Source organism: Lissotriton helveticus, chromosome 12 (assembly GCF_964261635.1).
Source record: "Lissotriton helveticus chromosome 12, aLisHel1.1, whole genome shotgun sequence".
NCBI classification, from domain to species: Eukaryota; Metazoa; Chordata; class Amphibia; order Caudata; family Salamandridae; genus Lissotriton; species Lissotriton helveticus.
Window position 1 is genome coordinate 600562830 of NC_136073.1, and position 144179 is coordinate 600707008.

General features: G+C 45.1%; 1 protein-coding gene across 2 annotated transcripts; it reads left to right on the forward strand.

The window, feature by feature from the left end:
• Positions 1–12251: 12251 nt before the first annotated feature.
• LOC144797678 (maestro heat-like repeat-containing protein family member 2A) lies at positions 12252–73526 on the forward strand. 2 transcript variants are annotated; one of them, XM_078668399.1, is made up of 17 exons: positions 12252–12726; positions 20358–20450; positions 21921–21999; positions 22417–22530; positions 23175–23236; positions 25036–25155; positions 27517–27624; positions 29446–29566; positions 31685–31725; positions 32043–32184; positions 36706–36758; positions 37908–38015; positions 53445–53564; positions 54913–55011; positions 69516–69599; positions 70259–70330; positions 72984–73526. In XM_078668399.1, exons 1-16 carry the CDS (start codon positions 12706–12708, stop codon positions 70322–70324), a joined length of 1431 nt encoding a protein of 476 aa, XP_078524525.1. In that variant the 5' UTR covers positions 12252–12705; the 3' UTR covers positions 70325–70330; positions 72984–73526. The 2 variants fall into 2 exon arrangements, with proteins under 2 accessions (XP_078524525.1, XP_078524526.1); XM_078668400.1 differs by lacking the exon at positions 27517–27624.
• The last annotated feature ends 70653 nt before the right edge of the window (positions 73527–144179 follow it).

Here is a 144179-nt window from a genome sequence, read left to right on the forward strand (position 1 = left end):
TCCACATATAGATCTACCCCCTGAGGCGAGTCCTTTTGTAATCATTTTTGCAGGGGTACCAGAAATTAGGTCCAACGAGAGAGAAACACACTACCAATTGCTTTCCAAAATCTCCAAGTGGCTGAACATTCACAGACCCTTAAATAATGGGGAAAGAGGAGAGATAGCAAGTGTAAGAAGGGCAAACTGGATTAGGGGGAGAAACAAAGATATAAGAGGAGACTGTATAGTCGCAAACTTCACTGACACTAGTCTGGTTGAGTACATCCTAAAGAATCCCAACAGGAATCAAACCAGTACTATTTGCGCACTCCCACTTGGGTATTTCTACCCAAGGACCCGGAATAACAATCGTGTGGGTGATGAGGGAGGGTGGACGCTGGGTAGACCACACCGCCCATATAGACCTAGACTAGCAAACCACCTCGAACAACCCTATTCCCCCCGAGACTATGCACAATGGAGAAATAGATTTGCCCCAATCCAATCACTAGAGGATATCGATTGACTTAAACCCTCAGAAAACAACAGCGTAGCAAGTTTAGCCACTAGTAGATGTCCAGGTCCAGAAATAGGGGGCAATCGTGGGAGTGAGGAGAGTACATTAATTGGGAGATTAGACTCATTCCGGTGTCAGGGGGAGAACAAAATAACCAACATAGACTTACCAAGAGCTGGTGAGGATAGATTAATTGAAACCCAAATAGTAAGAGATAAAGAGAATAGGTAGGGTCTGACCATCCTATCCTGGAATATCGCAGGGCTGGAAGCCAAATTAAAAAGCAAGGAGTGGTTAGAATACATAAAGCGTTTTCATGTTATAGCGCTCCAAGAAACTTGGGCTAGGGACTCGGGCCCATGTCAACTGGAGGGCTATAAGTGTTTCTTTAGACCTGCCCAAGGGACAAATTCGGGCAGAGCAAAAGGAGGCCTAGCATTATATGTAGACTTAGACCTGAAAGGCACTTGGTCATACCCAGTCTGTTTGTCAGACAACATACAAGCAGTTAAACTTCTACATCAGGGGGAGAGTCTACTGTTTGTAAACTTCTATAACTCCGGACCGGTGGAGGGGAATTTCCCAATCTTAGCGGAGCTGGAGAGCAGACTAAATGAGGAACTAGATCAAAGGACGAAGGGGCCAGAACCAACTGTCCTGTTGATGGGGGATTTTAATTGTCACCTATGCCCCAAACTACTTCCTCTAACTCCCGATTGGTCAGCTTGTCCACTAGAAAAGGGACCCCATTTTTCACATAGTAAAGAGGGTACAACACTGATGAAGCTTTTAGACAATTTCGCCCTCACTCATGTTATGGATCTAACCGCACTCAAGGTAGGCGAATCCCCAATACCGACATTTAAGGGCAAAAGTGGGGGGTCCATAATAGATTATATAATGATTTCCGCTTGTGCTAGAGAACAGATTTTAAATACCAGCACAGAGTGGAGTCCCTTCAGTGACCACAACCCTATTCTAATAGAAATTATAGGGAACGATGTAATTAGAAAAGACCCAGGGGTGATCCATCAAACAGAAATTCAACCGATAGACCAAGGGAGACGCCTAAGGTGGTCAGTGATTAACCCCCAAGAATTTTATGTCAAATTAGTGGATGAAGGGAAAGCCCACATAAAGACCTGTTTAGATCATACAACAGAGGGGAAAGGAGTAGTAGAGGCGTTCGAATCCTTAACTAAAATTATAGAGAGACTCCTGATAACCAAGAAGCCCGCAAAACAGTTTTCCTCTCCAAGATGGTTTGACTCTAACTGTTCCAAAGCGCTAAGAGACCTAAAACAGAGTTTAAAAAAGACCCCAAGGGACAAGGTTGAAATTACTCGCTGCAGACAGAATTATAAAACCCAGGTAAAGATCAGGAAAGGGACTCTCCAAAAAGAAGTCTGGGCCGACTTAAGGGAGGCTGGTGAAAATAAGCACTATGCCCAGTTTTGGAAAATTATAAATAGACCATGTTTTCACGATTCGAGCTCCCCAGTCATCAGCTCAAATATCCTGCCGGAACAATGGGTCGCTCATTTCAAATCCTTGTACAATCAACAGGAGGCAGATACTGGTGATGGAATATGGAGGGGGCCAAGGGCAGAAAAATTTGAATGATCTTTGGATGAAGTACTCAAAGCAATCATAGGGCTAACACGGAACAAAGCCCCGGGCCCGGATGGGACCCCCCCCCCGGATCTATTTCTTAGTAATACCGAGCTATGGGCCCCAATGGTAACGAGAGTACTGAACGCAGCAATCAAATCGGGTTTGCCGAGATCATGGTCCACGGCGGTGATTGTCCCGATTTATAAGAAAGGCTGTAGGGACAGCCCGCAGTGCTACAGACCAATCTCGCTTATTGATGTTTCCGCCAAGGTACTAGGGAGGGCACTTCTCAACCGCCTATTAGAATGGACTGACACCCACAACATCTTGGTGGACACCCAGTATGGGTTTAGAACAGGCAGGTCAACTAGTGACCAATACCTTAACCTATACCTTCTCACCGCCAAGTACACCAAGGCGTCTGATGGCACCATCTACATGGGGTTCATGGACTTAGCAGCGGCGTTTGACAATGTCAACAGAGCCAAACTATGGTCACTCATGTCTAACCCGGGAATTGATCCGGATCTTATTAACATCTTGAGGAAGCTCCACTGGAACACCACTGCCAAGGTCCGCTACAGCGCGGGGGGGTGAGTACTGACCCCTTCCCGTGCTCGGGCGGGGTGAGGCAGGGGTGTATCTTGGCGCCATTCCTGTTCTCCCTTTATATAAATGGCCTGGAGAACGACCTGATAGCACTGGGAATTGACTGCCCAAAGGTGGGCTCGCGTCACCTACCAGTACTTTTGTACGCCGACGACGCGGTCCTCCTAGCCCGGACGGCTGTCGGTCTGCAGCTCTTAATCAAGGGTTTCTCGGACTTCATGAGGAAATTGGACCTCTCCATTAATATGACAAAATCTTTCATCATGATAGTGGGGAAGAAACCACAGAAGAAATTCGTATTTAAACTGGGGGATCATGTCTTGGACATTGTCAAAACATTTCCATACTTGGGCCTTTTATTCGATGAGAAGTTAAATTTCGCCCCTCTGATAGAGGAAAGGGCGAGGAGACTAGTCTCAGCTAATGGAGCTATACTAAACTTCGCCCGTAGAATGGGACGCTGGTCCCCAGAGCAGGTGATGACTTTGTATAGAGCAGTCAGCATCTCAAAGTCCATCTACGGAGCTGAAGTGTGGGGTATCAGAGATGCACAACCAATACAAAGAGAGGAAGATAAATTTCTAAAAAAATTGCTAAAACTTCCGCTGAGCATCCCTGCAGCAATAACACACGAAGAGCTGGGAACCACATTTATAGCCGACCTGATTAGACTGAGACCCATACTAGCCTGGCTTAAAATTTGGTCAAACCCCAACGCGGAATAAACCAGACAGATCTTGCGGGATTGCATGATGAAAGATAAATGCCTTCAAATCCCCTGGTTGAAATATGTTAAAGACACTTTGGGGGATATTGATGAACAAAGGCTATTCTTGGACCCCTCTAGGGTGGACATATACTCCAGACACTCTGTTCAAAGGCAACTGCTGGATAAATTTAATGGCAAGAGGAGGGAGCGTGACTCTACTAAACCCTCGGCAGTTGCTCATTTGCTTGTATCTAATCAAGCGGGCATGGAACCGTACCTCTTTTTAATGTTCAGTCAGCACGAGAGGTTTTTAATGACTCGTTTTAGGCTTAATTTGTTGCACCATATTTTATCTTATCCATTAGGGTTCACTCAAACAATTGAGCAGAAGGGTGCCTGCGGCTGCGACAATAGGTCTCCGCAGGACACCCTTCATTTTGTATTATTGTGCTCTTTTTATAAAACACCGCGCCAAAGATTTTTAGTGGGTGTCTTAAAGGACTCAAATATTATCCATGCCAAATCTGCTTTACTGTATTTGCAAAGAGCCACTGAAATGCGAACTCTATTTGCTATTACAAGTTTCCTTAAAGTTGCTTTTAAATTGAGAAATACAAGGGGTTGATGCAATTGGTGGGTCTGGGAGGGACCTAAAATGTCATATGGGGTCTTGTATTATATTTGCACCTTGGTTTTACTATTCACAAAAACCCTTTTTAACTTGATGCCCTTTTTAAATAATGTCACGTTGTTCAGAATGTTTTCACTTGAGATTATGTATTATTATTACTATGTATTTTCATGATGGTTTTTAACCTTCGAAACAAATAAATGAACTGAACTGAACAGTGCAACAGGCACACCACTGGAGTATTCTGCAGGTCCCTCTCCATCACCTCCGTCAGTTTGGCCAGTACCTCTCCCCAGAATCCCCGAAGCAGCGGACAATCCCAGAACATGTGTATGCATACCGCACCCTCCAGACTGCATCGTGGGCAGGTAGCGTGGGAGCCAAAAAACACATTAATTTTGTGAGGCGTAAGATACGCCCGATGAAACACATAAAATTGAATAAGTTGGAGTCTCGCGTTTCGGGAACATTTCCAGGCCCGTTCCATTAACAATTCCCAAGGTTTCTCCTCTATAGGCGTTCCCAGGTCAGTTTCCCACTTAATATGCAGTCCCTCCAGAGGTGTCCTCAAGCCCTGCGTCAACCTCCGATACAAGCACGTCACCGCCTTGATCCTACCTACAGAGGTGACCACATACTGGCAAGGAAGGAAGACCCGTGGTTTCTCTAACCCTTTTTTCCAGTGCTTGCGCACAGCAGCTGTTAATCCCGCGTGCAAGAGAAAGTCCTGAGCAGGAAGTTCGTGCCTCTGCATGAGGTCTTGAAATGGTAAAAGTGCACCATCTTCATACAGATCTCCAATGGAGGAGATCCCCGATTCCTCCCAGTCATGTAGCCGCTGTTAATCTCCTCCATGGGGGAGCTCCTCACAGAACCACACCGGGATCTCAGGGGCATATGCCGGGCTCCCTTTATTGCGTCGTATAGCCCTATACCAACATTGCCTCAGGACCCATAGATCCCTGGATACCTCACGTTCCCGCATAGGGAACGGTAGCAAAATCCGACTCAAGTGACGAAGCTCTAGGTCCCTTCTTCTCTGGTTTGTCTCCATTCCCAGCTTCTCTGCCAGCCGTTGTGTGAGCCATTGGAACTGGGCTGCATTGTAGTAAGCCTCAAATCCGGCATTGCAAAGCCTCCCTCCTGACGCGGGCGCATCATGGTCGGCAGAGACACTCTTCTTCGTCCCGTTCCCCACAGGAAGCTCGAAACTATGGAGTTGAATTGGGCAAAGCACTTTCCAGGTATCCAAATCGGCAGGGTAACAAAGTAATAGAGTAAACGGGGGAGGGTTATCATTTTTAATAATGCCACACGCCCCGCATCCGACAAAGGCAGGGAGGCCCAGAAGTCAAGGTTACTCCTGGTTGAGCGCAGAGTCCTCCCTATGTTACCCTCAAATAAATCAACTGCCTCATGGTAAATTCTAACCCCCAGACCAGACATCCTATAATTTATACCTACATACTGACCAACAACTCCTGCACCACCACTGTCACTCTCAATACCCGCCAAATCATAAGTCTCACAAACTTTATACAGCTTATCTCAAACATAAACACAACATCCCACACCGATACCCATAACAAATGCAACAATAAAACTGTTCTGCTTTATCTCTGATTCTATTGCAAAATAATGGTATACTTGGTTGTGATTTTTGTAACTATTAAATACATTTTTTGCATATTGTGTTCAGAGGTTTTGAATTATGAATACATCTAACACACCTTATACATTAGAAAAACATTAATCTGGTCAAACGGAAAAAGTCATAACATCTCAAATGTTAACCACTCTATTTTTTCTACATTGACAGTAAAAGAAAGAGAGGTTTATTTCACAACTAGTGACAAAAGAAAGCTGTAAATACATAAATCAATTAAAAAGTAAATGAGCATTCATTAAAGTAAATATTTCTTTGTAACAATATGATGCTCAATATATATCTAGGAGAGAAACCGGTGGATTTCAATGCAGGTCTATGAATGTTTCACCTCTTTATATATTTTGCAGAGCCTTTAATAAGACTATAACAAATATTAGGCCCCTGATTTGGAGGTTGGCGTACAGGTTATACCGTTGCAAATATGACAGAGTACCCTGCCCTCCAAGCTTTTGTCCACCTGCCTTATTTACAGGTGGGCAGACTACAACTTTTCAATCAGTGGATTTTTTGATGGCTCAGTCGACCAAAGCCTAGAATCATTTTCTTTTGCCAATCACTGCAAAAAAACTTGCCTGTGAGGGACAGGAAAAAACAATAATGATCTCCACACCTTGGGAGAAAACTCCCAGAGTGTGGAAGTCATGAATCTTTTGTTTTTCAGAAATTGCCGCTTCATGGGTTTCTGAAAAAAAAGTTAAATAGTTGGTGAACGGCTGTCAAACCGAGGATGGCCATCCACCAAACCTTTTGTACGTTGATGGAAACCGCTGTGACAGTGGTTCCTTTCAAAGTACAGAGATGATCGCTGGGCAAGAGGTCAGCTTGAAACATAACAACTCAAATACCATTGGGGGACGCAATGTCCTCTGACACCCTGGAGGACACTGCTTTGCCTGTCAAATACAAAATCAGGCCCCAAATTCCAAATTTTCACTCCTAAAGAACTTCTGAAATATCTTAACAAAGGTAGCAATATTGTAACACCGAGAATCGGATTCTTCTTTACATTCCACAGGTAGGCAAGGGCTGAGAACACAAAATAGAGTCAATCTGTATATAACAAACTAATAGATTCAAAGGTAAAGCTCTCTCATAGATCTTGATTTGTATTTTGTAGAATGAATTGCCTATTTTAGTACCAGATTTGCACACGGAAATGTGTGTGCATGTCTGTACTGGTTTGTGTGTGTAGTTGTTTATGTGTGTGAGAAACTAAGAGAAGAGAGAGTAAGAAAGGGGATGAGAGTTCGGGGCTGCACTCATTTAAAATCATGGACTAGAATGGCAAAAACCACAGGAGGTAGGTGGTGTTTGTTTTGCAGCAGATTCTGCCAAGGCATGTGCTGGGCCTTTTGTAACAAGCATTGTACTTGCACCCATTTCACCTCCCACACTGTGTCAAGATGCATTACACCATTTGCTAGGAGGCTAGGGCCCATACAAATGAGGGAACACTTTTGTCCAGGTGTTTCTGTCAAATTACTAAGCACTGGCAAAGGCAAACTGGATCGCAGAAGATGTCTAACTCTAAGGGAAGCGGTGCAAAGGTAGCACGCCTACCGAGGCACACTTTGGGAGGTGCTACGGAGAGTCTCAGAAACCCAGTCATCCCCTTGAAAATGAGGTTAAGTAATATACCCACCTCCAAATATGTTCCGATATGCTGGCAGTACAAAACAGAACAGCAGCTTGGAAGTGCCACACATCTTTCACTGTTGCACCCTCTCTGGCCTCTGAGACTTCAGGACTTCACTAGCAAGGTCATGTTTTTATCAAGATATACAAGGAGTTGAAACAACTGTAAACCTATTTCGTAACACACCACATTGTTATTAGTATGTAGTTCATGTATTATACCATTACAGTACTGTTGATTTATTGACATTGTGCTTTATCATGTATTTCCATGTATTTTTATCTAAGACAGTCCATCCTAATTAGAGTGTTTAAAATACATTTGTGTTAGACTTAAAATAGGTAAAATATTTGTAAATATAATCATTCAGTGTTTTTAAAGCCAGTTTACCTTTTGTTCCGCTCAAAAAGATATTGCAGTCTCTAAGGCCAGTATTGTGTTGAAAAGAAGTTAAATACTTCACAAACTCATAACCCTAGTATAGATATTTTATAAGTATAAAACACTAAGGTAATCCAGGTCTAGAGAATAGCCAAATAGAATTAATTATTTCTGATGATATATGCCCCATGCCAATACAGAAAGCGACTAGGTCGAATAGCTCGCACCTCTCAGCCTGTACCAAGCAATACATTTGGTGCACATCCTAAATGGTATCAGTCACTTTTGGATACCTCTGCAGTGCAGAAAGACATTCATTTATAAAAAAAAAGAAAAGCCTTTTTGATGTGAAATTAAGAAAAGACAAGAATTTCTGATATTTTGATGGATTTATTTATTCATTCTTTGGTGGTACCAATATATTTATAATTTTATTATGACCCATTTTTATCCTGTAAACTTTCTTGCTGCTGGGGGTCAAGAAATCTCAGGCTACAGCCTTATTTTCAATCTGTTTTGGCAACTGCTGGTTCTACTTGGTCTATTTCAAGGAGTGATTACATTGTTGTTATTTGCTCCGCTTCTATCTTATTGATAATTGAGTCTTAGGGCCTGATTAGGAGTTTGGAGGACAGGTTTACTCCATAACAAACGTGAGGGATATCCCGACCTCCGTATTACAATTCCATTATATCCTATAGTTGGAACATGTAATATGGCGGACGGGATATCCGTCACGTTTGTGACGGCGTATCCCATCTGCCAAACTCATAATCAAGCCGTTATTGATGTGTTCAAGCATCTCCTGTTTCACAATATTCCCTCTATACCTGATCCATGGTACTTAATACTTGTTTTGGATTTGTTTTTATCCTCTTGTTCGTCACAAATATTTCAAATTACCAATATTTCCTATTTCTGCATATCTAGGAGAATTCGCCTGAAGTTGAAAGGATGGCTTTAATATGTCAAATTTCTCTTACCAAGTGGATACCACAGTCAATATCTTCTAAGATTGTAAATCTGTTTACGGTGCCTTCTATTCCAGAGGAGATTGTTTTTTGGGCCATTCATCAAATGACAATTCAATACGGTAATTTGAAAAAATGCTATGTTGTTGTCAAACACTGTGCTCTGTGGCAGTCTACCGGATTCTACATTCATTTTAGGTCTGTATGCAAATAGTTTTATCTGTCTATGGCTCATGTCATCACAACACTCAAATACACAGAGTGGGCTCTGAAGCATGTGGCAACATGTTCTTTCAGTTCCCTTATTCCATTGTTCTTTCAGTTCCCTTACTCCATTGCTTGTTTAAAGTATTTCTACATTTTGTACAAAACCCATAACAGTATGGTGAATTTATGCATTTTACAGTGATGATTGAGAATGGATCAATCACTAGCATTGCATATACAATGCAAATTGAAAGTGGAAAGAAGCCACAGGGTATATTTAAGTTATTTTCTACATATATTTCAAACTGATTGTGGCATTCAGAATAGAGTCCCATGCCCATGCCTTTGCCGTTTCAGCCCGCATAATTAAAACAATTAATTTTTTAAGGAAGTGACAATTAATTGGAAGGAAATACAACAGCACCACTATGTGTTGCAACCCCATGTCATAATGGTAATTCAAATAAGCTCTAAAACGATTACTTTCTGTACAGTGCTAATTAAAGAAACAAGCATCTCCGTGCTTATGCCATCAGAAGGCTTCAAAATATGGAACTCCAGCAAGAGGCCTTAGAAGTGAATGGTTGCATCTTAAATACAGGTCCACTGACAGCCACTTTTGAAAGATGCAAATGTATTGCTGCTATTTTGGTTATTATGTTCAAATGATACATATTGTTTTAGATTTGTTGAAATTTAGTAATTTCACATTTTAGATTCACATTTTAGCACCACATACCAGTACCAGATGTCCCTGACAGGTTTTGTTTCATTATGTCTCTTGAGGAAAAACTGTTAAAAACTGAAACAGCTCTACACCAACCAGCTACTTAACTATTACGCCTTTATTTGTACAAGGATTTAGAATTTCTGTAAATGCAGCAACTCTGCTATAATGCCGAACTCCTTCATCACCGTCATAAAAAGGTGCGAGTGAATCCTGGGAAAAGACAATGTGAAACGTTCTTTTCCGCTTATTGCATTACGTTTTATGTTCTGCTGGGTGGAAAATATACAAAGCCAATCATCAAGATTTTTTTACAATATGTTTCATGACCAACACCACCTTTGCAGCACACTCATCATCTTAAGTTGGTATTAGTGTTTAGTTTAATTAATATTGTTTATCCTATTTTCTCTTACAGGACCGGAAATGGAACCATATCTAGATCTGATTCTCAGAACGCTCTTTCCTGTAATGAAGACTGCTTCTACAATCAACCAGAAATATTGGTTTAGCCTTGGTGTGCACCTGCGCTGGTGGAGCGGTCGCGTTCGGTTTGATGGTTGGGAGAGTGTTGGGAGAGGACACCTTTATTAAGTTCACTTTTGTAACATTTCCTGAGAGCACCCTTCATGCAAAGAGATGCAATTTCTTATGTCTGATTGGTGCAGAGAATAACAGTCCCTATTCATCCCATTGTTTTCAACAACTGATTACTTATCTGCATTAAACTTTCATTTGTGGCACAAATCAGAACTCAACTGCAACAATGGTCTGCATAATGTGTAACTCCACTACTTTCTAGTACATTTGCCAATTGGACTGGCATGCTGAGCTGCTGTGTCAAGTTTGCCATGTAATGACTGGAACACATCTCTAGTCTGTATAGTGCACCTCCGGGAAAAACCCTATTCTTTTCAGTAATAAAAAACGAAGGGCTTTATTTAGAGTTCGGTGGACAAGTTGTATCCTATTGTATGTGTAATAAGAGGGACGGGCTATCCCATCACGTTTGTGACGGGATACCCATCTGCCACAGCCTGAATCAGGCCTTATGTTGTGAACTTACCTCCCTAGGAAGTGGAGCATTAAAACCTGTAGAAATTGTACATCATTTCCCAGAGGTAATTGTTCACTTCAATGGCACAGACATCTTGTTGCAACCTAGAGCTCGCACAATTGCAAACTAGTCACTGTGTTAAGTAAAGATTTAGACTGGTGCAAATCATTGAGTAAATATATTTTTACCATTTTTGCCTCTTGAAAAATAAAGAATGCAGGAAGCAAGATTTGCTCCCAACTAAACATTTTCAATATTAGGACAGAAAAAGGGGCAATGTGATTTCACACGTTTTGCTATGCTTAATATAGGAAATTGAATCAATCAGTGTTTATTTAGATGTGAGATTAAAACCAGTGTAGTGTCTTCCTGCCTGATTAGCAGAAGAGTGCAAAATCATTACACCACTTTTTACTCTGGTGATATCTGAACCAGCACTTCTTTGTTAACCACATAAAATGATTCACAAAATTACTGATAAGGAATGCTCGGATGCATCATCTTTTATATTTTTACATACTTTTTTTTATTTTGCCAAGAGGGCAAATATCGTCATACAGTAATAATTTGTGCAAAATCTGATTTCTCCACTCTTATTTCAGAAACAACAAAACTGTACAAACTAAATTGCTTTGTTGCTAATTGAATGTAAAAAGTACTCTGGTGACACATATTCTGCCTTTCCTTCATTTTAGTTCAATACAATGAGTTGCAGTAATGTGGACTTATTACCATATATTGTCTAGAATGCTTCAAAAGTGCAATAGGATGCATGATCGAAATGGATACCATTACAGTATCTATGAGAGTCATAGAATACCTATGTGAATTGAGTCTAATACCTGCTAAAAATCATTTCCTATCAGCAGACGCATTGCACTGTTTTTGCTCAGTATGTCCTATGCACTACCAGACGCCGTGGTACATGTATAGATTAATGCAACACTTAAGCCTTTGAACTTAACTGTCATTTTTTTATTTTTGTGCAGTCATTGAGATGTTATCAGGCCAGTTTGCTTCCAGTGTAGACACTCCTCTAGTCACACTTTTCTTTGAAGCCTACTCAACCTGTAAGGTATTTCTTCTTGAAACCATCCCCAGTCTCCAGGAGGTGAGTTGGTAAAGTGGGGAAAGAACAGAGTGCAGTGGATGAAGGTTTAGAGCTGTTACGTTTTGTGAGATAACTGATGCATACACATTGACTGCCCCTTCCTCTGCCTTTGCATATATACTTCATTTGATGAAATACAAAAAAATATGAAATTCATTCTCTTGACCCAGACTTGTGATCTCTATTTATGTAGATGAATAAAATGTGTAAAAATCTTTATTGTACCCGACCAAGTATCAAATTCCTATCAGGTCAGATATATAAAACACAATCAAAGCTAAACCATGCTATAATACTTAAGTATGTGGGAACAGTAAGTGTAATAAGTATTATTGAAAAAGAAAGTGACAGAATTAGATTATAGGGCAATTTAATAAAATCGCAGCTGCAGTAGTGTATTTTCTATGTCTACCACAACCTGTCCATGAATAGGAGGCAGGGGAAATATATTTTTTTAAAAGAGCTGGGGAGAGGGAGAAAATAGAGAGAGTGGGTGGGGAACCCTCGTCCAAATAAGACAAGAGCGAAACAAATTCATGGATAACATTTCTATTTTAGAGAATCAGTTTTGTCTATTGGAATATTCTGCCAGTGACAGAAACCACTACCTTTGCATGACAGAATCACTTCCTAGTGAACAGATGTCAAGTGCAGCTGCCTCTCCAGGGAACCCTCTACTTCCACATGTGGCTCATCTTTTCTTAGTAGTTAATGTCTAGTGTGTGGAACTGAAAAACTGGTGTAATTTATCTTAACAGGTCTGGGGGCAGGTCATCACCACTCTGGGACATTTGGCCTCCGTTCTGCCAGAGGAGCAACTAGATAAGGAGCTTCCTTGGTTGGTCAATGAAGTTGAAAGGCTCCAGCCCCAGCTGCCTGCTGATATGGCATTTCGTTTGCTCACAGTGAGTGTGACCTTTATTTGCTGTCCATGCTTGCCACTTCAACCAATCCCAAATGATCCACTCATAATGAACACTGTATCTCATAATGAGAGATTAGCTGCAATGAAACACTACATTATTGAGAAATGAGGGTTGAATACAGAACTACAGGATTCCATTGGTGAGTTAGTTACACCACAGGTGGAGTTGTGAGATTGTTCAGGCCTCCATCATGTGTACATTGGGCCAACATATTGGCATTCCGCTCCCAACTGTACCAATGTTGTGGGTATCAGAAATTTTGGGATGTAGGAAAAATGTATGATTCCAAGTTTGCCCCTTAGGTAACCCTGAGAAATAGAACCACCACACCTATTCGGACAGTAATTCCCCACTATTTGACACATTCACGCCTGGTAATTATTTCAGTTTTGAGCTGGTGTATTGTTTTGGGAGATGAAGGGATTACAGGGAATATAATTTTCCAACATTAATTCCAAATACTGAACCAGCTGAATTGTGATTAGTACACAATCCATGAAGGCAGCCAGAGAACCAAAATGCACATTTGTATTTGTTACATATGAAATCGGGATTAATAAAGGAGAAATGTGGACCGAAGCAATTGTGCTAGATTTTAAATAAACATCAACAGTGCTGAAATTTGCTTCACCTGTTGTTGTGATACTGGGTAAGTAAAATTGGTTATAGAAGTGAAATTGAGCATACTGACGCTCCATCTTGATGCGTTAATCATAACAAAACAGCAGATCTTCAGTCACTAGAGCCCTGACATAGGTCCCAAGCAATAATTGGGCTTACTAAAGCCCTAGTGACCTCTTATAACAAACAGTGTGCCATTGCATTTTCTCTAGTCTGAGAGGCTGCTTACACCCTGTGAAATACAAGTACATTTACAAATGACCTTACTAAGGAGCCCCATGACTTTGCATTGCACTCCTGGTGACCGAACATACAGGTAAAACAGTGAAGTCTTAAGAGGAGCACTGGAAATGTATCATGTTGGTAATCAATAATGTGTTGGAATTATAGAATACTACTTTTAGTTGCTATAAAAACAAATATTAGCAAAGGAAAGAGTCCGTAGTTAGAGTTGTGCGAACTGTATTAGCTGAAAAAGCAAGAGTGACGTAGACCTTGGTGGACACACTATTAGAATCATTACGTCTCCAATCTGCCAATTTTCATTTCCACAGAACTATTGTTTTTAAGGCTTGAGAATTGTAGATTAATGTTGAGGCTCTAAGTGGAACAGTTTCTGCTAGGTCTGAGCACTTACAGTTAAAAGGACAGGATGTTCAAATTTCCTTACAAGTCCTTCTTTTGACAGTCTCCACTTGTAATAAAAATTTGAATACCAGCTACAAACATAAAAACATGACAGAATTTTGTTGTATGGCATATTGACCATATACATAATTTGAGGTTGTTCCCGCAATGAGTCCTACAAGCCTTCATTGCAGGTGATCATTCTCCTCATTAGCATCTGTGTAGCTAAATGTGTTCCTAAAACTGCTTTTAGTCGTCACCCATCTTCTGTGTTGCAGCTCCTGCCTCCACGTTGCCTTTGATTCTCATAAGCGAACACTATCCTTTTAGGCTCCTCTGTACTCCCATGGTTCACAGTGTGCAGGGGTGCAAGAAGGACATTGAGCAATCCTGGTCCACAACTGTTAATAGTGAAACAGATGTAGCGGCGCATACATGGATCCAGGTTTTAGAGGAGCACCCCAATTATGTCTGTATTTTACTATCTAACAGGAAAAAATGGGAAAATGTATTTCCAATAGTGTTCATACACCCATGCTACATCTAAGTGTGCCCTTTGGCTTGAGGGTGTATTTTGCTGACTTTGGATGAGACTACATAAGTGGAGTGTGGATCACTTGGAGAAGCAGGCAGATAACTAGAGGACCTGTAGGATGAACAGGGAGAAACAGGAGGGTGAAAGGGAGGTCAAACAGAAGAGGAGGACAAGGGAACAAGACTCTTCAAAAAGTTCAGTAAAACTGAATGGAGGAGGAGGAGGAGGAGGAGGACCAAGATCACTAGCAGGATTAGGAACACACGGAACTGGATTTCCAAGATAATGAAGAGAAAGCAATAGCAGGAGGACCATGGAAAAACCTGGAGGATCAGGCAGCCAAAAACCACAGTCGACCAGGATGACTGAGACCCCAAGGACATAAGGCCCAGCATGCCTAAGACAAAGAGGAGGATCAGTAAAACCAGGAGAATAAGTAGAATGAAGTAGACCAGAAGGACCAGAACCAGGAGGCCAAAGAGGAGAAGAAGTACAAGTAGCCACTTTATTAAGCGCCATAGAAGCCAGAAACTAGCTGACTCCAAACCTTTTCGGTGGTATAACAATGAATGTAGGCAAGCAAGAATTGCCCTTGGCAATGCTATCAGGGTTGGGGAAATGGGTACTGTCCGTACTGCAAGATATGAATACAAAAAAGCTATCCATAAAGCCAAGTGCCTATGGGATGAGCTTAGATGGCAGGACCTATAGAAGCTAATTTGCAGAATAATACCAAATCAGTCTGGAATATCATTAAGTGAGGCAGAGGGGTCAACCTGATCAGCCGCTAATTCATGTCTCTCATGAAGTATGGGTTAATTACTTTGGGCCCCAATATGCGCGTAACCCTTTAGATGATCAAATGGAAGAAGTTAGTTATGTTTTTTATATTGATGAGGCTTTTAATGACAAAGAAGTTTTAGCAGCTCTTAGTGCAGTTGCTGGAGGTAGAGCGCCAGGACCCGATGGTGTCCCTGCGGATGTGTTCCTCTATGACAAAATACGATGGGGTAGATACATCTTGTTGATGGCAAATGCAACGGCCCAGGGTGCCCCGATCCCGGTTTCCTGGAAAGGGGCCGTGATAATTCCAGTATATAAAAAAGGAGATAAAACTCAACCAGGGAACTACAGACCTATCAGCTTGATGGATACAATTCAGAAGGTAGTTGGGAGGTTGATCCTGAACAAAATCTTAGACTGGATTGAAGAGAATAGTATATTGCCCCCATTCCAAGAGGGTTTCCTTAAATACACTAGCACCATTGATCAAGTCACTCATTTTATTATTTCATAGTGGAAGACTGTGACATTGGGCAAGGGCAGCCTTTATGCTGCCTTTGTCGATCTAAGTTCAGCTTTTGACCTTGTCCCCCGTTCCCGGTTATGGGTGCCGTTGAGGGAATTAGGCCTTTCGGACGAGATCCAAACCTTCGTAATGAGGCTGCACGAGGGCAATCATGCTAGAATCCGCTGGGGAGGGCAGGGTAGGGTCACCACCCAGTTTCCGGTTGAACGAGGGGTAAGGCAAGGCGGTACCATGGCACCAACGTTATTCTCTTTGTATATTAATGGAATAGTGGACCACTTGTTGCCAGTGAATACAGATGCCCCTTCTCTAGCAGGTGTAAAAATTCCGATTTTAATGTTTGCAGATGACACATTAATTATTTCCAAGACTCCTAGTGGCCTCCAGTGAGCTCTATCAATTTTTGAAGATTTTTGTGCTGCTCGAGGCCTGGAAGTTAATGTGTCAAAAGCGAAATTCATGGCTTTTAATCCGCATCGAAGTTTTAACGGGAGGGTTTTTATGAATAAACAACCACTTGAACTGGTTAGGGCTTTTAGTTGTAAATATTTTTGTCCACCCTAAGCGTGGAAGGGTATACTCAGACATGAGTCCCTTGCTCATTGCACCATCAGGATTCAAGCAAGCCGGGCCGAAGACGGCTGTAATGCCAGAAACCGGTCCCCGGAAGCTTGTTTCCTTCCCAGTGTAAGAATTGGCTTTTGTAGTCTGGTCTGCCCTGTTCCCATGATGCACTGGGCCAGGGACAGACTAATTTGCATACAGCCAGGCTCTGAAACTGGGATGGTGCAATGAGCTAAAAAACGGTGTTGGATCTAGCCCTGATCTCTTGACTGGGTGAGAGTATTCTGCTTAATTCAGAGACTCTGTCCCTCACCACCCCTTGTTGTAAATACCCATTCCAAGAGGGTTTCCTTAAATACACTAGCACCATTGATCAAGTCATTCATTTTATTCTTTCATAGTGGAAGACTGTGACATTGGGCAAGGGCAGCCTTTATGCTGCCTTTGTCGATCTAAGTTCAGCTTTTGACCTTGTCCCCCGTTCCCGGTTATGGGTGACGTTGAGGGAATTAGGCCTTTCGGATGAGATCCAAACCTTCGTAATGAGGCTGCACGAGGGCAATCATGCTAGAATCCGCTGGGGAGGGCAGGGTAGGGTCAACATCCAGTTTCCGGTTGAACGAGGGGTAAGGCAAGGCGGTACCATGGCACCAACGTTATTCTCTTTGTATATTAATGGAATAGTGGACCACTTGTTGCCAGTGAATACAGATGCCCCTTCTCTAGCAGGTGTAAAAATTCCGATTTTAATGTTTGCAGATGACACATTAATTATTTCCAAGACTCCTAGTGGCCTCCAGTGAGCTCTATCAATTTTTGAAGATTTTTGTGCTGCTCGAGGCCTGGAAGTTAATGTGTCAAAAGCGAAATTCATGGCTTTTAATCCGCATCGAAGTTTTAACAGGAGGGTTTTTATGAATAAACAACCACTTGAACTGGTTAGGGCTTTTACCTATTTGGGTATACAGTTAGAGAAGAAACTTAAGTGGGACTGCCATATAGATTTAGCAGCCCTGAAACATCGACAAGTTACGGGAGCTTTAAGTCTGGAGCATAAAAGGTCTCTAAAAAAACAATTAGACCAGTCCTCCAAGTTTATGAATCTAAATCTGTTAGCTCCGCTCTTTATGGCACCAAATAATGGGTGTTTGAGAAAGCAGCACCTTTAACTCTTTCTGAAAATAAGTTCCTACGTAGCATTACCAATCTCTCAAAAAGCACCCCTCTTAAGCCACTTAGATATGATTTGGGTAGAAAAGCTATTATTGATGTCGCCAAGTTGCGTCCGATTTTATATTGGCGCAGGTTGTGAACAACACATGAACTCTCATCATATGCCTCAGGTTTTCTGGATGTAATAATATCTGATGCCTTCCATAAAATTGGTTGGTTAAGAGGTGTTAGGAATAGCCTGATTGGCCTGGGAATGAGAATCCTATGGGAGAACCCATTAGAGGCTTCCCTCTGAAAACATCCTAAAAGAGAAGTATTGGGAGTGGGCTGCTTTTAATGCTTGGAGTAACTCTGACTCATCTTCTATGGTGGGAATCTTCTTAGAAACAAAACTCACACCCAGATTAGAATCCTATTGGGATAATATCACCAGGCCGAGAGATAGGAAGCTTTACTTCCAACTCAGGGCAGGCTCCTTACCTTTAAAGTCCCTTATGTCCAGGTGGACTCCCACAAGTGATAACATCTGTCCTGCCTGTGGGAGTCATAGTGAAACAGTTGCCCACCTGCTTTTTGCCTGTCCCGCCTATGCACTCCCTAGGCGAGTTTGGCTGGCTCCAGTGTGCAAACTACTTTGCACATTTAGGAGCGCCGAAGCGGAAAGGCTTATGCGCACCAGCACTTTACCATTTATCACAATAGCGGTAGCCAAATACCTAGGATGGGCGTGGGCTATAAGGCTGAAACCTACATCTGGGTAATTCTTTGGTGAGCATTAATTTTAACTTCACTTGCCTGGCCACTGAATGTGATTGATTATTTTAAATTGTTTTTGCCTGCTGTAATGTTTTTCATAACTCAAAGAAAATTGTATTAATGTAACTTTTATCTCATCCATTTGCTCTGAGATCTACGTTTTATCAAACATTTTTAACTATCCAGCCTCTGCATTTTTAACTGTATCTAAATATTGTTTGTTTTGTGCTTTTATGAGTATACTTCGAATAAAGCTACTTTGGAATGGAATGGAATGGAGAAGAAGGATGTGCAAGTGGAAAGGGAGGGTCATCAGGAGGACCAGGATCACCAGAACAAGAAGGAAGAAGATGGGCAGGTCAACACGGAGAACCTACACCACTGTGAAGACCCTACACAGAATGAGGTGGAGGGAGATGGCCATGAGGATGCGTAGAAGGGGAGGTGGGGGTGCAGGACAGACAAGAAGCTTAGAAACTCCAGGACCACCAGAAGGATTTGGAAAACTTGAACCAACAGGGGACCAATACCATGTCCAAGAACTAGGAAAACCAAGAGGATCAAGGCCAGGAAGAATAGGAAAAGGATTTCTAAGAGGACTGGGAGAATAAGGAGGAAAACCAGGAGGAGGGAGACCAGTAAGAGGAAGAAGACCATGAAGAGAAAGCACAGGATAGGAGGTCCAGAACAGCAGTCACCACCATGACCACCATGAAAAACCTGAGGGCCAAAACCAGGATTGCTAGGAATAACAGCACCAGAGGATCCAGAGGACCAGGAAGAGGATGACCAAGATTAGCTGGACCATGAACATAAGGACAATGAAGATCATGAGGACCAGCAGGACTGGGACCCGAAGAATGAAAAGATTGAAGAACACCAGGGCAAGAGCACCAGAAGAACAACTAGGAGGGACACAGCAATAAGCACCATGGTAAAGATAATCCTTTTAACAGGAGTAGGATCTCAGGAGGATAAGGGCTACATATGGACAATGGCCAATACCTAGAAGACCAGGACCATGAATATGTAGATGAAGACCAGGAGGATGATTTTGAGGAAAATATGAGTTGACAGAGAGGAAAGAAGAATAAGAGGATGATCAGGAGGAAGAGACCTAGAAAAAGGAGAACATGAAAATCAATATGAAGATTAAGAGAACTATTAAAAGGAAGACCTGGTAAACCAGGAGCATGAAGAGGAACACCTATAGGTGGAAGACCAGGAAGAGGAGAATGACCAAGAGGAGTAGAGGGACTAGGGCAACCAGGAAGTCCAGGAGCACTATGATTACCAGGTCCATCAAGAGGACACAACCATTAAGGGAATCACAACCGGACACGCATCAGGAGAACTAGGGACAGGAAAAGCAAAGGCTGTATGATGATATGAAAAGGAAAGAGAGATCAACAATACTGATGGGTACCATTAAGACCAAGACCAGCAGGAAGACCAGGAGCAGGAAGACCAAGGCCAGGAAGGAAAGGACTAAGATGGCCAAGAGGATCTAGACAGTGCCATAAGAAGAAGGAGTATCAGACAGCCAAGAGAACTAGAACCACCAAGAGAACTAGGACAACCAAGGCAAGGGCCATCATCAACAGTGGCTAAGAATACAGGGCCTACAATGACAAGTGAGTCTAGGCTACATGTGTTAGGGCATGCCCCTGTTAAATGCTGAACATGTTCTCTTCTGGTTCCTTGATGGACTAAAATCCAACATCTGATTCCAACAGATAACCTCTACAGAAATCACTACGTGGATCTGAGAGATCTTAAGGCACTGTGAGTCAAGAAAACAGAGCAACCAGGAAAGAAAAAATTAGACATACGGACGGTCATCTGTCAAAATCTACTTGTGGTCATATCTATTTAGAATTAGTACACAAGAGAGCTCATTCGCACACCAACTCACTCTTGCATTCAGACAGCATTTACACTTTGAAGTTTGTAATTCACCACTGACCATCATCATTTGCACAAACTGCCCTTTGGCCTCATCTCAATTTTCTTATCTCCTTGCAGACCCTTGAGTTATGCATCAAGGCAGCTGTTACTAAGAGTTGCAGAGCGCTGAATGGAACTGTGCCAACCGTGCTTGCCGTCCTACATCACCTGGTAAGTATATACATGAGGACAAACAAACTATTTCAGTGGGAGGCGACAGACATTTCCTAGGAGTGTTTTAAAGGGTAACATTTGGGAACTCTCTTGCATAAAATATTAAATTATAATCCATAAAAATCCTATATGAACCAATTTGCTTCTAGGATGCTAAGAAAGAAGACAATGGATATAAATCTGCCAGTGTTGACAGCTCCTCTGCAAGAACCACCCATAAGTCTGCCTCCCGGCAGCTCTGGCTCTGATAATAGGTAACAGAGGAACCGAGTGACAGGGAAAGGGAAGGGACCCAGGGGTAACACCAAGGATGGAGACCTGAAAGAAAAAAGCTGTGCCCAATAACAATGGTTTACAACAGATACATAATACTAACAAAGCTTATCTCGGAGGTTCAATTGTCCAGTTAGACTTTACTATATAACATATACTGGACTCTTCATGACATTCCCAACAACAGTACACCCAATCTTAAATCTATATATTTAATAATAATAAGGCTATATCATATACATTTGATTAATGCCATCAATCAAGGAAATTCAGTATTTATCCGACTAAGGTTCCTAAAGTCAATATATGCAGAAACTACCCCACAATTTAGTTCAAATAATCCAAATACACAACATTTCTGGAATATCCTTACAATCCAAACTTGAAGCATTCAAGACCCCAGTCCACATATAAGAAGGCCCTCTGAAAACAGGTGCACAACTTGACGGCCATAAGCATGAAATTCCAAATAGCAATGCTGGCACGTGGAATCTGGAATGAATGGGAAACAAAAGACAAGCATCTCTGATGAGGACCAAAGTGCGAGAACTAAATGCCGGTAAAGAAAAAAAAATGAAGTGGTACAGCAGAAACAGCAAGTGGCGGCGAGAACAGAAAAAGGCCCTAATGAAGCCACTGACAGAAGCAATCGCTCCCCACTCTGCTGACTAGAGACCTGGGACGCAAAATGGGCAAAAAGTGAAGCAAAAAAGGCCTGCTCTGAAAAGCATGCAACCCACTATGCTGGCCAGACACCGTAGGACGCAAAAGGGGAACAGCTTTACCGTCCCCAGAGATAAGCCAAGATGAAGTGTAACAACAGCCTACATCTTGATTACGTTGAATAGCCGCCACTAGTGCCAGCTTTGTTAAAAGCATTAAGTACCACTACCTTCTGCAATCTCGCCAGACTTCTGAGTCTACAAACTATCCTAAAACCATAGGAAACTAAGGCATCCATCTTAGAGTGGTATCTGAGAATTTGCACTTCCACCAATATCGGGCACCCTGAATATGCTGTATTCCACACAATTAATTTTACTGTAGCGTGGTATGGATCATGGCCCCACAAGTCCTGACAAACTCCTATGCTATCATTTCCCCACTGGAAGTTATTTGCTGTCTGGATGTATGGGATTGGCTTTCAAATAGCCTAGCTTCCATTATTATTTATTATGGCTTTTTTATTGGCAGATCTGCACACCCTCAAGTGGGGTTTCCGATGAAACAGAAGAGCCACTCAAGTTGTCCACGGCTATTATCCTGTCACTGGGTGAGTTGGTCATAAATGTATGTATGTATATATTTGTGATACTGCAAGTATATATTGGCCTTTACTAGGGATCAGGTCCTCTGTAACATTAATTTCTGTACACTGCCCTGCACGTAACTTGATCGTCTTAAAAGCTACTATTGCTTCAGTATTTATCTCCCCACCCAGTACATTGGTTGGCTTGCTACTGGAATATGGTGCCTAGTTTACTATATACAGCTATAGTAGTCACATGACTACCATGTGCTCGTAAGATCATAATTAAATGTTGCAGACCATTAATAACATACCTCTTGGACATGCGTTGAAGAATGGCCTTGATGGGCTGCTCCCCGGCGTTGAGTTCCTTCTTGCATAATTTTATGTTGTGTTATTTTTCAATTATGTCTATTTTTTCTTTTCACTTTACTCTTGCAGCCCATTCTCACTCTAGTGAGGTCCATAAATATTTCGAAAGTAGCTTGATGCAGATAGGTGCAGAGTCCCGTGCCACAACATTACAGCTGCTCTGCAAGCTCCTTTCGGAAACTGGTAAGACTGTCAGTGGGTGGGTGGCAGTGTGTGATTTAGGTAGGGAAAATAGTTAAAAGGATAAAATGCTTGTCATAGAATCCGGAGCCCTAAGTTGTATTCCCAACTTACTCCCTTACTTGTCCAACATGGTGCAGCTATAAGCAAAATACTTCAATTTTATATTCTTCAGCTACATTAACTGCCAACTTTTCCTGGTAGAGCACTACAATTTACGAATAAAGTCTTGCTTACATCAACTTCAATTATGTGAATCATGGTGAAGAAATAAAGGAGTGCCACTGTTTTCTTTTCGGTTAATTGTTCCCATTGTGAGCCATTAATGGGACAGGGACACTGTGAAAACCGATCCTGACATAGACACTGGACAGGAACAAAAAGGGAAATAAAATATGGAGAAGGTGACACAGACACGCTCAGTGGTACATGATGACACAGACATGCACGGCGAACCAGGAAGGCATTGATAGCCCCATGGGGCTCACAGTCACAGACTCACAAACCAAAACTGAAAGACAGGACCCTCAGGGTGGTAATCACAGTTGATAGTTGAAACTTCACTACTTATGTATTAATCTTGATCTTAATAGACAAAGTCAATATCTATGTGTTATGAACATTTGGTGTATGGCTTTATTTAATAGATTCAGAAGGTGCCTTTTATCTGGATGCTGTCCGTCACGTGCTTGAGGATGACAATCGCAAGGTACCATCAAGCTATTATACGTGTGTTAAAGCACTTTCATAATTAGCAACTCAATCTAATTAAGTTACGCAGTTTTTGCATAGTGCAGTAGTCCTACTTGCATGGACTCAGAGCTGTGGTTTGCACACCACAATCTGTTGACTTTCTCCAAGGCAAGTCTTCAGTGGAGGTGTTGGGTCATGCAACCTCCAGCCATTTCTGTCAGTTCAGTGTGTCAGTGTGTCTTGTGCTCCATTGTCTCCCTGTCCAAGTGGACATATCCCAGTTTTCCTGCCCTAGTCTGTGTCAATGCATTATTTTCAGACCCAATCCCAGAGGTTGCTGATCCCTAATTGTTTAATAAGTGTGTGTTAAAAGAAAGTTTGTGTATGCTGTTAACATATTTAGTCTGTATTTCACATTGAGTTGATCTGTAATACCCCTCACTGAGGAGGAGAATGTTGATGATCAAATAAGGGGTTTTGAAGTTCAGAATATTAATATCTCCTCAAATCTTTAACAACCGTGGTGTAAAGTATTTCAAATGTCTCTACCAAGAATAATATTTGGGCTATGTCTCAGCGAAATCTCACCAAACGTGAATCGATAATACAGGATAATATTCAATGTGCACGTTTGAAAAGTCTGATTGTGATAAAAAAGATGTATTTTATGTAGAAATTGGAATATATGTGACTTTCTTGATGCCATGTATGTCCACAATGTGCCTGACCTCAGTGCCATGGAGAAAGCAAGTAACTCAGTATCAGAATCACCATGTTCAGCATGTTAGCAAGCACAGGACATAGGCACAAAGGAAAATCAACAAAGCTGTTTTCTTTCGATAACGAACAAAAGGCTGTATTTCCATAACTTTGTCTCTATTGGATTCTCTTTGAGAGGTGTATTGGGTTTGTCATTTTTAACATCAGGGCACGATATAAACCAAGTTATTCTTAGATATTTTTCAGATTAAACCAGGAACATCAGAGACAGGACTCTGCTAGGAATGTTAGAATCACAGAAATCAAGCATGGATGTATTCTTTGGCAGTTGAAGCCATTGTGGCCAGATTGTGCAAATATACAGCGTACAGAACCATGTTAGGGATGTGAATTTTAACTCAATGCTGGATACAGGAAACTGTGACTATTTACGGTCTTGAGCCAAAACACTTCTTGAAAGTGATATGGATCAACCAAACAACAAGGTGTGGGACAATGAACTCTAAGTACTGCAACCCATTTGTTATCTGCTGTCTGTGTTGGGATGTCTGCTCAATCTTACAGGTGGAGTTAGACAGCGGCCATCATTCTTCCCACAGACAACTCTAGTTTTTTTTTAATTCCCTCAGCAGTGGAATCCACAGCCTATTGAATTCTCATTTGCATTTTTGTAATCAATATCAGGTCCTGAGAGCCTTTTTGTTGGTTGTAAGCTACCTAGGCATATTTTGCAATTTTTTAAAAATCTTTTATCAAATCTCAGGGACCTATAGAAGGTGTAGCCCACCTGGAATATTTGAATATTCCCTCAATCACACTTCAGTCAGACACACAGTTTAATTAAATTGACTCTAGTTTTATTCTCAGAGTGTCATAATAGCCCTTTTTGCAACATACTTTAAAAGGTTGTATCCAGGTACTGGCTTTCCACACATAAAAATGTATATCTGTCTACTCTGTGGACAAAAGGAAGGAGAGAATGCATGGTTTTCTCACACTCCCTTGCTACTTTCTCACTGGAATGTGTGATTTTCTCCTATTCATACACCAAAAGGGTTTCTCACTAACCATGCTTACCTTTTTTCTCAATTACAGGTTATTCTTGCCACTTTAAGTTTAATGTCCAGTTTAACAGCCAAAGGTTTTTATGATGTGAACGGAAGAGCTGTGATGGATTATGTGCTTAAAAAAACCAGCCTCCTTATCAAAGAGCAGGTAAGTGGCAGATGCACATATTTGGGAAGGTGAATGTGTTAGGGAACAGCAACAGTAGTCAGCACACAAGAAATAAGTGGACCTTTTAGCCCCCTTGTGTCCCAACGTAGTTACTTTGCCATATAATATACATCAGCAGTGTCACATATTTGCCCCTGATGATGGAATATAGACCTCATGTCCCTCTCGTTAGTTCCCATAGTCTCACCTTGACATTCTATGTTCTTCATTTGAGCTTGATGTTCCCTACTTCCACTCCAGTGCGTCTTTCTCCCTCCGTCACTTTTATGGGTGTCCCTTATCCATTTGTCTGCTTACATTTGCACCTGAAATTCAGCAGCTGCCCATCAGTGCCAACCCTGTACATGCCTTTTCTTCATGTCTTGTTATTCCAGGGTGTCCATGATGTGAACCAAACCACTCAAGTGAATTTACTTATAGCTTTCACTTCAAGAGTCATTCTTCCAGTACACCCAATCTATGGTTTTTCCATTATTGTGAAAAGTTTAACCTAGTGTACCCTTACTATTGTGGGGTCTGAGTTAGTGATGTCAACTGCAAGTGGAGTCGTTGTCCCAAAGTTCAACTATTGCAGCTGGTTTGATTCGTACTGTGGCACTTCTGGCAATTTTATAACTTTTATCCTGCTCTTATGTTGTGCAAAATCGTCCACTGTTGTGAACAACAAGTTTCAGAAAGTGGTCTGATAATATCCTTTAGTTATTCTCTTTCTCCTTCATTGCCCTCCTCTTCCACAGGCCTTGTGTATGATTTTGTATTGGGCACTTCTTCTGTTTCTTCTCTTTTTTTGGACCATCTCAAGTCCTTTGGGCACTTACACGTTGATCCTATCTCTAGTAGCTGGAGGAAACACCTGTCATCTGACTAGGGGCCTGGAATGGGTGTTGGATCAGTGCTCTTCACTGGTGCTTGTGGGGCTGCAGGTGATATGTGGCAGCATGGGCAATGGCAGGTGGCATGGTGTCTGAAGACTCCAGTATTCTTGGCTTTACCAGTGTCTCTGGGAGAGTAGGCCACAGTGGTTTATGGTCTCACCAATTCCTCCATAACAGCAGAGGTGCCATGACCTTCTGGATCACTGTGAACCAGGTAGGACTTCCTCAAGCTTGGCCAATGCATCCATGTTACAGAGTAGTTGTATGAAGATGCACAACTCAAGTCCATGCTCAGTAATATGTGTGGGGATTCGGTACCACTGATGACGTCTGGTATCCATCTCCTTGGGGCCTGACCATAATCCAGGGTGTCTGCAGTCCATGCTTAGTCTTACTCTTGTGTTCCCATTAAGCTCAACTAATAGATGAGCCAGACACTGTCCATAGTTTTTTTTTACCACAGGCCAGAGGCATCATGCCAGGAACAATTCAGATGCCTGTCCTTATGTTGCATCGCATTGTAACAATGGTGCTTGAATACCTAGATCCCATTTTAGTAACCAGATGCACATGTTGACTGGCATGAGTGCAAAGAAATAAGATGCTCAGACACTGTGAGAATGGGACTCGCTCCATACACGTCTTAACAGCAGTGCTCCCATGTAGTATATAGGCCTACCACACAATCCAGCCTATGTGAGACAACTGGCCCTTAGACTTTGCCGGGGCTAACTGGGAAGTTTCTTGGGTGATTGGGCAAGGCACATGGGCATTCAGCGAATGCACTGATAAGCTGTGTTTTTCACTGATAATACATTATCTAGTGGGCTCCTTCCTGTTAGATACCCCGCTTTATCGTTGAAATGCCTAACAGGGCAAACTACCAAATCCTACAAAAAGTAGCACAAACATACTTCAAATCAGTATTTCATATCAGCACTGCCTCCCAAAAATGCAGTTCCCGGTTTTGTCTTATTGAGTGTAAGAAGTACCATATTGTAGCACATACTTCCCCATCAAGCAGCAAGGGGAGGCCTCATGGGGCATCACAATCTTTGCAGTGAGCAAGAGAGACTACCTTGTGGTGCCAGAGGTGCAATGTGTCAGATGTAGTGCCCAGTGCATCAGAACCTTACATATTATAAGTGAGTCCACCGGTATTTTCCCTGTATATGAATGCTATACACTTCTCCGCCAAATGACCATATACTTTTATTCTCTGTAGAGCGGAGCATGGGTGCATAACCTCATTTATACATTTTTATTTACATGTTTGCGGCTAGTGGTTTTAATTTCACATTTGAATTTAAGCCAAGAGGTTCTCTCTGTGCTTACAACCTTGATTTGAAAATTGTGATGTTTTCACTCTCAAATCTCTTGACCCTCCATGAGGTGAGAAAACACAGTGAAAATGATGTGAAAATATATGTTACTTTACTTCTCTTGCTTTTCCACATTTTCACAGGGCATTAGTCATATGGATCCTGAATCTGATGTTGAAGAAGAGACCATCCACATCCAAATCTTTCAGCTCCTCAATAAAATTGCATTACGCCATAAAAATACTGACGAGGTAAGTGAGAAGGATGTGAAATAAGGTGGGTCAATAAACTAGAAGTGTACAAAATATAAATTGCAGAATGTCCAAAGACTCCTCAATTCCCAGGTTATCTTCGTTATCCTCTAACTCACATAATAGCATGTTTTAGTAAAGCTCTCTCTGCTGCATGTTTGTATGTGGGAAATATGCATATAGTGATCTGAACCATGAATGCATGTTTAAAATGCATTCCTTTTTCACCCAAGTCGTTACCATGATTTGCCTTCGGGAAAGCACTGGACTTTGGAATAGTATTTACTATTCCAACTCCAGTCTGTGCAACTGTAGGGAAAGAGTTGGACTTAAAGTACAACATTAGTCCAACAACGCTTTCCTTCAGGGAAGTGGTTGTATTGGCTTGCTTGATAAAGGAATGCATTGAAAAGACACATTAGGGCACGTACAGCAATTACGAGTCTTGCAGGGCAATGTGTTGGGATCTTAAATACCTTAAAAACATCTTGTATTCCTGCCAGAAGCTGCCAGAAAGACAGTGGTCCAGTCTTTAATCATGTTGAGACTGTATTACTGCATTGTTCTGTATCGCGGAGTGTCACAGACATGATGAAGAAGACGACAGTGGGTGCAGAATATGGCAGCTTGGCTGCTATTTCATCTGCCTAGACACTCACCATCAGCCCCAGCTCTACCAATGCTGCTCTGGCTTCCGTTAAGGCATTGGGTATATTTCAAAGCCATGTGCTATTGTCACAAGATTCTCAATCATAAAGGCCCTAAATATCGTCACCTCTGATCACACCTTATCTTCCTAAAAGAAATCTGAGATCAGCTAATGCCTCTCTTGCATCTATCCCCAGAATCAAAAATGCTCACATTGGAGGCCATTCCTTCAACTACTTGGCAGGCAAGATGTGGAACTCCCTACCACTTTGGCTTAGGCAAGAAAAATCTGAAATACGATATCGCAAGAATTTAAAAACATGTTTTTTCACGCTAACTTAAATTAGGTAAAATCATATTCTTACTCTGTATAATAGGACTGATACCCCAGTGCTGGGACACGCAGCTGACGCAGCTATGTGCTTTATAAATCTCATTATTATTATTATTATTAGTGGTTTGGACCAAGTTATTAAGGCACAGCGTGATTTGAGACGCAATGTAAAGTCTGTTTCCTCTGCTGCAGGGATAGAGGTCTGCTGTCCCATGCAGTCCTCATTCCCAGCATTTCCGGCATTCATAGAAGATTGTCGAATCCTACCTCATTTTTTTTTAATGAGGCAGGTTTTCCAAATTAGTCTAAATAGCCACTTTGAAACGAGATTGAATGGCACATCAGTCACATTGCAAAACATAGCTACTCAATCTGCATCTCCTATTTGCTACTTGATACATCAAGCACCAATATTTCATATCAACAGGGTCGTTCATTCCCAGCCATAGCTTTGCACACTCTGGCACATTTATAAAGATAGTTCTGTTTTGTGATTGTTATGAGGATAACAGCAGAGAATGAGATCATTTACAAAGCAGCTCTCTCACAGGGTTTTTGGAGAATAAATGTTGCACTCATTCTCTGCAAATAATTGCTCGGATATAGAATCACGGATTGTAGCATTGAACAGGGTTGGTGCTACATCAGTGTAATACCAGCAATCTGTCTTGGACCCCATCAGCAAGGAATGGTATCAGGAAGGGGATAATTCAAATGTAGCCCCATCTCCAGAAGACCCACCAGAAACCCTCCCACCGGCTATGACTGTTTATCTGTGGGAATGCCGCCTTGTTAAATGCTAATGATACTAATAACACATTCGCTGCTCTTTCTTGCAGGGATTTTGGAAAGAGATTTTGAGCTACATGCTGGAAGATGACTATACTTCATCTGTGCCAGCACTGTGCCAGATGCTACTTGTTGTAGATAAGAAAGCAAGCATCAACTTTCATGAATGTGGTGAGTGTTAAGCGTCCTACTCATTGACACAGTGGGATCTACCATTGAAGGTGGTTAATGCTTCCTCCTCTACTCCCCAGATCCCCTCTTACTTTGTCATGATCAGGCATGAGTTGAAGAACCAGTCCATTAGCTCAAGATGTGATGGTTGAGTTACTATAGAATGTGGGTGTCAATATTTCAAATAACATTTATTGCTCTCCTTTTAGAGATAGATGTGTCTGTGCTGATGTTGCTGCTCGCTGTGAGCCTTATTCATAAGGAATTAACTAATTGCTGTGCCTCAAGCCATTTGGCTGTGCCACGCTGCGTTAATTCCGCAGCACCGGGATGCTTCATATCTACAATGATATAATGGATCCCTTTGCTCTCCCAGTGCTGGTGCATAATTAGCTGCCATGCACCTATGAAGGCACCCTTGTACCATGGTGCAAGGGAGGCAGCGTCACAGGGATGATTGTTTTTGTGCACCAAGGCATATCTTTGTTTTTATGCAGTTAGGCATACCTTTGTGCACAAAAACAATCACAAGAGGTAATTTCCTCTTCCTAAATGTGCTGCAGTATGCAGTATGCGTAGAAAGAGGTAAACAACGAGGAGAAATAAAAATATGTGTCCTTGTTGCACCTCCCTATACCTCCCCCTGGGGAGGTGTAGCATTCTTACAGATTTCCAGGTGTACTATTTCTTGTAAATCTGGAAATGCGGCAGAAGCCTTGGGTGTTGCGCAGGAAATCTCACAGCAAAACCCATGGCACAACTGTTCCACACCAAGTGTTGCGTGTAAAGGGGCCATATTTACAAGGGCATTAAAAGCCACGCAGGGTGGCTTTACCTGTCCTTGTAAATATGGAGCAGCAGGTTGCACTGCTGGTGTGTCTCAAAAAGTGATGCACAGGTGGCACAAGGGGCTTGTAAATAGTCCCTATATACTTTTTGTAGTTTGCCAGACATAAAGTGACTTTCCTGTTTGTTTCAGCTCTTAGTCTGGTTATTGCTCCTACCCCCTAAATGCAATGTACTAACTGTCCCAGGTTTCCACACACCATGAGGCTACTCAGGGCTCTAATGCTCCTCTTCAAACCTTGGAGTATTCTTGCTCTCCATGATGTTACTTCTGTCTAGTATGTTGATCATACCCTGCTGGGTATGGTACCTATTTATGTGTTGTTACTTTTGCCGACCGCAACAGGGATGTATTTTATTTCTCCATGGAGTTATTAGTTATGATATTTGTCTCTGCAATGTTTCTGGTTCAACATTTGGGACTTCAGCTCCATACATAGTTATTGGCCCTCACTTGTAAGCAGGGATGCATGCTCAATGGTCGTAAGTGAAAATAAATATTTTGACTGACTCCAAGGTTACGAAGGAGATTCACATCTGGTGGTGAATACCTGTAATTGCTATAATTCCAGGGTTTCAATTAGCTCTCCCCGCTCAACTTTCCAGTGGATGTGTTGATAAAGTGCAAGTGACCTGGGCAGATGGTATCATAGTCTATTTATTTGTCACTCATGTTAGGAGTCCTGAGCAGAATCGAACAGGCAAAATATGTGCTTGTTCTTGCTTGCTCCATGTCGTTAACCTTATTAGAAAATAGATATGCAAGAACATGCTCTGGAGTCCTCTTTTCTTCTGGGGTATCCGCTGTCAGAAAATGGCTCCCATTTTTCCATGGTCCTTCAGGATGTAAAGCACGTCCACGGCTCATGACGCATCCTCTCTTATCCCACTGGAGTCTTCTATCCCTCAATGAAAGCTGTAGCGGGAACCTATGCATGGCAGCTTAGGTAGCTCCTCCTCCAGCTTTCATTCCTTGACAGCAACCACTAAGGGAGGGAGGAAGAGAATTGCAGCATAGGCTGTCAAGGTACTGTACACCCCTGGGCACTCCTTAGTGGTAAGGGTGCCTTTGCCAGTATTTGCAGGAATTTCAAAGCATCCTCATGACCGCTAGAGGCTCATTGAAATGCCTCCCATCACCCATCATCTTCTTTACAGGTACTACTGGGTGTCTTAAGTGTGTGTGTCAGCCATGTGTCTTCGTTTGGCAAGTATTGCTCAGTCATTTATGGATTGAGTATGACATATCTTTGTTCTTTTGTACCTAAACAGCTAAAGAAATTCCAATACACAGACTCTTCATAAGATTGCTGGTGAGTGAGTATCACATTCCACCCCCCATCATATTCCACCAGATCCCTCTTCCCAAGTTGTTTGCTGCCATTTCTATGCAACCTGCTAATAGAGATCTTAAATTCAACTCAGCTTTTTTCCTTTTGAATTTGATGGTTTTATTTCCAGTAAATTGGTTATCAGTACAACATGCTACTTACATTGAACAGAAACAGCCAAAATGTGGTTGGTACTAAGTACTGCGTAGAAACCAAGGTAGCATTTCCAGAAGTTTTAGGCTAGAGAATAGGAACTCATGACAGAATCACTTTCTGAATTCTTTGTTGTGGGTTTTCAGGTAATTTCTTCATATCCTCGCTGGGATGTCGAAAGGGGAACTTCAGTCTTGGCTCTTCTCGCACGGCTGATTCCTGCGAATTACCCATTTCTAGCAAAACTCCTCAGAAAGAAGATCCCCCCGCTGATAACATATTTAGAAGGTGAGACCCCAAAGCATGAACCAGTGAGCACACAATTTAAACAAGTATTAATGGCATTTCAAACAACCATTGACCAATGACAAAGCCATTAAGTCTGGTGTTGGCTGCTAGCTTTTAGACCTTGTCCACTCATGTTTTTTTCACGTTTTTATAAACTTGTATTGTGGTGGGAGATGATGCCAGGTTCATACCAAGATAAAAAATACGGTTTTGGTCTCAAAAGGTCACATTCTTAATAAATGAAAATAATTTGTGTGTGGATGTGCTCCTTGTGAAAAAGCAGAATGCCATTGTTCACAGTGAAGTTAGCCAACGGCAGAATTGGCCCATGATGTATGCTGTGGAGGACAGAAGAGAATGTGAATGATAGGACACGTTAGACCAGCAGATGAGGAGGTCTGGCTGAAGGCTTGTACAAGGAAGCAAAAAAAGAAATAGTCACAGTTTTTCTTTGTAGCTGGCCGATGCCATACTCCAAACCGTATGAGGCAATAACTGAAACGGAGTCAGGTATCTTCTTGCAAGTTCTGGGTTACTTCCGCATATAACAGAAAGGCAGTTGACACATTGGTTTGCCGAAAAAATCAGTTTAATACAAAGCTTCTGCGATGAAGCGCTTCATCTGTCAGACGCAGCCTTGATCACATAAGAATGCGGCATCTTGATTCAGTATTTTAAAGTACATTTGTGCCAAAAAATTCCATAAACATAGAAAAAAATATTTCTTCAGTATATCCAAGGTCAACATTATTTTAGAGCACTACCTGTTTTGGCACCTTTTCTTTTATTTCAATTGTGACTTATTGTAACAACTCAGTAGCACCAACTCTTCTAATGACTAAACTTGAAACAAAAACTCCTGGTGGCCTCAATACAGAAGAGATTTTGCACACACATTTATAAACACCAAACGCTCTCTCTGCGTTTGTATTAGAAGTAGGTATTAGTCAGGGTACATGGTAGGTTAGATTAGTCTACTCGGGCATAACATTGTTTGTGTGATGACTAAGGATGAACAGGGTATTTCACAGCAATTAATATGAAAGAAAATGTTAGAACTCTGGTACAACCATATGTTGCAGTTAAAAGTAATGTTTTAAATGTTGCATAATTGAATCCTACTATGTGAGAAGTTCACATGGAGGAACATTTAGAAAAGTTGGTGATATTATGTTCTTAATAAATTGATTGATACATATTTCTGTAAGGTTAGTCACCCTTGTTTTCTTAAAAACAAGATTTATATTTCAGCCTGTGTAGCAGATATCATGCGGAAGTGTTTTATTGTGTTTTTAAGGTAGAATTAATTGCAAATTATAATGTCACTTATGTGAATTAGTCGGGTAGTTCCTACAAATCTATAAAGGATCTCCATGTTTTAGACAACATAAACTAAGGGATTGGTGTCCAGACTGATTCCAGACACCCCCAAAGAATATGTTAGTATGTAGACCAGCTAGCTCACAGTGCCCCTATAAGCCCCACAACCTTACCAAGGAGAGAATAGTTTCTGGCAACTATCAAACATGAGAACCCTCACCCCTCAGGGATCATGGAAACTCCAATGCTTCCGCGAGGGTGCGTTTTGGAGTACGGGGCGAACTGACTGATTCCTTTTCTGTAGAGCGCGGCGTCAGGCAAGGATGTGTCCTGGCCCCCTTTCTTTTCTCCCTCTATACTAATGGCATGGAGGTAGAGATGTTACGGGGGGGACAGGACCTACCCCGTGTAAAAGATCGACTGGTGCCTGCCCTCTTATATGCAGACGACGCCGTAACCATAGCACGTACACCTCGCGAGCTACAAAAATCCATAAATAGCTATGCGAAATTTATGAGTGATCTAGATCTGCTTATAAATATAAAGAAAACTTTTGTTATGGCAGCTGGACGGGCTAAGAAAAACGAAAAACGTATTTTCTTAAATAAAGTAAAACTAGAAACCACTTCCCAATATCCTTATTTGGGAATTATGATAGACGAGAAGATCAACTGGAGAGCGGCCATAGAAGCACGTAAGCACCAACTTCTGTGCTCTATCGCTGCCCTAATGAAATTCGCCCAAAAATTGGGGAAGAAACCCCCGGTTGAACTCCTCCAAATCTATAGAGCCAAGTGCCACTCAATCGCACTTTTTGGGGCGGGCTTATGGGGACATAAACATACAAAAGCCCTGCAAGTTGCAGAGAATACCTTTATAAGATTTTTGTTGTCGGTCCCTAAAAGGGTATCTACTTTTGCCTCCCATGCAGAACTGGGACTACCGTACATTGAGGACCTGGCCAAAATCGAACCAGTACTTCTATGGCGCAGAATATGGGTCTCAACAAAGAACTCTCTAACCAAAGCTATTGTTGCGGATTGTATGACACTAGACAATGCAGAAAAAATAGATTGGTTAACTTACGTCAAAAATCTCCTCACTGATCTAGGAATGCCCGACTTTTATTTCAAGCCGGACACTATAGTCGGAATTCCTAAGAAAGAGCTTAAGGCAAAGGCCTTGAGCCACTTTGAAGAACTACGTATTAGTCTAGAGATTAAGAAACCATCTGTACAGCATTCTTTGGCAGTTATGACGACAATGGAAATGGAACCATACTTAACCTATGTTACCTCACAGTTTGAACGATTCTTACTAGTGAGGTTTAGACTGAACACTTTTCACAGGATATTAGCATTCCCAAATAGAAATAGCTGGGAGGAGAGTTTAATCCCTTGCCCCTGTGACAAACTATCTGAACAGTCAACAATGCATACGGTTTTGTTTTGTAAATATTATTCCGTCCATCGAAAACTTTTCCTAACCCCATTGTTGAGAACCCTAGGACTTCGAAAATGTCGTCCTGCAATGCTGTGGCTACAATTCCTAAGCTCACAATATATCTGTAAAGTTGTCAGTACCTTCCTAAAATGTATTTTTAAGCAAAGGCTCAATCCTTAGAACAATAATAACCAAATCGTTCTGTTTAAGTGATATTATGATACATTTTAAATGAGCTGAATATATCTTTCCATTGTTAAAACGTATGTAAATGTAATGTACAAATGCTTTTATGGTAATTCATGGAAAATGAATCCCGAATAAAGATTTTACTACTACTATAAGCCCCACAACCTTACCAAGGAGAGAATAGTTTCTGGCAACTATCGAACATGAGAACCCTGACCCCTCAGGGATCATGGAAACAGTACAGTACTTTTTGCTTGGTCACTTGTGCTCACTTTATCTCAGAGAGATACACAGACTAAATGGTGGGGGTGTTTTCAATAAGTATTTATTGAACTAGAGTCATTCTAGCATAAAATACATGTGCTGCAATAACCACGAGACAGAAACAGATATAGACGATTACAAGCACCAAGAGAGTAAATAAAAAGTAGAATTCTACCATGGTGATAAAATAGGAAATATATGCAGACATATAAATACATAAAGTTAATAGTGCGTACTCCTACGATGCAAACCCTAACTAGATGTACCTAAGTGTACCTAGCATGTATGTTGGAGTATAGCCAAGAACCTCCTAGGAAAGAGCAAACCCCAATACCTGATGTGAGAAAGCAAAGGACCCCATCTTGGTCTCGAGTGGACAACCCACAAGTAATGTCAGACGACTGCTAACTGGAGTGTCTGCATGCAGGGACTTCAGCGTCTCGTGTCAGCATGTCAGCGTAGAATCTTTTTCTCCTCCGGCTTGCCCAGCAAAGATGTGGTACTTATATACATGAAAGGTACCATCAGGGGTTCGACCTAGATGTGCCATGGTTCTGTGGGCATGTAAGCCAAGGATGACGATAGTGGTGACCCTTATACAGAGTTATTATGCACAAGATTGTAATCCTGCTGTGATACTAAGAATCCTCATGCATAATAAATTAGGCTAGTTTCTTGAGAAAACTACACAACATTTATGCAGCACCTAACTAGGTAAAACGTCAGGGCCAGAACTGTTATGTAGAGCAAGGTAGGACAAATGTCGGTAAAAGCTTGTGCGACTACCTAGGACTATATTGGAGTACGTTGGGTATTATAGCAAATTAAGAAGTGTTACAAAATATTTTGGTCTTTGATATAATAAAGGAGTATTTTTCTATGTGTATGTAATTTTAGAGCACATATGCACTTTTTTACTCTGAACCACAACGGCGATCCCCTATGTGATCAAGGCTTAATCTGACAGCTGAAATGCTTATTGGCAGTAGCTCTGTAATAAACTGATTTTCTGCAAACAAGTGGTGTGGTGACCTTTCTGTTATATAAGAAAGGAAACCAGAATATATAAACCTAAAATTACAACCAGATATAAGGAGCTAAGAGTGACATCAAGGGCACATGAACAACTAATGACCTTGAACTCAATTCCCAGGACAGGCTAAGCCAACAAACACATTTTGCACACTTTGAATTGTGTGAATCTACTTCTGCTAGTGCTTGGTATGTAAGCACATTGCCTTTGAAATGTTGCTTGCTATTCACTTTTACTTACATATATTTCTTTTTTACCAACTACTATTTCAGCTTCCACGGAAAGAAACTTTGACTTGGCAAAGTGGAAATGCACGCTTGTTTCAGTAAGGATGAATTGCTAATGAATGTCACACATGACGCTTGTCTCTTTGTTTTCCAAAGCCACTCATTCAGCGTGAATATATGCAGATATTAAATTCACCCCATCATAGTGCTGTTCTGCTATGAGGTTGCAATATTCTCACCATATCCCTATTATTTCTATGGATTATGATCGTTACTATGCTGTTGATTATGATTGGGCACAGAGGTGGAGCAGCTGTACCCGGTACATAACATTTCCCTAATATGTAATGTTTACCAGAGGCATTAAAAACCTTATTGGCCCAAGTTGACATTCATAAAACTGGAAATTGCATGCTTACGACACCTAGTCCTACATGTATCAGAGTTTATCTGCATGTTTTACCCAGGTAAATTACAGGCTCCACAGTGATCATTGCATTACTCATAAATCTGACTGTTGTTGCACAGGGCTAAAAATGTAGCCCCTTACTGGTAATTGTTTCCTCCGACTCTTTTGTATCCCCCAGGATAGTCACACTAGCACAACGTTCTTCTTTCCCTGGATTGTCACACTATCACTCTTCCCACTGCATTCCACATTATCAGTAAATTCATATTCTGCAATCGGATAGGCACATGATCCATGCTCCCTATCTTCATTTGAATTGTCACTCTGTCACTGTATGTTTTGCCGGGCCATCACACTCCACTGAGCTTCTATTGTGCTCCTGAGATGAAATTTTATGTTCCTTGTGTTCAGTCTTCACCCTTGTTAACACTAAATTTACATTCTGCTCCCTTGCTGGATACCCAAAATGTTTTTGCATTCTGCTTCTAAGTATGTGATATTGTTGCATAGTCCCAATGTGTTTTCTGTCTGGATGGCTGCACTGTTGCTCTTTTCACAATAATTTGTGGGCAGCATGGTTTTGTTACATGTGTTTCTGTGTAAATCACGGCCACTGTCAAGGCCTCCTGTTTCTTCTCAGCACTGATATCACACCACACTATTTAAGCATTGCTGTATGTGTTCTCTGGTTCTTATGTCCAAATATAATTTCATTACAGAGGTTGTTAGCTGAAGTTTGTTTAACCTTATCTTCTCAAAATCACTGCAGACGTCAGCCGTGGATACTGCATTTACGTTTCTATTACTGCATTAAAGTCTCTCACTGTTTTTCTTGCAGTTCCTGGGGACTATCCTAAAACAAGCCCCATACAGAGAATGGCATGTCTCTTTTATGGAAGAACTCACCGAACAGATTGACAGTTTTGCCCATCATGTGAATGAGGAGGTTAGTGCTCTCAAGGGTCAGTATTGAACCATTGGAGAAGTCAATTTAACACAAAGTCGGAGAAGGGTAGAACTGTGTATTCCATTAGTAAAGGTAATTTTTATAATATTGGTACACAGCATTGGGCTTAGCCTGTTGGGAAAATCAGGTATGGTTCTCCCACTCCCTGGAAGGACTGACCTCCTAAGAAGCAGATGGAGATGAACTCCCTGAGGTAATCCTCTCCACTTGAATCAATAAAAGCCACAACATTTCAGGGCTATACTCATTTCCCTAATGGATCTCCTTTAGCCAATAGGTAGTCTTCATGTTAGAGCCAATCCCCATTCAGGGGATGTGAGGCCATATTCATGCAAAAAGCAGTGGAGGTATTGTTCCTATCAAAAAGCAAAGAAGAAAGGAAGGCGGGCAAAGAAGGGGGAATCTTAAGGATTATTTCTTGGTGCCCTCACACATCACTGAGGATGAAAATTTCGACCTACCAAAATATCGTGTTTAAAATTTCGAAGGTACAGAATATCGATGTCAAGAATATCGTAGGACAGAATATCGACCCTGAGGTAAGTAATATCGAATTCATTTATATCGATGTAAGTAATATCGAAGTTAGTAATATCGATAGCATATATATCGATGTAATTAATTTCGATGTTATTAATATCGATATTTGTATTATTGTTTTGATTTTTATTATGTATGTGTTATATGTTTTTGTTAAGTATTTAAATTAATTTTTATTATATGTGTATTATTTTTATATATTAATAAATTTATTTTTAAGTAAATTATATGTTTTAGTACCGGAGCGGGTTGTGGGTTTATAGGGGAATAGGGTGGGAAGTAATTTAATTGTAATTATTAATTGGCAATTAATTATTTTAATTGATACATTAATTATTTAATTGGTAATTAATGTAAATTTTTATTAAATGTTATGTTTTAGTACCAGAGCGGGTTGTGGGTTTATAGGGGAATAGGGTGGGAAGTAATTTAATTGTAATTAATTACGTTTTTTATTTAATTATTAATTGGCAATTAATTATTTTAATTGATACATTAATTATTTAATTGGTAATTAATGTTAATTATTATTAAATGTTATGTTTTAGTACCAGAGTGGGTTGTGTATTTATAGGGGAATAGGGTGGAAAGTAATTGAATTGTAATTAATTCATTTTTTATTTAATTATTAATTGGCAAATAATTATTTTAATTGATAAATTAACTGTTTAATTGGTAATTAATGTTAATTATTATTAAATGTTATGTTTTAGTACCAGAGTGGGTTGTGGGTTTATAGGGGAATAGGGTGGGAAGTAATTTAATTGTAATTATTAATTGGCAATTAATTATTTTATTTGATAAATTAATTATTTAATTGGTAATTAATGTTACATTTTATTAAATGTTATGTTTTAGTACCAGAGCGGGTTGTTGGTTTATAGGGGAATAGGGTGGGAAGTAATTTAATTGTAATTAATTACATTTGTATTTAATTATTAATTGGCAATTAATTATTTTAATTGATAAATTAATTATTTAATTGGTAATTAATGTTAATTATTATTAAAGGTTATGTTTTTGTACAAGAGTGGGTTGTGGGTTTATAGTGGAATAGGGTGGGAAGTAATTTAATTGTAATTATTAATTGGCAATTCATTATTTTATTTGATAAATTAATTATTTAATTGGTAATTAATGTTAATTTTTATTAAATGTTATGTTTTAGTACCAGAGCGGGTTGTGGGTTTATAGGGGAATAGGGTGGGAAGTAATTTAATTGTAAATAATTAATTTTTTTATGTAATTATTAATTGGCAATTCATTATTTTAATTGATAAAATATTTATTTAATTGGTAATTAATGTTAATTATTATTAAATGTTATGTTTTAGTACCAGAGTGGGTTGTGGGTTTATAGGGGAATAGGGTGGGAAGTAATTTAATTGTAATTAATTACATTTTGTTATGTGTAATATATTTTGTAAATATTTATTAACCCCTTCCACGCTGATGACGAGCTGGGCTCGTCATGAGGTAGCCTCCTCGCACGCTGATGACGAGCCCAGCTCGTCACGTAAAGTGCGCTTTTAAAAATCTCAGCGTACGAGCGGAATTCCGCCCGCACGCATGCGGTTAATTGGCATTCCCTACTGTTGCACCCTTTGGAGTTGGAATAGTAATTCTTCTCCCTACGCTATCCAACGCTTTCCCTACTGTTGCACTCTCTGGAGTGGGAATAGTAATTTCTCCCCCAACGCTATCCAAAGTTGTCCATACTATTGCAACCTCTGGAGTTGGAATAGTAATTTTCCCACCTACGCTATCCAACGCTTTCAATACTGTTGCACCCTTTGGTGTTGGAATATTAATTTTTACCCATACGCTATCCAACGCTTTCCCTACTGTTCCATTCACTGGAGTTGGAATAGTAATTTTTACCTTTACGCTATCCAACACTTTCCCTAATGTTGCACTCATTGGAGTGGGAATAGTAATTTTTCTCCCTACGCTATCCAACACTTTCCCTACTGTTGCACTCTCTGGAGTGGGAATAGTAATTTTTCCCCCTACGCTATCCAACGTTTTCCCTACTGTTGCAACCTCTGGAGTGGGAATAGTAATTAGCCAATCTACGCTATCCAACGCTTTCCTTACTGTTGCACCCTTTGGAGTTGGAATATTAAATAATATTTTTACGCTATCCAACGCTTTTCTTACTGTTGCACCCTTTGGAGTTGGCATAGTAATTTTTACCCATACGCTATCCAACGCGTTCCCTACTGTTCCACTCACTGGAGTGGGAATAGTAATTTTTACCCACCCGTTATACAACGTTTTCCCTACTGTTGCACTCTCTGGAGTTGGAATAGTAATTTTTACCCACCCGCTATCCAACGTTTTCCCTACTGTTGCACTCTCTGGAGTGGGAATAGTAATTTTTACTCTTACGCTATCCAACGCTTTCCCTAATGTTGCAGTCATTGGAGTGGGAATAGTCATTTTTACATACCCGCTATCCAATGCTTTCCCTACTATTCCACTCACTGGAGTTGGAATAGTAATTTTTACCCACCCGCTATCCAATGCTTTCCCTACTGTTGCACTCTCTGGAGTGGGAATAGTAATTTTTACTCTTACGCTATCCAACGCTTTCCCTACTGTTCCACTCACTGGAGTGGGAATAGTAATTTTTAACCACCCGTTATCCAACGTTTTCCCTACTGTTGCACTCTCTGGAGTGGGAATAGTAAGTTTTACTCTTACGCTATCCAACTTTTTCCCTAATGTTGCACTCATTGGAGTGGGAATAGTCATTTTTACATACCCGCTATCCAACGCTTTCCCTACTTTTCCACTCACTGGAGTTGGAATAGTAATTTTTACCCACCCGCTATCCAACGTTTTCCCTACTGTTGCACTCTCTGGAGTGGGAATAGTAATTTTTACTTTTATGCTATCCAACGCTTTCCCTAATGTTGCACTCTCTGGAGTGGGAATAGTAATTTTTCCCCCTACGCTATCCAACGTTTTCCCTACTGTTGCACCCTCTGGAGTTGGAATAGTAATTTGCCAATCTACGCTATCCAACGCTTTCCATACTATTGCACTCTTTGGAGTTGGAATATTAAATATTATTTTTACGATATCCAACGCTTTTCTTACTGTTGCACCCTTTGGAGTTGGCATAGTAATTTTTACCCATACGCTATCCAACGCTTTCCCTACTGTTCCACTCACTGGAGTGGGAATAGTAATTTTTACCCACCCGTTATCCAACGTTTTCCCTACTGTTGCACTCTCTGGAGTGGGAATAGTAATTTTTACTCTTACGCTATCCAACGCTTTTCCTAATGTTGCACTCATTGGAGTGGGAATAGTCATTTTTACATACCCGCTATCCAACACTTTCCCTATTGTTCCACTCACTGGAGTTTGAGTAGTAATTTTTACCCACCCGCTATCCAACGTTTTCCCTACTGTTGCACTTTCTGGAGTGGGAATAGTAATTTTTACTCTTACGCTATCCAACGCTTTCCCTAATGTTGCACTCATTGGAGTGTGAATAGTCATTTTTACATATCCGCTATCCAATGCTTTCCCTACTGTTCCACTCACTGGAGTTGGAATAGTAATTTTTACCCACTTGCTATCCAATGCTTTCCCTACTGTTGCACTCTCTGAAGTGGGAATAGTAATTTTTACTCTTACGCTATCCAACGCTTTCCCTAATGTTGTACTCATTGGAGTGGGAATAGTCATTTTTACATACCCGCGATCCAACGCTTTACCTACTGTTGCGCTCACTGGAGTTGGAATAGTAATTTTTACCCTTACGCTATCCAACGCTTTATCTGCTGTTGCACCCTCTGGAGTTTGAATAGTAATTTTTACCCTTATGCTATTCAATATTATTTATATTTATTTATGTATTTAAGATGTTACATAATGTATTTAATTAATGTTAAAAATATTGAAAGTATATTTAATTGTTGTTATTTATTAAATATAATTATTTATTATTATTTATGTTATTATTTTATGAGTGTTGATGTATTTTTAAGTTGTAGTATTTGTTAATATTTTATAATTATTAAAAAAATTATGTATATATTATAATTAATTAAGTATATATTATATATTTTATTATTAATTTTAATTAAATGTTTAATAGTAAATATGTATTATTTATTCATTTTAAACATTATAACACATTTTAACATAAGTTTAAAATATATATAAGTATTATTTACTTAATTTTATCTTTTTTTTAAAAACGATATTTTTAATTACGATATTTTTACCATCGATATTTCTGTTTCAATATTTTTGTACTTACCATGTTGTAGATAGGGTGTCGATGTACTTGCCTTCGATATTCCAGCGTCGATATTTTGTCTGTCGATATTTTCAGCCTCGATATTCTGTCAGAGATTCGTAAATGTGTACAGTGAAGTAAAGGGAGACTAAAACTATCTAAGAGATACCAAACTGAACTGTAATGTGATGGTTCCCTTGGTAGGATTAAAAAAATATAATTTGGTTGGGGCTAAGACAGGGGTGTGATGTACCCAAGTAGACTAAATCTGTGAGTGTGGTCATGTTTCGATAGCCTAAAAAGGTTCCACAATGATTCGTCAGGACCAAAAATATGGGGGATAGTCCGACCCCACACCTAAGACATGATATGCTGCTATGGTATTCCTTTAGAAGAAAATACCTGGTTCAAAATGTTTAGAATTGATCATCTAACCTAGAAAATAAATGAAAAAATAAAGAAAACACTCAGTAAACAAATGTTTTGTATGTTTGGTTCAATGTGCCACCAGAATCGATTTTCCAACTCACTGTATCATAGCGTCTCTAAAGGTAGACATGTGCATGCTATTTTTGGCGCTGACCAGTCACCACAATATGAAAGAAGTGAAAAACACACAAGTACATATAATATAACAGAATAAGCAAGTGAACATACATGGAACATACAAAATAAACCAATCTGTGTTCGTGTTACTCAGCGTATCATAAGTGATTGGTTGTCCTCCATTGTGAGTGACGGGTCTTACCCTTTGGATCAATTAATTATGCCCTATAGGTCAAAAGCAGAGGGTAGTGCTCAGCTGCTGACAGTGGAAAGAGCTATGATGGTCAGTAAAAAGAAACAGTAAATCAAGTGGACCCAAATGACTTACTGTTAAAAGAAAAAGAAAACGTTTTCAAGAGAAGCAACCATACTCACATGGTTTCTGCACGGAGAGCACAAGAGACCTACCCTCCTCTGCTCGCCTGGCTCGAGACTGAGCAGAGGAGAAGACCTGTCATTGAAGGTACGGGCAATTGGAGCGATTGTCCTCAGGTGTGGTGTGGGCAGCAGCTGGAAGGAGTGATGACCTAGTGGACAATGAGGAGAGGAGAGGAGGGGAGGGGCGAGTTTGAGCCAAAAGGAGTGAGCTTCTCACGTGCTGATGTAACAGAGGTATCATGCTTCAGTGGCGCCTATCTCAGAGTGTGCAGTGGTTAAAAGCTGGGCATCCCAAAGTCATCCATGGTTTTTGTAAGGTGGCCTCTAAGTAGTAAACTAAGACAGTTGAATGTTTTGTTAATCAAGGGTAATGGTCAGAGAAAAGTATAGTAAACCTAAGTACTCTTGCATATACAGTGATGGAGAGCAAATCAGGTGCACATAACTCCTAGCGATCCCTCATGGTGGAATCTAGGCATATTGCCATCTGTGTTCATGTTGGAAATCTAGGCCACCTCATGTAATAAGTAACACGAGGCGGCCAAGTGGTCTATTCCCAATGGATTAGGATGCTTGGTGAGCACTATTGGGAATTGTCAAATGAGGAGAAGAGGAAAGAGAAGAGGTAGGCTGGAGCCAATAGGAGCAAGCCCCTCATGTGCTTGTGTAGCAAAAGTATCATCCCTCTGTGGTGGAGATCTTGGAGTGTGTAGCGGTCAAATGCAGGCCGACCAAAGTTGTCAATGGTATTAGTAAGGCGGCTTCTGATGGATATAACTGCCAGTGGATTCCTCACCTTGTGAATATCCCTCTGCGTCAGCAACGTTCGGAAAATTCTTTGTAGCTCGCCGGTGTGGACGACGTTACAGGAACGCACGACATCGCGCGCGGCTCCGCTGACGTCACCGACTCCATAATATGCCTACGCCGGCGTGATGACATCAGTTCCCTTTTTTCCATGTCGTCGACGCTAACGGTTTCGGAGAACCTCTGTAGCTGTTAGTAACTTTGTTACTGTTTTTCTCTGTTTGGTGTCTTCTTGCTTCTTTGTTTCTCGCTGAAGATGTCGTCTAAGAAGACCGGGTTCAAGCCATGTGGGAAGTGCGGCAAGATGATGTCGATTACAGACCCGCGTGAGGATTGTATCTGGTGCCTGAGTTGGGACCACAATGTCAAAGGCTGTTCTTCGTGTAAGAAGTTGAACCCGAAGGCTCTTTGAGAGAGGGAAGCAAACCTTCTGGTGGTGAAGTTGAAAGGTAGAAAGGAGAAGAAGACTTCGAGATCGCGTTCGAGTAGGGCGAGGTCGAAGTTGAGGTTGAGGTCGAGGTCCCGCACGGCGTTGCCATCGATGTCGTCATCTGGTCATGCTTTGAGGTCAACGAAGAAGACGCATAAGAAGCGAAGGCATGGATCTCGACATCACTCCGGTAAGGACTCGGAGTCGAGACCGAAGTCGCCTAAGAGGAGGCATAGAAAAGATGAGGTGTCTCCTTCACCTGGTGTTCCAGAAGGTGAGGCTTCGCCCTTGAAGTTGCCAGTGCGTTCTCCGGCTCCGGTATCGGATCCCTCTCCACGCCGTCCCCGGCTCGAGAGAAAGAAGAGGCTCCATTACCTGAGGGCTCGATGACTCCAGTCCATCCGCCTGTGGAAGAGGAGGCGAATCTGGAACCTCTGAGAGAGCATCCTGTGGGTCCTTACCCGCCCTTCCCAGCTCCAGGTCAAGACCCTACTTCGTTTTTAAACGCAATGTATGGAGTCTACTCGAGAGCTTTGTACCCCTCTGGTGCACCTTCGGGTCCCATGGGTCCATTGGCATATAATTTAGTAGTTCCCCACTACTATGCTCCAGCTCCTTTTATGCCATTTATGCCGGTGCTGGCTCCGCCTTGGCATTTCTCGGCGCCTCCGAGGTCATCGACGCCGATTCCATCGTTGCCGGCTCCGACTCGACCTCGTGAGCAGCGACCTGGGCTTCCAGATTCGATCTCGAGGCCGGCACCGGCTCCATCGGAGTCGGTCACGGATTCGATGGCGCGACTCTTGGAGGAGAGATCGAGGTGAGAAGCTCAGCGCCTTATAGAGGAGCAAAGATTTAGAGAGGCTGAGGCTGAGGCTGAGGTGGAAGAAGGTGAGCTTCAGGAGGACTATTTTGATGATTTGAGGGATGCTAGTGGTTTGGAGCTTTCCCCTGAATGGTAGCTGTCCTCTGTATCTGATGCCCCTTCAAAGGACGTTGCACCATACCATGTGGTCATCAAAAAAGCTGCGGATCTTTTAAATTTGACTTTGCCTACAGCTGAATACAAGTCTAATCTTTTGACTTAGGTCCTCCATTCCCCATCTTCAGTTGTGGAACCATTGCTTCCTTTTAATGAGGCTTTGACTGAGCCTATATTGGAGGTTTGGAACAGGCCTCTTATAGCTCCTGCAGTGGCTAAGGGTGTTGCAAGGAGGTATAGGGTAGCACCTGGTGATCCTGAGTTTCTATCCTCACATCCTTTGCCTGGAAGTCTGGTTATACAGGCAGCCTGTTTGAAGAAGACTGTTGGTGCTTTCCCTCAAGGGCCTGGGATAAGGAGTCCAAGAAACAGGATCAGACTGCGAAGAAGATTTTCTCTTTGGCAAGTATGGCTCTAAAATCGACCAATGCCACATGTGTCTTGGGGAGATATATACATGCCCCGATGGACTCTGTACGGCAGTTGGCTCCTAAAATTCCTGAGGACAGCAGGAAGGATTTTAATGCGGTGTTGGCCGATACACAGGCGGCTGCACATCAAGTGATTCAAAGTGGTCTTGACACTGCTGATTCAGTTGCTCACATTATGGGAACTTCTGTTGCCTCTAGAAGGGCTGCCTGGCTGAAGTCATCTGACTTTTCTGCGGACGTTTAGGCAGCCTTGTTGGATTTCCCATTTGATGGTGCCGGACTATTTGGCAAAAAATCTGATGCAGCTTTGGAAAGATTTAAGGACAGTAAGGCTACTGCCAGATCTTTGGGGCTGCAGTCCAGAGGCTCTGCGACTAAGAGGTATAGAGGTTTTGGACGTTCGTCCTTTCGTCCCTACCGTCAAACTCAACAGCAGCAGCAAAAGCAAAATCCACTATATAAATCCTACAGGGTCAAACAAAGAGCTTGTCCTCGAGGACGTCAAGCCTCCTCCTCCTCTTCCCAACCCCCTTCACCATCAGCAAAGCAGCCCTAGATCCGCCATTCCGGATCATGCGGGTCCTGTAGGGGGTCGGCTTACCCATTTTCTACTGGATTGGGAATCGGTTACATCAGATCTTTGGGTTCTCAATCTTGAAGAGAATGGGTATGCTCTTCCCTTTCTGGAATTTCCTCCAGATTACCCTCCTTGCCAAGGATTTTGCTCAGAGGACCGCCTACTTCTCCTGCAGGAGGAAGTCCTGTCACTGTTACGAAAGGGTGCGATAGAGGTGGTTCCGGAGCAGGAAAGGGGTCAGGGATGCTACTCCCGGTATTTCCTGATTCCCAAGAAGGGTGGCAGACTTCGTCGAATCTTGGATCTTAGGATCTTGAACCTTTACCTGAAACAGGAGAAGTTCACATGCTCACCCTTGCTCAGGTTCTTCAGGCGCTGCTGGAAGAGGACTGAATGGTGTCGATCGACTTGCAGGATACTTATTTCCATATTCCTATCCTGAAGTCGCACGGAAAGTATCTCCGTTTCACGGTGGGATCGCAACATTACCAGTTTGCGGTCCTTCCGTTTGGTCTTACTACTGCACCTCGAGTTTTCACCAAGGTGATGGCTGTGGTGGCAGCACATCTCAGAAGGTCGGGGATACCTGTATTCCCGTATCTGGGCGATTGGTTGATCAAAGCAGTGCTCCATCATCTGCAAGTCACAACTCAGTTGTTGTACAGGTTGGGTTTTTCAATAAATGTACCCAAATCTCACCTGGTGCCCACCCAGCGCAACCTGTTCATAGGTGCGGTACTGGACACAACTGCATGTCGAGCATTCCCTCCACCTCAAAGGATTCTCGACATACAGGGAATGATTCCTTTATTTCACAATGGAGCGGTTGTTCCAGTCCTGAAGGTCCTTCGCCTGCTCGGTCTGATGCCTTCCTGCATTCTGTTGGTCAACCATGCACGCTGGCACATGAGGGCACTCCAGTGGTGTCTCCGCAGGCAGTGGTATCAACACAACAGGGATCTCAGGGAGTCTGTGAGGATTTCCAGAGAAGCTGCAGCGGATGTATCTTGGTGGAGCGTGGAAGGCAATCTGTCTCAAGGAAAGCCTTTCCATCTACCTCCATCGGTTGCCACGGTGATAACGGATGCATCCACTCTAGGGTGGGGTGCTCATCTGGGGGATCTGGATATCAAGAGGAAAGGTTGCTTCACATCAGCCTTTTAGAGTTGCGGGCGATACGTCTAGCACTCAAGGCCTTTCTCCCTTCCCTTCGCGGGTGGTCGGTTCAAGTCCTGACGGACAACACCACCGCGATGTGGTATGTCAACAAACAGGGAGGAGTGGGGTCGCAGTGTCTCTGCAGAGAGGCTCTGCGGCTCTGGTCCTGGGTTCTGGACCATCAGATTTGTCTGATGGCAAATCATCTGGCCGGAGTTCTGAACATGCGTGCAGACAGTCTCAGTCGGCAGTTCTTGGCCGACCACGAGTGGAGGCTTCATCCAGAGGTAGTTTGTCACGTCTTTCGGACGTGGGGAACTCCTCAGGTGGACCTGTTCGCCACTCACGAGAATGCTCACTGCCCGTCATTCTGCAGTCTTCAGTATCCGATGCTGGGAGCTTTGGGGGGCGCATTTCAGTTGAGTTGGGGCTCACAACTCCTTTACGAAATTCCTCCCATACCATTGATTCCTCGGGTTCTGAGAAAGATTCGCCAAGACCGGGCCCAAGTCATATTGATCGCCCCGGATTGGCCAAGAAGGCTGTGGTACACAGATCTTCTCCACCTCTCCTCGTGCCCGCCGCTCTGTCTCCCTCTCAGGGCAGATCTCCTCTCTCAGATGGAGGGGCAGGTTCTACACCCCCACCTCCAGACCTTACACCTTCATGCCTGGAGATTGAAAGGGGCAACCTGAATTCCTTTTCTCTCCCACATGATGTGGTGGATGTCATTCTATCGGCCAGACGTGATTCCACCAAGTCTATCTATTCTTATAGGTGGTCTCGGTTTGTTTCCTGGTGTGGGGAGAAATCCATCGATCCTTTGAGGACTTCAATTTGCTCTTTCTTTAGCGCAGCAAGGGCTTGCTGTTCCTACAGTCAAAGGTTATCTTTCGGCTTTGTCGGCATTTCTCTGCCTGCCGGATCAGCCGTCCTTATTTGAGTCTCCTGTTGTTTTAAGATTTCTAAAGGGCTTTAGAATACATTTCCTCCTACTCCCTTTATTGTACCTCAATGGGACTTGAATCTGATGCTTACTGGGTTCTCCTTTCGAACCTTTGCACAAGTGTCCCTTGAGACTCTTGTCTTTTAAGACGGTCTTCCTGGTTGCTATTACCTCGGCAAGGAGGGTAAGTGAGCTTCAAGCTCTTAGTTCGAAGCCCCCATTCTTGACCATTCATGCTGAACGAATGGTTCTTAGGACCAGGGCTGCTTTTCTGCCTAAGGTGGTAACTCCTTTCCATCTAGGACAGTCTATTACCCTTCCTACCTTCTATCCTCCCCCTCACCCTTCCAAGGAGGAGGAACGGCTTCACCGTCTGGACCCTAAGAGGGCGGTGAGCTTTTATCTTGATAAGACAAAGGACTATCGGGTGGATGACCAGTTGTTTGTTGGATTTGCTGGCAGTAGAAAAGGAAGAGCTGTGCACAAGCGCACACTTTCGAGATGGATTATTCTATGCATCAAGATCTGCTACGCCCTGGCTGGTAAGGAACCTCCAGAGGGTATAAGAGCTCATTCTACTAGAGCAAAGTCATCAACATCTGCTTTGTCTAGGGGTGTTGCTATAGAGGACATTTGTAGAGAGGCAACTTGGGCCTCCCTCCACACTTTCGCGAAGCATTACTGCTTGTATACCGAAGTGAGGAGGGACGCCCACTTTGCGCGTTCTGTCCTTCAGGACTTTCTGGTATAGAGGAGTAGACACCCTCCTCCAGGAGTGGGGACTGCTGTGGGAATCTATTCACAAGGTGAGGAATCCACTGGCAGATACTGTATCCACCAGAAAAAGCGTTACCGAAGGTAAGTAACTTGTTCATCTCAAACAGTAGACTAAGACAGTTACATGGTTTCTTATTGGAGGGTACCACCTCATTGGTATCAACAGAATCATTTGTGTTACTGAAGAAGAGACCAATGCCAAGTCGCAAAATGCTTATCATAAGCACTGCTTAGTGCGGTGTCTGGGACTCCATAGCCGGGCATTCCATATGTGACATGGTGTCAATGGTGATATGGTATATCAGGTCCCATGTATGAAGAAAATGTCAATCTAGCCATAGTAAGAGAGTATCTGATTTCACAGGGGACTGAATTACACCTTGCACTAGAGGATTTCATCTTTCAAACCTTTGCTGTTGGTGGAGAGGCATAAAATCCACCCTTGCTCCATTCTGAAAAGGTTTAAAGGGCTCCATGAATTAATAGCTTCCCAAATGATCTGCCGGAGGTCATCTGGAGAGTGGTTGGAGTTGGAAAAGTGAAGGCACATTTTTGTAGTGCTGTGTCTGCAGCATATGTTGCTCCAGTGCTCCATTATTCTTGGTTCGATAGCGCTCGTGGTCATTCCTGCGTAATGAAGGCCACAAAGGCAGGTGATCAGGTAAACCCAGTTTTTTGTACTGCAGTTACTGTGACTTTTTTGTTTCCAGGCGCATTGGGGACCCAACCTGACCTCTTAGGAATGTTTAGTCAGTGGGCATACCCCGTAGGACCCACAGGGATAGTGCCCTGTGACAGGTGGTAAGGCCCACAAGGTGTTCTGCATGTGGGACTGTTGAATATGAGGTCTGGTGTTTACCAGGAGGTCCTTCAGTTTCTGGGTACACTTAAAAGCGAATCATGGCTCTGGAATCTCAAGGGGCCCAGTGCGTCATCACTCCTTCCCACGGTCGCATGCACCCCACCCAAGGACAATCACTACAATTACCTGCACCTTAAAAGACGGGTCTTCTCCCCTGCTCTGTCTCAATCCAGATGAACAGAGGATGGTAGGTCTCCAGTGCTCTCTGCACAGAAACCACATGAGTATGGTTGCATCTCTTGAAAACTCTGTTTTTCTTTTTTTTCTCACCCCAAGGCAATTTGGGTCCCCTTGACTTGCTGTTTCTTTATGTTGACTATCATTGTTCTTTCCACAGTTAGCAGCTGAGTGCTACACTCTGCTTTTGACCTATGGGTCACTGATCCAAAGGGTAAGACCCTTCACTCACTCCTGAGGACAACTTGTGATACACTGTGTAACAGCAACACAGATTGGTTTTATGTTATCTGTTGCCTGTATGTCCACTTGCCTGCTCTGTTATATTGCATGTACTAGTGTGTTTTTTACTTCCTTCACATTGTGGCGACTGATCAGCCATAACAATAAGATGCACATACAGTGTCCCGGAAAAGCGATCCTGGAGACACATTGGCCCATACATGCAAAACATTTGTTTACTGTGTGTTTTTTTCAATTTCTCTTTTTTTTTTCTAAGTTGGACGATCAATTTTAAACTTTTTGAACAAAGGTATTTTTTTTTAGGGGATTACCTACACTTTATATCACATCTTAGATGTGGGGTAGGGTTAGCTCTCCCTTTTTTAGGTCCTGAAGAAGTGGTACAGATACTTTTTGGGCCAACAGGCAAGAAACACGTTGACCTGACCACATTCACAGATTTAGGCTACTTGGATACATTACCTCCCTGTAGTCGCCCGTACCAAATTATGTTTTTTTTAAACCTGCCAAGGAAACCATCAGTTTAAAGTCCAGTTGAATACCTCTTTTTAGTCTCTCTTCATTTCACTATACACATTCACTCAACCTCACACATTCAAAACGCCCTCACACTGGCACTTTCATCAGATGGCAAAAATAAAAAGATCTCTGCTGAAGCGACCCTTCGTGGGGCCCATAGGGCATTGCATTGCCAGCCCTATTAAGAACACCCTTGATGATGAGACTTTACATGCTCATGGATTTGTGAACCGTTTAAACATTCATCACATTTATTTGCAATCAAGGTAAAAAAAAACACATTAAACAAGACACATCGTAAATTAATCACAATGAGCAAAGTTTACAATACAAAAATTACGGATACATTAACAGTGCCCCAAGAAAGAAAGTAAAAGAGGGATTAGCGTGATGCTGTGAAAGAAAAAATTAGTGAAGAAAGATAATAGTTGTGACAAAAAGGATAATTCAAAAATTATGAATTGTTTGAAACTAAATTGGCTTCAGATCCCTGAGCCAAAACAAGGAATCACAGATTTCCAAATGTTCATCAAAGGTCATGTATGTGACGCTGGTATTCCATATCCACAACTAAGGGGGGGCGTCAACTGAGGTAAAAAGGAGTAGCCGTCGACGTTTCGACCCCACACTACGAATGTAGGCGTAATTAGGACCTTACATCGGGGTCTTCATCAGGACAAGAGGCGTGAAACCAAGGGAACACTATGAGTTCATGGTGGTTAAGTGATTAATTCCACACGGTGGCAAGTTACTGGAATATTTCTTTTGTCGCAATCGTCAAATTCTTAAAAGAAGGTAGACCGTAAATACGTCTATTCGTATGGAAGTTTGGGGATTGAGTCTCGACTGTGTGCAACCACAAGGCCTATTCAAAGCAGTTTGTCGGGTCTTGTTCAGTCGTATTTTCAAATTCAATGATTTCCTGATAGATGTATTCGCACTTGAAATCCGCTCTAAATCACGGGACCGACACTCAGCAGTGTCGGTCCCGTGATTTAGAGCGGATTTCAAGTGCGAATCTGAAGCCAATTTAGTTTCAAACAATTAATAATTAATAATTTTTGAATTATCCTTTTTGTCACAACTATTATCTTTCTTCACTCATTTTTTCTTTCACAGCATCACGCTAATCCCTCTTTTCCTTCCTTTCTTGGGGCACTCTTAATGTATCAGTAATTTTTGTATTGTAAACTTTGCTCATTGTGATTAATTTACGATGTGTCTTGTTTAATGTGTTTTTTTTTACCTTGATTGCAAATAAATGTGATGAATGTTTAAACGGTTCACTGGGACCCCTTTCGTATATATCATATAGCACCCAGGTCCCCAGTGACTTATTTGGGTAACCCCCCTTCTTCCTTATCCATGGATTTGTGAAGGCACCAAGAAAAAATCCTTAGGATTCCCCTTTCTTTGTCCGCATTTCTTTCTACTTTGCTTTCTAAAAGGAGCAGTATTTCCACTGGTTTCTGCATTAGCACTTTCAGAGCCTTGGTACTGGACCTTCATTGGCTCACATTACCCCTCACTTCCTTGTTTTGAGTCATATTAAGGCCATATACAAATCTCTACAATGTCCAGAAAATATAACTATACTATACATAAGATAACAAAAATTTTCACTCAACTTATTAAGTGCTATTTGAAAGTGGGAGACAAATATGTGTGTAGAGTGAATCAAAGATGAATACTCCAATATAAGTAAGACTTTCATAGCGTGAGCAGGAGATGCTGTTTATTCTTAATTCAGACTGTCTTTAATTCACTCCCATATTAGGGTTTTATTTTCCAGTGCCTTGGTAAGTGCATGGCCAGCTGTGATGATACTGCACTGATTTTACCCTTCCTTCGAAGCATGTTCGAATCTACTAGGTTCATCGCTACGCCTTACCATGCAGTAAGTATCAAGTGCATTTCTTACAATTATCATAGATTTATTTCCCTAGGGTATTTCACCCTGTACGACCACAACAAAAACAAGTTGAGAAGGTAGTCATATGGGCTGTGGAGCATCTGGATGTACATTGTGTAGGTTTGTAACTTCATTCATAGAGCTTGATGGTAAATTATTGATGACCGGTGAAACATTCCTCACTCAGTACTTCCTCTCACCCAAAAGTGTGATTTTGTACTCCGTGCATAGCCAAATTATAGTAGAGTGAAACCCCTCTACAGAGTAGATGAGGACTAAGTTAGCAGAAACTAAATGTAGAGCTCCTTTTTTCAGGTGACTAATAATGCATTTCATCAGGGATAGTTAGGAGCCTCTTTAGGTGATCTCTCTAGATAGAAGCCAGTGTTTGAACAAGATAAATCAAGTTTAATCAATGTTGCAGATAAAGTGGTGAAAGACATAAAGCTATGTGAAGGCTTTGAAATGACTCTCTCAGAAAGGCCTTCAAAATAGACAACAGTAGACATGAGGAAAAAAGGATAAGCACCGCTTCTAAAGAAATCGCACTCCTTTGTTGTAAAGAAGGCTTGTGTATTGAACTGTCCTTGCAGTTCCTTTATGTGAAACACCAGAGAGACAAAGTGACAGAAAACAAATAGTGACGAAACTCTCATCTTATTCTCCAAAGATGCTTTTTAAGTAGCATGGTAAAGGCCCTCCAGCATAGCTGTATAAAGGTATACTTAAATCATGCTTTCAGGCCACTGAATATATTTGCTTTATGGTTGTATGTTCTTACAACGCATTCCATTGCAACGCATGCCTTTACCACGCATGCGTTACAACGGAATGGTTTTTCAACGCATAACCCTTTCCTCTAATTCTTGCGTGGTGACGTTGTACGTCGTTAAGAGGAAGCGGAAGTTTCTTTCAGTTTCCTCTTAAACGACGCTGATTTCCTGCACTTTCTTACGTGATTTCAGGTGACGTTTTTGTTTGGGGGGGAGACCCCCCCAAGCCCCCCTTTTTTATTTTGAACCTTTACCACATATGCCTTTACTACTTACCTCTTAGTAAAGGTATGCGTGGTAAAGGCTTTCGTGTTAACCACGCATGCGTTGTAATGCATGCGTGGTTAATGCATTTGTGGAAACGGCCGCGTTGTAGTGGCCGTTTCCCTTGCTTTACTAGTTGACAATCATTCACCAATACCAGCTGTAAACACTGAATGTGAAATCAAGAACCAGCTTTATCCTTTCTTTCAAATATGAAATCTCTTATACTAAATGTCTGTGTTTGGGTAATGTCTATTGTCTCCCTGAGGCTGTGAGTTGTCTTTCCTTATTTGCAGGGCATAGTAATTGGTTTCCAAACATGTGCCAAGGTTCATCCTTTCGCATGCCGGCAGGTACTTGAAGCATACAAGGGTTGTCTTTCTGATATTGAGCTGGTAAGAACCATGCATCTCTTTCTGTCTCATATTTCAAACTTTCCTCAGCAGTGGCGGTTCACATTTATTAAATGTATTTTACAATTAGATAAAAGTTTACGAGAAAGAAAAGCTAAAATATGTCTAAAGATGTAGGCAGTCTACAATTCCGAAAACAAAACTGTATCAAATAAATGGCCAGTGCAGCTTCCATTCCTCATGTGTATATAACATTTGTAGAAGAAATTTAGAAATTTGTTTAGAAAATTTATTTTGAAGGGGCTTATGATACCAAATGCAACACTTTCTTAAATTTACCATAAAAGCAAGTCATTCAACCTTTACTTTCTCCTTTGATTTACTCATGACTTCAGAAGTAATAGAGCACCAACGGAAATGCCACCCTCCAAGACAACTTACATTTAGGAATGTGGGTGTTCAATACAAGACCAGGTCTAAGACCAGGCCCTGGACTCAAGGGGGGAGTGCTACTCGATATCAAACAACAGGCCTGTGTAAAGGCTGGGCTCTGTATCTACAGAATACAGTTACATTGAGGAAAGGTATGCGGCTGAGTCCATATTCTATAGCACACAGCTTACTGTGCTCTAAACTCCTACTGAAATGGTGACTGGCCCGGGCCAGGAGGCAACCCGCACCAGCACTGGTGTGTTGTGTTAAAGGACTACCTCTCCTGTCTGAGGATGGGCCTTCATGAGGCCAACGTGAACACCCCACCCTGACACATGGGTAAGGCAATGTGATTGCGCTGTAGGGGCAGAGAACCACACATATCCTCTATGCCTAGGACAAGGCCAGGGAGGATCATTGTATTTGGGGGCTGGGTGACACTGAGGCCAGGGTTGATTTAGGCAGCCGGGTAAGGCAATATTCACTGGATCATTGGTTATGCAGGGCATTTTCTTCGTGGCGTTTCTGCCGCCTTTGAGGTTGTGTGTGTGTGTGTGTGTGTGAATAAGAGTTAGGGTAAGGGTAATGGTACACATTAAAGTTAGGTATAGAGTTAATGTAAGCATAAAGGATAGATATTGACTTCAGGTTGCGTATATTGTGCCAGTTACGGAACAGTTCTTGATTAATGTTAGTCTTAGGGATAACTTTATGGCTGGAGAGGAAGCATGGGCATGATACAGGGTTAGGGTAAATAATTTTGTTCAGCATACTTTGCTGGAATGAACTAGGTTCAGGTCTGTGAAAAGTGGTGGGTATATTATCCTCCTAGTGTTAGGGGGTTTGGGTTTCGGTTATAGTACATAATAGTAATGGACAAGTGATAGTGATAGCATTATGGTTAGACATAGGATTTTGGATTTGTGTATCTTACAACAAGAATAAAATCCTACAAAATTATTTTCAGATACTTATACAGCATTAAAATTTGAAATATCAGTTTCTCACTTTTCTTTTTGTATTTTTTTCCTCTATATTTAATTTCTAATTCTTAACCTAAATACCACTGGCAGGGGACAAGTGTCTTTTGAGCAGACAGGTGCACGAGGTAGTGCTGCCCAAAAGTTCTTTGACACCATAATTCAACTTTGAGTGAATAATTTATGTTGCCTGTGCCACCACAATTGTATAGCACAGAAAAAGAATTGTGTTTAAACTTTATCATAACCAACAGCCATTACACATCCCTCACTTATTTCACAGTACATTGCGTACCAGGGCAAGTGGAAGCTGCACTCCAATAAATGCGCCAATAGCTATGACAAAATATGTGTTTGTTAAGACATGAAACCTATGAGCTGCACCCTTTAAATGAAATAAAAATAAGCTGTATAAGTTTATAAATGATATTAAGTGTGATGGATCGATATCTGAAATGTAGGTTTTCGTTTGAAGTTTAGCAGTGCCCAGAAGCTGCATGAAGTCGTCACTAGATGGATGAAATTACTTTTTCCGACAGGTTAAAGATCCGCTTTCTGGCACAGCTCTTAACTTACAAAAGTGGTTACTTCATAGGTCTTTGCTCTAGACAACGTGTGTGCGCTGCTCTAACCAGCCTGCCCATAGGCTTCCCTTTAGCTGCCCCAATCGTCACTCCATTCGTCCGTGGCATGAATACATCATGCCTCTTCCTGTATTGAACCCCCCCTGAAAGCACCAGCCAATTACTTATCTGTTAACACAGTGGCCATTTTAGGTACTCATTTTGGGAATACTTTTTCCGTTGGTTAGAACTACTGTGCACGGTGGTTACAGGCGCACTCTCTCGTTGATGTTGGAAATACTTGTTTTTTTATTGTTATCTTGTGCTTTTAACTCAACACATTATTGGCTCAGGTTTGTTTTCCGTTTGTCGTGTTTCCGTTGTCCAGCAGGTGCCCCTTTATGGCAGCTGCTTCATTGATCTAAGGGGTATCGCAAAGAAATTGGAATTTAAACAGCACAATGCCTGTCGTCTAAAAAGCTGTTTTTCTATAGTGAGAGCATAATTCTGACAATGCCCAATGCTGTGTTGGCTAAAACACCGCTTCTGAGTTGTGAAAATCAAATAGGAGCGCTCAGTCAGATCACATTGGAAGCAAGCCTGCCTATAGGACCTGGCAGTAAGATCATAGATGGGACCAAGCAAGATGTGAAAACATGGGGTACACGCTGCATAGGGCTGCAGTCTTCTCTGCAGGTTTCGTTTTCACCCAGTAGAAACATTCAGTTTACTCGTATACTTTCTTTCTGCTCTCCTCCTTCTGACTCTGCGCACATGTTCATGTTTAACAGCCTGAACACCGTAATAATAATAATGTATGTTTTCATTTATAGCTCATGTAACTGCATTTTTGTAGTTTCATAGCATTGCCGCACGTCTTGCAGATAAGGTTTTTAACAACCCAGGCACAAATAGATATCACATAGGCCGAGGGCTTTAAGTGGGCTGGGCATTGCTGGTGCACCAGCAGTTCTAAAAAGCAAGTGCCGGGACGTGTCCTTAACGGGGTCTCCATTTTTGCCCGCACCCTCCAGGCAGACACCTCTGTTTTGTCTGATTCCTCTTTTTTGCTGGAATGTCTGCTCTGATCCCGCTGCTTAGGGGAAGTTCCTTGCTACAGGGAAGCATGGGTCTTTTACCATTGCAACATACTCTGCAGAACAGCAATATAATGCAGAGTACATTATTACAGTGTTCACTACAAATGACATTAACTGTCATTGTCCTCTACTAGGGAAGGTTTCTGCCCTTCATGTGCTTGTATACTTCTGCAATTAAGGCAACGATTATGCTTACATGCTGTTGTTGCACAAAAGGACATATGACTTGCCAGGCCACACCAAGGTCACGTTATGCTTTTTTCTTTCTTTTTTTTCTGGCAGTTTATATAGTGTAAACTTGGCCCTAGGGCACTAAAGGGCTTTACATGTAAACCATATATTTTTACATGACAACTGTTCTGCAGGAAGAAATGCTTTGAGTGTGTAATCGAGGTATTGAAGCATATATTTTGTTAAACACCAAGGTTGTTAAAAATAAGTTGAGCAGGAAAAAAAGTTATGAGAGAAAGGCAAGGGCTTTACTTGAATATCCTGCGTTAAACTCAGCAAAAACAGAAGATGGCCTATTTAAACTAACCTTTTCAAATCCTCCCTTTGATAACCAGCCCCCATTGAGAGAGAAAAGACTTAAAAGGAAGCAAATTATTTGAAAAGGGCATGGAAATGTTCACCCTCATATATAGCCAATGGAAATACACACCATTGACAAAGCTGACAACCTGGGCTTGTTGTATCAGCCATGTAACTTGCTGTATTATATATCTGGGTGCAATGACAGCAGCTCCAAAATACTAGTGGGGAGGCACACTATACAGAAGCACATATTTTTTGCTTACATGTTTTAAGCCACATCCGTAATCTTCTTGCCACGCCCCTTTGAGGGACCCACCAGTTTTTTCATACCACTTGAAGCCCTGCATAGGCCTTTCGTCGTAGGCCAGGGTTTATTTAATGAAGCATGCTACTTACAGTAACTTGCTACATTTAATTTTTTTTCTTTCTGAGCATGATGAGCTGCCAACTGTGGTAGACTTTTATGTTTATGGTAATTCAGCATTAGTCGTATCATGTTGGAAATTTGTATAACACGCCCTGGCAGCCGGGACTGCCGCAAATTGCTGGACTCTTTGTTTCAAATTTTTTTAGGCTAGTCTTGTTCATTATTCTATGATTCTAACTCCTGTGGCCTTGCACCCCTCACACTGCAGTGGAATTGAAAGTGTGAGCATTTAATTGTCCCTTTCCACCGCCCACCTGGGCTCTGCAGGTAGGGCCTTTTCCTGTAAAGTGTGGCCCGCACTGAAGTGGCCTCCCACTCCGTGCACTGCCTGGTCAATAAAACATGAACATTACCTATTTTTCTCAGAAAGTAAATGTAGGTCAAACGGTTAGTATGTGTATGGAAATGAGTGGCAAACTGTAAGGTACTACACAATAAACATTTTGGTAACTGTCATAGTCATTTTACACTCATTATCTGATCCAATGAATCCTGTTACATATGTTTCTGTTATTATATTGATTATACCGTAATTGCATGTACATGTGATTTTTCTAGGATTACCTTCGTGGGCATTCTTCCAAGGGCAGGATGACATATTGAACATATAGTGACACCCATATTTTCTGCATCTACAAATCAGTCAAGTGCCCCCACACCGTGGTCAAAACACACACAGCCACTTTGTTTATCGGGAATGCTGCTTCCACCAATTCATAAACTACAATGTCTGCTTGCTGATTCAATCTTGCTCTCTGTCTCACTCTGAGAACACGGAAGAGAACACATATGCCCTTGTACAGGCAAAGCATTGCAGCGCTATTTGGTATCTCTCTGATGGTAAACCACGCAGCTGGATAAAGTCATGTTTTTTAGGCCTCAGCTCTAGACGGAGCATATGGGCTGTCTCAAACCGAGACATGCTGCATCTACTGGATGGGCTTTAGCCTGCCCATGGGCTTCCCATTTGCTGCCACCATCATCACTCTTCAGTTATATCCACATATTCCAGAGCACACGATGCCACATATTTCCTCTACACAGCTTCACACCATGCCATACAATTCCACAACAAACAATTCCAATCTAACACATCACTCACTCCCTTGCACTATCATCAACCCTGTCATCACTTCCCTACACACCCACTGCCTCTCTCATCTCTCCCTCAGACTCCCAGTACCCCCTCTCATCTTACAATACCGCTGATCTCTCCCTCGCTCACGCTCCCTGTCTTCTCTCTATACTGCCTGCTAACATCCGCTACCTTCCTGTACCTCCTCACGCTCTTCCCTGGTCCACCTCTCGCCTCCACCCCTATTATTGGTGCCCCTTCCACTTGTACCTCTATCTCTCTCTCTCTTACTCTCTCTCACTGCTCTCTCTCGCTCTCTCATGCACTCTTCCTGCCTCTCTCATTCGGTTCACTTGAGTTCTCAAGCACAGTTTCCATACCATGCCTTTTCACAAATTTCTGTCCCTCAAACCCACACTCTCCTCTTATTCTTTAACTGTTTTACTTTCCTGCATACGTATGTGCCCCCACTTTATGCACCTATGGCCTCCTCTCCCCTTCTTTCTCACATACACTTTCTGCTCCTCTATCTCAAATTTCTGTCCCTCAAACCCACACTCTCCTCTTATTCTTCAGGTGTTTTCCGCATACACATGTGCTCCCGTTTATGCATCTGTGGCCTGCTCTCCCCTTCTTTCTCACATACTCTTTCTGCTCTTCTATCTCAAATTCAATCACCATTTCCTGCACAAACTACCTATCCCTCTCTATCATCCATTTCTATCTATTTTGTGCAGCTCTCACCCCTATATATTCACAATGCACCACAATTCCACTACACAAATACACCACACACTTCCACCCCAAACAATTTCAAAACTAACAACTTGAATACAACCAACATAATTCCACTGGACACCACATACATCCGCTACACTCCAAACCAAAAAACATAAGTAAAAGACATTGTCATTTACGTCTATAGCTCTAACCCGTGCAAATTCGAGACCTATTGTAAAATCATGCAAGCTAATATATGTGAAGGTCTCTGCTCATTGGCTGGGGGTATGACAATGGTGATTAAGTTGATCAGTGGCTAACAAAAGCAAGACAATGAAAGGCTCAGATTAGATGAATAGTTTAGAGAAATGCAACAGCACCAAAAAAGGGGGAAGAAAGGTGTCTGAGAATATGTCAGTCACAACAGCAGTCCCAGCTCTAGCTAGTTACTCTAACACTTTACACTGGTATTGCATGTATGTATGCATAGATATTTCTATAATCTGAACTTCAGAAATATTGGAGTGTTGATAGATGGGCCAGCCCATCAAATAATGAACTCCATTTGGGCTGGGCAGTGGAAGCATGTACTTCACTGACCTGGTAGCCATACAGCTCACCGTATTGAGGGATTTCTGACAGCCTGAAAATCCCATGATAGGTTGTAGGACTTCAGTCAATAATATTAAAAGTTGGGGAAAAGTCCAGCTGGCACAACTGCAGGGTCAGCTTTGACATCGAAGTGAACAGATTGGTTGAGTTTCATTGCTGCAATTGCACACTGGTTCAAGAGCAGTTATTGCGCAAGAGGAAATTCTTGTTGAGTTTTCCTGTAGCTGGATAGTAATTTCTTTATTTTTTGAAAATTCTTTTTATTGAGTTTTCAACACATTTAAGATCACACTACTGTATCACTGCATAGCACTCCATCCCATGCCCCCTTGCACAACATCCCATTTAGTTCTGGAATACCATGAAGTAGATGTCAGTTAAGTCTGCTGCTACCAATCCGGTTCACTATAGATGGATATGTGCCATGGACAACTGTGCACTTTCCACCAAGAACTTCCTATGAGTGGCCAGCTCTGGGTGTTTTGGGCTGTACTTTCCACTGTCCCCAGATTCTATCATACTTTTTTGGTTACCCTCTGGATCTGTACACTGCTTCCGCAGCTAAAGAGCAGTTATACCATCCCTCTTGACTACTTTGAGATTGTGGGGGGCCTGCATCTCCAATGGCCCGCTTTGTGACGTTTAGCAAAAACACAACTGGTCCCAATCATCAGTTTTTGTCCCCTTACCCATTCCCTCCCAGAAATACTTCCATGATAGCCAACGTGGGATTGTGTTCTATCAGAAGTCGGCAGACCCTTTGTAGGTTAGGGTATTGCAGGATCCAATACACCTGAATCACCTGGCATTTCCATACCACATGCATGAAGGAGCTTCTGGTCTGTCCATAACGAAAATATCCCTAGCAGCTGTCCCTCCCCATCCTTCATAGCCTCTCAGGGGTTTAATATATTCTTTAACCTGGTCTAATCTCAGGTGAGGCAATATTACCCATTTTCGGCTGCCATTGTTTGCCTTAATCCATTTGTCATCATCCAAGGGCTTCAGGTCTGACTCATATCTTTCCTGCAATTTGTTTAGCCGGTCTGGGACATTTAGCACCAGAATTCTGTATAAGCAAGATCTGCCTTTCCTACCAATAGCTAACATCATGAGTCAGATTTCTAATGGACTGTACTCTTGTGAGCGCTGTTATGTGGCCTGTGTGCCTAACCAGTGCATGTCCGCACAGTAGGTAAATAAACAACTGTGATCTCTGTGAATCCTCTTTAGCTTCAAGTTGGTCGTAGAACATAATATGGTATGTCTGCCAGATGTCTCCCTATTTACAGATCCCAAACTTATCTCAGGGCCCAGCAGCCCTACCGTGTCCGTTGGGCATGTACCCATGCACAACAGCTTCTTCCTAGTAGGCAACCTCCAGTTAATCAATGGAATGGCTGGAACGGCTACAATGGCTGGAATAGTGGGCAGGAGAAACTCCCCATACAGCCAAAACTCTGGTGCTTACCCGGTAAAGGGAGTCTGCTTAAGTTTCGTAGCTGGGTCCCCCGGTCCCCAAAGATCCAGTCATTAACCGCCAGCAGCTGAGCTGAGCTGCCCAGTATTATAGTCTGATGTCTACTGCCCCTAGTCCGCCATCACAAAGGATTGAATGCACTCCTTATGAGAGATGCATGGCACCGGTCCTCCCTACTTGTAGCTATAGATGTTGAACTGTAGGGTTGTAAACCAAAGGGTAAGGATTTTCTGGAGGTAGTGTGGCAAAACACACAACAGCTGTGGCAATGCCACCATTTTGAAGAGGGCTATACAACCTCATCATGGAAGGAAGCAACAGTGGTCTCAATCTTTAAAGAAAGGTGCTAAACGTGACCTGGCATGCCAAAGGCCCATTTAGTTGATAGATGCCACAGATAAGGTTTTGGGCAGAGTCCTCCTTGCACGCTTGAAAGATTGGGCATCAGAAAATTGGATTCTGTCCAATAGTCAATATGGTTTTAGGAGAGGGCGGGGTACAACTGAACAATATCATAATTCATCTTTAATCATTAATAAGCACAGAAGGTCCTTGAAGAGTTCTATCCATCTGGCCTTCATGGACCTATCTGGTGCTTTTGACACTGTCAACCGAGATAAATTATTGGCTATGTTGGAAGGTATGGGTGTGGAAAAAGCGTTAGTAACCCTACTCCCCAGTCGTCACTCCGGTACAACAGTCATAGTAAGATATGGCAGTAAAGGGGAAAAAACACATACTTAGATGCCTGTCAGGTTTTAGCACATTACACAGAAAAGGTAAGTAACTTCTCATACTTGGGCAATCTTTTTAGCAAACTGTTGAGATGGGAACCTCTTTTAACCATAAGGGCACAGCAGACAAGTAGGGTGATGGATGCACTATTCCGTTTTGCTTCTAAATTGGGGACAACTTTTTGTCTTTATTGCATTGTCCCTAGGGAGCTGGGGGTCTTGTCCTTTTTCCTGTTTGAAAATTAATAAAAGATTTAAACCATACATTGGGGCACAAGCCTTTGAAGGAACTAATTACCCTTTATAGCCAAATGTCTCTCTATTGCCAGGTATGGAGCTGGGGTTTGGGGCTACGCTAAAAACCAACAGTTTGTAGGAATCGAAAATAAATTCATGAAAAGATTACTGATGCTCCCAAAAAGTGTTCCTACCTCTTTTGCCATACAGAACTTAACTAGAATTTATGGAAGACCGTATAGGCAGTGCCCCTTTTCTTCTATAGGCCAAGATAGGGACCTCTGAGGATTTAATACTTTCATGTGATGTTATTAAAGATTCCCAAAAATCAGACAATGTTTTAAAGGTTCCATGGTTTTAATATTTAGAGAGGATTTACAATGAGATTGGTCTGGAATATTTTATTGAAAACCCTGAAGGAATTCCTCTAAATGTCAAAGGAGTTTTCAAGGAGGCATACTGTTCCAGGGGCAATAGGCTTATTAGTTACCAACATGACAATATTGGAGTCCCCTGTTTGCTTCCTGCCCCTGCACAATGTTATCTATTTATTTCTAATAAGTTCCAGTTCTGATTTTATCTAACCAGGTTCTGTTTATGCACTGTGCACTTTGTTGCCGGCATTTCCTCGCCAAGGAGGGTGATCAAACAAGGTTATGCTCTGCCCATGTGATAACGTCTCAATTTAAAGAACTGTGGACTTTGTATTATTTTGCACATTGTATAAATCAGAGAGAACTACATTTCTGCTCCCATTACTAAGAAATACTCACTCTTGCTCGTATTGATGGTTTTAACTTCTTACCGTCTTTGGCTACGGCTGAAATCTGTATTGCAGTAGCTAATTACATAAGAGACTCCATTGCGATCAGATAGCCTTAGGAGTAAAATCTGTAGAGAGATTTTACCTTTTTATGATGAATTGTGCATGTATTGTATTTTAATCATAATAATTTGTAAATCTTCTCATGGTTCTCTGAGTTGAAATAAAGTTATTCTTGACTTTACTGGCTCTATACTCCATTATGATCGGGGGGAGATCTATCTCACCATATTTCCCTTAATTGTGCGTGTCAACGGGGTCATATTCCTGTCCCAGGTTTCCTATGGGTCTCATGTGTTAGAAATTGGGTTTCTGGTTGGCAAAAGAATGCAGCCTGTCCAAGCAGAAGCGGTAATCCTAGTCAGGGTAAGCTAGATCCACACTAAAAGATAACCTGTGTTCACCCTCTGGTAGCTTGGCACAGAGCAGTGAGGCTTATATAAAGAGGCAATGTGTAAAGTGTTTGTGCAACACACAAACACACAGCAACAGAAAGAATACCCCACAAAAAGACTCCATACACGTTTAGAAATACTAACACTATTATAAACAAAACAAGACCAAAATGACAAAAATCCAATGTATAGAAGTTGAGATATTAAATGTTAAAGGAATACATGCAGTGAAACGCTTAGAAGCAAGTAGCATTAAAAAAGTTACTTTACATCGTGCTGGACCGGGTCAAAGTCAACGTGGAAGGGCAGGCCAGCTACAGGTCCCATGCAGGACCAAGTGATCAAATTACCTTTCCTGGTCACAAACAGTGAGATGAGTCGATCTGTTCCACGAAGTGATGGCGATGTGTCAGTTCGGAAGATGGGTGCTTGAGTCGAGAGGTGTTGAGTGATGTGCCTCACCAGATTCTGCCACACAGTCGAGGGGATGCCTCGATCTCACCAAGCTGCAGTGGCGGAGATGCGCTGTCCGATGCATTAATCTCTAGAGGCAAAGTGCTGGTTCAAATGTGATGTGGCAATTAAACTCCAGCAACAGTGTTGATCGCCGGTTCTATTACACACAGACAGGAGATGCGCCAAATTCCATGTTGCAAGTATCTGGGCCACTTCCAGTAAGCTTCAAACAACGAAAGAGTGTAAATCAATAAATGTATAGCAGCACAAAAGGAGAGAAGATGAGTATGCAAGTCTTATTAGATTTGTATAGGAAGCCCTCACTCACAATCTGACATATTAAAAGCTATGTGTTTAGGAAACTACCAAGTTAATTGTTTGGCTATTTCCACTTAAAGTGGGGTCAACATGTTTCTGCCCTTGATGTGTGATTTACTGGGCATTCGTCAGGACCATGGGGAGTGTACCTCGGCGGTATGGGCACGCTAAGGCCCACCCTGACCAGAGGACGTGAAAGTTAAAAATCAGTGTAAAAAAAGGTGCAAAATGAACAAACCAACAAGTTGTGGGAAAATTACCTCATAATCAGAGGAACCTGTATAGTTTGAAAAATAAAAGATCCATGCCCCATAGGTCTCGGGAGGGGGGTGGAGGCGAAAATGGCACACCGCCTGCAACGCCTGGCACCCGTTCGATACCTGCGTGTAGCCTCTAACGGGACCACTTCCAGTAAGTTCAGGCACAGGAGCAGGGGTAAGGACTTTGATATCCCTGAGTCTCAAGCAACAGGAGGCAAGCCACAAGCACCTGGAGATCACTTGGCGGTAAGGCAGAGTCAAGCTCTCCTTCAGCAGAGTCCGAGAACAGCAGACAGCAGGGCAACGCAAGATAGAAGCAGGCCTTTCAAGCTTGCAGTCTAAAAATGAGTCATTTGAGCACCACAACAGCCCTTCAGATAGATTCAGTTCAAGATCTAGAAGTGTCTGATTTTCGGGGTGGGGGTCAAAGACCCAGTACTTATACCCAAAAGTGCCTTTGATGTGAGGGTGTGACTTCAAAGCAGCCCTCTGAAGTGCATAGATTCTCCTTTCAACTCAGTCCTGTCCATCAGGGATAATCTGTCCTTTTAGTGAGGACAGGAGACTGCCTATTCAAGTGATGTGTTGGACCCTCCCTTCCACCCCGCCCAAGCAAGGCCATCAGAATGCAGACATATTTAGATGGGTACTCAGATCCATCTATCCTTTATGTGTTGTGGCGGTCTTGCTTGAATGCACAAAGTGTAGCTGTCACCCACCCCAGACGTATATTAGAGACGGGCTGTCACGCACAAAAAGCAGTAAGTGCAATGTCTACTTTCTAATAGTGCTGTAAATAAATAGAGCCTAAAAAGAGCCCGTTTGACTAGGGCCTGTGCAATGTGTCTTGCATGAGACGTAGTATTGTGACCTAAATCAACCCTAAAGTACCCAACTTTTCCCCCAACAACCCTCTAATCAACACTTCTAAAGAGGAAGCATCTGTCGCCCCAAAAACAAGCAACCTGAATAGGAACAACATACAATACAACATAGTACTCTATCCTTTATGTGTTGTGACGGTCTTGCTTGAATGCACAAAGTGTAGCTGTCACCCACCCCAGACGTATATTAGAGACGGGCTGTCACGCACAAAAAGCAGTAAGTGCAATGTCTACTTTCTAATAGTGCTGTAAATAAATAGAGCCTAAAAAGAGCCCGTTTGACTAGGGCCTGTGCAATGTGTCTTGCATGAGACGTAGTATTGTGACCTAACTCAACCCTAAAGTACCCAACTTTTCCCCCAACAACCCTCTAATCAACACTTCTAAAGAGGAAGCATCTGTCGCCCCAAAAACAAGCAACCTGAATAGGAACAACATACAATACAACATAGTACTCTATCAAAATAAAGAAATCACCATAGTCTTGTGTAGCAGGGAGTGATTTGCCCCAAGACAGCCCCTCTTTACAGATGCAATGTGTCTCTTCTTTGTCAGCGAATGAGAATAAACTTGTAGCTCTACATGGAAGAAAGGAAGGAAAGGGACCAAACTCTATACCACTGAATAACATCTCATCATCCACTGGTAGCGTCCCCTCCCCCATGATCACCAGAGCTCTCTGAGGAGGATGCTCTATGTCTGTCCTCCAGTTGTGACCACAGTTGGCCTCCTATCAGTCTGCTGAGTTTCCTCCTAGAGTGGGATGGTTGACCCCCTTCGGCCTCCCAAATTGTCATTGGCTCCTTAGTTGATATGGGCAGTTATTTCCTCTCCGCCGCTCAGTCCCAGAGCTCTTCCGGACTCTTAAACAAAATGGTTCTCCACTGATACATTACTTTCAGTTTGGCAGGGTACATCAGCATATATTGAATGTCCTTAGCCCTAACTTTTCACTTAACCTCTAAGAAAGATGTAAGAAGGGGCTGCACTTTACCTGCATAATCGGGGGAGAGCGTAACCATAGAGTTGGTGCAATGGACGTTGTTGTGCCTGCCGCAGGATATAGTCTGTCCATAAGGTACAGTATACTGATGGTAATGCCTCTAGGCTGTCTCCCTGGCTGTGGCCTTAGGGCCAGTGCCCTGTGCGCCCTTTCCAGAATGAAGTAGGAGGATAGCTCACAATCCATGATGCAGGTTCTGAAGTATTCTGTGGTGAATTTCTCTCATGTTGTCCACCCCCTCTTTTCTACTCTGGGCCACCAAATCAGCTGGGCTGTCACAAGCCCATGGGGGTGCTTAAAATGAAAGGTGGTCCCTACCACTCCCCTCCCATGTGGCTGTATCCTCTCCCTTGCGAGTCAAGAGTCAATGCAGAGGTAGAGGTAAGTCGCTGCAGTGAGATTGCAGCTCCAGGTTGTGTCTGTTGGCGGCATGTCCATCTCCCGGCAGGTCGTTGTTTGCATAATAAGTTTCTCTCATCCCCGACTCCCTACATGGGCTTAGGTTGGCCAAAGGGGACAAGTGTAGCGGGCACCACATGGATGTTTGCATCCAAGAAAAGGTTGCCCCATAGTTGGCTCAACCGGGCTGCAGTTTCAGTCCTAGCCACGTGTGGTGACCAGTCCATCTCCTCCACTCTAAGGTGCCCGTTACATTGTTATGGGCCACCACCTGGAAGTGAAAGCAGCAATGTGCCACACCTCAGCCAAGCGCCTGTCTTCTCTCCCTCTCACGCTCCAGGAGTCGATGCAGAGAGGGTTTGCCACTGTGGGTTTACAGCTCCAGGTGGTGTTTGCCTCTGGCAGGCCCATCTACAGGTAGGCCGTATGCACACCCAGGCCGTCGATTGCAGAAATTGGCTCTCTCATCCAGGGCTCCCTGGATAGGTTTGGGTGGGCCAAAAGGGGTGATTATAGGGCCACTGCACTGGTGCCTGCAACTGAAAATAGGTCACCTAAGGTTCGGATTCAGCAAGGTTCTAGGAGCTGGCATGTAGCTCGCTCAAAATGCGGCTACCATCTTCGGCTGCTTGGCCACGTCCTCCAATAATTTCTTTCTTGATTTCTTTACAATGTAGTGGAGGTGAGTGATCTGTCAATGGTAGGCAAGCCCTTTGGGAGCCAGGATGGTATTTATCAGATAAGGTAGAAACTGTATTGTTTAGAAAGAACCATACAAGATTTCTTAGGTAAAGAGCAGAGTGAGCACTTATGGTAGCAGCACACGTATACACTGCCAAATCACTATTATTCACTGTTACTGCATCTTTGATCCATTACTCACATAAGCTATATTTCACTCACACATATGTTCTGCTTTTAGGTGATGAGTACAAGGTGCTAACGATGTGAAATGCCAAAATAGGAGTGAACATAGTATGCTGTTTCTTGTACATATGTTTTTTATTTGCTTGACGTGTGCAGCCTTTCATGACTTTCATCTTCAAGACTCATGACAGTCTACATTTGTTTACAACGGTCTTGGTAATGCTGATCTTTTTTATTATATTTTCAGGATCCATACAATCTGCTTGAAGAACTACCACCACCAGAATACAGGGATGACTTCCACATCCCCAACTTTTCACCGGAGAAACATGTGAGTTTTCTTTAAAATACAATACCATCATGTTCATGTTCCTTCCCTCTCAAATTCTGTTTCTTCCATACCATCTTCACAAACAAAGTACATCCACATGATATCACACGAATAACTTCCCATGGAAACTATCCTCCATTTTCAGAAACACAAGGAATTCTTTACGTTATTAACAAGGAGTGAATGGTGTAGCAACTCAATCCGTCTCTCATCCACTGGTACCCTTAGAGAGCTAGAGCTGATTTCTTAACTTCAAAGCTGGTTTTAGTGCACAGTGTAAATGAACAGAGGTGGAATTTATCTCCTGAAGGAAAAAGAGATTATTTAAAACAATTACCCTTCTGACTACTACACTAACCTCTTCTGCGAAACAAAATACACTGGGGTTGATCCAATTTGTGGGCGAGCAAGGAGCCATGGGCTAAAAATTCCCTTTCACAATAGGAGCAAATTTAGCTTTTTCTATCCTCACTTCTAGACTAGACGAAGAATTTGGCTGGCCTTGGCTTTACTCAATGGAGAAAAAAGCTCCTATTCCTTGGGGTCAACCATTTACTGGCAATGCCCACAATTTGAGTTTTTTGAGAAAAATAAGTCAACTGTCATACATGTTGTCATGTCTAAATAGCCTTCTTGTTTCCATTCTCTCTATCTACCAGCTTGAGGACATGATCAAAATGATGAAAAGCACTCTCAGGTTGTGCGAGTTCATACTTTCTAAGTAGGGTGAGGTAAGATTTTGATGCTTTTTTCCTGTCAATGTGAGTGAGAGTGTGAGTACTATCAGACTAAAAGGATCACACAACAAACCATCACTTATCGACAGGGGTCACTGGAATGTAATGTAAATGTAGGGTGGATTTATAGAGAGCTGCTTGTCACCCGTGAGGGTCTCCAGGCACTTCTTCCATACAATAATGGGTTTACTATACTTGCCAAACAATCCACCCTATGCTACATAGTTTACAGTTTTTTTACAAATAAATGTTTTGCTAGTTTAGAAGAATCAACAATTACACATGGTGTTGCTCTGTGGCAAATGTTAACTACTCACCTGAATTTATCACCCATGTGTTATACTGGTACTAGAGAGGCAAAACATTTTGCTAGAACAGCATTAATATTTGATAAAACAGCAAAATAGTATTGTCACAGAATGTACTACATTATGCTGCATAATTTGCACTGTGTTCCATAATTTGGCCTTCCTATGTGTCTCATGAATAACAATATTGTGGGACACTAATATCATTGATAAAAAAATCAAGAGACAAAATATCAAAAGGTAAGTATGTAAAGATTTTCTGTACCTAATTCAACATATGTGTACCAAAATACATATACATATATATTTATTTATTTGGAGAAAAGAATGGCAAATGTATATGTCCCTTTGTGCATTTACCCTTTAATATTTTGTCCCTGGATATTTTGTCCACAGTATTACTGTGTCACGATATTCTTGTACTAGACGTTCAAGAGTACAATCGGCCCTTCTTAGTCTCATAATTCCAGAGCCACTTATAATATAAGGACTTTGGTTACTGTTTTAAATTACATTACAGTTATGAGGGTTGAAAAGGAACGAAATACATAGGTTTTCAAGAGCCTAGGGAAATATGTAACCAACAATGGAACTAGCGAGACTGAGCGATCACATCCCATTGGTGCTGGAGGAGGAGAGATTTCGGGGTAGGGTTGTCCAAAGAACTCATCATCATAAAAGAAACACTTCTATTTTTGGGGAAAATTGGGTGTAAAACCTTTTAGAAGAGAACTACTTTACCAATTCAGAGATTCATCATGTGAGAATAGAGCCACCAAGAGCTGAGCTGTAATTCCTCTATGGATGCTTTGTGATTGCACAGAAGAGCAAAATAATTCTGCAAATGTGGTACAGATGCAAAGGGGGGCCCATGAGTAAGCATCGTTATCTGCCCCCTTGAGCTCGCCCAACACTGTCATGGAAACATGGACCGACTGACCTCTAATTGGCAGTCACGGCCGCCTAATTATGATGCAACCACACATGGTGCGGTCACATACTTACATTTCCCTATGGGAGCATGTGTTGTGGCTATATATCAGCTGTAGCACAAGCTCCCATAGAGAAATGGGAGGCTGTGTTCCTCCCTGCACCACGTGGCAGGCACCTCAAGGTGCCTGCCACACAGTGCTGGGATCAACCTGCCCCCTTGGACCCCAACCGGAGGCCGCAACAGAAGGAGCCCTGCTAGAGGCCCCCAAACACGCTTTCCAACAGGCTTTCCATGTCGGAAGCCGGCATGGAAAGTCTGCCCCGGAAACCGTGCATCATAATTAGGTCTCACGGTTTTATGGTATTTATTATTTGAACATTTCCGTCTGTATTTGTCCATAGTTCTTTTTTGGCCAGCTTATTGGTATTTATCCATATTTAATTTGTGTTGTTTAAATAGATGAGGTGATAACTCGTGTATTTCTGCATTTATTTAACAGATAAATGTGGACTCATACTTAAATGACAGTCAGGTTTTAGCACATTACACAGTAAAAAATATAAACATAATAAACTCACATTAAAGAAATAGTGTAACAACACACATACATGTTGAGATATGCAGTAATTTAAGGACATATCATTGAGTTTTGTAGCTCCCCTTGCTGTCATTATGTACAGCTACTGGCCTGAAAGTGATTAATCTCAGCATGATGAATCACTCAAAAGAAGCTAAATTATCTGTATTTTTCCACTTTCAAAAATAAATACAGACAGGGGAGACAGTGTTTTCTGTCTGTGTTTATCTGTAAAAATCAGACAAAGCGGAAATCAGGGAACCCTAATCATAATATGGACGGTATAAAAATGCATCCATATGAATTAAGGGCCAGACTCCGACAGGCCGACGGGCTCCTTGAGCCTGTTGGAAGCCAGCTGGAATGACTGGCCAGTTTCATTTCCGACAACTGAAATTGTATTTATGGGTTCAATAGTGAAACCAACCATCTCGGTCGGAAAGCTTCCGTTTCGACCGAGATCGTAATCGACCCCTAGGACTGACATTTATCAGGCCTGTTTCACATTGGTAAAAATAATCTGTATGATTCCAAAACAACAGGGTGTGACACTGGAGAAGACAAGAGGCACTGGCTGGAGTACAATATTGTATGGCAGCACATTTTTAGAAACTGCCTTACCTCTTCTCGTGTTTGAAGAGTCACAATCTCTTCAGTGCTGACTCCCCTGTCAACTTGGTGAACGTTATTCAAATTCTTTGCAAGCCAAAGTTGAACACAGAGCAAAATATATTTTATGAGCTCCTGGTGCCTCCATTGCTTGCTGGACTGTGAGGATGGGCAATTGCCTACTTGACCTATCTGACCTTGTACTTTTTCAACTTTCAGGTTTCAACCTACTTACCATTTCTTTGGCCTTTGATTCGACCACTGCGACTGATACCACTGACAATATGTATTGAGGATCCCTAACCATCTGCCTTTCTCATAAACATTCGTTACTGAAACACAATATCCCACCAGAGGACATCCAGAGAACCATTAGAAATCATTGAACAGTAAAGCTACACCAGCCATAGAGAAACATGAAGATTTGACTTTTGTGATTTGGCGAAGGACGACAACCGCATCTCAGGAGTATGGCTGAGGATCACTTTGAATGATAACGAAGCACTACTTCCCCCTGGTCTGGTGCTCCTACATGAAATCATTCACCAATATCATCCATGAAATGTTAGTTCATAATAACGAGCAATACTAAGCAGTTGTTCAATAGTCACTGTACAGCCATGGTGAATTTTAAATTGCTTACTATTTGTAATGTAAATCTTACTGTTTAACATGTTTGTATTGCAAATGGTCTTGTGCAAACTCTCGGAATGTGAACATTGTACATTATTTTATGTAAGTTAATTTAATTTAAATGTTTTAAAAATTAAATCACTCTTGTCTTTAATGATGACTCTCATATATTCTTGGTTACATGAATGGCATAATCCTTCAAGACAGAGTTTCAAAACTAAGTAGGTGTGGGGCATGTTGCATCACAATGCGTCACTCTTGAAAAATCACTCTCAGCAATGTTTTTCTACGCAGAATTTAGGATTTGGATGGAACATGCTTCTTCAATCACATTCAAAAGTTTGAAACACAGAGACCCACTGGTCTTTGTCTATTAGTTCGCTTGGCTCAGATCTGTGCAAGGGAAGTAATATGAAAAAAACAATTCTGTTCATTAGACTAATTTGTAGGCCTGGGCGGTAAACTCTGCTACCCTTGAGGAGTTTGTGGACTTTTTCTAACTCTGCACTCCGCATGGACCTCAGAGCTTCTAAATACTCAGCATAGAGGTGTGCAGCAGATTCTTTCCTCTCTCATGGCTCGCCAATATTGAGTTAGCAAGAGCGAGCTAGGAAAATCCAATGCTAGACTATCTCCCGGCGAGATTTCTCATTGCGAGGGGTCGCGGTAGATCATTACTGCTCATGTTGAGAAACATGCCACTTGCATTGAGGAAGCTGCCACTCGAGTAGAACATCTCAAGTGGCAGAAGGATGCACCCTTTTGAGCTAAAAATCAGCAGTGCAACTTACCTCACTCCATCGCTTGCGGAACTCCATGGAGAGTTTTTTGGTCACTCCACAAACTCTGGCCAGGCCTCCTACTTTGTCCCTTGTTTACGAAAACGCTTATGCCAGCCATTAAGAATCTAGGAAACCGCATCTACACAAACCACTATAAAAATAAATTCCATGTTGATCACATTTAGGAATCTTCTTTGGCTATTCTCAACGATCATCGTAATTTGGGGTGTTCAACGGACAAAAATAATCTTACTGTTTAAACATACATCTTTCTTAAAGAAATAAATAAAGGACAAAGCTAAAAAAAGTGGATCTGTGCACAAGCCCCTAACTTGCATGAGAACTTTACCCCAAATTATTTTTTCTACTCCTGACTCATTCTAAGAAGGAAGATATATACCTCAGGGTCACATGACTTCTCTGTCACAGGTCAGAGACGAGTTAATTAGAAAACAAACCGCTGCCACTGTGTGTCTCAAAATGTATGTCTCAAAATGTGCTTGTTGTTTAGCAAAAGTGGGAGGGATGGGATCAGATAAGCAGGATGAGGGTTTGGTGCTTTTTATGGCAGGCTTAATACTGCAATCTCTGGAGGGATTTCTTTCCTCATGATGCCCCTCATTACTTCGTCTTTACTTGATACATGAAAACTCATGTCATATGGTATAGTGCCTCACTAAAGGCCTTTACTAACTGACTCTTGGGGTACAAGTCTTGAAGGCCTAAGGAGATTTGATTGTGTGAAAATTGTCATAACAATATGATAGTGCTACTTTTATTCACTTAATCTCCCTGTGCCTTAAAAAATGAATGTGTCCCTCTGTAATGGAACTGGTGTTCATGTGAGGAGCTCTGATACCTTTGGGTCAAGTGTGCCCTATATACAACTGAAAAGAAAGTGCTTCACCCAACAACAGGTTGCCAGGCTCACTCACCAAACAATGGGTTTTCATGCCGTTCAAATAGGAAACAGCCATAACCAGGCGAAAGTACAATATAACCCTTTCTCTCCTAAGGAGAGGGAGAAAGGCTTTCTAGAGAACTGGGAGCAGTACTTGTTCAAAGGACATCCCATCTGATGAGGTAGAGGCCATTCTTGGGTGGTAAAAAGGAGTGCAGGTGGTTTTACATAGCTTTACTGATCTGACAACAATGGTAGGCTTGAATTCACTAACTAAATATAATATTTAGTATTTTTCTTCTTTTATCCCAAATTTATTGTGGCATTGTTAGTACTGGTCTTGCTGAGATGACTGTTGTAATACTTAGATAATACTAGAGGATAGGATTTAATAAAAACCCATTATATTAATTATCTATTGCCTGTATAATGAATTGAGTAGACACAATTGGGGTAGGCACATCATGGTTCCTCCAACTACTCTGTTAGGTGTGCTCACAAATGGGCTTTCTTCTAATGTGTATGGTCCTCGGGGACGGGTATGAGATGACTGTGTGCTTTCCCTTACCTGCAGTAACGCACACATATTCCTACAGCTCTGGGAACTAGCAAAACCTAGCCAGGTGTGCCTTTAGAAAGGAGTGATATGAACCAGTGGTACCCTATATTGGCCAGTTCACTGGTTGCTACAAATTTCAAATTTGAGTGACATACTAATGTGTTTGGAAGACCCATGTGTACTTATAAATCTTCCATCGTATCGTAGTGCTTGCTCACTGCTGCTGGTTGCTTAATTTTAACATAGCGCTCCATTGCTCGCCCCAACCTCACCCTGATTGCTTTTGTTTTCATTGCTGCCCTTTTGTTGCTGTGCCGTCCGAGCCCGTCCCCCCAACACGCTCCCGCCTCCCAGCTGACCCCACCTCCCACGGAGTATACAGGCTGATCCCTGCCTCGCTGCAAGCTGTGACCGTCCTGTCCCGTGCAGAAGCGGTCGCTCCCCTCACTCCCTCTCACCTGGTATCTGGTATCGTAGCGCTATTTACACTGCTGCTTTGCTGATCGTGCTAACTTCTGTACATATCTCCATTGCTGCCTGGGCTCTGTGCCTTGCAACTGTTTTGAGTCTTATTTGGGGTTTCATTTTGATCAGAGCGCTCGACCGTTGGGCTTGGTGATCTGTTAGCGTGCAATTTTAATTGACTGCTGCTGAAGATCGTAGCGCTTGCTCACTGCTGCTGGTTGCTTAATTTTAACATAGCGCTCCATTGCTCGCCCCAACCTCACCCTGATTGCTTTTGTTTTCATTGCTGCCATTTTGTTGTTGTGCCGTCTGAGCCCGTCCCCCCAACCACTCCTGCCTCCCAGCTGACCCCACCTCGCCCCGCCCCCCCCACTATTCACTTATGTCGCTACTGCTGACGCGCAGCGGTCGCGCCCCATGCGTGCAGAAGGTGCGCCAAAGGTAAGCCCGTCTGCGCCCGTCCACGCCAAGCCCGCGCCCAGCGCCAGACCCCCTGGCCCCCGTACCACCAACACCAACCGCATCACTTACAAAGCCTCCACCCTCTTAGCCCTTAACCCAGGCCGACTCCCCAACTGCGCCCAAGCCGCTCCTGGACACACCCATGGACCCTTCACATGCATCTCCTGCAAGCATGACGGCACCAAGACCAACTCCTCATCCACGAACACCAAACAGAGATCTGACCCCAACCACCTAAAATGCATCCTGCTCAACACCCGATCGGTCCACAGACACGCCATCGACCTTTGGAATCTACTAGACACCATCTCTCCGGACGTCGCCTTCCTAACAGAAACATGGATGAACGAATCCTCAGCCCCAGACATCACCATTGCCATCCCGGAAGGCTACAAGATCATCCATAAGGACCGCATCAAACAAACAGGAGGAGGCATCGCAATCGTCCATAAGAATTCCATCCGCATTTCAACCAGCTCAGACGCCAACCTCGCTAACGCTGAACACCTTCACTTCCAGATCCACACCGACCCCAAGACCACACTCCGAGGCACCCTTCTCTACAGGCCACCAGGACCCCGTGCACAATTCAGTGAAGACATCACTGACTTTATCACCCCACATGCCCTCCCCTCCGAGGACTACATACTACTGGGAGACCTCAATTTTCACCTGGAAAAGAGCAACGACAACAACGCCACCACCCTTCTGGACAATCGGGCCAACCTCGGACTCAAACAACTTGTTAACACCCCCACTCACTACGCAGGCCACACACTCGACCCCATCTTCACCTCCAGCAAACATATCTCCTTCAGTCACACCACAGCTCTCCATTGGACGGACCACAGCTGTGTTCACTTTGTCTACAAAAAGACCACAACCCACAACCTTCCTTAACCCACTTTGAGAAGAAACTGGAACAAAATCACCATCGACCAGATCTCCTCATCGCTTCTTCAAAATCCCCCGGCCCACTCTTCGAACGCCAACCAAGCAGCCACTAACCTCACTCAATGGCTAACGAATAGTGCCGACAACCTAGCACCTTTGAAAAAACGTCAAATCAAACTAGGCAGCAAAAATGCTCCCTGGTTCAACGATGATCTTAAGACATCCAAGAAACTCTGTCGCTCCCTTGTGAAGGCCTGGAAAAAAGACCCAAACACCAACACCAAGGACGCCCTCAAAAACGCCACCCGCACACACCACCAACTGATCTGGACTGCCAAGAAAGCTGCACTTAAAAACCGTCTAGACAACAACGCCCACAATAGCAAGGAATTATTCAACATCGTCAAAGAATTTACCAACCCCTCAGCCAACTCCAATGACATCACTCCCTCTCAAACCCTCTGCGACTCCCTTGCCTCGTTTTTCCACAACAAAATCGCAGACATCCACAACAGCTTCGACAACCAACACGGAGACCAACCCACCCAACCTACTGCCGTACCCTCACCCCCCTTGAACATCCTTACTGATTGGGACCCAATCTCCACTGAGGACACCATCCGCCTGATGAACTCCATCCACTCAGGATCCCCCACAGACCCATGCCCTCACCATATCTTCAACAAAGCTGACTCCATCATAGCACCACACCTCCGAGACGTCATCAACTGCTCCCTCAACTCTGCCACCTTCCCAGAAAGTTGGAAACACGCCGAACTCAGCGCCCTTCTGAAAAAACCCACAGCTGACCCCACCGAACTCAAAAACTACCGCCCCATCTCGCTCCTACCATTCCCGGCCAAAGTAATCGAGAAAGCCGTCAACAGCCAGCTCGCCGCCTTCCTCGAAACCAACAAATCCCTCGACTCCTCACAGTCCGGCTTCCGAGCAAAACACAGCACTGAGACCGCACTCATCGCAGCAACAGACGACATCCGAACCCTACTGGACAATGGAGACACAGTCGCCCTCATCCTCCTTGACCTCTCCGCAGCCTTCGACACAGTCTGTCATAGCACCCTGTTACAACGCCTCAGAAACATCGGAATCCAAGGAAAAGCACTGGATTGGATCACCACGTTCCTTACCAGAAGAACTCAGAGAGTCCGCCTTCCACCATTCAAGTCAGAAGCCACTGAAGTCATTTGCGGCGTGCCTCAAGGATCATCACTCAGCCCCACTCTCTTCAGCGTATACATGAGCCCCCTCGCGACCATCACACGCCAACACAACCTCAACATCATCTCCTACGCTGATGACACTCAACTGATCCTCTCACTCACCAAAGACCCGAACACCGCCAAAACCAACCTACATGAAGGAATGAAAGAAGTAGCCGAGTGGATGAAACACAGCCGTCTGAAACTGAACTCAGACAAAACAGAAGTCCTCATCTTAGGCACCTCCCCTTCCGCCTGGGATGACTCTTGGTGGCCAAAAGCCCTTGGAAAAGCACCCACCCCGACGGACCACGCACGGAACCTGGGCATCATCCTGGACTCCTCACTCTCAATGAACAGACAAGTCAACGCCGTTTCATCATCGTGCTTCAACATTCTTCGCATGCTCAAAAAAACATTTCGCTGGATCCCCATCGAAACTAGAAAAACGGTCACCCACGCACTGGTCACGAGCCGCCTGGACTACGGTAACACCCTATACGCCGGTACCACCGCAAAACTTCAGAAAAAACTCCAACGCATCCAGAACGCTTCAGCCAGACTCATACTAGACATCCCGCGTAAAGACCACATTTCTAGTCACCTGAAAAACCTCCACTGGCTCCCCGTCAATAAGAGAATAACATTCCGACTCTTAACCCACGCACACAAAGCACTTTACGAACTCGGACCCGAATGCCTCAACACACGACTTTCCTTCTACACCCCCTCCCGCCAGCTACGCTCCTCCAACCAAGCCCTTGCTGCCGTACCCCGCATCAACAAAACCACCATGGGAGGTAGATCCTTCTCCTACCTGGCAGCTAAAACCTGGAACTCACTCCCCATTCACCTTCGCCTCACTCAGAACCACCTAGCATTCAGAAAGCAACTTAAAACTTGGATATTCGACAAGTAATTCCCCACCCTTCCTCAAGCGCCTTGAGACCCTCTGGGTATGTAGCGCGCTATATAAATTATTTGACTTGACTTGACTTGACATAGAATCAAGTCCCCTTATCCCTTAGGGCTTTTTAAGTGTAACAGATACAAAAGAAACCCGAGATAAGAACCAGTACCTGAATGTTACTAAATTGTGGCTGATGAAGTAAATATTCCAAAGAAAATGCATCCTGTGGATACTATCTACTTGACAGGGAATAGAGATCCTGCTGACAGAAGAAGAGGTCTCATTCATTATAGGGACATCTTCACTCGTTAAATCTATCATTAATGAGTAGCTGTAGCTGTAGCTGACAGTAACACCTGATGAAAAAAAATCACTTGCTATTACACCTGCCCAAAATCATCCTTACTAATGCAAAGAGCTTCTCTTAGCATATTCAGAGCTCACAAAGTAATACCAGGGAGGGTTACCACATATCATGGAGCCAGGGTGGGTGAGTCTATTAATGCTAGCAGTCAGCAATGACCAGCTTTAGTGGAATACACCTCTCACCTAGCAAGAGACCAACAGTAATTAGTGGTCAGCAAGAACATTCTACAAGAGGTTATAAATGTTTACTGACAGCTGAGACCATATGTATTCATGAACTAAGACTGCAGCAGGCCTACTTCACTTTTTACTCCTACCCCGATTAATTCATTGACTATAATGGTTACAGGGTACAATGAGATTTTCAGGTGTCACAAATTCAATTACAAAGAGTACCTGGGGCATCGGCATGCACCAGTTTACAGCTGCACTGCATACAGACAATCAATCGTCTCAGTAAAAAATTCAGTAATCTTATGAGTAATCCTTTTCATCTAATTTTATCTGTGTTCAATTTAAAGTTCAGACAGAGAGAATGTGATTTAAAATCTTTCAATGCTCCAAGTATGCCCGTCTGGGCTTTGTCCAACAGCTCCGTGTATCACATTTCAATTTGAGTAACCAGATTTAAAGTCCACCCAATGCATTTTGGGCTACAGACCCTTCATCAGGGGTAACCTTGAAATTTAGAACAACCCATCAGGAGCCATGTATAAATTGTTAGACTCTTCAAAATTAATGTAAAATGTTATGCATATTGTACTCAAACATATATTTTCTCAAAATATGTGTGCCTATTATCAATTACTTAAAATTGAAAATTAGTGAAAAATTACCCATGCTGTTCATATATGTATATGTGCCTTTACACCGCAAAATGAATAAAGCACCAAAAAGTGAATGAAACAAAAAGTGAATAAACCCTGTGTTAAAATCAAACACTATTTATAAAAAACCTAACCCAAACACCCAGCTCAAGAATTCTATGAACGTTGTTTTTACTCATCTCTCACTCAGCCTTACAACCTTCAGTGGAGCCGCTTGTTAAATAGTACATGCCTGTAACGAATTGAACGAATAACCTTTGGGCCTCAAGCGCAGAACGGACCACAGTCAACTCTCAAGCTGTATGAAAAAGGCTGCTTTATTGAAAACAGGTGCATCTAACAAAAAAAAAAACTTGGCCTTTGCCTCCCAAAACTAAACCTCTATATACATGCTTCATCTACGTATCCCCCTCGACCACCCCTAAGGTTTCCTCTCCCTTCTCCTGTCTTTGCAACTATTTAGAAACCCCAACTCAGTCAATCACGGTTGTCCCTTTAAACCCTGTAACCTCTTCTCCACCTGTCAAAAGATCTACCTAACTAAGTATCCCCTATCCTACTCTTATTACCTGCTCCTGGAGTAACTTGTTCCCAACTATAAAGTGAACTGTAAAATTGAACAGAACTAGCTTCCAGACGCCATGAACCTGCTTCAAGTGACAACCAATTACAATGCATTTTCACTCCCCAAATGCACCTGTACCCAACAAATTCGGCCATCCATCCCATAATAACCAAAATAACCCCCCCCATCTTACCTTCTAAAGGGTCAGTAGGAGGGGATCGGAAACTGTCCCTAACTGCCGGCTGCCATGTCACCTTACAAAATGGTAACACAGCCTCTAAAATTTCCAGCTAAAACACCCAAGCGCATAGCCCAAGTGCAGCCCATAGAGAGACCAATTTGTCGCAGGCTGCACCAATGGCCCAAAAACCCTGGGGTGCGAGCCTCCCCAAAGCCCCATTGGGCCACATGCCCAGAATGGACCACAATCAAATCTCAAGATGTGTGAAAAAGGACACTTTATTGAAAACAGGGGCATCTTACAAAAAACATAACCTTGTCCTATGCCTCACAAGACTAAACCCCGCCATAAATCTTTCATCTACATATCCTCCACCCCAACCCTAAAGTTTCCCCGCCCTTCTCCTTTCTTTGCAACTATTTAACAACCCCAACTCAGTCAATACCTGGTGACCCTTTAAATCCTGTAACATCTTCTCTACCTGTCTAAATATCTACCTAACTAAGGGCCAGATGTAGGTCAGTCGGTAACGGCCGAAAATAGTGCCTGACCGGTAAATGAGAATTGGTATGTAGGGCCCAGAATTTTACAGATTCGGTAAATTTACCGATCGGTAAATTTACCGAATCTGTAAAATACCGAATCGGTATTCATACCTATTCGGTATTTTTGATATGTAGGTGGGACTCTTCTGAGTCCCACAACCCTTACCGATTCGGTATTTTACCATCAAATATATTTGATGGTAAAATACAGATTAAGGTGTGCATGCACATGTGTGCATGCACACCTGTGCCATATGACAGGCAGACCTGCCCTTAGGGCAGGTATGACTGCCACATGGCCCCCAAATCTTTTTTGGGGGTGCTAGAGGGTGTCAAAGTGACACCCCCTGCACCCTTGTCAAAATCTGTATTTACCGATTCGGTAAATACCGACCGGTAATGCCCCATTCATTCCTATGGGCTTCAAAGCCCATAGGAATGAATGGGACAATACCGGTCGGTATTTACCGAATCGGTAAATACAGATATTTACCGATTCGGTAAAAGGAACATCTGGATGTTCCTACATCTCCACCCCTTAGATTTACCGATTTTTAATTACCGAATCGGTATGATTCGGTAATTAAAAGTCGGTAAATCTATTTTACCTACATCGGGCCCCTAAGTATCTCCTATCCTACCCGTATTATCTGCTCCTGGAGTAACCTGTTCCCAACCATAAAGTGAACAGGAAAACTGTACAGAACCAGCTACCAGACGCCACTCAGAAACAGTCCCTATAACGTTCCTGCCAACCCCTTCCCCCCCCATCACCTACGCTATTCTTGGGTGTCTTCGTATGTATAGTGCTTTGTCTAAAACTTCCTTTATTTGTATATCAGGTAAATCTCCATCCCGTAGTGAGACAAATGAATGCCATCAACCCTGAAAAAGTACACTGCAGCATATCTTAGTTCTGGTTGTTCCACTCTACCGAAACCTGACTCACCACAAAAGACCCTCATGTCCTTGTTTATTTTCCTCCTGGCTTTATCAATGGCGGCACCCTCCATTGTCTTCCAAGGATGAATTCAGTCCAAACGACAAAGCATCCCGACCACTGCTGCCTAATCTCCCTCAAGTCCCTTTTCATTTGCTTTAGTAGGGCCAAACACTTGCAAACCACTAAATCATTCTCCCCGAAATTAATTATTAGAACATTCGGGCATCAATGTATTCAAACTGGGATTGAGCTTGTGCCAGCGCAAACCCCCTTTCCCATGCCAACTTATTTTAAACAAGGCAGGTTCCAATCCTAACACCTTTCCCTTTTTGAAGCTAGTGTCTCTCTGCTAACTTGACGAATGAATGCCCGACTATGCAAATGGCTATCGCCTCCGACTCTGGCCCTGCTACTGCACCTGAAAAGACACATGTCCATGTTTGTAATACGTACCCCCATCGAACGGGACATATCAAAGCCTCTTCATTGGCCCCTAGTAATACTGTCTTCTACACATCCCTTTGGTCCGTCTTCGAGTGCGTGAGGAGGATCATGACCGCTTCACTCCATGTACTTCCCTCAATGAAGGCCTGCAATCCATTTCCTCCTCAACAACTCTGATACTCTGAATGCTCTGAAATACAGCCATTACATTAAGGCAGCAAATAAATCTGCTTCCTGTAAGCTAATGCATATCCTGGGTAGCTCCTCTATCATCCTGCCTAATAATGCTTTTGACACCGGCATCCTGGCCCGCTGTCCTTTCCCTGCTTGCCTGGCCCAACCTTCCAGCATACACTTTTCTAATTCACCTGCCGAAGGGGCATATCCCCACCACAACTTGTCCATGAGTGCTATCCCCGCTAGCTTGGCAGCAACAGTGAACTTCACCAAACCGCTATCAGAGACATAATGAACTGTATGACATCCTCCTCTCTGGCCCAAGTCCCTGTCCTCCTCCTTGCCCCTCCTGTTATAAAGGCCTGCCAGATCCTGGCCATATGCCCATCTCGTAGAAACTTCTAACGACCCTACCACCAGTTGCAGCATCCTTTGTCTCCTTTGGACCACATCCCCGCAGGCACCAGCGTCTTCTGAAACTCCCTCTCCGTGGCCAGTCCATGGAACCTCCCCCACTGCGAACGAGACAAAGCATCGGCAATGTCATTGTCCACTCCCGGGTTGTGCTTCGGCCGCAACTGTATATCACACTTCAGACAACTTAGAATCAATACTCTCATCAACTTCAGGACCTGCTCATCTCTTGCTGACTGCTTGTTGACCACCTGCACCACTGCCATGTTAACCACTCCGAAAATGACCTTTCTATGCGCTAGGCTCTGCATCCACACTGTTACCGCTATGACTAAAGGAAACATCTCCAAGAAAGCAATACTCCTGCCCCCATTCTTCCATTGTTGCGGGCGTACCTCGGGACACCACCTGCCCTGCCAGTACATCCCAAACCAGCATGCTCGGACAGCGTCGGAAAATATCTGCACGTCCCATTTGCACTCCTCTGGTGCGGACATGGGAATCTCATTGAATTCTTCTAAGAACTTGCCTCACATGTGTAAATCCTCTTTCGTCCCTGCGGACATGTGATGGTGTTGCAACATGAGTCCCGCTAATGACCTGCTCAATCTCCTGCAAAATGCCCTTGCTGACCTAACTACCCTGCATGTAAAGTTCAGATGCCCTAGCAGCACCTGTACCATCCTCACCATCCCTTTTGTCTTGGCCAACATGTCATCAATAAACAATCTTACATGCATTTTCTTATCCGCCGGCAACCTCGCTTCCATGGCCACCGAATCCAACTCAATACCTAGAAATGACAACACCGTGCTTGGACCCTGCGTCTTCTCTGTTGCCAGGAGCACACCTAGTGCCCCATTGAGCTCTTGGAAATATGCCAACTGTTGCCGACAGTCCAACAAACCAGGCCATCCCAACAGGAAGAAGTCATCAAGGTAGTGTGTCACCGTCTCTTTGCCCGTTTTCCAAGGGAAGACCCATTGCAAGAAGGAACTAAACTTCTTGAACAAGACACATGATATTGAACAGCACATGAGAAACTCCTTATCCACAAAGATGTTCCCATCCACTTGGATGCCCAGCAGCTGAAAATCCTCTGGGTATACTGGCATCAGATGGAAGGCAGCCTTAATGTCACATTTTGCCTTCTAGGCACCCCTGCCAACGTGTTCCACTAGGTCCCTCGATTTGTCCCCTGATGAATAGGAAACTAATGTCAGGTCCTCGATATGAAATCATTCACTAACCCTCCCTGTGGCCATGACAATTTCTGAATCAACCAATACTAGCCTGGTTCTTTCTTTGGCACCACTACCACCGGAGAAATAATCAAATCCATTATCGGGCTAACAGTGAATGAGCCCTCCATGCGCCCTGCTTCAACTTCCTTTTTTAATTTTCCCCAAACCACTGATGTATGAGCCACCACTGACTTCAGATTCTCTGCCTATCTTGCTGTTCGAGGGGCCTCATACCCCAATTTAAAACCTTCCCTGAAACCCTTACTCAGTAACTATGCATCCTGCTCCCGTGGGTAGAATGTCAGCCAGGCATCCACGCAGTCATTCTTAATGGATGTATGAGCATTTGCCCATGTAACCCTGGGCCCCTCTTCCTCCCCTGCCTCTCAGCCCCCTGTTGTCCCTGCTGTCCACTATAAGCATTCTGTTGTTGGAAACCTTGCCCCCCTTGCTGTCCCCTTCCTGCATATCCTGCCCCGAAGCATTGCACCAATGGGTGCCTTCCTGCGCATTTTGAGCATTCATGACGAAATCTATAATATACCCGCGTACAGGTTCTTTTATTGTAATCCCAACATACCCCCGGACCCCCCACCTCCTTCGGTGTGTATCCTACCCCTCCCCTGGTGGGGCGATTTTGAAAAGGGCGGTAAACTAAATGTAGCCCACTGGCCGTATACGTTGTCTTCCCAAAGCTGACTGCCCCCATCATCTGGTGATACAATACCTTCCCAATTTGCCTCGGGATCCCAAACTAGTCTGGCTCAGAACTCTTTGTAGTAGTGCGACCATGTATAACCCCGTATGTCAACTGTGCCCACCTAACCACGTCCATGTATTTAAACAAGGACACACACCTGTCTGGGTATTTCTCGCAATATACACTAGCGAAAATCAGAAAAGCTGCTGTCCAGTTTTCTATGGTCCTCTTTCGATCTCTCTTTGGGCCGCAATTCCATATGCAGGAGCTTCAACCTATCCACATATTCTCCCTTCCAAATATTTTCTTTTGTGGCTAACATGATGTATGCTCCCAAACGTTTTGTTGGTTTCATTGGTTTAGTTGATTTTAGGCAATCAGACCTCTTTGCTCTCTTTGGCCCCCATCGCTTGGCTTTTTCCTCCATCTGTTTTGCCATCTCCTGTGTCATCCATCTCTGTCACTGCTGTCTGAGCTTTCCCGTCTACCTTCCTTGTGTTTCCACTAGACCCTGTCTCCCCCTCTGTCTTCCGCCCTTCTGTACCTACCCCTGTGTCCTGTACACATTGTCCTTTGCGCAGATTGATCTCCCCGTCCTCCCCTCATGCATCAGTTTCCGTGGACACCTTCCATCTTGGACTAACTGACCAGCCTTTTCCCCACTTTCTTAACAGGCTTCAAGGTTGTCATCCTCACTGGATCCCGCTGCCTAACCAGTCCTGCAGAGTGTTGAGTTGCATGAGGCTTGGCCGGGACAACCGCTTCCTGCTCTGTGTCCTGCAACATACTAGGCACAAAATTACTTGTCCCCTCCTTTCTTCATCTACTATCTCCCCCTCCTCTATGCTATCTTCTTCATAATCCAATGGTATTTCTTCCCATAGTCCCCATCTTGCTCTATTTGCTCCCCCAAATGTGCCTCTGCACACTGTCGCATACGCTGAATAAATTCCTCCAAATTGTGCTCCACATGTGGCGGGAGCTTTCGCTGCCGTTCTGCCACCTCTTGCTGTCCCTGCATTGACCATGTCACCGCGGAGCTAGAGGCCGCATCGGCCCAACCGGGCTGTCACCCCAACGTGACCATATCAAACCTCCACTTATCACTGAGTCCGTAGTCCCTGGCCGTGGTCCGGCTGGCCTTCCAAGACCCTGCCATCGCTTCCATTTGGTACTGCGGAGTAGCATCTGGCTCACCCGAGGTGTGTGCCTCTCGCACCCGTTGATCCTACAATGAAATGGCAAGGTCCGGCGGACAGGGTTTAGTATCCCTATCCGTCCCTGTCTCCCATTGGGCCCGGCACAACTGCTAATACCCCCTGGACCTGTCCTGCTATTCAGGTAACTGTCAGTGCCCCCTCACACCCCTGCCCCCCAAACCGTCTGCCTAAAACCTCCTCTACTCGTTCCCGCAGAGTACCCCTCCTGTTTGCCTGGGGCCCCTACTTTTGACCCATACGCTCATACAACCTTACCAGAAACTCTTGATTTCACTCTGCCTCACTACCATAAAATTAAACGGTAGATCTCAACGTTTGGAAACTGTGATCGAAAACTGTCCCTAACTGCTGGCTGCAGTGTCAGCTTACAAAATGGTAACACAGCCCCATATATGTCTGGCCTAAAACCCAAGCCCGAAGCCCAAATGCAGCCCAAAGAGAGCAAAATTGGGCCCGGGCTCCACCCATGGCAAAATAAAACAAGGGTGTGAGACTCCCTACTGGACAGCCACCCCCCCCCAAAGCCCCATTGTAAACACCACACGTGCAACCTTTTCAAACCTGCCGTGCAACTATCCTAACGTGTGAGAACCATGTGACTTAAGTAATCATTCTTAAACTAACTTAGAAAAAACAGATCTGCTAATGAAAACAAAATGAAAATAAATCATGCTGTTTACACCAACAAAGAAGTAATGCAAATCAAGCAATAAACCAAAACAAATTTGTGATAAACACATCAAGGAATAAACCGAAACAATTTTGTGAAAAACACATTTTTGTTTTTCAATAAAACACAATGTTTGTTATCTTAATATGGCTGCTTGGTTATCTCAAATAGCCTCTGAGAGGGTGCTTTTGCCTTTAAAACATTTGGGGTGCAAACATTGTTCATAGGTGAAAGGTTAGAGGTGGTTCCTCTGGGTTCTTTTTGTGAAGAAGGAGATGATCCATCTGAGCGCGTCCCCTTAGATGCCGATATGTTAGATCCTTTTGATCAGAGTGTGGTGGGATACGGTGTAGAAGGCTGCTGAGAGGTCGAGGAGGATCAAAGCTGCTGTTTCTCCATAGTTGAGGAGGGTTCGTATGTCATCAGTGCTTGCAATTGTGCTGTGATTGCTGCGGAAGCCAGATTGGGAGGAGTCGAGTAGCAGGTGTGTCAAGAGTGGATTGTTGATAATCCTTTCCAGTACCTTCACTGAGAATGGGACCGGAGAGATTGTTCAGAGGTTTTTGAGTTTGCTGGGGTCAGTGGAGGGTTTTTTGAGTAGTGGTCTGACATCTGCGTGTTTTCAGGTGTCGGGAAATGTTGCGGAAGTGATAGAGGTATTGAGTAAGATGGTGAGTTCCTGGCTAAACCTTTGGTTTATGAGGTTGAAGGTTTGGTGCAGGCATGGGTCTGTAGGAGCTCCTGAGTGGATGGATTTCATGGTGGAGGTGGTGTCATGGGTTGAGAGGATATTCCAGATGGTCAGAGTGTGTTTTGTGTCAGTTACGGTGGTGTTGTATTTGTCAAGGAAGTCCGTAGGTGTGGGTTGGGGTTTGCAGTTCCTGTATAAGGTTGTGATCTTGTCAATGAAGAAGTGGTCGAGGTTGTTGCACAGCTCCTGTGATGGTGTGATGTTGTTTTTGCTGGCAGACAGGTAAGAGAATTCATTAATAATGTTGAAAGATTCCTTGGTGTTGTTGATGCTGGTTTCCATGTGTGCGGCAAGAGCTGTCTCCTTTGTTGCCCCCAGCAGGTGGTGGTAGAGGTTGAGGGAGGGCTTGAAGGCTGCCCTGTCCGAGGTGTCCTTGAACCATCTTCTCTCCAACTGTTTGCTGTCTCATTTCACTGTCCTGATTTCTTGGATGTACCATCTGGCTTTTTTGGAGGATTTTCTCTGGATGTTGCTCTTGAGAGGGATGATTCTGTCTGTGGAATTTGTGATCCATGCATTAAAGTTTTTCACTCACTGTGCGAGGTTGGTGTCGGTAGTAAGCTTGGAGGAGTTGAGGGCATTTGCACAACGGGTCTCAGAGATTTTGTTCTACCTCCAGTGGGTGGTGTTGGTCATCTTGGGGGTGATGGTGCGGGGGCTGGAGATGCTGAAGTGGATGATGGAGTGGGCGGTCCATGTGAATTCAATGACATGGCTTTATTTGATACGGTTGCGGAAGGTGAAAATTGGGTCCAGTGTGTGTCCAGCAGTGTGTGTAGGGTGGTGGACAATCTGGGTCAATCTGAGGCTGCTCATATTTCGGGGGGTGCAGTGTTTTTGTCATTGGAGTCGTGGAAATTTAGGTCGCCGAAGAAGAGGGGTTCATTGTAGTCGGGGATGGTGCTGCAGAAACTGAAGGCAGGGCCATGGGTCAGAATGTGAGGGTACCTCTGATAGTTGTCTTGTCATCCATGTGGAGCATGAAATTGAGATGTTCCATGGGAGTGGTGGTGTTGTCGGTGGTGCTAGTACATTGTATGGTTTTGTTGTGGATAATGGATGCCCAGTGTGAGGGTGGCGATGAGGTCCCATAATTCAAAAGAATGCTTGCATAGTAAGTGTGGGTTGAGAATGGCACATGCGAGTTGGTGTTTTGTACAGGTGGTGTCTGTGATGTGTTCGGGGTAGGGCTGGTTGGTGTGCTGGTCCTTGTGCCGTGGCTGGTAAAGTAGCAGTGGGTGCACATGAAAAGTCCTAGTTCTAACATAGAAATCTAAACAGTTCATACAATTGAGAGCAAACAAATAATACAAAGTTGTGAAAGCAATAATCGCTGTGTGCTGAGACTCATGGAACTAATCTATGCCGCTCCTCTGAGAAAGGTATAACATAGTTCTAAAATGAAAGTTAGGGCATTAGCCCTATTGAATAAGTGGTGGGTACAATTCTTATTTGTACTCTTTTAAGTCCATCTATATGTTCTCAAGTAACTGTGGTAAGGTGAATCGTGGATAGTACCCAATGAAATTCTCCCTGGGTGACATTAAATTTCTATCTTTGTTGTTCCTCAGGCAGACCAAGGCTGTGAGTGCCAGTAGAATATGAGACCTTATTGAATGTTGTGTTTCCTACCAACCCAACAAGTGAGATCACAGTTGCTCTGCCTCAGCCCAGTTGATGTTGCCTCAGACCAAGCCTTCTGCATGTGGTGCACCTGCCCCTTCCTGACGAAGACAGGCAGCACCACCATCAACGATGAGGAGTTTGCACTCTGCTCTCTGGTTGTGCTCCATTGAATTTTCACTGGGGCAATCTTTCTCGGACCCAAACACAACCCAGTCACCCAAACAACCAGCCCACCATATATCGCAGCAGTGACCAGGAGATAGAGACTGAGGCCACCACTGATTCTGGAGAGTGGTCTGACCTAGTGCTAAGCTGCCTAGGGCACTTTCAGATAAGGCTGTCAAATGTGATCACGATTTCTCAGTCCAATTAATCACAGGCTCTATGTCTTCATGGGAGGGATACCACAAAATACATTTGTGGTATCCCTGGGCATGTCTCAGCTACAGGAGATACTTTCCTGGACACAAAGCAGTAATGCTGGGGTCTTGAAACCTCTCCACACAGCCTGAGGTGCAGATACTTCTCTGTTTAGCAGCACACAGCTCCAAGTTGTTCCACTCCCAGTTCCTCCCAGTTCACTCCTTATGGGTATGATCTTCTACAGGCAAGAGTACCTCTACCACTCTTCTTCAGCAGTCAGCCTGCTGCATTCTTCAAGGCAGACTCCAGCATCTCTTTTCCTGACAGATCACAGAGCACCAATTTCCATATTTCCACCCATGACAAAGGGTAGCTGGCATTCAGCAGCCCCAACCTTCAAGTAAAAAATAATTTTTGGGGCGCGGAAAAGATGTGCATACCCATGCGGCCTGGGTTTCAAGAAAGTGGTCCGATCAGGCGTAAGACTTATGAGCTATCGAGTAATGTGAATAGTCTCTATCACTGGGGTGGTGGCTCCGCCATGCGTCCCTGATCCCACAATCCTCCTACCACTCCCTACCACTCCCTGACATAGATCCTGCCCCCCCAGTCCTCGGGTTAGAGTGGTCCATCCTTGCATCCATGACCACATTTAAATTGCCACCCACCACAACCAAGGAGTCGGATGTGTGGAGAACCTCGGCCAGGGCCTCAGTCAGGAACTTCTCCTGATGTTCGTTTGGGGAATAGATTGAGGCTATTGTGAGGTTATAGGTGCTGATTTGTAGCCTCATCGCAAAGAGATGCCCCTTAATCTCTGCCACTGAGCCTTCTATTGAACCTCTAAAGCGTTTGAAAAACAGGATGGCCCCCCCACCCTTCTTACTCTTCCCTGAAGACCAGAACTGCAAGGGTAACCCCCTGGATTGCATACGGTGTCTATCTTTGTGAAGCAGGTGGGTTTCTTGAAGTAAAAATATATTCTCCTCCGAATGCTCGAGTAAGGAGAGCACTGCCCTCCGCTTGGTAGGATTGATAAGGCCTCCGACATTATAGCTGACTACCTTAACTTCCACCAGGTTGTAAAGAACCATGGAGATATATGTCTTATGCTATGGAGCAGAGAAAGGGGAACAGACCATGGAAGGGACCACATAGACAGATATGACTGGATGGACCCTCCCAAAAGGGCCACAAGTAAAGAGCTCACCGGAGAGAGGACCCCCATCCAATAAAAAAATAAACAAACCAGAAAACAATAAACCACCAGCAAAGGCAAACACACAAAGTCCATCTCAACTTTGCTGCCAGTTGATGATCCGCAGGCTTTGGCAAACACTTTTTCCTTGTGCTGGCAGGTCACATCCTATATTCAGGGTTGTTATATTTACTGCAGAATATATTAGGTTACTTGATAGGCATCTTGAGTAACACATCCATTTCTTTGCTCACTGATTAACCGGTTCTATTTTGATGGGGCAGTGGCTAGAGAGGCTACCATGTAAGCAGCACCCACCTCTGATAATTCAAGAGAATGCTCTAGAGTGAGCATAGCCAGTAGTGTCATTTTCACTTGGTGTAGAATTCTCTCCTTAGTTTTTGCGATTAACAGACCTGGATTATTTCAGCTCCAATTTCTTCATCTGTGTGGTCTAGCTCAGGTGTGCTGGCAGGATTGCACAGGCGAGCATAGAATGAGATTATAGTTTTGTCCAGACCTTGCTTAGTTTGACAATGAACCTCTCGCAGTCAGATTTTGACTGTGTGCTGTCCTGCCCATTTATGGCTACTATTGTGGCATTATAATTATTACCCCAGCGTTTGTTTGGAAGAGTGAAGAACATTTGTGAAGTGGAAAGGCCTTTTGGTGGTAGAATAGATCTATTGGGTAAATCTTTCTCTTTATTAGCCGACAGGTAATTTTTAAAATGAGCTATCGAGATGTTCCAGCAAGAGAGTATGTCAAAAGGCTGGATCATCATATCTGCACTGTTCAACATGATTTCAATTCTGGAGTGCCAATTGTTGGCTGAAGTATGTGAGAAGACAATATAGATGCTCCCTCTCTGGTCTTGGGTGTCATGACTGAGACTCGTCCCTCGAGAATGTCTCTCAGTGCTTGTTTTACCAGCTTTGAGCAAGTCACGTCAGTCGTAAAAGAAGCAAAAACTCAAACAGTAGCAAGAATCACAGCCAAAAACAAGTATTAGATTCTCCATGTTTGCACCTGTTGCCAGTGTTACTTCCGGTTCTATGATTGGAGAACAATTGGCCCAGCTGCAGTCTCACCTAGGGAAAACAGATGTTCATCACATATCAGATAGTGAGATGAATAGAGGAGAAAAGCCAAGTGTAGCTGAGAATCACCGTGGCATCCAGTACCTCCTCTCCCCTTATAGGGAAAATCAGACATGACTGCAGGTTGTGCCTTGGCACTTCTGATGTGTTAGCCTCATCCCCTTTGCTTTGATTGCTGCTGTTATCATTCACCAATGGCGTTTTCCATCTTCACAGGAAAGCCCGGTACAACCATGTAATCTGAGTGGGACTCCCAACCCAAGTACAAAAAATTAGCAAATGGTGGTGTTTTGCACCTAGAATGAGCGAGCACCCACAAGGTCAATTTGGTATCCTTGTCAACAGCTTTGGGTTCTAATACTTTACCATGGTCATGTGTTTCATAGGTTGACAGCATATCACAGCACAAGATCACACAGGTTCTTAGTCTCAGCTTTCACATGCAGAATTCCACACATGCCCATAAATTTGTTTAAAACATATGTTGTTGCACTGAGACCATTTTGAGTGGGCTCTTAATGTGCCAGTATCCTTGTAAGTAAGACCCCTCTCAACTGTAGACCTATGTACATAATAGTTGTTCAACAATGGGCAGACCTCTACATCACCTACGACAAACAGAAGAAGGTGGTACAAGCTCTCTTTTCTTTGGGAGGTATGCAGAGGGATGCCCAGAGGGAAGTTGAGAAGGCAGACAAGATGTCAGGTAGTAGTTTAATAAATCTGATGGACCCCACATTTTGTTTAATAAATTGGAACTGAAAGTGGTCAGATGAGCTGATCCTCTCCCTTCCCTTGTAAGAATGCATTATCACTGCTAACCGCCACTGACAAGCTCTTACCATACTATGTAAGTACACTTGCACGACCTTTCAAGAGATGTTTCTGATGCTCCATCACCTCAGGAGACTAGTATAAGAAGTGAATTATTATTTGAGGAGGGCAGCTGCCCATTTCAAGGAATAATGACAGTAACTGGCTAGGGTAAACCATAAAGTCCCTAAATAAACCTGAACTCAACCCCCTGGTAGTTGTGGCACAGAGCAGGCAGGCATACCTTAGGGTAATGTGTAAAGTACTTATGCAGTGCCAGTCAGTCAGTCAGTCAAATTACTTTATTCGATAATTCAATATCATAAAAAGACAGAGATGATCAATATATAAATTACAGTCACATTATTAAAAAGTTCACAAATTTCATAAATATTAAAAATATTAGAAAAAAGGTCAATACATATACAAAGTAAGTACTATCCCATCCATATTTAAAAAACACACTGTGTACATAAAGTGCATGAATTATAAAAATACGGTCAAGTGTGAAGTTTCATTATCTTTTTTCTCTCCCTGGCAGCCCCCACCAAAAAACTAGCAACATGAGAGATGACCCTGGGACTGCTTAGTAGTTGCAAATATAGGAGAGCGCAGGCCTTACCTGAATAAACCCTGCTTCCTTGAGGATGGGGACAAGAAACTTCCTCCTTGCAGCCATATAATGGCCACAGAACATTAAAAAATGCATTGTATCCTGCTTTGAAAAATTATCACAGGAGCACGGAGGCGCTTGATCGGAGGTACTCCATACTGTTAGTTGACCTAGATTCAGGTAAATCAAATTTAAACGGAAACGCGTTAAAAGAAATCTATGATAAGGTCTGTTGACTAAAACCAGGTAGGGCTCAGGACCTGGGGGATTTGAAACCATAAAATTGGATCTAACGGTTATTTTTCTGAGCTCCTTCTCTTCTCTGCACAAAGACAACCTCTGTAGCATTGCCACCTTTGTTAAAGCTACATCCTTTACGGTTATATTTTCTGGCACAAGGAAGAGCTCTGGTCTTCCGATATTCTGAAAACCTTGTTTAACGTAAGATAACCACTTAATTTTGTTTGCGTTGTCCAAGCGGAGACAGTCCTTGAGTATGGAGTGATTCAGGGAGAGTTCCGCATTCAGACAGGTCTTCAGCCAGGTTATTAACGGCGCTACCTTTAGTAAATCCGTAATAAAACCGACGCCCAGCTCTGAATGCACCGAAAAAGAGGGGGTGGACTGCGGTACTGATACAATTGTTCTCATGAATTTATTTTCAGTGATTTGCAAGCAGTCCGTAGCACTGTATCCCCATAGTGAGCAACCATATGTCGCTACCGCCAAACACTTTGATTTATAAATATTTAACAGGGCTTCAATGGGCCTTCCCCCAAGCTTTTTACTAAAGGCCATAATGGCCATAGAGGATCTTGCAAAGGCAGTGTTTCTTTCTTTAATCTGTGTGCCCCAATTCCACCTCTCCTCAAAGATAATACCTAGGTACGGGAATGTGGGTACTCTGCTTAGTTCCTCTCTGCCACAGAAGAAGGTTTTCACGTTTTTCTTTCGACAACCTTTCCCTGTTATCATGATTTGGGATTTTTTACATTAATTTTAAGGTCTAATGAGTTCATAAAAACTCCGAATGCATCCAACAAGCATTAAAGCCCAACCCCAGTTCGCGATAGAAGGACAGCGTCGTCCGCATACAAGAGAAGCGGTATACCCAGATCTCCTGCATGTGGTATGTCTGCCATCACCTCCTTAAGCACCGGTTCAAGGGCGTTTATATAGATCGTGAACAAGAGAGGGGCCATGATACACCCCTGCCTGACCCCCCTTTCTGAATGAAAGTGGCTAGAACAACGCCCCTCTGTGTTCACCCTAACGGAGGCCCGCAGACCAGAGTGTAAATCCGCCAGGAAGTTTACCAAAGTTGGATCAAGGCCTAGGTCAATTAGGATCTGCCAGAGTTTCGAGCGATTCACGAGGTCAAAGGCCGAAGAAAGGTCCATAAAACCTAAATATAAGGACCCCGCCCTGGCAACAGTGTATTTGTCCACTAACAGTTGTAGGTTGAGACACTGATCCAAAGTACTTCTTTTGGATCGGAATCCATATTGGACATTAGATAAAATCCCTTTCTCATCGAGCCAATTCTGCAATTTGCGCAGGATGACCCGCCCCAGGATTTTGACAGATGAATCTATTAGAGAGATTGGGCGGTAACACGCTGGGTCTGACCGATCCCCCTTCTTAAATACTGGGACGATGATAGACTCTTTCCAGGATGATGGAATATTCCTGTAATTTAATACATTGAAGACCTTGCTCAGTATTTTTGACCATTATTTTGAGTCGCACTTAAAAATATCTGCAGGAACCCCATCGGGGCCAGGTGCCTTATTTTTCTGATTTTCGTCTATTGCCCTTTCTACTTCTGTGACCTCGAAAGTAACATAATAACCCTCAACTCTCTCTTTAGTCATATATAGGGCTCCCAGTTTTCCTTTTTTACGGATTTGTACAGATAAATACAGACAGAAAACTATTTTTTTCTTGTCTGTATTTATTTTTAAATGCAGAAAAAAGCAGAAAATATGTCTTCCTTGGATTTGTTTTTTCTACGGTCAATCATGAGTGCCAGGTCAGTAGACGTACAGATTGAGATGTAGGGGAGATGAAAACAGACAATAGATTCCTTAATTAAGCTTTATTAAGTGTAGATCTACAGTTGTTGATGCTATTCTACATTGCAAGTGTTTTCAGATAATGCTATTCCACTGTATACTGCTGAAACCTTTTGGACATTCAAATTTGAGTATACATTTATCAGTCAAATAAATGTGGAAAATACCAATGGCAGCATCATTTAAACAGAAAACACAAAATAGAAATGGATAAATACAGACAAAATTTGCAAAAAATAAATATGGATAAGTACAGACGGAAATGTAGAAAAAATAAATACCATAAAACCGGGAGCCCTGGTCATATATAATGACTCTTGAGGAGTGGTACTAGAGTATATGTTACTAAAGTGCATAATCCAAGCCTCGTCAGCAACGTTGGATTCAAGGGCACTATTCTCTACCGGAGCGAATAGGGGTTGATTTACTACTTTCCAGAATTGAGAACTACTTTTTAAAACCTCTGGATCTAGTAACCTTGACCAAGCATTATCTTTTAGCACATTTTTTCTGCTTTGTATAGCCTTTTTATAGGTTGCTCTTAGCTTGGCTACTAATGCACGATCTTTTGGATCAGACTTTAGGGCCTTTAACAGGTCAGCATGTGCCTTTGAGCAAGAGCGATCAAACCATCTCTTGGCCCAGTTTTGTGGGCGGCCCTTAACCACCATTATGCTCTGGTTGATCTGTTTACAAATACTGTCAAATGAACTAATCACTTGCTCAGTAGCAGCCTGAGAGTCTAAACACATCGCTACATCATCATCCACCTTATTCAATACGTCCTGTATAACTGCCTCTGGATTTATGTTTGCCCATTTTAATCTGCGACCCTGATCTGTCGGGATCACTTCCTGACCACCCTTGTGTAACGCTGTTTTAAATGAAAAAAAAACCCAGACAGAACCTCCAGTAAAACTGGATTATGATCGCTGAAGACTGAGATTTCTGTTCTGTACTTTAATACCTTTCCTAAAATATAACAGGACATAAAAATAAAATCAAAAACTGTACCATCACCTATACCTTTAAAAGTAGGGACAATCAAATCACCCCCCCCCCCCCCTGCAGCTTGATTCGTACAGGTTCCACGCTGCCAAGAATTCTTCAAGAGCCTCCCCCCTTTTTGTGTGTTCAAAATGCGCTACTGCGGGGGGGCGTGGCCAACAGCATGGCAGGTTAGACGTGCCTTGCCGGAGCTCCTACCGAGCGGCACATGAATCCGACGTTAAACTTTGCCTCACGGAACACCAACGACACTCCGCGGAAGCTCAGCCACCCTAGAAACTGTGGGGAGTGCTGCAGCGGCGAAACTGAGCCAAGGTCCACAGGAAAACGAGATTTACATCCGACCCGGTGAATCCCTGAGCGGCCAAGATGGCGGCCGCGACACCCGACTGACTCCGGAGCGCCTAAGAGTCCGTCCGTAGCCCTACAGTGACGAAGGAGGCTAGCGACGACATCGCGGCACGAAAGCAGGCCCAGCGATACCGTGTTGACTCGGCCGGGTGCCCAGAAGAGAGACAGGAAAACTGCTGATGACCGGCCGCCTTTACCAAGATGGCGGCCGGCGATATCGGTGACTGGTCCTGAGGAGCTGCAGCCCTCCGATGCTGTACCCGTGTTGAAGTGAGGCGGGGGCCACTGAAAGCGGAGCCGGAGGAGCAGCGGAGCGGTCAAGTGAGGTTGCGGTGTCTGGCCGGGACAGTGAGCCGCGGGAAACTAGGGCACACTCAGCAAGCGCAGGAAACTGCAGAAACATGGCGACGGCGGCCGGAGGACGCTCAGGGGGGCGAACAACAGCAAAGGTGGCCAGCCGGTGAGGGCTCTGCTTCTGCCCATCTGTGGCACCCGGCCCCCACCCGGCCCCCTCCCTCCCCCCCCGCCGAGGCATTCCGGGCATGTAGCACAGACGACCTGGCCCTTATTGAGGGGAAATTGGCGCCAGCCTTGAGAAAAGCCTGAATTGGACACCCTGGACGCGTGGTGCTTACTACCGCGGCCCCCACAGCGCAAAGGGCCGCCCCCCCTCCCCCCTGCCCGGGCGGAGTAACTCAGGGCTGGGAACAGAGAGTTGAGAGGAGACACTAGGCGGAGGCACCACGGACAGGAGGTGCCGAGGGGAGCTACACTGCCCGACCCTAATACATAAGGTGCTGCGCAACGGATAGTCACCACTTCTTGATCAGCCCGGCACACTTTCGCGCTACGCCTGAGGTCAGTGGCTTGCGTCCCGCGGCGGGAGCCCATACCCGAGGAATGAGTGGCCATGGGGAAAAGAGACCCGGTTCCTAGAGCCACGAAGCAGGGCCCCATGGATAACTTTGCTGCGCCAAGGCTTGTCGCGGAGCAGCAGTCCGGACCACCCGGAACGCGGACTGACACGGCGATGTTGATGGAGGCCATCCAGGCATCCAGGACTGACATACAGGCATCCCGGGCGGCCCTGGAGGTGAAAATTGGGGAAGTTGGCTCCGAGGTGACGCTGTTGAGGCAAGACTTTCGGAATCTAACAGATAGGGTGGCGGCGACGGAAACTGGAATAAGCGACCATGATACAGCAATATCTGCACTGAAGAAAGATATGGCGGAGCTGCAGGCCTCACACCGTCAGCTGCTGTGGAAGGTGGACGACGCGGAAAATAGATCAAGATGCAATAACCTCCGCTTTGTGGGCTTTAGGGAAGGAATCGAGGGAAAGAACATGTCCTCCTTCCTACACACCTGGTTGACAGCCACCTTCCCAACAGCACAGTTTTCCTCGTGCTTTGTCATTGAGAGGGCGCACAGGGCCCTTCTGGGCAAACCACCGGAGGGGGCGAGACCGCGGCCAGTTATAGCACGCTTCTTGAACTATGCCGATAGAGATTTAATCTTACGAGAAGCCAGGAAGCTGGGGGAGATTCGTTTGGAGAACACAACCATAATGATTTTCCCGGATTACAGCCAGGAAGTCTCGAAACAGCGTCGCTCCTTCGACTCAGTGAAGGCAAAGCTGAGGTCTTTGAACATAACTTACATGCTCCTCTTCCCCGCAAAACTCAAGGTGCTCTATAAGGACAAGTCCATCTTCTTCGCACATCCAGAGGACGCATGGCAGTGGCTTGAGGAACGCCCTATCCTGAATAGTAGAGAGGCGGCGGGAAGCGATGGATAGATCACTACGGGAAAGGCCGCGCTGGGAGCTGCCGAAACCACAGAGACGGAAAACGAGACGGCTGAAGAAACAGACACCGGCGACACCATACCAAACCCGTGGTACAGATGACAGGAGAGGAGGCAGATCGACATCGCCGGGCCATGGCTCTGTGGCAGGCTCTAGGTTCAGCGGCCTGAGGAATGGAATCCGTTCGGAAGGAGACGAAGGAGAAGAATCGGAGGGCCGCACATCTGAAGGAGAGGAGGAGGATACAGTGGGTGATTCGGTGCACCCGCTGGTCGAAGAAATCCAGCATTTGGAACAGGACTTATCGGGGCAGGTGCCCACCATGGACACACAAGACTCACACTCAAGAACAATGGTGTTCGGGGACCAGGGTGATTGCAGCTCGACGAAAGGGAGCACGCAAGTTGACACGCCCTTCTTTGTTTCTTCAGTTTTTCTTACTGTTTTTTTTTTTACCTGTGATGGGAGGGATGTGTGGGAGGGCGACAGGCCTTCTCCCGTGGATAGTTTGGTCCCATGTTGGGATACGACTGGAAGGGGAGAGAGGTGGGGTGGGGGTGGGAGGGGGGGAAGGTTTACGATGTCTCTCAAGTTGGGGCCAGAGAGGGACAAGGGGGGAGGGGGGAGGCAGTTAGTGGGCAGCAGCAGCACTCCTTGACACACCACACCCCTCTTCCACCACAGGTACTCACCAATACAGGAATTTGCTTTACACAATGGCAAGTACACTAAGTACCTCACATTTGGGTGACCAGGGGATCTCCATATTAACGTGGAATGTCAATGGCCTTGGGTCAAAGATCAAGAGGGGGCTGGTGAATGCCTACATCAAAAGGGTGGCACCAGACATCGACCTACTACAGGAGACTCACCTCAGAGGCAATAAGTGTGCATTTATAGCGAGGGGACGCCACGTGGCACTGGCGCATGCAGGATACACATCAGACTCCAGGGGGGTGGCGATGCTAATAAAAAAACAGCCCCGTTTCATATCACCCGCACATGGCTAAATCCACATGGGACTTATGTGGGCGTGCAAGGGACATGGAAAAGATGTAGGTACACTATCGTTTCGGTATATGCGCCGCCGAAACGCACCCTCAAAGCAATCACCTCCATTCTCATCGATACAGCGGACACTATACAGATAGTAGGTGGCGACTTTAATGATGTCATGTGTGAAGCGCAGGATCGTACAGGGACCGCGCGTAAAGGGGGGTCATGTTCGGCACTAGCACGACAAATGCACACCATAGGACTCACTGATGTCTGGAGGTGACTCCACCCTACACAAGCGGCTTACTCTTTCTACTCAGGGGCACACAGAGTCTTTTCAAGAATAGACTACATATTCACGTCCAGACAGTATCTAACCTCGAGCGACATGGCGGAATATAAAGCGAGGGGAATCTCGGACCACTCGCCACTATATGCACAGTTGGGAAGGGAGAAGGGAAGGATGGGGGTTGAATGGCGCCTAGCGGCATGGGACCTCCAAACACCGGAAATACTGCGTGGTATCAGAGCTGACATTAGGGTATACATAGCCGAAAATGAAGGGACTGTTGACTCAGGGGTCACATTCTGGGAGGCAATGAAGCCGGTACTGAGAGACCGAATACAGAGGAGACTGGGGGAGGCACGACGGGCACAACAAGCTGAGGTGTCCACCCTGGAAACGGCTATCCTGGCCCTCGAGGCGGACTACCAACAGCGGAAGGAAACAGGGACACTCAGAAAACTGCTTGATACACAAAGACACTACAGGGAGAAGGTATCCAATGAGGCCCGAACTCAGTCGTTGGCAACCCTCCACCGATTATACGATGTGGGGGACAAGTCTGGCAAACTCCTGGCATGGCTCAGCAGAAAGGAAAGAGCGGTGAGGTGGGTGGAACAGGTCACGGCGGCAGACGGTAGGCAGAAGCAAACAGATGAGGCCATAGCAGATGTATTTGCGTCCTATTTTGAACGTTTTTATGAGGCCAGGGACCTGGGCACGGGCGACGACGCACAGCATTATATAGGCGACACGGAGGTACCGGTACTGTCCACCGAGGCCTGCGCGGCACTGGAGGCTGAGGTAACTCTGGAAGATATAGCAGACGCCATAGCCTCTCTAAAGCCGGGGAAAACGCCCGGGCCGAATGGCTTTCCGGCGGAATTTTTCAAAAGGGCAGCTGATCTATTGACACGCCATTTAAAAACCCTCTTCTTAGAGGCATACCAGGAGGGGTGCCTACCACTAGACCTCGCGTTGGCCACGATAGTACCGATTTATAAAGAGGGCAAGCAGAGGGGGGAGTGTGCCTCATACCGCCCCATATCTCTCCTTAATATGGAGGTAAAGATCTTGGCCACTATTCTAGCTAAACGTCTGCGATAAGTCATAACAGACCTTATACATATGGATCAGTCGGGGTTCTTGCCGGATAGGGCGACCAAGTTGAACCTCTGTCGCACTCATAACTGGTTGCAGGAGGTTAGGGGGAGGAGTGGGCCCCATTGGTTCCTCTCCCTCGACGCGGAGAAGGCGTTCGACGCGGTACACTGGCCGTTTCTAATGGTAGCGTTACATAGATTTGGGTTCGGCCCCAAGTTCCCAAAATGGGTCCGACTTTTGTACACAGCCCTGAAGGCACGGGTTCGGGTCAACGGGAGGCTGTCACGCGAATTCCAGATCGGCAGAGGCATGCGCCAGGGGTGCCCGCTATCCCCCCTTCTGTTTACACTCACCATAGAAATTCTTGCGGTAAAGATCAGACAGAATCCAGGGATCCGGGGCTTTTCATGGGGAGACTCCGACGCCACACAGGAAAAAATATCCTTATACGCAGACGACGTGTTATTGTATATCACCGAGCCGGAGACTACAATCCCGGAGTTATTCAGGGAGTTGGACGGCTTTGGTGCCAAAGTGGGCCATACCATAAACTGTGTAAAAATCGGTCCTCTATGACCCACAGGGTCTGGAGAGAGGGGAGTACCTCCCGGAGCAACTAGTACATACTCCGGAGGGATTCCAGTACCTGGGTATCTACATCACTCTGGATAGGGAACTCTCCTTTAACAAAAATATAAAACGAATCATGGATAGCACGACAACAGAGATGACTAGGTGGAGACACCTGCCGCTCACCCTATTGGGCCGAGCGGCGATATGCAAAATGATTATCCTTCCGAAGTTTCTGTATGCGCTCCAAAACGAGTACTACCAGCTACCAGCCAAAACAATAACCAAAATCCATGCAGACCTCCGGGCGTTCCTGTGGCTGGGGAAACAACCACGAGTGGCGCTGTCAACTCTACAACGCCATCAGTACAGCGGGGGGATTTCACTTCCCAACCTAGAGGCATACTACTGGGCGGAACACCTCGCCCCGATCAATGAATGGCTACACGCGCCTGCGGACCACCCCACTTATGCGCTGGAACGATTTAAAATGTCATCCAGAAATCTCTTCTATTACCTATACGGGGGGGGCGGTGCGGGCATCGCTTCTGCCGGTCACGATGATCACCCTAAACGCTTGGAACAGGGCTACTAGACGTATGGGGTGGGACAAGAAGCCTACCCGACAGACGCCACTGTGGCACTGCCAATGGTTGAGAGAACTCAGTAAGCTACGCGGTTTCCGGAGATGGGATGATATAGGAATCTCCACCATTGGGGATGTAATTGCAAGGGGGGGGTTGAAGTCCTTTCAGGTGCTCAGAAACGAGTTTGGGTTGCACAACACTCAGTTCTACAAGTACGCCCAATTGAGACATGCATGGAGGGCACAAAACATCACGCTCGCAGATATTCCAGAATATGCACCGCTGGAGGGTAGGCTACTCCAAGAGCAGGTCATGGAAAAGGTGGTATCACTCACATATAAAACCCTGACAAACCACATGTTAGGCGACTTGACAGGGCTACAGAGAGTGGGGGAGGCTGACGTGGGAGAAATGGAAGGTCTAGACTGGGAGATTGTCTTAATGCATCCTCGTGAGGTGGCGATTAAATCAAGGCTACGCCTAATCCAACTGAACGTGCTCCACAGAACCTATTTTGACAGGGTACGCCTCCTCAAAAATGGGAAGAATAACTGACCCAGCATGCCTTAGGTATCACCACCACCGTGGAGACTTTTTCCACACGCTCTGGGCATGCGACACTATACAAACATATTGGGGGCACATATTCACAGAGCTAGATGAGGTCCTGGGAGTGACTTTGACACGCGACCCTAAATTAGGCATGACAACCGAGGTAGACTTGCCACGCCCCCTGCTTATCTTCTTGGTACTTGCATTGGTGGTGGCGAAAAGAGACATTGCAAAATATTGGGGTGCGGTTGAAAGGCCAGACATTGAGGAGTGGAGGAGGAGCATGGACCTGTATATGGCAGCAGAAAGAGTGACTTATAAAGCTAGGGGCTGCCCCAAAAAGTTTAGGAGAGTGTGGGCAAAATGGAGACAATACCATGGATTGGAGGGAGGCCTAGGAGGAGAGAACTTAGAGGCAGGAGGACTCAGGACACAACAGATTTGTCAGAAGTTACAATGTGGGCCATGTGAAGCTCGACTAACCACGCTATTGTGTGGGAATAACAGAAAGACTTGATAGGGTGGAAGCGAGGTGGGTCCGGGGGAGTGGGGGGGGGAGGGGGATGTATGCTGCTTTTTGAAGTGTTGTTATAATGTTCATGTTGTGACTATATCCAAAATACTGAGACTTGTGGAATCAAAAAGTTGCGCACACAGCACAGAGGCGGAATGTTGACGCCCTGCCGGCTGCTGAATATCTCGCTGTTTATTCTTACTGATGCAACAATAAAAAAAATTTTTTAAAAAAATGCGCTACTGCAGAACATGGAGGACCCTCTTCTACTGAATTGGCACATGGGTAATTACACAGGTGAGTATTGAAGTCACCTAAGAGAATTATCTCAAAGCAAATTACCATAGTTGTATAGACTGACAAAAATGTATCTAGCTGGTCCAGATTAAGTCTGGTGCTATCGTTTGCAGTGGCATTATAAAAGTTTATAAATAAAATACTAGTAGAATCTGGGGTATTCATTTCCACAATTAAACAATTGCTACATCCTGAGTCAAGCTGAGTCAACTTTCATTTTAACTCTATTTTAAACAGACTTAGTAGACCACCTTTAGATCTTCCCGCCCGACTACCTGTGGCAGGGATAAAGAAATGTACATATCCGTCGAGCGAAAAACAGTTCGATTGGTCCCATGTTTCCTGTAAGGCCACAATGTCAAAGGTTTGATAAGTAGTCAATCCAGATTTTATTCCCCATTTTGCCCCTTAATCCACCAATGTTCCAAGTCATTATTCTACATGGTTGTGCGTGGAACTGTGGGTTGTTTGCCAGTCAATCAACTTATGCAGTGCCAAAACAGGAGAACCAGAAGAGGTCATGAAACCTCGCTGTGACCACAGACATCCTAAGTCATACACACTCTGAACCCATAGTAACTCTCAGAGTAAATGGTGACTCGTGAACCTTCTAAATTACAGCAAGCTCTTGTCAGGGCAATCAGTTTGGCTACTTGTGGAGAAGTTACATGGCACAGGTAGGACGCTTCCAAGACTCCAATCAGAGTACATACACTATAAGCGGCTCTTAAGATACCATGTCAGTCTCTTAGGCAGGACCCATCAACAAAAAGAGTGCGGTCAGATTCGGGAAGAGGTACATCTAGTTTGTCAGGTCTCGGTTTTGTGCAAAAACTTGGTAATGCTAGCACAGTTGTGGTAAAATTTGCCCTCATCGTCTCCCTCTGGATTTGGCAAAAGATAAGATGGGTTTAGTGTATTACATCGCTTAATGGAAACATTTTCTGCAGCCAAAATGATTCTCTCATAGTGAGTTAAATGGCAATTTGTCAAATGCTATGTGTGGGAATTGGTCATGATGTTCTCGATCGGGGTTCACCGCTACAACCACTTTGAGACATCTGTTGTGGAAAATGTGAAATATGAAAACATAGCGAAACAACAAACACCAGCAGAAAGCATTGCACAGTCATACATAGTGAAAGAACAGTGTGGGCCAACATGTCGTACAGACAAGAGAGAGGCGAAGAGTTTGGGAAACAGCCATAACAACGCATGCCTTACATCGCTTTCCTTTACAATGCGGTTGTTACAGCAACCGTGTTGTTACAACGTGAACCATTACATCGCAAGTTGTTTCAACGACTTGCTGTAGGGGGCGCACTGGTGTTGGATTTAGAATCCAACACCTTCCCTGCTGTTGCACAAACTGGAGTAGGAATAGTAAATTATACTATTCCTAAGTCCAGCCCGCCCTCACAGCAAGTCGTTGAAATGACTGGTGATGTAATAGTTGGTGTTGTAACAACGCGGTTGTTGTAACGACCACGTTGTAAAGGCATGCGATGTAACGCATGCGAAGTAAAAGAATATATTCGAAGTGTTCACTTGAGGACATAATATAATAAATAACTTGAAAGCGATGCAGTTAAAAGGCAACTTGTGTTTAACAAGCTTAAAGAACTGTATGGCTTTAGCACATTGGTTTATTGGCACTTATTTTGTGTTTCCAAATAGATTGAAGCTTGACTAGACAGTAAGAGCAGGAGATAAAATTACTTAAAAAAGATATACTAAGGTCTTAGGGGCACGATGATAAAGCACACATACCACTAAAATTGTATTTACCACAAATATACATGCATTCAAGAATGAAGACTGGTTAGTTTGTTAAGCATTGTTGGAAACTGCAATAAAGACTGGGTAGAGGATTAGTTTTGAGTTTGAGGTTACGGGGCCACGTGCATTTCAATGCTTTCTACTTTCAATCTGTAACTACTAAGTCAATTATTATTTGCTGGTCTGTAATAAAGTACTTTCTTATTTTGTATATAAGAAGCTGACTGTGAAACAGCAAATTGAGACCGGCTGCCTGCCTGTTTGAGGAGGGTCGTTTTCCAGGTCACAACAGTAAAAAGATGTCTTTACATTGCAAAAGAGGAGTCTGTCTTTTTTAATTTTGTTACGTTTTAAAGTCACCCTGCAACAGTTAGCAAGCCAGCCTGGAAGTCCCTCTTGCCCTCACCTGACTGCTAAAGCCGTAAGACCACCTACCCCTGCTGCATAGATTATTGCACACCTTTTGATAAGGAAAGCAGCCACTGTGTTCTCTGAATTTCTGGCTGTACATGGGGGACTGGTAGGATCCAGAGATTGCCATCTTTTTATGGTGAGGACAATGCAGACAATGGTCCTTGTTAGTCCCAATATAAAGTTGGAATTGGTCAATATGGGAAATTTGAAATTGGAAGGTGCCAATATGTGTTCCAATGTTTGACATACAGGGACAGATACAAAGCTGATGTAGCCACACTTTACCTCCAGGTACGATCTGAACACGCAAATTACTGCCCTGCACCTTATGTCCAGAAGTCATTCGAAAGAGATACATGGTTTGAAAAGATTATCCTCTCTGAGCGCAGAGGCAAATGACCGGTGGTTGCCAGGTGTATTTATCGTTTAGAGTACAATAATGCTGATTAACATTTAGAAGTAGTTGAAGTGTTCATATTTCTTATGCTGATGGTGAGTGCGTGTGTGTGTGTATATAAATAAAATGTGGGCTCAGTATGATGATGTGTAATGTTGCATAATGTTATTTTCATGTGTATTGCACAATTGATAAAGGCAAAGTTGATGAATGTTCTTGTTTTTAAAAAACTTGTGTAAGTTTTAAAGTAAGAGTAATATTTGACCAGATAGATAAGAAAAATTACATTGTAGAAGAATTTGAAATACGAATAATCATGGAGACTCCCTTAGTGCATATAGAAAAGATATTTCCAAATGATCAGAGAAAATTGCAAAAATATCATTTAGAACGGTTTAAAGCCTCCCAGAAACATACAAATCCCAGGCCAAAAGAAGGGAGACTTGACGACAAAATACTAGAGCATATTGGTACACATCTCAGAAGTAAATATGCAGGAGCCAAATTACAGAAGCGAGAAGCCACTTTAGCTTTATTTTTATTTTTGGAAACATAATTTTTATTGTTTTGACAGCATATGAGCAGCAAGCATAGGCTAAACATAAGGTTAACAATCCCCTCATAATCAGTCGTCCACTATAATGCATACATCCGGTGGGGTTTATCATCTCCTGAAATTTTGCACAAAGTCAGTCTTCTGGTGTCCAGAGTGCTATATCTGTGAAGGCAAACTGGTGGAGGACCATATATCCGAAACAACCCCACCAATCTCGACCCCAGCTTCTACCTCTCCCCCGCTACTTCCCACCCCCCACTCAAACGATGAATCAAAACAAAACATCCCACTCCCCCCTCCCTCCCCCAGGCGTGTCAGAGTACTATTTTCTTGGGACATGCCTGCCCCTCTGGACCTAACCAGCAATGAGACCAACGGAGTCATGTAAAATGTGTCACCTCTTGTCTCGGGAAGGGGGCAGCAGTCGAGAATCTAAGTTCCCTTCATGTCGCACACTGTTTTATGGTAACCTTGCCACAGGGCTATGGGCGGGGGTCTCCTCATCCTCGTCAATCGGGTGTGTGAGTTCCATGACTAATCTTTCCCAGGTTCTCGCCCTCTCCAGTGCCTGTTCATTACCTGTCCTACGTGCCAATTGTAGCCGGGCTTCCCCTTCGCAACGGGCCCACCTACTGAACTCAGCTTTCCATTTCTCTACACTGGGACCCTTGTTCGCCTTCCATTGGGAAGTTATAGTTCTTTTCGCTAAGATTAATCCCAGGTCAAGAAACTTACTAGTAATTTTGTTCTTGGAGGTGTGGGGAAACCAGTGCAGAATACAGTGTGCCATTGAGGCGTGCAAGTCTCGTTCTGTAACATCTCGTAACAGCGCCGTCACCCCTTGCCAAAAGGAATCAAGTGCTGGACAGGACCATAACATGTGTTTGAAATCAGCAACCTCCATTGGGCATCGTGGACAGGCCGCTGAGTGGGACGGAAAATATTTATGTAGGCAGGCTGGGGTCAGGTATGCCCTGTGTAGGATGTGAAAATGCACCAGCTGGAACCGTGCGTTGCGCGTACCCTTCCAAGCCCTTTCCACAATTCCATTCCACGCCGTGTCAGGTATTTCCATCTCTATATCCGCTTCCCATTTAGTTTTCAAGGCCATCAGAGGGGCCAGAGCCTCCAGGGTCATGCGTCTGTACAGGCACGTGACGGCTTTGATAGTCCCCGCAGCAACCACTACATATTGGCAACCCATAGCTGTCGGTGGTTCCGTCACGCCCAGTTTCCAATGTTTGCGGATCGCCGTTGTCAGCGCAGCATGTACCAGGAAGTCACCTCCAGGTAGTTCGAAACGTTCTCTCAGAAGGTCAAATGGCATCAGCGAGCCATCTTCATATAAGTCGCCTATATTTTTCAGACCCTGTTGTTCCCAGGTCTCCAACCCTCGCCATGTGCCCCCGTGGGGGAGTGCCCTGCAAAATTTCAGTGGAATCTCGGGTGTGCATGGGAGCCGCATCCCTCCCCGTTTCAGGTACCTAATCCAACACTTTCGGGCCGTGGCAAATTCCTGAGTAAGGTGTAGATCTCCGAGAGGGAGGCACAGAACTATACGAGACAACACTTGCACGGGGCTGGTCGGTTCGCCATGCTCACCCCCTCTCTGGTGGCCCTCGCCACCCATTGTGTGAGCCACTGAAATTGGGCCACCAAATAGTACGTCTCAAAGTCCGGGCAGCTGATCTATTGACACGCCATTTAAAAACCCTCTTCTTAGAGGCATACCAGGAGGGGTGCCTACCACCAGACCTCGCGTTGGCCACGATAGTACCGATTTATAAAGAGGGCAAGCAGAGGGGGGAGTGTGCCTCATACCGCCCCATATCTCTCCTTAATATGGAGGTAAAGATCTTGGCCACTATTCTAGCTAAACGTCTGCGATAAGTCATAACAGACCTTATACATATGGATCAGTCGGGGTTCTTGCCGGATAGGGCGACCAAGTTGACCTCTGTCGCACTCATAACTGGTTGCAGGAGGTTAGGGGGAGGAGTGGGCCCCATTGGTTCCTCTCCCTCGACGCGGAGAAGGCGTTCGACGCGGTACACTGGCCGTTTCTAATGGTAGCGTTACATAGATTTGGGTTCGGCCCCAAGTTCCCAAAATGGGTCCGACTTTTGTACACAGCCCTGAAGGCACGGGTTTGGGTCAACGGGAGGCTGTCACGCGAATTCCAGATCGGCAGAGGCATGCGCCAGGGGTGCCCGCTATCCCCCCTTCTGTTTACACTCACCATAGAAATTCTTGCGGTAAAGATCAGACAGAATCCAGGGATCCGGGGCTTTTCATGGGGAGACTCCGACGCCACACAGGAAAAAATATCCTTATACGCAGACGACGTGTTATTGTATATCACCGAGCCGGAGACTACAATCCCGGAGTTATTCAGGGAGTTGGACGGCTTTGGTGCCAAAGCGGGCCATACCATAAACTGTGTAAAAATCGGTCCTCTATGACCCACAGGGTCTGGAGAGAGGGGAGTACCTCCCGGAGCAACTAGTACATACTCCGGAGGGATTCCAGTACCTGGGTATCTACATCACTCTGGATAGGGAACTCTCCTTTAACAAAAATATAAAACGAATCATGGATAGCACGACAACAGAGATGACTAGGTGGAGACACCTGCCGCTCACCCTATTGGGCCGAGCGGCGATATGCAAAATGATTATCCTTCCGAAGTTTCTGTATGCGCTCCAAAACGAGTACTACCAGCTACCAGCCAAAACAATAACCAAAATCCATGCAGACCTCCGGGCGTTCCTGTGGCTGGGGAAACAACCACGAGTGGCGCTGTCAACTCTACAACGCCATCAGTACAGCGGGGGATTTCACTTCCCAACCTAGAGGCATACTACTGGGCGGAACACCTCGCCCCGATCAATGAATGGCTACACGCGCCTGCGGACCACCCCACTTATGCGCTGGAACGATTTAAAATGTCATCCAGAAATCTCTTCTATTATCTATACGGGGGGGCGGTGCGGGCATCGCTTCTGCCGGCCACGATGATCACCCTAAACGCTTGGAACAGGGCTACTAGACGTATGGGGTGGGACAAGAAGCCTACCCGACAGACGCCACTGTGGCACTGCCAATGGTTGAGAGAACTCAGTAAGCTACGCGGTTTCCGGAGATGGGATGATATAGGAATCTCCACCATTGGGGATGTAATTGCAAGGGGGGGTTGAAGTCCTTTCAGGTGCTCAGAAACGAGTTTGGGTTGCACAACACTCAGTTCTACAAGTACGCCCAATTGAGACATGCATGGAGGGCACAAAACATCACGCTCGCAGATATTCCAGAATATGCACCGCTGGAGGGTAGGCTACTCCAAGAGCAGGTCATGGAAAAGGTGGTATCACTCACATATAAAACCCTGACAAACCACATGTTAGGCGACTTGACAGGGCTACAGAGAGTGGGGGAGGCTGACGTGGGAGAAATGGAAGGTGTAGACTGGGAGATTGTCTTAATGCATCCTCGTGAGGTGGCGATTAAATCAAGGCTACGCCTAATCCAACTGAACGTGCTCCACAGAACCTATTTTGACAGGGTACGCCTCCTCAAAAATGGGAAGAATAACTGACCCAGCATGCCTTAGGTATCACCACCACCGTGGAGACTTTTTCCACACGCTCTGGGCATGCGACACTATACAAACATATTGGGGGCACATATTCACAGAGCTAGATGAGGTCCTGGGAGTGACTTTGACACGCGACCCTAAATTAGGCATGACAACCGAGGTAGACTTGCCACGCCCCCTGCTTATCTTCTTGGTACTTGCATTGGTGGTGGCGAAAAGAGACATTGCAAAATATTGGGGTGCGGTGGAAAGGCCAGACATTGAGGAGTGGAGGAGGAGCATGGACCTGTATATGGCAGCAGAAAGAGTGACTTATAAAGCTAGGGGCTGCCCCAAAAAGTTTAGGAGAGTGTGGGCAAAATGGAGACAATACCATGGATTGGAGGGAGGCCTAGGAGGAGAGAACTTAGAGGCAGGAGGACTCAGGACACAACAGATTTGTCAGAAGTTACAATGTGGGCCATGTGAAGCTCGACTAACCACGCTATTGTGTGGGAATAACAGAAAGACTTGATAGGGTGGAAGCGAGGTGGGTCCGGGGGAGTGGGGGGGGGGGAGGGGGATGTATGCTGCTTTTTGAAGTGTTGTTATAATGTTCATGTTGTGACTATATCCAAAATACTGAGACTTGTGGAATCAAAAAGTTGCGCACACAGCACAGAGGCGGAATGTTGACGCCCTGCCGGCTGCTGAATATCTCGCTGTTTATTCTTACTGATGCAACAATAAAAAAAAATTTAAAAAAAATGCGCTACTGCAGAACATGGAGGACCCTCTTCTACTGAATTGGCACATGGGTAATTACACAGGTGAGTATTGAAGTCACCTAAGAGAATTATCTCAAAGCAAATTACCATAGTTGTATAGACTGACAAAAATGTATCTAGCTGGTCCAGATTAAGTCTGGTGCTATCGTTTGCAGTGGCATTATAAACGTTTATAAATAAAATACTAGTAGAATCTGGGGTATTCATTTCCACAATTAAACAATTGCTACATCCTGAGTCAAGCTGAGTCAACTTTCATTTTAACTCTATTTTAAACAGACTTAGTAGACCACCTTTAGATCTTCCCGCCCGACTACCTGTGGCAGGGATAAAGAAATGTACATATCCGTCGAGCGAAAAACAGTTCGATTGGTCCCATGTTTCCTGTAAGGCCACAATGTCAAAGGTTTTATAAGTAGTCAATCCAGATTTTATTCCCCATTTTGCCCCTTAATCCACCAATGTTCCAAGTCATTATTCTACATGGTTGTGCGTGGAACTGTGGGTTGTTTGCCAGTCAATCAACTTATGCAGTGCCAAAACAGGAGAACCAGAAGAGGTCATGAAACCTCGCTGTGACCACAGACATCCTAAGTCATACACACTCTGAACCCATAGTAACTCTCAGAGTAAATGGTGACTCGTGAACCTTCTAAATTACAGCAAGCTCTTGTCAGGGCAATCAGTTTGGCTACTTGTGGAGAAGTTACATGGCACAGGTAGGACGCTTCCAAGACTCCAATCAGAGTACATACACTATAAGCGGCTCTTAAGATACCATGTCAGTCTCTTAGGCAGGACCCATCAACAAAAAGAGTGCGGTCAGATTCGGGAAGAGGTACATCTAGTTTGTCAGGTCTCGGTTTTGTGCAAAAACTTGGTAATGCTAGCACAGTTGTGGTAAAATTTGCCCTCATCGTCTCCCTCTGGATTTGGCAAAAGATAAGATGGGTTTAGTGTATTACATCGCTTAATGGAAACATTTTCTGCAGCCAAAATGATTCTCTCATAGTGAGTTAAATGGCAATTTGTCAAATGCTATGTGTGGGAATTGGTCATGATGTTCTCGATCGGGGTTCACCGCTACAACCACTTTGAGACATCTGTTGTGGAAAATGTGAAATATGAAAACATAGCGAAACAACAAACACCAGCAGAAAGCATTGCACAGTCATACATAGTGAAAGAACAGTGTGGGCCAACATGTCGTACAGACAAGAGAGAGGGGAAGAGTTTGGGAAACAGCCATAACAACGCATGCCTTACATCGCTTTCCTTTACAATGCGGTTGTTACAGCAACCGTGTTGTTACAACGTGAACCATTACATCGCAAGTTGTTTCAACGACTTGCTGTAGGGGGCGCACTGGTGTTGGATTTAGAATCCAACACCTTCCCTGCTGTTGCACAAACTGGAGTAGGAATAGTAAATTATACTATTCCTAAGTCCAGCCCGCCCTCACAGCAAGTCGTTGAAATGACTGGTGATGTAATAGTTGGTGTTGTAACAACGCGGTTGTTGTAACGACCACGTTGTAAAGGCATGCGATGTAACGCATGCGAAGTAAAAGAATATATTCGAAGTGTTCACTTGAGGACATAATATAATAAATAACTTGAAAGCGATGCAGTTAAAAGGCAACTTGTGTTTAACAAGCTTAAAGAACTGTATGGCTTTAGCACATTGGTTTATTGGCACTTATTTTGTGTTTCCAAATAGATTGAAGCTTGACTAGACAGTAAGAGCAGGAGATAAAATTACTTAAAAAAGATATACTAAGGTCTTAGGGGCACGATGATAAAGCACACATACCACTAAAATTGTATTTACCACAAATATACATGCATTCAAGAATGAAGACTGGTTAGTTTGTTAAGCATTGTTGGAAACTGCAATAAAGACTGGGTAGAGGATTAGTTTTGAGTTTGAGGTTACGGGGCCACGTGCATTTCAATGCTTTCTACTTTCAATCTGTAACTACTAAGTCAATTATTATTTGCTGGTCTGTAATAAAGTACTTTCTTATTTTGTATATAAGAAGCTGACTGTGAAACAGCAAATTGAGACCGGCTGCCTGCCTGTTTGAGGAGGGTCGTTTTCCAGGTCACAACAGTAAAAAGCTGTCTTTACATTGCAAAAGAGGAGTCTGTCTTTTTTAATTTTGTTACGTTTTAAAGTCACCCTGCAACAGTTAGCAAGCCAGCCTGGAAGTCCCTCTTGCCCTCACCTGACTGCTAAAGCCGTAAGACCACCTACCCCTGCTGCATAGATTATTGCACACCTTTTGATAAGGAAAGCAGCCACTGTGTTCTCTGAATTTCTGGCTGTACATGGGGGACTGGTAGGATCCAGAGATTGCCATCTTTTTATGGTGAGGACAATGCAGACAATGGTCCTTGTTAGTCCCAATATAAAGTTGGAATTGGTCAATATGGGAAATTTGAAATTGGAAGGTGCCAATATGTGTTCCAATGTTTGACATACAGGGACAGATGCAAAGCTGATGTAGCCACACTTTACCTCCAGGTACGATCTGAACACGCAAATTACTGCCCTGCACCTTATGTCCAGAAGTCATTCGAAAGAGATACATGGTTTGAAAAGATTATCCTCTCTGAGCGCAGAGGCAAATGACCGGTGGTTGCCAGGTGTATTTATCGTTTAGAGTACAATAATGCTGATTAACATTTAGAAGTAGTTGAAGTGTTCATATTTCTTATGCTGATGGTGAGTGCGTGTGTGTGTGTATATAAATAAAATGTGGGCTCAGTATGATGATGTGTAATGTTGCATAATGTTATTTTCATTTGTATTGCACAATTGATAAAGGCAAAGTTGATGAATGTTCTTGTTTTAAAAAAACTTGTGTAAGTTTTAAAGTAAGAGTAATATTTGACCAGATAGATAAGAAAAATTACATTGTAGAAGAATTTGAAATACGAATAATCATGGAGACTCCCTTAGTGCATATAGAAAAGATATTTCCAAATGATCAGAGAAAATTGCAAAAATATCATTTAGAACGGTTTAAAGCCTCCCAGAAACATACAAATCCCAGGCCAAAAGAAGGGAGACTTGACGACAAAATACTAGAGCATATTGGTACACATCTCAGAAGTAAATATGCAGGAGCCAAATTACAGAAGCGAGAAGCCACTTTAGCTTTATTTTTATTTTTGGAAACATAATTTTTATTGTTTTGACAGCATATGAGCAGCAAGCATAGGCTAAACATAAGGTTAACAATCCCCTCATAATCAGTCGTCCACTATAATACATACATCCGGTGGGGTTTATCATCTCCTGAAATTTTGCACAAAGTCAGTCTTCTGGTGTCCAGAGTGCTATATCTGTGAAGGCAAACTGGTGGAGGACCATATATCCGAAACAACCCCACCAATCTCGACCCCAGCTTCTACCTCTCCCCCGCTACTTCCCACCCCCACTCATTCGATGAATCAAAACAAAACATCCCACTCCCCCCTCCCTCCCCCAGGCGTGTCAGAGTACTATTTTCTTGGGACATGCCTGCCCCTCTGGACCTAACCAGCAATGAGACCAACGGAGTCATGTAAAATGTGTCACCTCTTGTCTCGGGAAGGGGGCAGCAGTCGAGAATCTAAGTTCCCTTCATGTCGCACACTGTTTTATGGTAACCTTGCCACAGGGCTATGGGCGGGGGTCTCCTCATCCTCGTTAATCGGGTGTGTGAGTTCCATGACTAATCTTTCCCAGGTTCTCGCCCTCTCCAGTGCCTGTTCATTACCTGTCCTACGTGCCAATTGTAGCCGGGCTTCCCCTTCGCAACGGGCCCACCTACTGAACTCAGCTTTCCATTTCTCTACACTGGGACCCTTGTTCGCCTTCCATTGGGAAGTTATAGTTCTTTTCGCTAAGATTAATCCCAGGTCAAGAAACTTACTAGTAATTTTGTTCTTGGAGGTGTGGGGAAACCAGTGCAGAATACAGTGTGCCATTGAGGCGTGCAAGTCTCGTTCTGTAACATCTCGTAACAGCGCCGTCACCCCTTGCCAAAAGGAATCAAGTGCTGGACAGGACCATAACATGTGTTTGAAATCAGCAACCTCCATTGGGCATCGTGGACAGGCCGCTGAGTGGGACGGAAAATATTTATGTAGGCGGGCTAGGGTCAGGTATGCCCTGTGTAGGATGTGAAAATGCACCAGCTGGAACCGTGCGTTGCGCGTACCCTTCCAAGCCCTTTCCACAATTCCATTCCACGCCGTGTCAGGTATTTCCATCTCTATATCCGCTTCCCATTTAGTTTTCAAGGCCATCAGAGGGGCCAGAGCCTCCAGGGTCATGCGTCTGTACAGGCACGTGACGGCTTTGATAGTCCCCGCAGCAACCACTACATATTGGCAACCCATAGCTGTCGGTGGTTCCGTCACACCCAGTTTCCAATGTTTGCGGATCGCCGTTGTCAGCGCAGCATGTACCAGGAAGTCACCTCCAGGTAGTTCGAAACGTTCTCTCAGAAGGTCAAATGGCATCAGCGAGCCATCTTCATATAAGTCGCCTATATTTTTCAGACCCTGTTGTTCCCAGGTCTCCAACCCTCGCCATGTGCCCCCGTGGGGGAGTGCCCTGCAAAATTTCAGTGGAATCTCGGGTGTGCATGGGAGCCGCATCCCTCCCCATTTCAGGTACCTAATCCAACACTTTCGGGCCGTGGCAAATTCCTGAGTAAGGTGTAGATCTCCGAGAGGGAGGCACAGAACTATACGAGACAACACTTGCACGGGGCTGGTCGGTTCGCCATGCTCACCCCCTCTCTGGTGGCCCTCGCCACCCATTGTGTGAGCCACTGAAATTGGGCCACCAAATAGTACGTCTCAAAGTCCGGGACCGCTAGACCCCCCTCCGCTCGAGGACTCATTAGCGTCCTGAGTGCCACCCTGCATCTGCCCGACCCCCACAAGAAGGAAGTAATCATCATCTGGAACCTTCGGAAGTAGTTTGCTGGTATCCAGACCGGAAGAGTCCTAAAGAAGTAGAGTAGTCTTGGGAGGGTCACCATCTTAAGAAGTGCCACTCTCCCCATTACAGACAGTGGGAGCGTGCCCCAAAACTCAAAGTTTGCTCTGGCGCTCCTGATCGCCTTCCCCACGCTCCCTTCTAGAATGTCCCCCATTGGATGGTAAATCGCCGTGCCTAAATAGGGAAGGCACCTCCCCTCCCAGGTCACGCCTTCTGTAGTTTGCGGGCACTCCCTTCGTTCTCGAGTTGGGAATAGACACGACTTCGTCCAGTTGACCCTTAATCCAGCTACCCCACTCAGTGCCCGCAGCAGGGACTTTGCTCCCCGCAGGGATTCCCCCGTATCCGCCAGAAACATCAGGAGGTCATCAGCATAGAGCGCGGTATGATGCACCTGCCCATAGACATCCAACCCCTGATAAGCCTGTCCTGACCTAGCATGCGCTGCCAAAGGCTCCACCGCTATCGCAAATAGCAATGGCGAGAGGGGGCAGCCCTGGCGTGTGCCCCTACTCACTGCACATGCCTCCGAAATCACTCCCCCTGTCCGGACCCTGGCCTTTGCATCCTTATACAGGAGAGCCATCAAATTCACAAAATCCGGACCCAGTCCCATCCGACGCATCACGTGAAAGAGGTAGGCCCACTCTAAGCTATCAAAAGCTTTTTCGTCAACGGCAAATACTGCGGCTTTGTCTACCTCGTAAGTATTGGCCTCTAAAATGGGTAGAAGCCATCGTATATTAAGCGCAGTATTGCGGGTAGGAATGAACCCGGATTGATCTACGTAAATCAGTGTGGACATATAGGGGAGCAACCGAGTCGCCTGAATTTTGCTCAAGATTTTATAATCTAGGTTGAGCATAGACAAAGGGTGATACACCGATCTATCCCAGGGCTGCTTGCCCGGCTTCCACAACGGAACAATGATCGCCTCCACCGTAGAGGTCGGCAACCTACCCAGCCTCTTAGCTTCATTGTAGAGCCACGTCCGTTGGGGAGCCAGGAGGTCGACATAAGTGATATAGAACTCAGCCGGGAGGCCATCGGAACCCGGTGTTTTGTTCTGTGCCATACTTTTGATAGCTACCCTCACCTCTCTCACCTCGAGGTTCCTGCCCAACAAAGTCGCATCGCCGTCCTCCAATTCCGGCAAGGGCAGATCTCCCACGAAACTCTGTAAGTCGACCTCCGAAGGGATCACCCTGCTACAGTATAGCTAGGTATAATAATCAAAGAACAACTCATTTATCCCCAGCTGAGCAAAACGGGCCCCACCCGATTGATCCCTCAGTTCTAATATAACTGAGCCACGGCGAGCAGGGTTGGCCAGCCAGGCCAGGAGGGCCCCCGATTTATCGCGCTCAGAATGTGCTCGTGTGAGATAGGATTTGTGATCAAAACAGCGAAGGCGTTCTACCGTTGCCGCAGCCGCCTCTCTAGCCTCTAATAATTCTTCCTGTTTATTCGGGTGTTCAGGTCTCTCTTTCTCCAGGGTGCGCAACCTCTCCTCTTCCCTTTGGATGTCTTGTAATAAGGTCTTCCGAGTCCCTGATACCGCCACAATACAGCTCCCTCGCACCACCATTTTGAAGGCATCCCATTCAATATTTACCAACCCCGCAGACCCCTCATTAATAAGGAAGTCGTTTTCTATGCTCGAGGCTAGAGTGGTTTGGAAGACCTGGTCCTCAAGCGCCTCCGGGCGCAATCTCCAGGTAGGTATTCTAGGACGCAGTCGCGACCACTTCAACTTGGCCATCAGCGGGTTATGATCAGAAATGGTGCGAGTGAGATACTCACTAGTGTAAATCGCGCCATGCACATCGGGGGAGCAAAGGAAGGCATCTATACACACATGCAATTCGCGAAGGGCGGAGAAAAAGGAGTAATCTCTATCTACAGGATGCTGAAACCTCCAGGTGTCAATCAATCCCCATTTTTGCTGCCAGGTAGAGCGCACAACTGCCAGTTTGCCCGCTGGTGCATTTGGCAGTGGGGGGTGTGAGCGATCTAGGGCAATATCTGCAACACAGTTAAAATCTCCTCCAAGCAACAACGGACCCACCAGGACAGAAGCCAATTTACGGGACAGTGAGGAGAAGAAGGAGGGCTGTTCTACGTTAGGGGCATACACACATCCCAGCGTTAAATTCCTACCATCCAATTGTCCCTGTACCACTATATATCTGCCTTCTGGGTCAATCAATTGTGTTGTACATTGAAAAGGAACCCCAGGCCCTTTTCCAAATTAAAACCCCTCTGGCGTAGGCCGAGAACGTAGTGTGAAAAACTTGGCCCCTCCATCAGCGTTGCAGAGCTTTCCCTTCTTTTGCCATGAGGTGTGTTTCCTGTAGAAAGGCGATTTGAATACACCTTCGTATCAGAAAGGAGTGAATCTTGTGGCGCCTATGCATAGTGTGCATACCCCGTACATTCCAAGTGAGACATGCGTAGCCTAATGCGGGTCCCAGTGCGGATAGTGTTCCTTATAACATTCCATCCCAAATTCCTCCCAGACACGCCCAGGTCCCCTGATCCATATCCCACAAATAAAACAATCATAACTTCCCCAACTCCCCCTCCCCAGGACAGGCGTCCAACGTGGCATCCCCATCCAAACCAAGTAAGAAGAAACTCTTAGATCGTTTAAGTCAGTTCAGGCTGCTTGGAACGTCAAACCAAAGGGTCCGGACGTCTCCCCCCCACCCCCTCCCATGTGTTCATCTCCGTGAACCAGGTCCCCATAAAAGAACCGCAAATCTTACAGTAATCATCTCCCCCCCCTCTCTTACAGCTGACGCCCCAGGGCCCAGCATGTACGCTGCTCGCCGCTTTGAATCGCTTCCCCTCCTCATCCGCTTCCAGGGGGTGCAGTGAGGTCCCTAGGAGGTCAGTGCTTACATAGGCCAGAGTCTAGGCGAGTTTGAGTCCAGGGCTCCACACGTAAGGCCCCCGTTCAACCGCGTCAGCAGCTGCAAGGCACCAGGGTCGAGAACACCTACTCTCACTCTGCACCAGTGGAGGCTCCCATTGCATTACTCCAACTAGGGAATTGCGCTTCTCCGCGGTTCAAACTCCGGCACTTTGGTCACTGTGGAAATGTTCCCCCCGGAGCCTCCCGGGCGCCGCCATCTTAGGGTCAGGCAACCCACCTTCCGGCCACTTGTAGGGTGTTTCAGGGCAATGCTGCCGGTGTCCCACCTGCTATTTTCGTGTGGGCGATGGTCCCGCACCCTCCGCTCTTGTTTCCTGACAACAGGGGCCTCCCCGTTCTCAAGGGGGAGCCTCGGTCAGGCGCTTTCTCCTAGCGCTCCGGCCGCCATTTTGTAGCGCGGGGCTCGAGAGTCTCCAGACTCGCCGAAAAGCTCTCCTGCACCGCTCGCGGGATGCGATTTCCCGTGCCTCTCTTTCCAGCAAGGGCACGAGGCTCAGGGGGGGCCCTTTCTGGGGTAGGGGACCCAGTATTGTGTGCAGGATGAATGCGGGAGAGGGCGGCCGCGGAGGAGCTCCGGAGTCCGCTGTCGCCTACATCGGCGTCCAAGCCACGCCCCCCAAGCCACTTTAGCTTTATGGCAAGATTTTTTTGAGAAGCCTACGAACCCCTCGAAAGTTGATATCCATAGTACCCCGTCTATTCCCCCACCCCTATATGATCCTATGAACACCTCTCCCAAGGTACCTGCTATTTATTCACTGGTGCAGCTCCAGGAAACCTCAGTGGTATTTGAGAACCCCGACATTGAGACGCCTTTACAATCTCTAAAAGTTACCTCTAATGTTACTCTACAAATGCCAAAGCAAAAACATGCAAGTATATCTAGGCAGCAAGTAAGGGTAGGTGACTACCACTTTTCAGGACACCTAGAAACACAGTTAAGATACATTTAGATCCAGCTTGTCCCCAGGAAGACAGAAGCGAACAGCAAAGACCATGAGATAGTGATGACCAGTTACATGTTTCATCAGCAACATTGCTTTTGTTGCACAGAAGAGACACAAAAGGAAGGGCAGTTAGGAAGCAGATGTCCACCCACAGCAAAGAGATGGAGATGATGTTTGATATAGTGACTAGTTTATAGGGCTGTAGGTAAGGTGCAATGAGCAGTATCCCAAGAAAGGAATAGGACTGAAGGGGAACGTAATAGTTTCACCATAAAGTGTTTAAGAATGGATATCATGAAGTGAGAATAGAAGAGAGGCAAGGGAAGTGAGGAGAGAGGGATATCACAATAATTTTTCAGGACAGATTCAGGGAAGACTTGGCCGAATAACAAATGGAAGAGTATATACATAAGCGTGTGGATAATATGGATGAAATGCTTCAACCACCAAAGGCTAGGCACCTTACCTATGATGTTAATATTCAAGAAAAAACCCTTATCGATTTGGATCACACAAAGAGTGCAAGACCATTGCCTATTCATCTTGATATTAAAGAAGGTGTGCAGAAAATGCTTTCTAGAGTTAAGAAAACTTGAGCAACAGAGCTCGAGCGATTGCAGTTTCAGGGAACACATGGCCACCCAGACATCAGGATGGAATCTTGTGAGGCCATTGCAGGATTGACACTACATGATAGACCAGTACAGTATATTAATTTTCAATCAGTTTTGCACAGCACAGATCTCACCACTAGTGAGATAGTCGTTGAAGGAGAAGAAAATAGCTGGCACAGTGGTGTGCCATATGGGGATAATTTAGTAGATGGGACTGAAAGGTTAGCCTCACAGATGAATCCATGACCACAGAAGGGAAGGCTTGTTTGTTCCATATCATATGGCGAATGCTGAGGATTGCATTCTTTTTAGTGAGGGAGATCTAGAATGGGATTATCCCTACATGCTGAAATGTTCCTTTGTATGTCAGAAATATGCTAGACAGCACTATCCCCAGCGTTCTACCACTCCCTTACAGATGCGCCCTGATAAGCAGGGGACCTGGGGCACCTTGTTTTGTTCCTTGGACCCAGGAAATGACTACCACTGCTTACAGAGGGGGCAGGGAAATGGATTTGAGCTTTCGAACAGCAAACTGGAGGTATCACCTTGGCAGTAGGGTGCATAAAGTGTCTTCTTAGATTGCTTATAGAAGATGAAACAGACATTGATTTTCGAAAAGCTGGAGTGAGAAACGTTGGCCTCACTGACACCAGATATGATTGGTCTCCATTTGATTTGGTTAGAACAGTGCTTTGGGATCAGCTGAGGAAAGTGTATCCTGATAGGCCAGACATTAGATCTCTCATGGCTCAATCAATGTAGCAAAATGAGGATCCCGCGCAGTTCCTTGATAGGATGAAAGAAAAATGGACAAACAAGAGGTGACATAAAAATCAGCAGCTAAATTAGTGCAGCAAAAGTTGGCAAAGAAAGGAGCAATAGAAGGAGCTTAAGTGGCAGTCACGACTCGGGTGACTGCAATATCTGTGGGATTGGTCCCAGTGACTACTCGACAACAGTACCCTCAACAACAGGATAATGTAAGGATAAAGGGAAGTATTAGAGGAGGACAAGGAGGAATAGGAAGAGGTACGCTACGGCATCAAAGGATGGATCAAGTAGATCATTATTGTCAGAGGTATGGACATTTCATTAGAGACTTCAGAACTAAGAGATGGGATGAGCAAAATGGAAGAGCAGGAGTTTACAATCAGCCAGGAACCACAATAGTACAGCCACAGCCAAATCTGCAAATCATATATGTGCCTCAGACGCCATCACAAAATATGCAGCCACCAGTAATGCCTCAAGCACAACAGGTGCCGCCTTAGCAAAACTACCAAACACTCCCAATGGTGACTCCACCTCAACGTGAACAAGGAGGTGTCATTAGGAGAGGAGGGAATCCTTTCCAGATTAATTCTGTGTGAGGAAATACACAAGGAAGGTAAGCACAGAGTATTTATATGTGTCCATTATTGTCAGTGACATACAGGCCAGATGGGGAACCCACTGTGACAGTAGCTCTCAATGACAAAAGGTATGTATTACTCATAGATACAGGAGCAACAAGATCCTGTACTGGAGAGGGAGACCCTCTGATTTCCAACAGCTCATTGGACACTCAAGAATTCTCTGGGGAAGTATTGAGGGTTCCTTTACTAAACCAGTTGAGGTGGAAGTAGGAGGGAGGTACATCAATGGCTGTTTACAGTTATCACCAGCTGCCCTAGTCAATTTGTTAGGGAGAAATCTCAAGGCCAAGTTAAATATGACTATTCATTTTGAATCTGATGGTACCATGAATTGTTCTACCCCTGGAGTGCTACCTTCCAGGATCATAAAACAGTAGGGTCCCACTGGTACGTGAGCAATGACAAATGCAACATTTAATTAGCACTTAAGGCAAACACCTACCACTCTTGAAAATTGCTAGGGGAGAATGTACATTGATTCTACACCTCCCGCATCACATGGAGCGCTGGCACCATTGTGAGGTTGCCCTATATTTCATCGCACTTCTCTCTGTCCTGATGAAGACCGGTATGCTAGGATCTAAGTCACCTTAGGCAACAGTCGGGTCTAACCGTTGACTTTTTTAGACTAACAAGCCGGGACTGATTATTGAACAAGGAGAAATAAGAGACCGTACTAAATCCTGTAGACAGGCTACCTTTGTATTAATCCTTTCTTCACCTTCTCCATATCACTGCACATTTGAGCACCATCTGAAACACATCTTTTCTTTTTGGAGCAACCGTTATACAATAAATTTCATGTATTCCTTTGCTGAATTATAACTAATGAATCTTGACACAAAAACTGAATCCCATTGTTTGACTCTTCATTAAGTGCATTTCATTTATGTTGTTGCCTTTTGTGTTTGAATTTGTTTTGTGCTCACCTAAAGCTCAAATTAAATGTTGTATTTGTCATTGCTCATGTACCAGTAGGACCATACTGTTTTACATACCACATGTTACCCAGGTCCTATAAGTTTTGTATGGGTTAGCCCAGTATCTTGTAATAGTACCTTCCAGGATCATGGCATTAACAGTAGATTCCTCTACCGAAGGTCAGATCAGAGAATGACCTGCATATATGGATGCATTTACTATGGCAGGATATACAATCATAGCAGAGACACAAGAGTTACCTAAAGAATTTCTATTTTGGCAACACTGGCAAGACTCTTAGATGCCTATTGCTGAATTATTACTGAAAATAGAGGCTTTAGAGGTGATACCAACTTATGGCGCTCTAACAGCCAGTGACCATAATCATGTCTTATGGGTATGTGTTATCTTCATTGAAGCAGGAAAAATAGATGACCAACTGTTTTGTGTTGATTCCATGAAAACAGTTGTTGTCTTTCAAAATGACATACCATTGAGGACAGTATTAGAAGTAAGGATTCCCACACCAGGTAGAGTTTTTGGTTCTGTTAGGGAAGCAGATCTGTCCCATGTACCAGACACCTTGTGGACTAATAGTCCAGATGATGTAGTCTTATTCGTACTGCTTCACCATTCAGAATTACATTAAAGGAATGTGCTACCTCACCTAGCATGAGGAAGTATACTTTTTCTAAGGAGGCAAATGGGGGACGTGGCCAAGATGGCATTGTGAGCATACGTGCTTTGTAACCGTTCCGCTCCGGCCCTGGATTTTTGCACCTACATCGCTGAACCCCGGGGTCCTGGGGGGGGCCATCTGCTGCAGCTGCGACACTGGATATTCTCCGCTGCATTGGACGGCCCGGAGGGGTTTTTGGAGGCCGCTGCGGGGGCTCGGATGAAGCACCAGAGCTAATGAGCCGGCTCGCCTGGACCTGAGTAAGCAGGGCTGGCTGCACCCTCCGCTGTGGCTCGGTGGAATGCGAATGGCGTGGGACTAGGGAGCTGAGGCCCAGCCGACTGAGTGTGAAGCCTCCACGACGTCCAGGCCTGCTCGCTGGCCCCCATCCATATCTCACGCGGCGGCCCGCGGAGGATGGGTCATCGTCGGAACAAACACCTGCATCTGCATTGCCACTGGCCTTCTCCTGTGGGGCCTAGAGGCGGCGGCGCCTGGCCTTCCTTGCCGGTCTTTGAAGGTATGGTGGATCCTCCTGGAGGTAGCGGTCCCCCCTCTCATTACCCCACATCTGGCAGCTTGGCTCCATGGCCCCCAGGGGGGCGGCGCTGTGCTCCCCCTAAATACACTCCCAAGTCCATCAGCAGTGGGAGGCCCGACCTGAGGCCGGCCCCCCTCATTCACGAGGGCTCTTTACTTCGCCGTGACTACACCAGGTGGACTGGGGGCTATAACAGGACTGTGGCTCCGCCCCTACCCACTTTGTCTTGGCCCTTACTGCCAGAGAAAGGTGCTAGTTAGTGAATCGTGCTGAGGGCCTGGGGAGGGCTGACTTAGTGGCCTCCAGTATTTAGCTGCATTGTGTGGCAGGATGGCATGGGGCCGAGCTTGGAAGTGCCCCAGCGGTGGGACCTGACTCTGAGGGGACCTAATGCTTCACTGGCTCCTAACGCCTTATCTGAGGCCCAGGCTGTTGCACCCTCCCACTGCCTGTGGTGACTCAGGGGGTTCTCTCTTTGGGGCTCCCCTTGGAAACAGATGCTTTGCGGGTCCCTGCTGGTGAGCTCTGTGCTGGCGATTTCTTCTGGTGCCTCACAGGTTGGAACTCTCCATGCTCCCTTTGGACTAATTACCTGTCCGTCGCCCTTGCGCCCTCGGAGCCCACCTCAGCCTCCAAGATGACCACTGCCTGGGCTAAGAAGGAGCGTACGATCAAGGACATGCTTGCTAAACCCCCACCCCAAGAGCGCTCTCTGCGGAACCTTCGGCCCCGGAGGGAGGCTTAGATGGGGAATCCCCCATCACTCGCTCATGTATGGATGCACTTTTCTTGTCGCTGAAGGAGGACCACCAGCAGATCAAGAACGACCTGGCTAAGGACTTGCAGGCCGTCCCGCAGGATGTCTCAGAGATTGGGGACTGAGTGGACTACTTGGAATCCAACGACACTGCTAGGGGTGAAGAAATTGAGTTCTCCGCCAAGAAATAATTTGCCTCTCTGATAGACAGATTGATTTACAGGCACATGCTGAAGACCTGGAGAACAGGTCAGACGCAACAATGTGAGGATTCAGAATGTGCTGATCTCAGTGGAGGCAGGAAATGTTGAGGAGTTCGCCTAGGCCCTCTACGCACAGATCTTGGAGGATGTACCTGTCTCTGAGATACGCCTTGACGGTGTGCACCGGGTCGGACTCCCCCGTGCCTCCAATAGGCCCCCGCCGGACATCCTGGCCTGTGTCCACAGCTTCCCCATGAAGGAACAAATCCTGCGAACTGTCCGGGGGTCCGATTCCATTAGCTTTCGGGGTCACTCCCTCTCTGGTGTAACCCTCCAGAAGCGGCGACAATTCAGCCCAGTGACATTGCATCTTCGCAGCCTTGGCATCCCCTATTCTTGGGGCTACCCTTTCCATCTACTTTTCGACTGGGAAGGTCAGACTTGCCAGAACCTTTCACACCAAGCAGCATATGCCCTCCTTAAGATCGCACAGCCAGAATCTCAAGCTGGGAGCTTGGATGAGCCAGGGGCGGGAGGTGGGTGCTGGGAGACGCAGCGGAGGAGACGGAGGGGCAAGAAACTTTCAAAGTCTAGCCCGAGGTCATCATCCAAGAACGCAAGGCAGTCCTGGAGAGCATTACCGGAAGGTCCTCGGTGGGAAGGACAGACTGATCCTACAGGACCCATTTCCAGGGCCTCGGGGGCCTGTTGGTTGCAGTTTGGGCCTCGGGGCTGAGCAGCGCTCGGACTGACTATGGCCATGATTGACCCCATCTGGACCTTTCCTCATTGGTGGTAGGGGACCCCTTTCCTGGGCCTATCCCCCCAGAGATTCGATTTTTCTTACTGTTTGGTCATGTTTGTGGGGGTTCTTTTTATGTCTTTTGTTTCCACACCAAGTACCTCTGCACCGAGCACTGGTGCTTGACACACCTACGGACACCTCAGGTCACGCTCTGTGGGTTTCAGGCTACTCATAGGGTACCTTTGCAGAGAGGGCAGACTGAGGGCTAGGCCCCTTGACATGGTATACTCTCTTTCCCTTAGTATGGCGCCCCATGGTTGGCTGAAGGTTCTCTCCCTTGACGTAAAGGGCCTAAAAAATCCGGTTAAATGGAGGGCCATCCTCCCGTTTCTAGAGAATTCAGGGGCAGATATCTGTCTCTTGCCAAAGACTCACCTCCTGACCCGGGACGCACACCGGCTTAAATCCAGGAAATTCCAGCAACAATTCTTTTCCTCCTCTGGCCATAAGAAGGGCAGAGTGGCTATCCTTTTTTCCCACTCCTTTAGGGGCTCCATTGGTCCAAAACTGGCAAAACTCAAGGGTCGCCTTTTGGCATTTGACATTGGGCACCATATATACCCCGAACGAGGAGCAGGAACATTTTATTTGGGACGCTCTGGCTTATTCACTGCTTTCGCATGACCGCCTCATGGCGCTCTCAATCTGGTCATGGACAACCTCATGGGCTGTTCGCCCCACAGGGAGGGCGGGCGGGGGCCTTCTGGAACGCAGGCATTTCTTGGCTGAAGGCAGTTGGACTTGTAGACCTCTGAAGGGTTCACAACCCAAACTCTAGGGACTTCACTTTCTTCTCTCATGCACACTGGACCTACACTAGAATTGATTACTTCATGGGCTCTCAGGACTTCCTTAGGTTTTCTACTTCAGTGAAGATTGATCCGCACACCCTCTCTGACCACTCTGCGCTTGTTTTGGAGTTCAGACCCCCCTTCCACCAACAGGCTAGAAGACAGTGGCGCTTAATGGAGACCTTGTTAAGCAAACCAGAGACCCAGGGGAAGATCAGGAAACCTATCACTGACTATCTAGCCACTAATGACACCCCGGAGGTTCCTCTGGCTGTTGTTTGGGACGCAATGAAGGCTGTTGTCAGGGGAGAATTTATCTCCTTGGCAGCTGCTGACAATAAGGACCGGAAATGGAAAGGGGCAGTACTCCAATCTAAAGTTAGGGAGTTGGAGGGGATTCATCATCGCACAGGGGCCCCAAGAGTGTGGCGCCAATTGGAAGCTGCCAGGAAACAGTTGTCAGGGTTGGACTTAGACAGGGCAGAATTCAGCTTGCTTCACCTCAAGCATTTGTATTATCTGAGTGGTAACAAAAGTGGTAGGCTCTTGGCTGCTAAATTGCATGCCCAACATTTAGCTAACATAATATGAACGTTACGGACAGAGAGGGGTACTGACCTTACAGAGGACGATTCCATTGCTGAGCACTTTAGACTCTTTTATTCCTCCCTATACACTGCACAGATCACCTCATCCAACAATATTACTGACTATCTGCTTACCTCTACTGTTACTAAGCTCACTGATGACTTGGCGTCATCACTCGACTCCCGTATTAGAGTGGAGGAAGTCGTTTCAGAATTAGCCAGACAAAAGCTGCTGAAGTCCCCTAGCCAAAATGGGTTTCCGCCGGGTTTTATAAGACCTTCTGCCCTGATCTTGCCCCAATCCTGACGAACTTTTTCAATTTCATAACTGACTCTGGCTCTCTTCCAGCGTCCTTGCTGGATGCTACCATAACCATTATCCCAAAGCCAGGGAAAGACCCCACACTTTGTGCGAACTATCATCCAATTTTGCTTCTTAACTCTGACTTTAAACTCTTCACAGGAATACTGACACCTTGCCTTAACCTTCTCATGCAGGGCCTCATACACCCCGTCCAGGCCGGGTTTGTTCCACACAGACTCTGCACAGACAACACCAAAATACTTTTACATGCCATCGACAAAGATAACCGTAAATGAGGCTTCAGTATGTTGCTTACAGAGGATGCGGAAAAGGCCTTTGATCGGGTCCACTGGCCTTTTTTCACTGCACGCTGGAGCATTTTGGTTTTGGGGAATGCTTTCGGTCCTTGGTTTTAGTGCTTATAAGGCACCACAGGCGTCTGTCAGAGTCAATGGGTGAGTTCTGAAAAGTTCCTTATTGGTAGAGGCACTAGGCAGGGCTGTCCCCTATCGCCCTTTTTGTTTGCTTTATACATGGAGCCATTCGCCCAGCACATCAGAGACCATGGCCGGATTAAGGGGATCCCCATGGAGGGGGGAGAACCGGATTAGCCTATACGCAGACAATGTTATGGTCATGCTGGACTCTAGTGCAAAGAGTCTCTCTGGGTCTCATAACATGTCACAGAATACCCTCTGCATGCAATCTTGACTGCAAACAGTGCACTGACCTGCAAACACATGCCATAACATTCTTACTTTTATGGGCCAGAGGGAGTTGCACTCTTTCGACTCAAGCTCTTCATCTCTTGTGGAGAAATCAGAGTTGGAACATTTGAAATACTGAATATCACAAGTTAAAAACTCTAATAAAAATGGAAGTTAAGGAAAGAGTTCAAGGGCAGCCAAATAAATGACACTTACATCTCTGCAAAGCACATGAGAAACAAAGAGCACACTGCATATTGCAGAGAACTGATTTGGGTTTATGCCTCTCTGGTGCCTGTTACTATCTTTGCATCTGCGTGAGCAAGACCCAGTCCTATCTGTGACCCAGCAGTCACTATATGGGTAAGCCCAGGGAAACTGTGCCCAACCAGGTAGAAGAAATATGAAAGGGGTGGTAACGTGTTACGAGTGTACAGGCATCGATTCTGGCTCGTTCTGAGAAAGTAGAAGAGGGATTGACAAATCCAGTAGTGTTTTTGTTGAGCATCATCCAGCAGTGTTACCACTAATGCCCCCTCTATGGACCCATGCCTTGCTCAGTTGGGGCGGACTAGAGCTGACAATTTGTTTATTCTCCTTGACATTGCGTGTACACCTGGCATTTCTCCAAGAAGTGTCTTACAGCAAACAAGGAAGACTAGCAGCTCCGCGTGGGAGATAATTAGCAATCTTACCATTATTTACCCCCAGCCTGTTTCCTGTATGCGGCAATAATGACTAATGTACCCCCTTTTCCCCAAATGTAGCTGAGTCATCTAACCAACTAAGGTCCTCTATTGGTTACAAGCTAAGTGTCTCTTTCCAACAGTGAGGGAGGACCTAATAATTATGACAAGAAGGGTTGGGTGGATTGGACCTAATAGGAAAAGTATGGAGGGGGAGTGTGTTACTATAAATGTTAAAGACCCCCATGTAGCAGGTGAGAATCTGTCTAGGTCTCCATGCCTAGTAACAATCCTAATAACATAGCTCTTCTGCCCTGGGGTATTTCTATCACCACATGCATCACTCTCGCAGGGTGCCAGCCCCCGCTCCACCTACCCAATTTCCAGCGGCTGATTGTCAACCTGCGGTTCCTCATCCAAAAGATTTATGGCACTAAGCGAGTTACAGGTAATAGAATGACATAACATCATTGGGGATTCAGCCAATCAGGGGGAATGGGGTAACCAGACAGTAGTTAAAACAATGAATTACTAAGGACATTACTATGTGTAATGTATTTAACTACTCTCTGATTTCCCTCCCTATATATCTTTTCTATTCTCACAAGCACAATCCATTTCCCACACTCCCCCCGGAGCAACCCACTTTTCTGTTTTGGAACGTTCCTGACAGTAATCTGTTATAATAACTGTGAGATTAAACAGTCACTATTGAAGCTATTTACGGTGCTTGTTTGTCTTTTTGAGGACATGCTTAATTGAATTGATGAACTACTGGGGTACACGTATGATGTAACTTGAGTTCTATGTGTACCATGTTCATAGATTTTGACTTAATGAATACCTTCCTAGGAAAATTAGTCTAGCATCCCCACTACCAGCATCAGTGGGACATAAAGGAGTATCTTTTTTACATCATGGAACATATTTGGTTTTAAAAACAAGCTAGATACCCCAGGCTGAATCTATAGTACCGCCACTTCTCATGTGATTTGTCTTCAGGAAACCTGGGATGTAGTCCCCTACTATGTGGAAGGATTCTCTTCTATTTGTAAGCCCGCTGCTCCATCATTATCAGGTTGGCCAAAAGGTGGTCTTTAAATTCCATTTTCAAATGTGTTACCTGCTGTTATTAGGAGATCCTTTACTGCCTCACCCTATTACAAACGTGTTTGACTGTCCTTTTCAGGCAGATCTCACCTGGTTTTAATTAATTTTTATAATAATATTTTTGATTCCACATGTAGTGAGGTTGTTACTTCTTTAGAGGCGGATTTAGATATATTTTTACAAACCAGTTCTTCAAATTGTTTTGTTTTATTAACAGGGGATTTTAATATACAGACATGTATGCTTGCTGCTAAATTGGTGTGTGGTATAACCCGTAAGCAGGTGACGTAGTCCCTCACTTTCCACTTAACTCCTATGGGTACTCTCTCAAATCCCTAATTTTTAAGTATGATTGATTATTACTGGAGAAAATTACCGAGGAAATGAAACGCCGACTCACACGTATTCGCTGAATATGTTGCTCTGACCGGTTTGATGCTGATCGTACTTTTAACACATAATTAGGAAAGGCCACACACCTTTATGGCTAAGTCACCTTAGTGCCAAATCACGACAACTGGAATTTTCCCTATTTTATGAATTTGAAAACTACTAATTAGCTTTACGCTATAATCCTACAAGAATTAGCCTTGACGAAGTCTGTGGTTGTTACCACAAAAGATGAAACACGTGTTGGCTAGGTTTGGAGTTGAAGATCACCATTGAATAAGGATATTAAATGAACCCTGTATTTCACTTGTATTTCTATTGTGTGCTCTCATTGAACTGTTTGTTTCCTATGTGTGCCTGTAAAGCGCTCTGATACCTTCAAGGGTCTTGTTCGCGCTATATAAAACCTTCAAAATAAATTAAAAAAATAAAAATTATGAGAAGATTGCGACAACTTTGATTTATTTTGAACATTGATTGGTGTTGGAATTTAGCTCAGGATATACCTGTTTGTTTTTTAAATAAATTACAAGATCCCTTCGTTTATTGGTAGAGGAGCCAGTATGACTATTGATCATTTTAGTCTTCCTTTCAACCAGGAACCTTGTTATCGATCATGGAATAATACCAAGTGCATTAAGGGACTATAAGCCGCTAGTTGTCTCTTGTTATTGTAGACTAAAAAGCAGAGGGTTAGCTCCAAGACTGCTAACATGGATGCCATAAGTAGACGGGGATAGCTCCTCCAGCTGTGCTCCAGAAGCTGTTAATTATTAATGAAGCAGAGTTTAAGTATTGCCTGGGTGACAGGGTAGATATGTTACTCATTTTTGCATTTGAAGCTATTACTAGGCCACTTAATGCTCTCTTAACCCAAAAGCCTAGACACCCGGCCCATAACAAAGCATGATTGGTTTCATCATTCATACATTCAGGATGCTAAAGTGCTGCGGACAGCACTGTAGAGCTCACCAAGGGAGCAAACTGTCTTCAAAATACTTAGGAAGAACTACAACTCAGCTTCAGGCAATAGTAAGTAGGCTCTCAGGGTAAAGACTTGGGCAAATTTAACCCAGGCAATCGAGGCTAATGATGCCACTCTGTTCTGGAATACTGTTAATGCCCCATTGCTGAAAAGAGAAACAGTCCCAGAGCTCACTCTGCATGTCCCCCCCCCTATACATGGGTTGAGCATTATTCAGACATTTTTGGCTTTCTAGCGAGTGACACAGAGCCGATCGGCAGCTGAGTTGTTAAGAGTCCTCTAGAAACATCCCTGGAGGAAGTTCTTTTGGCCTTCGACAACAGTGCAGGGGTAAATTGCCCGGGACAGATGGTTTTCTGGTTGATGCCTTCAAGGCTGTGGGAGAATTCTGGGCCCTCATTTTCTTGACATAGTTGCAGAGAGTATGATGTCCCATAGCTGTGCTGACTCTATTATAGTGTCCATCTTTAGGAAGGGGGATAGATCAGATCCGAAGTCTTTGATTTGATAGATTTGGCTCAAGCTGGGAATGTACTCACTCCTTTAAAGTCAAGAAGGGAATAAGGAAGGGTTATGTTCTGGCTTGTTTCTTTTTGCCCTTTACATCAATGGGGTTGATGATGCTCTCAGGGCTCTGCAGGCCAACGCGCCTATTGTCGCCCGCCGGTTGGTCCCTGTGGAACTTTCCGCCAGTGGCGCAGTTTTGATGTCAAGAACACTGTCGGCCTGCACAGACTATGGACACCTTTGTCGATTTTATGGAGAGGAGGAAATTGAAGATCATTATTACCAAAACCTGTACGAGAACATATGGTAAAAAGACCTAGAGGAGCAGAAGCATCTATATCACAGATTCCCTGATTACAAGGATCAATACATTCAATTATTTGGGTATATCGCTTGCCAGCAATGGCTCATGGGTCAATCACATACAAAGTGGTAGGCTAAAAATAAGTGGGGTCTGCATGGGTGTCTTTAGATCTTCAAGGAAGCTCAGTAGTCATCCTACTAGAGAAATGATAATTATATATGAAGCCAAAGCACTGGCTGATGGCTTGTATAGAGGAGGCATCTGAGGATATGTTCTGAGTGGCTCTTTACAGACAGAGGAGAATGCCTTCCTCGAGCATCTGCTAAGAATCCCTACCTATGTCTCAACATACATTACCCATAATGAGGTGGGACTTAGCTATCTAGAGCATTTACTCTTACTAAAGCCGATCTTGCTTTGGCGGTCAATTTGAGCTAGGCCTGAAATGACCTTTACTAGATCTATCATCATGCACCACTAGGAGAAAAACAACCACCTAAGTATCACAATACCTGTAGGGGTGTAAGAACATAACACATGATGCAATGCATAACATTCATTCAGAGGTGTAAGGAAGGAAAACACATGATGCATCAACAATACATTCAGAGGTGCAGAAAATGAACAATTGCACCAAACTCACAGAAGTCACCACCTGTGACTGTCCCTAGGCCAGCTGGCCTCTCTAGGGCTAGGACGCCCTGTGTCCAAAGTCAGGGAGCCTAAACGTGGCAGCTGCCCACGAAGTGCTGGGCAGCTGTGTGAGACAAGGCTTGGGCCAACACTGGAGCCTCGCAGGCTCTGGCCAACTGACTGTCCCCTGAGCCTCTCAGGGCTCTGGACAAAGGACTGGCCCCTCAGGAGCCTCTCAGGCTCAAAATAACTGATGCCCCTAGAGCCCTCGTGGCTCTACACTCAACAGGTCGCCTGAGCCTCTCTGGGCTCTTAAAACCACTGTGCCCCCTTGGAATCCCCCTCCTGGGGACTCGAAGCAAAATGGGGGTCCCTCTCTGGGACTCTTAAATAATAGTAGGCACTTTGGAGCCTCTCGGGCTCAACTAACAGATTATGCCCCTGGAGCCTCGGGGCTCGAACACACGAAATGGCCCCCACCGTTGGAGTCCCTCCTGGACTCAAGACCAACAAATGCCACCTCGAGCCTTTCAGGCTCACACATGAAATGCCACCTTCCGGACTAGGCTGCCCCCGAGCCTCTCAGGGCTCAAAAACAATTTCCCTCACTCGGGGAGAGAGCACGAGGGGGGGGGCGGGCACCGGCAATGTGCCCCTACACCTCCCCCTTCCCTGGGCAACACTGCTTCACTCACCGGGAGTCTGGCGGGCGGGGGCTCCTCTCAGGGACGGCTCCTCTTCACCGGCTGCTGGCAGAGGTCCGGGGCTCTCCTCTCACTCGGGAGCCTCGGTAGGACGTGCAGGCTGCTTCCTGCTTCTCCGCCTGGCTCTCTATTCACTGGCAGGGCTAGGGTCGTTAGGCGCACCACAGGGGGGTGGAGCCAGCATTGTCAGGGGAAAACCCAGCCTCATTCAGGACACAGGTACACTCCTCCCCAGCCATCAGCATGCTAATCTCCCACTCACCACCGGGCAGACCCATCCAGACTTCCTGGAGCCTGGCATGCCAGCCAGCTCCAGCCAATCACGCTCCAGCACCCTCACTGCACACACACAGCCATGTCTAGAAGTGGCACTTCCCCACTAGACACATACATGCCACATACACCATTTTGCAGCATTCAATCACACGAGTTCACACATACCAAACTCGAGCCTGCACTCCCCACGCATCAGGAACTACTCGGGACACATACATTCCCCATGCATTGCTATGGGAGGGCAGGCCTAGCTCATCACATGCACTCAAAGTGCGCACGCACTTTCCACTGGGACACAGTGAAATGGCGCAGAACCCAAAAATCACCATCACCAGGTCACCATTTAAAGGCAAAAAATCTAGGGGTGAACCTGCCATAAGGGCAAAGTCCAACACAACCCCCTTCCAGCCAAAACGCAGGATAGACCAATCACCACCGTGATGGACTTCCCTGCTTGGGGCGATAGAACACTGACGCGGGCCCGCAACTGCAGGGACACCCTCCTGTTCTACGCCACGGTGAACCCATGGGATTCCTTCTCAAACCACTGTCTGGACCAACTGGGCTACCCCACTGGTACTCCCAAGTTGTCCGCGGCCAGGACCAGGCCCTGGGCTACCCAGGTACCACCGGTCCTTGCCTAATCGCAGAGCGGGGGGTAGTAACCCCTGGAACATAGGAGCCATTCTCCACTCTTCCTGTCTGCAAGACAGGACTAGACTGCCACTGGTTCTCCAGCCTAGGGCCTACAACCTCAGGCGGACCAGGAGTCTTGAGGAAGGCTCTCCTCCCCCTACCTCTTCTTCTAGGGCCACCGAAGAGGGGTACACCTAGAACGCCATTCCAACCCAGGGCTTATCCACTCAGGTTGCACCGGGGTTAGAGGTGGGCTCTCCCACCCTCTGCACCCCCTTCCAGAGGTCTGCCCTCTCCCACCTGGAGAAGTTCCTCTGGAAGAAGAACCGGCCAGGACACTGGTTACAGTCATCCTACCCTTCAGGTCAGGCTGATCCTGAACCTGGCCTTCCAACCTCCGGTCTAAAACCTTTGGTGGAACAATTGCCTGGCACTCCAGGACTTCTGGGGATTCACACACAATCCCCCTGAGGCTGACAAATGACCCATGTGTCGTGTGACTGTCTGTCTGGCGCAGATCTCCCGCTCCCTGTCCACCTGACAGTGCGCGAAGATCCCCCAGAACAGAAGTGGTGTCACCAGGGTCACTACACGGAAACCTAGCCCAACTGGGTAGTCCCTGACCCACTGGTTCTTCCACTGGGAAACTCATCCCCCATTCACTCCTCACTCTGGACTCCTGTACTCTCCCTACCGGAGCGGTACTGCCAGACTCTAGAACCACAGGAGCTCTGTTTACAGACGCTCCAGGTCCTCTACTCACTAGGAGATCCTCCTCAAATGGACTAAAAGGACAGCCTAGGTCCCCAACCTGGTGTTCCCTAAAGAAACCATCCAAGTCCTGAGGCAGGGCATCGGGCACCTGGGGACCCTCGGTCACCCACTTACTCCTGCTCCACTGAGCCAGGCAGTAAGCCCCTACACCCTCCTCGCTATCCTGGGACCTAGCTGGGCTACACTGAGCCTCTTCCACCACGCTGGGCAGGAAGATCCCTGAACCACTACTTTTGGAATCACTTCCTAATGACTCTAGAGAACCTCTGGCCCTCTCCCAGCGGTCTGCTTCATCTGCAAGCTCACATGCATCAGACAATCCACACCCCAACAGGTGTTGGCGCAACCCTGGTGAACAACAACTGAGCAGGTGCTCTTTGACAATCAGATCAAACAAGATGTCAAAATCATCTTTCGTGTGAACCTGCACCCAAGCCCACAGTGTATCACAACATTCATCCTCAAATTCCTCCCAAGACTGGTGAGACAGTTTCCTACTGTCCCTGAACTTCAACCTTAACTCCTCCTCTGGGGAAACAGGTACCAGACTGGGGGAACTGGGACTGGGATTTCCTACACTGAAATCTAAATAGCTGCCACCACTGGACCCAACCCGCCCTGGGGAGTCCAGAAAATTAAAACTGCGCGCAGGGGATAGTCTACCCTCCAGAGCTACTTTGCCTCTGGTGGAGGCCCTCTCAGCCTCCTCTATCCTTTCCTGCACTAAGACCCTCTGAGTCTCTAGCTGTTGCTTTTTAACGCCCAGCTGTGCCATAGCCTGGGCATGCTCTAACCTGAGCTTCTCTAAAGCCAGTTGGTGCTCCCTTTCTCTCCTCCTATCTTCCAGTTCCTCTGGGGACAGGGAAAGGGATGAGGCGCTGCCTCCTACGCTGGACCCAGCAAGCGACTCCCTATCTATGGGGTCCTCACTATCTGCTGGCGTCCCTGTGCTATCATTTTCTTCCTCCTCCTCAGACTCTTCAGGGCTCCCCTCAGACCCACCACCCTCATGGTGTGAGACCCGGGCCCTCTCCTCACTGTGCTCACGCTCCCAGCCCTCCTTCTGCCATTGGATTAGGTTACCCCTAAGTTGGGACTGGGTGTCTGACTCATTCCCCGCAATGTCTCTCTCTTCGCAAAACTCTCTCAGTTCATGCATAAACAGACCCCAGACATTAAAAGCAGACTCCATCCTGGCAGGATGCTCACAGACACGTGCAACACAGGGGACTTAACTGTCAGAGCTGAAGCAAGAGTCCAAATTACAAAGGTATTCAGCAAGCTCTCTACCCCAGAGAACTCACACTCACTTGTCTAGTGCCACACACCATTCATCCACACACAACCCTCCCCTCGGACTGGTAAGGCAGTTTCTACCACCCCTGATTCCTCAACCTGACCACACGTGACACAGGTACCGACTCTGGGCGCAGGGTGGGGGAACAAATGTACTGGACACAATTGCACAATGATACCCTCAGGAGAAGAAAATATGGAACTTCAAAAAACAATTCTCTAAATGTGGTCATCTAATATGCAGAGCTTTGTAGTGTGGCCAGTTGCCACTGTGGTACACCGCAAACACAAATCCTCATCCTCACCGCTTGCCGCCAATGTTAGAAATGGGATCCCTGGCTGGCCAGGGCTTTCGCCAAAGTCAGTCAGAGACCACCACTCCCAAGTCAGGGCAAGGGAGTTACACGCCAAGATAACCCCTGCTCACCCTCTAGGTAACGTGGCACGAGCAGCAAGGCTAAACTTGGAGGCGATGTGAGTTAAGTATTTGCGCACGCACCCCAGCCACACCACCCAGGACCCACCACAAAGGAAACTCCACACAAGGTTATATAAAAATAGCCTTTGTATTACACCAAAACACATTAGATAAAACACACACTTTACAATGTGCCAGAGGCACGGGCAGAATTTACAGGGGATATGTACAAGACAGGGCCACCTGGACCACTGTCAGGAATCAGCACTTTTAGAAGTAACACTTTTAGAAATAGCACTTAGAAGTTAGAATATAAAATTACTGTAGCACAAAATAGCACATGACCAGTAATCACTGGTAACCAGGACCTCACTAGCACCACTAGGGGAAAAACAACCACCTAAGTATCACAATACCTGTAGGGGTGTAAGAACATAACACATGATGCAATGCATAACATTCATTCAGAGGTGTAAGGAAGGAAAACACATGATGCATCAACAATACATTCAGAGGTGCAGAAAATGAACAAGTGCGCCAAACTCACAGAAGTCACCACCTGTGACTGTCCCTAGGCCAACTGGCCTCTCTAGGGCTAGGACGCCCTGTGTCCAAAGTCAGGGAGCCTAAACGTGGCAGCTGCCCACAAAGTGCTGGGCAGCTGTGTGAGACAAGGCTTGGGCCAACACTGGAGCCTCGCAGGCTCTGGCCAACTCACTGTCCCCTGAGCCTCTCAGGGCTCTAGACAAAGGACTGGCCCCTCAGGAGCCTCTCAGGCTCAAAATAACTGATGCCCCTAGAGCCCTCGTGGCTCTACACTCAACAGGTCGCCTGAGCCTCTCTGGGCTCTTAAAACCACTGTGCCCCCTTGGAATCCCCCTCCTGGGGACTCGAAGCAAAATGGGGGCACCTAAAGCCTCTCTGGGACTCTTAAATAATAGTAGGCACTTTGGAGCCTCTCGGGCTCAACTAACAGATTATGCCCCTGGAGCCTCGGGGCTCAAACACACGAAATGGCCCCCACCGTTGGAGTCCCTCCTGGACTCAAGACCAACAAATGCCACCTCGAGCCTTTCAGGCTCACACATGAAATGCCACCTTCCGGACTAGGCTGCCCCCGAGCCTCTCAGGGCTCAAAAACAATTTCCCTCACTCGGGGAGAGAGCACGAGGGGGGGGGGCGGGCACCGGCAATGTGCCCCTACACCTCCCCCTTCCCTGGGCAACACTGCTTCACTCACCGGGAGTCTGGCGGGCGGGGGCTCCTCTCAGGGACGGCTCCTCTTCACCGGCTGCTGGCAGAGGTCCGGGGCTCTCCTCTCACTCGGGAGCCTCGGCAGGACGTGCAGGCTGCTTCCTGCTTCTCCGCCTGGCCCCGTCACGCAGCAATCCGCCTGACTTCCTCTGGGACCGCCAATGGCAGCGCGGCCCTGGGGGTTTGGAGGCGGGACTTCCGGGTCGCACTAGGCAGCGGCCCGGCCATGGTTTCGATGTCCCCGGGCTGCGGCGGTGATCTCGGGGCAATGCCGGGTGGGCACCGGCTTCCAATTAAAATATAAAGTGAGGTGGGCACTCGCTCTGCCAAAAATCGGCAATTAAAGCGGCCAAATGCCGGGTGGGCACCGGCTGCACAAGAAGCGCTCCCCAAGCGCTATAACGGCAAATACAGCGCTCCCAGCGCTAGAGGGGAAATAAAGCGCTTTCCAAGCGCTATGGCAGAATCAAGCGCTCCCAAGCGCTAGGGGGGGTCAAGAGGGTCCAGAGAAAGCGCTCCCCAGCGCTACTTGCAAGGTCCAGACCCAACAAAGTTCTTTTTGGTAGGCAGGGGGGCAAGGCTGGGCCCAGAGCCAGCTCACTGGGTCTCCAGGCAGGGAGACAATCCAAGTGGCGGTCCTCTGGCCCAGCAACAGCAGCAGCCCCCTTAGGCAGGATCCTGGAAGAGAACAACTTCTGTGGGGACACAGCCCCATTTTTATACAGTAAATCCTTTGTCTGTAGGTGCAGGGTGGGGGCAGAACCAGTCGCAGCTGGTCTGTGAGCACTGTTGATGGGCTCAACCACCCTCTCTATTCACTGGCAGGGCTAGGGTCGTTAGGCGCACCACAGGGGGGTGGAGCCAGCATTGTCAGGGGAAAACCCAGCCTCATTCAGGACACAGGTACACTCCTCCCCAGCCATCAGCATGCTAATCTCCCACTCACCACCGGGCAGACCCATCCAGACTTCCTGGAGCCTGGCATGCCAGCCAGCTCCAGCCAATCACGCTCCAGCACCCTCACTGCACACACACAGCCATGTCTAGAAGTGGCACTTCCCCACTAGACACATACATGCCACATACACCATTTTGCAGCATTCAATCACACGAGTTCACACATACCAAACTCGAGCCTGCACTCCCCACGCATCAGGAACTACTCGGGACACATACATTCCCCATGCATTGCTATGGGAGGGCAGGCCTAGCTCATCACATGCACTCAAAGTGCGCACGCACTTTCCACTGGGACACAGTGAAATGGCGCAGAACCCAAAAATCACCATCACCAGGTCACCATTTAAAGGCAAAAAGTCTAGGGGTGAACCTGCCATAAGGGCAAAGTCCAACACAACCCCCTTCCAGCCAAAACGCAGGGTAGACCAATCACCACCGTGATGGACTTCCCTGCTTGGGGCGATAGAACACTGACGCGGGCCCGCAACTGCAGGGACACCCTCCTGTTCTACGCCACGGTGAACCCATGGGATTCCTTCTCAAACCACTGTCTGGACCAACTGGGCTACCCCACTGGTACTCCCAAGTTGTCCGCGGCCAGGACCAGGCCCTGGGCTACCCAGGTACCACCGGTCCTTGCCTAATCGCAGAGCGGGGATAGTAACCCCTGGAACATAGGAGCCATTCTCCACTCTTCCTGTCTGCAAGACAGGACTAGACTGCCACTGGTTCTCCAGCCTAGGGCCTACAACCTCAGGCGGACCAGGCGTCTTGAGGAAGGCTCTCCTCCCCCTACCTCTTCTTCTAGGGTTCCTCCACCACCGAAGAGGGGTACACCTAGAACGCCATTCCAACCCAGGGCTTATCCATTCAGGTTGCACCGGGGTTAGAGGTGGGCTCTCCCACCCTCTGCACCCCCTTCCAGAGGTCTGCCCTCTCCCACCTGGAGAAGTTCCTCTGGAAGAAGAACCGGCCAGGACACTGGTTACAGTCATCCTACCCTTCAGGTCAGGCTGATCCTGAACCTGGCCTTCCAACCTCCGGTCTAAAACCTTTGGTGGAACAATTGCCTGGCACTCCAGGACTTCTGGGGATTCACACACAATCCCCCTGAGGCTGACACATGACCCATGTGTCGTGTGACTGTCTGTCTGGCGCAGATCTCCCGCTCCCTGTCCACCTGACAGTGCGCGAAGATCCCCCAGAACAGAAGTGGTGTCACCAGGGTCACTACACGGAAACCTAGCCCAACTGGGTAGTCCCTGACCCACTGGTTCTTCCACTGGGAAACTCATCCCCCATTCACTCCTCACTCTGGACTCCTGTACTCTCCCTACCGGAGCGGTACTGCCAGACTCTAGAACCACAGGAGCTCTGTTTACAGACGCTCCAGGTCCTCTACTCACTAGGAGATCCTCCTCAAATGGACTAAAAGGACAGCCTAGGTCCCCAACCTGGTGTTCCCTAAAGAAACCATCCAAGTCCTGAGGCAGGGCATCGGGCACCTGGGGACCCTCGGTCACCCACTTACTCCTGCTCCACTGAGCCAGGCAGTAAGCCCCTACACCCTCCTCGCTATCCTGGGACCTAGCTGGGCTACACTGAGCCTCTTCCACCACGCTGGGCAGGAAGATCCCTGAACCACTACTTTTGGAATCACTTCCTAATGACTCTAGAGAACCTCTGGCCCTCTCCCAGCGGTCTGCTTCATCTGCAAGCTCACATGCATCAGACAATCCACACCCCAACAGGTGTTGGCGCAACCCTGGTGAACAACAACTGAGCAGGTGCTCTTTGACAATCAGATCAAACAAGATGTCAAAATCATCTTTCGTGTGAACCTGCACCCAAGCCCACAGTGTATCACAACATTCATCCTCAAATTCCTCCCAAGACTGGTGAGACAGTTTCCTACTGTCCCTGAACTTCAACCTTAACTCCTCCTCTGGGGAAACAGGTACCAGACTGGGGGAACTGGGACTGGGATTTCCTACACTGAAATCTAAATAGCTGCCACCACTGGACCCAACCCGCCCTGGGGAGTCCAGAAAATTAAAACTGCGCGCAGGGGATAGTCTACCCTCCAGAGCTACTTTGCCTCTGGTGGAGGCCCTCTCAGCCTCCTCTATCCTTTCCTGCACTAAGACCCTCTGAGTCTCTAGCTGTTGCTTTTTAACGCCCAGCTGTGCCATAGCCTGGGCATGCTCTAACCTGAGCTTCTCTAAAGCCAGTTGGTGCTCCCTTTCTCTCCTCCTATCTTCCAGTTCCTCTGGGGACAGGGAAAGGGATGAGGCGCTGCCTCCTTCGCTGGACCCAGCAAGCGACTCCCTATCTATGGGGTCCTCACTATCTGCTGGCGTCCCTGTGCTATCATTTTCTTCCTCCTCCTCAGACTCTTCAGGGCTCCCCTCAGACCCACCACCCTCATGGTGTGAGACCCGGGCCCTCTCCTCACTGTGCTCACGCTCCCAGCCCTCCTTCTGCCATTGGATTAGGTTACCCCTAAGTTGGGACTGGGTGTCTGACTCATTCCCCGCAATGTCTCTCTCTTCGCAAAACTCTCTCAGTTCAGGCATAAACAGACCCCAGACATTAAAAGCAGACTCCATCCTGGCAGGATGCTCACAGACACGTGCAACACAGGGGACTTAACTGTCAGAGCTGAAGCAAGAGTCCAAATTACAAAGGTATTCAGCAAGCTCTCTACCCCAGAGAACTCACACTCACTTGTCTAGTGCCACACACCATTCATCCACACACAACCCTCCCCTCGGACTGGTAAGGCAGTTTCTACCACCCCTGATTCCTCAACCTGACCACACGTGACACAGGTACCGACTCTGGGCGCAGGGTGGGGGAACAAATGTACTGGACACAATTGCACAATGATACCCTCAGGAGAAGAAAATATGGAACTTCAAAAAACAATCCTCTAAATGTGGTCATCTAATATGCAGAGCTTTGTAGTGTGGCCAGTTGCCACTGTGGTACACCGCAAACACAAATCCTCATCCTCACCGCTTGCCGCCAATGTTAGAAATGGGATCCCTGGCTGGCCAGGGCTTTCGCCAAAGTCAGTCAGAGACCACCACTCCCAAATCAGGGCAAGGGAGTTACACGCCAAGATAACCCCTGCTCACCCTCTAGGTAACGTGGCACGAGCAGCAAGGCTAAACTTGGAGGCGATGTGAGTTAAGTATTTGCGCACGCACCCCAGCAACAACACCCAGGACCCACCACAAAGGAAACTCCACACAAGGTTATATAAAAATAGCCTTTGTATTACACCAAAACACATTAGATAAAACACACACTTTACAATGTGCCAGAGGCACGGGCAGAATTTACAGGGGATATGTACAAGACAGGGCCAGCTGGACCACTGTCAGGAATCAGCACTTTTAGAAGTAACACTTTTAGAAATAGCACTTAGAAGTTAGAATATAAAATTACTGTAGCACAAAATAGCACATGACCAGTAATCACTGGTAACCAGGACCTCACTAGCACCACTAGGGGAAAAACAACCACCTAAGTATCACAATACCTGTAGGGGTGTAAGAACATAACACATGATGCAATGCATAACATTCATTCAGAGGTGTAAGGAAGGAAAACACATGATGCATCAACAATACATTCAGAGGTGCAGAAAATGAACAAGTGCGCCAAACTCACAGAAGTCACCACCTGTGACTGTCCCTAGGCCAACTGGCCTCTCTAGGGCTAGGACGCCCTGTGTCCAAAGTCAGGGAGCCTAAACGTGGCAGCTGCCCACAAAGTGCTGGGCAGCTGTGTGAGACAAGGCTTGGGCCAACACTGGAGCCTCGCAGGCTCTGGCCAACTCACTGTCCCCTGAGCCTCTCAGGGCTCTAGACAAAGGACTGGCCCCTCAGGAGCCTCTCAGGCTCAAAATAACTGATGCCCCTAGAGCCCTCGTGGCTCTACACTCAACAGGTCGCCTGAGCCTCTCTGGGCTCTTAAAACCACTGTGCCCCCTTGGAATCCGCCTCCTGGGGACTCGAAGCAAA

Coding starts and splice junctions, on each gene's coding strand:
- LOC144797678 (XM_078668399.1), top strand. CDS start 12,706: ATGGCATTTCGTTTGCTCACA. Junction 25,156..27,516: donor GCCTCCTTATCAAAGAGCAG/GTAAGTGGCAGA, acceptor ACATTTTCACAG/GGCATTAGTCATATGGATCC. Junction 55,012..69,515: donor GTCTTTCTGATATTGAGCTG/GTAAGAACCATG, acceptor TTATATTTTCAG/GATCCATACAATCTGCTTGA.